This window comes from Pelecanus crispus, chromosome 3 (genome assembly GCF_030463565.1).
Source record: "Pelecanus crispus isolate bPelCri1 chromosome 3, bPelCri1.pri, whole genome shotgun sequence".
NCBI lineage: Eukaryota > Metazoa > Chordata > Aves > Pelecaniformes > Pelecanidae > Pelecanus > Pelecanus crispus.
This window is the reverse complement of record NC_134645.1, coordinates 104926889-105071067: the sequence shown is the minus strand read 5'-3', so window position 1 is coordinate 105071067 and position 144179 is coordinate 104926889. Positions and strand designations below refer to the sequence as shown.

Here is a 144179-nt window from a genome sequence, read left to right as displayed (position 1 = left end):
GCTAGAGTTTTATCAATATACTCTCATGGAAAACTCTCGGTTAGCTCCAGATGCAGTTCCTGTAGATTAGCAACCTCTCCTAAGCCTGGTTTATTCTGCTACTACTCCTGAGAGCCTCGGGATCCTTCCTTCACCCCATGGCCTCAGAGAAGGGCAAGTCAGGGGGTGCCACTCTCACGAGGTGGAGACCGTCAGCAGGTAAGAACATTTTTTTCTGTGAAACAAACCAGCATGTACTGATTTCCTGAAAGTAGTTGATAGCACAGTCCTTGACGGAGGCTGTTGTGTTAGCCCATGGTGTTAGTTGGAGAGCGAGTTGGCAGGCCAGGATCCTGTCTGTAACCCCCAGCCCATCCCTCTCTGGGTCCCAGCCTCTCCCTTTGCTTCATCTGTCTGTTTTGATCACCTGATGTCTCTGAAGTCACTTCAAAGGTCTGCTGTTAAGAATGAATATCCAGTAGATGATGCTTCCTGTTGTTCTGGGCAGGGGAACTGCCTCAAGTAATGGTCCTGCTCAAATCTCAATGCTTCATTCAACAGCTGGCTACATTTCTCTGCACCTCCTTGCCTCCTAACTATGTAGTTAACCCTTCATAACCCCTTACAAACAGCATGCAGGAAAGAAGACAAGTAGTGAACACAAAGTATTTTATTATATTTAAACGTGCAGCTATCGTATAAAGGCATTAAGTGTTTAGTAATAATGCAAATTAATGATGATCACCTTATCTGGAGGAAATCGCTTCTTCTTTCACTAGTTTTACATCTGAACAAATCCACTGGCCTTCACAGTGATATTCTTGCATTTCAGTGACGTGAGATTAGACAGAAATCTCATGTGTGTTTGTCCCTTGCAGAAGATTTGCTGTACCATTATGTAAGTCAGGATCACCTGCACTGAAGTCATTACTCACAGCCATAATCCATAAATATTCTTTTATTGCTGTTAATGTTGTTATTTTGTGTGAAGTTAGACATGTAATCATTTCATATCCATCATTAAAATCCTACTCAGTATTTTCTAGGTATAGCTGTCAAATGCGTAGTAGTGAGTTAGTTTTATAGGACTAAAGCTGAGAAGCTTTAGAGCTACCAACTGGTGAGTCTGACCAATACCTCGAGGGACTCCACAGGCCCAATGGGCAGATTTTAGGCCTTAGAAATCTGTTTTGTCCCACGTAATTGGCTACCAATGGCCAAGTGAGGATTCCCTCAGCATTCTTTCCACTTGCAGCCATACCTGCTTCTGTTTCAATTTGATCACCTTCCACTATGGATGTCTGGGGAGGGCGAAGAGGCCAGAGCTCCACTGATCTAGCTTTTAGTTCATACGCTCCTCTTTGAGTTACAGTTAAATTAGTTACCCTCTTGCTTTCTTCTCAGTTGTGAATATCTCAACCCTAGAGAAAATGTAACTTGTAGGCTTGGGAGTTTTCATTTTATCACTTCTGTTTGGGAAATTTTGCATGCTCTGTAATGGCACGTTCATGTTTCTGAATGCAGATTCAGTACATGCAGTTGAATTTTCAGCTTTGACCTTTTTTATAAAGTGCTGCATTGATTTATATTGAATCACTGTATTGCTCTTAAAAACACCTGGTTCAGATCTCAACTACAATTGTCAGTAAAGTCTAATAAATAATTAATCTGCAAGATAAACTGTTAAGGGAATGCGAACTATATCGAAGTGGAATTGATCAATTCTTCTCTAAAATTTCTTCTCTGAATCTACCCTGAAATAACAGGAGATTTCCATTTTGATGTCAGAAAGCAGGAGCTGGAGCTCTCCTTAGAGCAAAATATTTAGGTCTATGGAGGGGAAAAATGAAGACCAAGTCCATAGTAATGACACTGACACAGTTGCAAGGAAGGTTTGCCTGCAGAACAAAAAAAATCATTAAAAAGGGTTTTCACTAAGTTGCATTGTTTTATATATCTACTCTGAACTTTCTTAGACTGTCCTCAGAGTTGGCACACCCCATAGGGACTATGAAGTCTGTAAGTCAAGGCTCTTGTTTATAGGCATGGCTATCCATTTAAGGATACTCCCTGTTGACTCAGCTGAAAGTGCAGCTTACAAAATATCAAGAAAGGCTCATATTCATTTGAGCAATGCAAGCATGCAGAATTTCTCTGGGGTGGTTGTCTTTCATGCTGCACACCTGCCTAATAACAAAGGAGTGGAAGTCATTCAGGGATGAATGCATTCGAAACCTGCATCTCCATGGAAATAGGTGTAAGATTAGGGTAGAATGAAGAACAGGCCTTAAATTAAGTCATGAGGTATGAAATCTGACCTAAGTTACCTCTTTGCAATACTTCTCAGGCATGTTTACTACTGCAGATGAAGGAAGTGTAAGTCATCGGCATATGTGTATCTTCCCCTACCTGCAGGCCTGCTCTGCTAAAGAAGGGAGTTTATTTTCTGACGTCACAGGAAAACACATATTCCTTCATGAATACTAAAAGCTTTAGTTCCTACTAAAGGTTGTCTTAAACTTAGCAGACTCTGTTTTCTTGAGTGGGTTCATCCTGAGTTCTACCTCAGAAAGGAATGTATAAATATTATCCTTAATTAGAATTAAATAGTTCCCAAACTGTATTATTCACGCAAGTTGTACTCTAAGTCGTAAACAAAATCTGAGACAGGTTTGCCCTATCTCCTATGATAGCTCACTCCAGCTCTGCCAATAGAAAGGAAAGATAGAGACCATACAACAACAAGACTTCTGAAACAACACAGATAGATGCTGAACAGTTCTTCATTTTTATTTATTGGCTTAAGCCCATAAAACTCGAGCCAAGGTGTGTCATGAGGGTAACACAAAGAGAGCAGCCATAGCATTTCTTATCTTACTGATAACTGAATCAAATGTGACATTTAAAGTAAAATCTCTGAAATGGTGAAAGCTGTAGGATAATGAAGACTACTTACCATTATACAACATGTTTGTTAAGCCATTTGTCAGATAATTTAAACAATGTAATTTAAACAATGAGCAAGCTAAGATGAAAAAATATCTTAATATATTATTTTCCTGTAAGAAAATTCACTTTGTCCAGATATAGAAGTTGTGGGGGTCAACAAGGGAGGGGTGGGAAGAGATGTGCACCATGTAATAACAGTCCTGCCACTCATATGTGAGCATGTGTTTTCAGCTTCATATATCTTCTCCCTCTTTATCCATCTTAGTCTTTGAATGCAAACACTGACTCTGCTCTTCTTGTGCTAGAGAACCAGCATTATGTCTGTGAAGAGCTGATTTTGAGCAGCTGCTGGCAGAAAAGCTGCTGACCTCGCCTGTGCTTGATCCATCTATTTACAAAGGGGAATATTAAATATGTGATGGGTTGCCAAATGTTCTTAGTTTCTCACTTTCCAGAGACCTCTGGATTTGAGTCAATCTCTGTACCTACCTATGAATTTGTGTGCAAAAAAACTGTGGAAGCTCAGGAGATATTAATGGAAAATGGTTGAATCCTGGCTTATCTGGGTGTTAGGCATATCCTTTATCCGTGTGTGTGTCTCTTTGTCTACAGTCTAACTCTGACTACCCAGATACTACCACAGTCAAAAGAGATAACTGAAGTCTTTTACAGCAGACTACAGTCCTAAACTCCTTTACTTGTTTTGTTATATTATACTTGTCTCAGATAAGTTCCTTCTTTGCCCATTATGAATACTTCCTTTCTTCCAGAAAGATAGCTAGAAGATGAATCAAAATGCCCTTTCAATAGAAAATAGCTAGAATTTAATTTGATTACCACGTCAAACAAGGTCCTTTCTATAATATAATATGCTAACTGATGCATTCAAATAGCATGCCATCAACCTTAGGAAAGTTCTAGGTAAAAGCAAGAGATGCTTTTAATAGCTGTTTGTATTAGATTGTTTAGATTTTTGTAGATAGAATAAAGAAGTTGCTAGTCCTAGGAGGGATACTTTGAGACAGAAACCAATTCTCAGCTTAGGGTAGGTACTTAATGAAGAGCGAGTGCACCTTTTCGCATAGCATATCATAAGCAAAATGGTAAACTGGAAAGACTACTTTGAAAAAGGATGTGCTTGTCATCCTAAAATACAACAACTGAAGGAACTGAGTGCAAATTCAAGCTTAACATGGATTCAGAGGCCAAGGTAAATTTGGGAAATGAACTCCTGCAGCATTGGAAAGATCTTTTCTCACAAGTCATTGAATCATAGAACCATAGAATAGTTTGGGTTGGAAGGGTCCTTTTGAAGATCATCTAGTTCAACCTCCCTGCCATGGGCAGGGATATCTTTCAGTAGATCAGGTTGCTCAAAGCCCTGAGCAGGTAACATGTATCAAACATATGCCTTTATCTGGACTTGTGTCCTTCAGTACCCTTAAGACCATGCCTTTGCACAAGCAGTACTTTCAGAAACATCAGAAATAATTCCCTTTTCCTCCTCCTGAAGAACATTTTAGGAAAAATAAAAAAATACAACTTAACAAGCATCTAGAGATTGTACCATTTGTACTGTAAAGTTCATAATCCTGGATCTCAAGTCAGTGTTTAGAGTCCCAGATCAATATCCTCAGGAGCCAAATCTTTGCTCATAGCAACAGCATTAACAGTTCCTAAACTATTATTCTCCTATTCTAAAAGCAGTAATTACAAGCTACAACTAATCATACAGAAAAGGAGAGAAAAAATCAATTAGAACTTTTCAGATATGAAGTACTAATGACTTAATTTTAATTATTTCCATTTTGACATAATTTTCCTAAGGAAAATCTCCTGCCATATGACAACTCTAGACATCACTGTAGATTATAATATATGGCTTTTTCAGGTAGATGAAAATAAATTACTTGAGATGCCCTGTAGGTGTTTTGATTGTGAACCTTTGTTTTCCAAAGTTAAAGCAAATGTATATACATAGGCATATATATGTAAGTATATATATATGCTTGTACGTGTAGAGTGAGCAGAAAGAAAGGAAACACTGGTTCTTAACAGAAACTTAAGAAAAAAGTAGAAGATGCATTGAAATAACAAGTCCTCTTTTACTCTAGTCTGGAAATCCATTTTCAGAATCAGAACAATGCAGAAGTATCTAATAGTCGCCTGATGGGCTTGAAGGACATTTCATGCCTTCCTTACACCAACTTCATTGCCACAAATGAAAAGCTATCTGAACTCTCTTCAAACTAGTAATTTGGATTCATGTAGCAGTTTCCACAAAGACTGAAGAGTCTGAAGATCTGCATTTTGCAAAGTCAGATGCTCACTGATGCAGAAAAGACACGTCCCAGTATGGCGAGTGGCTTTTACTTAAATTGCCTACCTATTTTCTCTCACCACCAATGCAGTGATGAGAACGGTCCTTTAAGTCAATACACATCAGTGAAATTCATCAAAAATTGTGTTAATTCCTCTGCTATACCAGAGGAAAATTGTAGGACAGAATAAAAAATAATCTCTCTTTAAAAGTATCAAGGTGTTCAATCCACCTAGCATGTGACTACTTCTTGTTATCTGTCTTATTGTATCTTACTTCACAATCAGCGTTTGGTTACAACATATGCCATTTATGTCTGTTGTTGGAATGTGCATATAGAGTACTATTTCTATGGTGTAACACTGCCCTGTCCTACAAATTGCCTAGCAACGAAGGGCTTTTGACGTTGTTGTTGACTCCTGAAGGTTTTGCTCAATTAATCTTATATTAGGTTGGTGTTTTGTGGTGTAGAGATTTGAGATAGTCTGCAAATCCTTTTCTAAGATTGTAATCATTGTGATCACTGTAGTCTACCATTATATTTTCCATTAAATATGTTCCAGAATCTAGTGGCTATATTGGGCAATACATAGGAATAAGATTCTTTCTTAATAATGGGTCAACAGAGAAGAATGACGTATCATCTTTCATGATAACAGACTATAATTTTTCTTGTGAAAAAAGATACATTTGCTAGTTCACTCAGACACCATTTTTTTGCACTTTCCTATGTGACACAGATATGAGAAAGTCTGTCCCAGTAACTCTTTAAAAAAAAATTGAACCATTTTGAAAATGCAAATTTTGTCCTGAGAGCAAGTTAGATGTCTGCTTGTGCAGTACACTGGAATGTTCAAGCTAGCAATGACTGAGCCAGCTCCAGGACTGGAAGTGCATGAAGGCAATATGCACCAGCCTTACTGAAAAAATATTTACTAGCTGGGGTGTAGTGTGGAGCAAATGCAGCTATAGTAGTTCTGAGATAGAATTGGTACATTTCTGCTGCCCTACATGCATAGTATTGATATAGCAAACAAGGATATCTGGGATTTTTTATATATTATATTCACTTAGGCACTTACGAAAATGTTAGCATTTGAGCTGGATCCCCACCTTATTGTGTAGCCATTGGCTTATCTCATATCTGTACCTCTGAAACCATTGTCTTCCATCACAATGAAGAAGATGAGCTTTTGTCCACATTCAGTTCTTTTCTCATATGAGGATCAGGTTTCAGATCTTTGTATCCTATTTGGACTTCCTTGTGGTTTTCCTCTGTCTGTATGTGGGCAGCATGTTCCTGTTTTGTGTGCTGCATAGGGAATAATAACATCAGAGGAATCAGTGCTTGTAAAACTAAATTAAGTAAGGTGGTGCAGCTGCGAGCAGGTTTCCATCAGCCCTGTGTACACAAATTGGTGTCACAGTGGCACTTCCAGCCGCTTCCTTCCTGCAATCTCTGTACCTCCCTCCAGGATCCAGTCTTTCTACATCCTTCCTTTATTTGATTGCAGTCTGTATTGTTTTCTTATTTCCTGGTGTCAAACCTAACTAGAATTAATTGTACTATGAGAACTTGCAGGAAGCCAGTGAGCTTCATGTACCTTTCAGTAGGCTGATCTACAGCATGGCTTGGGCTACTGATGCTGCTAGGGAGCCCAGGGGCGTCATAAGTTGTTTTGTGATTCCTGTTTGGTACTAAATCTATTTAGATATACTAACATGTACTGTGACCTAATAGTTCATATGCCAAACTTTAGCATACTACACCTTGTAAAATGTCATCAATACCTTATCACAGTTCTTGCTGGTGAGATTTAGCTCTCAGAGGCTGGTAATTGTGACCATGTAGTTCTTGATCTTACAACTGTAGAGGTCTGTCCCAACCTTTTCTGAAAAATAGGTTGTGATTTCTCAAGTCTGAAAAGTTTCCTTCTATAGGTGATCAAAGTGTTCTTCACACACCTTGGTCTTTTCCCTATATGGGTGTTCATGTCAAAATACAAGATGGCTGTCTGTTTCCTTTCAGGCATAATGATGTCTCTAGTCATGAAATATGCATCCATTAAATCTCAGCTCTTAAATCTGCTCATATTACTGTCTGGATCCTCTTAAACATGTCTTCTTCCACCCACAGTGCACCCCTTTGCTGGTAGAAGAAAGTAACTTTATGTGATACTCTATCTTAGGTTCTGGCCAACAGAGGAGTTTGAACTATGATTGTTTGGGTACACCATCTTTATCGGGTTGCTGGAACTGCTCATCAGAGATGAAAATATAATTCAGTGTATTAATTAATGTCTTTCACAGTGTCCCATAGTGTACTGAGGTAGGCATTATATTCACCCTTGTATTCAGCAAAGGTTATTTAAGATTTCTTCGTTTCTCCTTTAGCAGTTTGTGATGAAGTTGTCTGTCTTCCTTGTGAACTGGTGGAACTGTCCCATTCCAAAAGGTGTGAGCACTTCTGACAGAGAATATCTCTGCTCTGTGCCTGTCACAGTTAGAAAATCCCTCTTTAATTAAAAAAAAAAAAAAAGGAGGAGACAAAAAAATTCAAAAAATATTTTCAGGTGGACCTAAAACTTTTTTTTTTTTCATTAGATACAATATAGCTTTCTTGCCTCCTAGTCCTGGATTTTTTTCACTTTTGACCTTCTGAACTTATCAGCATCATAGTTTTGACCATTGTTTTGATCTTTCCCAGCCAATTCCCTTTGATGTTTGGAGGCAAGGCTCACTTTCTTTCCACAGCCTCTCCTAGAAAGTGGACTAATATACCTCACAAATGACCAAGACCCTTATTATCAAGTCTTTATCCTTGATTTTTAATGTGGATGCCAGAATGCCCAATGCAGCATATCTACTGTCTCTCCTCATTCTTGGTTTTAGTTTTAAAAGATAATGCAAAACAGCCACCCAGTTACCTCTCTGCAGTCTCTCTCATCAAACATTTTTAGCACTGTTACCATGTTCTGAGCATCATTCTTAAGACTGCAAAGCTATTATTTACTGGTTTAAAACCTAATTTTCTGATCTCTATCCTCCATGGACATATCTGTGTTCAAAAGTGATTTCCAGCTCGTAAAATTGTGCAGCATTTTAACCTGCAACACCAGCGTTCCCAGTGGTCTCAGTCCCTGCATACTGTCTATTTGCTCTGCTTCTCATACTTGTCTGGCTTCCCCATGGATCACACTTTCTTTCTTCTTTGCGGGTCTTGCTAAACTGAGTGGTGCCTAACAGTTAGTCGATAGCACAGGAGGAATCCCTTTTCCTATGAAAACAGGTGTTTTATTTCAATGTCAATTTGTTACAGCTTCAGTTCAAGTAACAGTCATGAAGAAAAGCCTCTGAATACCTTCTTCTTACCTTTTCTTCCATTAGGAATTGCTGTGGCATTCAAGTTCACAGAGGGTGCACTAAGTCCCAAAGCCTGTCGGCTCTGTATCCTTGGGCCATTATGGCGGGATAGTACAGTGATCCTGGACATCAGTTCCATGTTTGTTTCCTTCTATCATCAACTGACATTCAAATCTTGTCATAAAGTAATTACAGAAGTAATTAACATTCATTTTCAGCTGTGCTCAGGTATAGGTTAGGCTATGGGCTTGGTTTCTTAGCTAAGCCTTCAGCCTGCCTTGACACTCCCTCTTCCGAGTGCAAACTGGTTCCATGGCAGCTCTGTCAAAGCACAGGGACAAATTCTCTCTTTATGTAAATTGTCTGAATTCTAGTGAATGCAATGCACTAATGTGATTCTAATCCTTTGGGCACATGTTTTTCTGAGAACATATTTAAATTAAATTTAAATTAAAATAACAAAGAAAACATCTGGGCATATGTAAGTATAGATTTTTTTGAAGGACAAGTGACGTAAACATTAGCGTACAGAGTTTTTCTCTGTTGTGTCATGAGGTCTACCAGATGGTATGAACTCATTTGCTGTGTTTGAGAATCTGGCCAAGACTTCAGTAGTGATTTTGCCAGAGGAAGATGACAAGATATGGCCTATGTAGATATTCTTTAAAGGATTATGTAATGCTTCTTATTTTAGTCTGCTTTATACTTGTCCCATGCCAAAACATAGACTAAACAGTTACAAAACACTTACATGTTTTATAGGGCATGGGATATTTCCATCTTTGATGAGTAACTTTTCAGAGGACTCCACAGTGTATAAACTAGAGTTGTTGTGGAATTTGGCTGTTAATCAGCATTGTGTACTTGCAATACTTAGGCATGCCTGGAGGAGGAAATACATTGAAATAGTGAGACGGAGCCTGAATTTCACGCGATCCTGTTTTGTGACATAATATCACTCAACTAGATGATCTGGAGTTGAGGTATGACTCTTACAGAGAAATTCTATGCTTTGTGGCCCCAGGTTCCAGATAACGACATGGTCTGGATTTAAAACATATATATTAACATATGAAACACACTGTTTAGAGTACATTGCTCTGAATGAGCAGGGTCAGGACATACATGCCTATAGAACAAGCTGTACCATATCAAAACAAAGTGTCACACAGTCGCTCCAACTTCACACAAGGAACTTCAAGGAGGGATAATGCCCTGGGCTAAAAAATCTCATTTTAATACCTATACGAAGGTGTGGGCCAGATTCTAATGACAGGGCTCAAAACCCATTAAAATAGCCTGTTTTTCATTGGTTTCCAGATTCAGAGTATGATGCAGAATAACCACAGATGCAGTCCAGAATTTTAGAATTTCAAACCTGTTCAGAAGATTTTGTCTTGTGAAAACTTGGAATAAGCCTGTATATAGTAACAACATCATCATGTATGTCCATTTTTAAAGCTGGAGCTTGATTCCCAAATACTTCAGCTTCCATAATGTATGATTGGCATCACAACATAAATACCTGATTTTCTTTATCAAGTAGCAATTTAAAAGTTGTAGTTCCTCTAAGGCATATTGATTCTGTTATAGATAAGAGGGGAAAACCCCAGCGGGGAAGAAGGATGGCATAAACAAAGACCCTTGGTTTTAAATATAATTAAAAAAAGATTGCTTTTGCAATCCCACAAGGAGGTAGAACTTCTGTCGACACAGATTTGTCTACATATTAATTTATAGATGACTTGTCCTACATGGTCTACTCATTACCAAGCGAATATACCACATTTGCACATTCACGTTAATAAATTCCAACTCTGTTCTGCTGCATTAAACTGATCTCCATAGATTAGTTCAAGTGTATTGCAGGTTATTCCTATCAGAGAGTTAAAAGTCCCTACAGACTTGAATTAAAATATATTCCAGTGCATAATTTTTATAGAGAATTATTGCTTAATTCAAAGTGAGGAAAGTCCACATCATATGCATAGGACCTTTATGCTGATCCACAGTGGAAAAGAGGCACACCAATAAGGAAGTCATTGTAGGATCAGTGCCATAGATTATTACATGCAGCAGCATAAGGGAACAAACATGAATTAAATAATTAAAAATAATCCTAAGCAGCAAATTAAATAATTAAAAACCATTGTAAGATATTACAATAAATTAATGCCATTAAAATCACAAGCAATGCAGACAGGCCAGATGCTAGATATAAAGATCCAGCAGCATCTATTTGGCTGTAGTTCAGATCTGTTTGTTCCATGAGTACAAAAGCATAGACAGAAGCCCAATAACCCAGAAGAAAGGATCTGACCTTCCCTTCTGTAGTGACTCTGCTTTGCTGATTTGCTGTAGCAGTTTCACTTACTACTTTATCTTCCAGATATGCCAGGATCTTTTTCCCAGATGCTAATTGACCCTAGTCTGCAGCTGGTGCACTGGCCACCAGCTATCTCTTGATCCTTGATCCTCTTTCACTTCTTAGACTGTGAAAAATTCTTCTTTAGGTATGGTGTTATTGTTTTTTAATGTTTTTAGACTCTGGTCACATCTGTTGTAAGTCTTTTGTCTTTCTGTACAGTATGAAGAGCTTTTGGCTCTTCCCTTTCCACTTTCACCCTGTGTTTGTTTTTTGATAGGCTTCCTCCATTTCTTTGTTCAGTCTATTCACCCCAAACCGTGAGCATGTGGAGTGCACTGAATACTGATGTTCACCACAAAGAAAGTTGTGAAAATTAAATGAATTAGTATACTGATTGGTACTGAATTGCATAGACATATACAGACTTATATATGTGTTTATGGCTTAATTGAAGTTTCACTTCTGAAAGAGGAACACCCTTTTCCTAACATTGTATGACCTTCCCAGAAACAGAATATATATGTGAATGGCACTGTTGCATTTGTTCTTGCAGGTTTTTTGCTATGTTTTGTTAGGTTGTGTTTGTTTGCAAGTAAATAAAGCTGCAAGGTTTGTTTTCTGGTTGTGTCTACGCTCAGCTCAGGATGGACTCTTGTTTTGTTGGCTTCATTTTCAGATTCCTTGTTTTCAACATTGTGGCATCTCTTCCTTTATTAACACTGAAGATATCTCATCTAGACTGTATGTTCAGTCTCTATCCTGGGGCCAGAAGTCCTTTATCTATCCTTTGTGAGGACTAGGGGGAAGAAGACTGAACATCAATCTTCCAGGAAGCCGAACTGGATACCTGGCAGTGCTTGCTGAAGCATATATCCAGTAAGAAGCACTGCCTGGCTGCAGAGAAGTAAAAAAAGGCTCTGGAAATTTTAGACTGATTTACACTTAAGAAAGATTGTCCTTGCAGAATGGAGATCAAACTTTTTTTATTATTATTCTGTAAAATATGCTCTTAGGAATGTATAAAATTGCAGGTAATACTAATCATGACATGCAAGAGCAGGCAATGATGTTTGTCATGTTACTTGCTTTCCTCCATCCCAGAAGCCAAGGTACAGCAGACAAGTGCTTTAGCTCCATCTAGGAGGCAAAAAGGCTATTACTGCATCTACATAAAACCAGGCTCCACAGAGCTTTTTCTCATCTATAAACTGCATTTTAATGGCTCTAATGAATTAGTCTTGCTGTATCTCCCTGACTCAGATTGCCATTTCTACCATCATTTTTGTGGACGAAATTCTGCAATGCAGAGAGCCTGATTTTGCCCAGTATAGCAGCAGCTAAGTTTACACTGTAAATAGCTCAGTTAAGATGCATGGAGCTAATAGAAAATGAAACATTATTTAGACCAAATGAATTCATCCCTGAAAAGGGGGAAATTAATTCTAATTACATTATTGAAAGGGAAAGACCCATTTCAATGGAAACTGTGAGTAAAGCATAAGAAGTAAATTTGGACCTGAATGGCTCATTCAAGGTCACATGGAAAGTCAGGTATAGAGATACAGTCAGCCCCTGAAATACCTTCTCCTACTTTACCCAGCAGGCAATCCACTCCTTCCCAGTTAATAGGAGTCTGTCATACTGAAGGCTGGGATGAAAAGAAACGTAGAGCAAATTCTATCCTACAAAGATATTATATTTTCCATTTTTATTAAGTTTATTTTAGCTCTGTAGTGTCAAGAACCCAACACACACACACACACAGAGCTCAATACACTTCTATTCTGACATTTGTGCCAGACTGAAGCTGAATTGCTATTGCACAAAGGAATGGTAGGTTTTTACCTGTCTGTTGTAGTAACGTTGGAACATAAATGTCTTCTGGCCTTCAACATCCTGTTTTCATACTTTGCAAGAGAGTTTATCAATCTAGTCAGTGTATCATGAAGTCTTGATGTTGATCTCCCACTTCTATGGTAGTCTTCCTGCTCACTTCTTCATATGCAGTTTCTACCTACAAAAATGGTCTGTTCCTTATACAACTAACTGATTGTTCATCTTCCATCCTTTTTTTTCTGCTTGGCAAAGCCTTCATTTTGCACGTTTTTTCTGAGCTTTTAAAAAGACCACAGACCATCTCCAGTTCCTTTCATATATCAGTGATCTAATCCAAATTATGGAATGTTTTTCGGTAAGCCTGGGAGCATGTCTGCAGTTTTCTGTTGTCTTAATAAAATGTAATACACGACTTCTGACATCAAACTCAGACAGAGGCAGAAATAGGAATGTTACCACCTGCTGCCTAGTGCATGTTGTATAGCAGTTTAATTAAGCCTGTCTAATTTGTTATAATTTTTCATTTCATTCCTTCTATATACACACATGCAGTCAAAATGTAATTCCCAAATTAAACCGGGATTTAAGGACCTGTCTAATTTTAAGAATTGGTATGGTCTCCTTGCTTTTCCTTTTCTTATGCTTACAGTTATATTCTGTCACCCTTGAGCCACAATGTTTTGGAAGCTCTGAAGAAACTTTGCTGAATTTTGGTTTGTTAGATCATGCAACCACAGAGTACTGCCACTACACCTGAGTACTCTCACTCAATAGCTTTACTCTGCTACAAGTTCACTGAATTTGATGGAACTACTTATGACTAGCAAAGACGTCAGGGTCACCAGAATTATCTCTCAATTTCTGATCTCTTCTCTGTCTCATGACCGTTCCAAGGCTCCGCAGCATTAGTTTATTTTGATAATGGCTTCTTTTCATCACTACATAGAAATGAGAACATTCAAGAAAGTTAAATGTCTTACATGACTAAAAGCAACATTTGGATATAAGTGATAACATTAATCTGGAGTAATTGCACTGATTTCCTTGAAGCTCTTCCAAATTTTACAGTGACACAGCTGAGATAACAGTACAAGCATAAATACCACTGGGGGAGCAAAAGTACATTGGATAATGGACCTTTAATATCATTCTTCAGAAGACAAAATAAAATTAAACAGTGTGCATCTAGGAACAATGATTGTAAATATAGAAGTTTATATTGTAGACACTGTGGTTGCTTTGAATGCAACATATATAGGACATGGCTGATAGTGCCTATACACTGCCTAAATAAAATTCACATGGATTCCTCCAGCCTCGGCACTGTTCTTTGCAGCGGCCAAAGTGAGTGTGTTTAGAAACATTTCAGAGGACTCTAATCACTTCATTTATTTGGAGTATGAAAGTTTAAAGATCCTGTGGGGCTTAGATCGAACCTCTGTTTTAAACCCTCTGTATGTGATTTATTCAATCTATTTGCTGTCTGCAGGTTAAACTCTTCATTATAAAACATATACAAATGCATTTTATTACCACTATTTTTTTAACAAGAACCCTACACCTTTGCAGAATGAAAACACCCAGCTAAAATCCACAGTTAAGCTTTGTTTTCAATCACAAACGTGCAGACAACACCATATAAACACATAATTAAATGTCTTCTCACTGTAACCATTAACGTTTATATCAGTGTTTGCACAATAAGACCTCTTCACAGCAATTTATAACAAAAATTGGAAGTACTGCTCTGGTACACTATTTATTACAAAATATGCAATTAGAAAAGGAGTAGGAGAGATTTAACTAGCTTTCTTGGTTTACATAGCAAATATTTGATTTCTTCACAAACAAGAGTAAGCAGGGGCCTTGCTTTAAAATTTTCAGCCTACCAGTATCTGGAGAATAAAAATGGCTTGTTATTAAAAATGTGACTGTACAACTTTGTTGCCTTCCCTCATTTGCTTTTCTCTCCAAGACTGGCAAAAATATAATAAATTTTTGTTGGTTTTTGACTTACATGTTACAGAGGTTGACATTTTTACAAGTTACATTATGCACTTTTAATATCAGTATCCTTAAAAATACAGATACACAAGAGACTAAGATGCTCTTATATTTTGAGTAAATACCCACCTTTTTTTCCTCCTCAGAACTGCCATTTTACTTGTTTGTTCAGGAGATTAGAACTATCTATACCAATACAGCTCTTATACTTTTCTATGAAGGAGACCGAGCTATGGAAAATTAGTTGAGGCCAATGAAATATTCTAGTCAGATTAATCCTACAGTTAAACATGCACAGACACATTTAAATAGTAAAAGCCAGATAACTTTTAATTGATATTTAGTGACTTTTTTTCTTAGTCAGGCAGGAAATCTTTCAAATTACAGATTTTCATTTCCAAAGAATCATCCTTTGATTTGTAATGTGTCCTGGTTTTGGCTGGGATAGAGTTAATTTTCTTCCTAGCAGCAGGCATAGTCCTGTGTCTTGGATTTAGTAGGAGAAGAATGTTGATATCACGCTGATGTTTTTAGTTGTTGCTGAGTACTGCTTATGCTAGTCAAGGACTTTTTCAGCTTCCCATGCTCTGCCAGGCGCACAAGAAACTGGGAGGGGGCACAGCCAGAAGAGTTGATCCAAACTGACCAAAGGGCTATTCCATACCATATGACGTCATGTTCAGTATATAAACTGGGGGGGGGGGGGGGGCAGGAAGCAGCGATCGCTGCTCGGGAACTGCCTGGGTATCGGTCGGCGGGTGGTGAGCAATTGCATTGTGCATCACTTGCTTTGTATATTATTATTACTACTATTATTATATAGTTATTATTATTATTTTACTTTATTTTATTTCAATTATTAAACTGTTGTTATCTCAACCCAGGAGTGTTTCTCACTCTTACTCCTCCAATTCTCTCCCCCATCCCATCGGGGTAGGGGGAGTGAGCGAGCGGCTGCATGGTGCTTAGTTGCTGGCTGGGGCTAAACCATGACAGTACTTTTTGGCGCCCAACGTGGGGCTCGAAGGGTTTGAGATAACAACAGATTAACCAGAGTGTATTAAGGAGTCTGTTAACAGTTGCCGGTCACGATATTAGTTCATCTGGTCTGCACCATGTTCTTTTTTTTGCAGCATGCGTTAAAGCTTGTTGTCAGTTTGTGTAGTGTGCTATGCTCTGCAGTGATTCATGATCTTTTGCTTGGGAGGCTCCTTATCAAAACCCTGACCTTGAGCATTCTTTGGTATTTGGGTTTCATACAGAAGTCACTACTGTACTTCGGGTACTACCTCATAGAGAGAGTTAGCAATTATACTTCTTTCTCTGAGAGGCTTGTTGTGGAGGAAATACAGAATGGCACCTTTGCTGCTTTCTTCTATGATGTTTCCTCCTTCATTACAACAACTTTCCTGTATCTTGAACACCCCTGGGCAGTTAAGATACTTCTATTGATACTTCTTGGGAATGTTGTTTCCGTTTTGATAAAGGTCAGTAAGCAGTTTAAAAATACCATCCAGAGATCTACCCCAAGGCTGGATAGTTATGAGTGGCAGGGTGTGTGGGATTGTATGCGCAAGTACCTAGGGCAGTGGGGACCTGCAGTGTTTTGGAACTTCACCCCTGAACAAGTGCAGAATCCTGAAGAATTAGTAAAGTATTTGGAAGAAGTATGTTGTCACCCTGGTAGCTCCAGAGAGACACAAATCATTGCAACATGCTGGGGACTGGCCCATGCCTATCGAGCTGTGGTCAACACTAATCAGTACCCTCAAAAGAAAGAGAAGGTCTCTGGATCTGATGACAAAACAACAAGCACTGTGGCTACTCAAACCCCCACTACAGGCCCTGCGGCTACTCCAACCCCCACTTTGCTCTAAAAATGCATGATGTAGCCAGCAAGGATACCAAACTGATAAACAGAAACATTAAGAATGGACAAATCATAATAAAGTCAAGGGCACAGGACACGTTGCTGGGAAAACTCTTTTCCAATGATGTCATGACCTTTAAATTCATGCAGTAGAATCTCACATCTAACTACCTATATGCTCAAAATGATCCAGTTTACTGGAACAGAATTACAAAGTACAAAGATTTCTTCAGTGGGCTAAAGTAATTTTAAAACCATAGTTATATCTGTAATATTTATGCAAAATCACCTTATTGGGAACTTGCATAAATATATATTTTTCCATCTGGGATTTTTTTGCATTTGTTAGACTTGAATGGCTTTACAAGATACATTTCAATCACTGTTTGATACAGTGTGTGCTAAGGTTTAGCTGTCTCCATCATATGACTCTTAAATCTTTATTGAACATATTCAGCAAAATATTTGATGAAACAGATTCCATTCAAAGAGATTTTGAGGGTGTTATGCAGATGTTTAAATAGCTAATCTTTCCCAAAATTCAATGTTTTTCACTTAGTTGCATGCAGTCATGATTTCCATGATCTCTTTGTTCTCATTCCCATACAAGATCCCAGGATATTTTCCACAGGAAAAGGCAGCTGAAACTCATTTCAGTGTTCATCAGTATTCATGCAAGCATTGAAGTGGGCTGCTTTCAGGAGAACATATCTGGTCAAAGTGTTCATTTCCTTTTTCTTATTCTCACTGGAGAAATGCTGGGCCATATTCTGTATCCTCTGCAGCAGCTACAGTGGAAAATTAGAAGCAGGAGGTGTATTTGCTCTTCATCTTCTGCTACTTATTAGGGATCAGATATCTGAGCATTAAAGAGGGAGTCTGAAGCCTGTTAGCAATTTTTAACATAAGGGGAATGCAGACAGAACAGAAAGGGTGACTGCACCAGCCCATCTGGCTCTGCATCATGTCAAACCCAATGGCCATAGGGAGATGCCCAGGGTACGAGGGCATCAGGATGCTCTTCGAACTTTCAGCACTCTGCAGATCAAGATTTCTTTATCACGAGGTGGATTTGTATTTAATAAACCTTCACTGAATCTTTCTTCCTTGGACATATCTAAGAACATTTTTTGAGCTATATGAAAATGAGTATTTGCATCTTTTCATGACTTTCACACAGGCACTTTCCCAGCTTACAGCTGTGCTGGTAAGAACTACCTTTTTTTTTTTCTTTTTGACCCAGCCACCCTCTAGTTTTACTCCAATAGCCCATATTCTTTTGTTAGAAGGCATGGTGAGCAATTATTATTTTTTTAATCTCTAATATGAGTCAGGTTCTTCCATCTAATCCCCCTTTCTCCCAGTCATCTCTGTGGGCTCCTAAGGCCTGGTCTGGGTGAGCTCAAAAGCAGCCTGGAGGAGACAAAAGCAAGCGCAGCAGCAATAAGGAGGTACTCATTGCTGGAGATGTAGGAGTACCCAGACCTTTATAGTACCAGAAGAGTTAAAGGGATAGGAAACAAGCTGCAACACCTCTCTGCTCCAGCTGGTAGTTGAGGACAGATGATAAGAAAACAGATGCTGAGCCTTTTGGAGGAAGTTTCCCGTTCCACACTCATTCTGTGTTGTGGGCTGATTGTATTTGCCAACTGCTGTTTTTATATAATAACAGTCAACTTAACTTTAAAAGATGTTACTTATTATATTATTAATATCCCTCGCTCTTATAACACTTTTCTTTTTACTCTTCCTCATTTACTTCAGCTAACAAGCAATGAAGTCAAGAACTAATCTCAATGCTTGCTTGTGTCTCAATTAGCTGCATGTTTTCTGTGCTCTGAAAATTGACAGTTTTAAAGAAACTCCAGTGTACTGAATCAGTATTGCCTGCAGCAAAGTACTGTATCACTTCATGTAAAAATTAACTTAAAATCCACTGGTCCCAAATGGTAAACAGCAACAATATTCTTCCTGGTGGGAATTCTAGTATGAATGTTAATTACTCTAAGAACTAATAGCTGCTGATTCCACACTGATCTGAACATATGTTGCTTACTTTGCAAGAGGTAACATCAGATTTAATGAATTGAAAAATCTTGTGAATGATTTTAAGGGTCTAAGAAAAAATGCATTTCTTATGAATGCTGACATTTTCCACGGTCTATGCAAAAGTTTCCCCACCTTTTCAAATAAAGAATTCCTTTATTTTTTAAGGTGTTATAACAGAGGAGAAAAGAACGTGGCTTACAGGTTTTTATGTTTTTCATGTTCTTTTGGCACACAGCCATTAGTGAAGCAGAGGTGACGGTGACCACAGCTGAAGTGGGAATGAAAAGTTTCCATAGTTCACAGACAGAATGTAATTTGCCCTCATAAAGGCAAGGTTTTATAACAGACTTAGCTAACTTAGGGCCAGGAAATACAAAGGTTGGACAACTTTCTTAATTTTTAATTAGATTTTCCATTACATAATGGTGTAAAGTGCCAAAAACAATTTGTTCCTCAAATGGACTGAGTTACTTCTCAAGTTCCTGGTTATTTGGTCATGAACCCGTCTCCACAATTCATTATCTGGATATACTGTTTCCTCTGAAGTACCTGACTATAACTTCTTGGTACTAGGATTTTTTTTCTGTATACTTCTCTGACCTTATAAATGAGCAAATTTAAACAACACTTATATGATGAGATACGAACTACCTGTTCCTCTATCAGAAAGCCTTTCGGTAGTGGTTAAGTGCCACTGTCCTTGTTGAAAACACATCTCAAACATCTCTAATAAAACCTACTGTGAATAAAGAAGATCTAATACCCCTGCAGATGACTAAGTATTCTTCATGAAAGTATTGCTAGACAAATAAAAGATATAAATCTGGAGTTCTGGGGTTCTCAGTAGTTTTTCTTTCTACAATTGCAGGTTCTTTTCCTTGAATGAGAATAGAAGTGGCTATATTATATCGTAATGCCAGAATAAACATTCCCATTATAGAGGACATCACTGTAAGCCCACATATGTTCCCCAATTATGGTATAGTTCCTTCTTTGCTAAATTAATTGTTTTAGTTGGCTCTAGAGAGAGACCAAGTTCAGTTTGTTTTAAATATTGTTGGTAACAGCTTTTGCTTTGTTTTTAGTTTCCTCTTTCTCTTACTCTTCTAATCCCACATTATTTTTCCATATCTGCCATCTAATTTCTTGAGAGAAGCTGAATGGGGCACCATGCAGTCTTAACTGTGGGGCAAAGATGGAGTCAGGCCGCGTGTACTGCTTGCTGTACATAACTTGATCTGTTATGAGGTTGTTCTCATCTCTTGTCCTGAAACAGGAACATAGTATCCAGACTGATCTTATTAATAACACTTATCGCAAAACTCCTCGCAATTTGCCATTGTCTGTGGACATCTGATTAAATCCTTTCCTTCCTCCTATTCAGCCTATTCAGGACTGCATGCAATGCCTACATGTTCCTGAAAATTAAGCTCTAAGTAACATTCTCAAAGGTGCACACAAAGTATGTGAGTTCTATTTGGAGTTCTGTTTCATTTGGAACGGATTGCCCAAAGAGGTCATGCAGTCTCTGTCCCTGGAGGTTTTCAAGACCTGACTGGAATAAGGCCTTGACAAACCTGGTCAGACCTCACAGCTGACTGTGCAGGAGATGGGACTATAGACTCCTGAGATCTCTCCAGTAGTTACTCTACTTTGTTCTATTCCATCAACTCTATTCATTCTATAAGCTTCTGAAGCCCTCTAACACCTAAAATAAAACATAGGATATACCCCAACTAAGACATTTATTTATATAATCGCACCTCACTTTGTCTAAATTTTTCTGCTGAAATCATGTAACTGTATACTCATCTACTCATGTCAGTTAATAGCAAATAGTCCGGTGTACAGCATGTGCTTCTTATCACCTACAGAGTTTCCATAACAGATTTTGGAAGCAGGATTCAGTTCAAGACTCCCATTTAGGTATCTAGGTGTGCTGTATTTGTTGAAGTTTCCATTACAGCCAATGGAGTGAGTTAGTTGACCAAGCATTACAGGCAGGATTCAGTTGCCTCTACGCAGTCCCCTAGTGCCAGTTCAGACACACTGGGATGTGCAAGATACCTGCTAAGGGACACAGAATATATGCACATCACCTGAAATGATACTTGACATCAATGTCTAGGCAGCTGAATTTCATCGTAGGTCCCTTCTGAAGGATGAGCTGAATTGCTTTCCTGCATCAATGGCAATACCTCTACTGACTGTAATGAGAAATGAGACACAATGTGCCTATAGACACCTATTAATTTAGATATCTGCATCTCAGACTGAATCCCTGCATAGACAACTTCATCTCAAACTGAATTTCATCTTTATCATAGTTGGTGAAGTATATCTTTGTTTGGGATGAACATATGTAGTATTCATAGGCTGATTAGTCTTTGGGGAAGGTAGACAGTAATAACCGCAGAGACATGTTAATATGTTCTGGTTTTATTTTGTGATTTCTGATCCATGGGAAATTTGTTTCCTGTAATGAGTTTAGAAGGATTAAAAGGGAATTTAAAAGCTGGGAAGTTGGGGGATACTGAGAAAATGTGTTTACACTGATATACATTTGAATTCCTTTTGTTTCCTTGCCAACTTAGCAGGAAATTTCTGCACTTCAGCAGTGGTCTGGAGTCAAACAATGAGGTCCACTCTTTCTCTAGTGAGAGTTTAAGCTAGTTACAGCTGTCAGATCCCTTCCATTGCATCTCCTCTGCATTCAAGGACGATATTTGTTTGGAGGGAGGGGGGTTGCACAGATGAAAAATAGCCTTGAATTTGAATACATTTGAATTCGACATCTTTGGTAACTTCTTTCATTTCATTAGAGAAAATTGTCAAATAATAAGTGGAAATGATGTAACCATTACTTCTTTTGATAATCTCTGGGGTAAGATGCTTGTCTAACTTTGTTACTAGCCATGCATCCAAATGCCCCAAGGGATTCTGATGCTTGTATTTCTGGGCAGGCATGTTTTGCTCACATTTTCCAGACACGCTGTTAGTGTTGTGTTATTGAGATACCCTGCCTACCTCTGTGTGTACATTTAGTTCTTTAAATGGGCTAGTGCACAGACCCAAGCACCCAGGCACTATTTTCCTCACCATTAATTTCTTAGCATTGGCCCTGGCATAGCTGGCCATCATAGCAGTGTCCCAGGCCCAGCTCAGGAGTTAGCACATGCTGTAGATCACTTCCAGTGTAGTTCAGAAGTGTCCACCACCTGGTTTTGTGGAGATGAGAACTGAACTCTGTGTGTCAGCTAGCCTTCAGTTTATGCAATGTCAGTCAATCCATGTTAGTTACTATGACAGGCAAAACCTCTGGGTTTGCCAAAACCCTTTCACTAGGAACCTTGACTAACAGATTCCTAGTGGTGTTAATAATGTCCTAGCACAGCCACAATGTGTTGAGGTCTGGTGGGAGGCTTAGGCCTAGACAACCAGAAAACATTTCTTAGTTCAGAAGAGAGGAGAGAGAACTGGATTTTGGAATTACATTTTTGTAGCAACAGTCTGCTCTTTAAATTATTGCTAATTATCCCCTTTTATTGCTGTCAGGTCTTCTTAGCAATCATTAAAGTGTTAATTCTAACTCTCCTTTTCACAGCCATAGTAGGGGTATTTTCAGTTGCCTGCCAACCGTTAGTCATGAAAAACTCTGTAAAAGCAATCAGTTGGTGTTGGGGAAGAGGGATTGCTTGTTTTTAACATACAACCTGAGCAGTTATCTTTTGGACATGTATGCAGTGGGAGATAAGGGGGAACTTCTCAAGCTGAGAAGTCCTTTTGTCCAAAGACTAATACAAATGACAGTGATAGGAGGAAATTCAAAACAAGTCTATAATGCCCCAAAACCAAGACTGTTTGAAACAGGCTAGAATTAGCCCCCTGCAGTTCTCTAGCAGTGCCTATAGCTCCAAGATGGGACTTGTCTTGCTCTGGTAGCTCCAGAGAGACTGGCCTGTATTGAGTTCCTGGCCAAGATCTGGCCATAGGGCATGACAGGACACTCACCAAGGACTCTGACCCTGTTTGATGTGTCATGCCATTATACTGGGGTAGCTAAGCACAAACTCAAGTGTTGCCATGGGACTCATGGTGATCTGCACAGGCTCACTCTGAACACTGACTACAGGATTGCTCCCAGGAGATGGATCAATGGCTGGCTTTTAAAATGAAATCCAATATCTCTGCGTGAGCTTAACATTCCCCCACCTCTTTTGATGAACTGTTCCAACGTTTAATTTTCATCCTCAGGGAAGTGGCCTGGCTTCAACTTCCAGCAGCTGTGCTATCTCATGCTCTTGTCTGCGGGACAGAAAAAATTCTCTGTTTTCCACACTGGATAAGTACCCATTACTTGCTATGGACAGATGACCTCCATAGCTTCTCTCTGACTAGCTGGATGGAGTGTGCTTTTCCAGCTTTATATCACAAGGCTCCCTTTTTTCTGAATCTGCCCTCTTTTAAGACTGCCCGAACCTCTTGCAAGGGTTGAAGCGTGAGTACATAGTCGGTCACTCTATGCTGGTCAGATATGTGCTAAGTCTTTGTTGCTGGCCCTGAATTAGCTATTGTGGTGCTTAGAAGTGATGCTCTGTTTCACCCTTTTTACTGATCTAAATGTTAGAAATATGTGAACAGTCATCTTCCAGATTTTGTTGCCATTTCCAAAGATTAATTCCTAATGTATCATTCATTAAACTACACGAAGTTCACAGAGCTTTCTGGCTACTTTCTTTAAGACCATTAGGTGTAATTTGTCTGGGTCACATGATGTCATGACCTGAAACTATTTAATCCTGCCAGATCACTTTTGCTGTTTGTAAAACATAAATAAATAAAAATTTCTTGTCTACATATAAATGTAAAGTATTTTATACTTCGGATGCAGCACTGGGCTACAGACTTTCTTTTTCCTATTTTTTTAAAAAGCTTCCTTTTGCTGTGTTGCCTACTGGGATTTAGTTGCTTTGCTGGGCCTTCTTCCCTTTTTGCTATTTCTATACTAGTAAATTAAGTAGCATGGTAAAAGGAACAGGCATGGCAACTCAACTGTCTAAACTATTTCCTTGTTATAACCGTACCTGGCAGCCTTGACCAGTCAATACTGCCCCAAACACTTCATGAGCACAGTTGGGGATTTAGCCAAGTCCAGACCTCCTCTTCAGAGGCCTAAGACTTTTAATAAATAGCATACATCTGTTGGCTTTTGAATCTCAAAACTGTTTCATTTGCTAGCTTAGAAGTATGTTTCAATACATCAATTAAAATAATTTCCCATTTTTTTAATGTGGGTATTAAATGCAAACTTAGAAGTGATGACTATTTTGGTAAGAACTTAACTTTTAAAGTTAATACAAATATTACTGACCAGTCCAATGACAGCAAAATTTCACAGGAAATGAAAAAATGCAAGATATCAAATAAGTGTCTTTCACATTGAGATAACCATGCCACGATCAGGTCCCTTCTATACTTCATGAAGAGAGATGAAAGACTAATTTTAATCTTAGTATATATGTAGTATGACTGTAACACAACCCACATCCGCTGTAACCTCCAGGTCCTTTTCAGCAGGATGCTACACTTCCAGCTCTTTCCCAATCTGTTGTTACTATTATGGGGTTATTCCGCCCCAGGAGCGGAACTTTGCACTTCTTTTTGCTGAACTTTGTGAGGTTTCTCTTGGCTCAGTCCTCAAGCCTCTTAACTTCCTTCTGGATTAAAGCCCTACAGTTCAGCTCTCCACCCAAGACACGTAATTTATCATCACCTGCTAACCTACTCACAATCATGTTGATCAAGCAGGGTTTGCAGCTGGTAAATTCAGGCTGCCTGTTCCTTATTACCTTCTTCTCTTTCAAGTAACTAGAAATGTGTTGCAAGGAGACGTGCTCCAAGACCTTTCCAGGGACTGAGGTGAGGCTGATCAGCCTATTGTTCCCAAGGTGCTTCCTACTTCTCATGAAGATAAGCATAACATTACACTTTTTGCAGCTGGCAGGGAATCCTTCCAGTTATCATTTACTTTCTGTAGATGATAGTCAACCTCCTCACAATAGCAGGCTATTTCAATACCCTTGAATGAATCTCAAACAGCCCCATGGATCTCACTACTACCACCTTCTCTAAGTATCCCCTAATCTGTTTCTGCCCCACTACTAGTTGCCCCTCTCTATCTCAGCAAGTTTGAAGACAACACCAAGCTGAGTGATGTGGTTGACACGCCTGAGGGATGGGATGCCATCCAGAGGGATCCAGACAAACTCGAGAAGTGGGCCTGTGTGAACCTCATGAAGTTCAACAAGGCCAAGTGCAAGGTCCTGCACATGGGACAGGGCAACCCCTGCTATCAATACAGGCTGGGGAATGAAGGGATTGGGAGCAGCCCTGTGGAGAAGGACTTGGGGATACTGGTGGATGAAAAGCTGGACATGAGCCAACAATGTGCACTCACAGCCCAGAAAGCCAACCGTATCCTGGGCTGCATCAAAAGAAGCGTGGCCAGCAGGTCGAGGGAGGTGATTCTGCCCCTCTACTCTGCTCTGGTGAGACCTCACCTGGAGTACTGCATCCAGCTCTGGGGCCCTCAGCACAAGAAGGACATGGACCTGTTGGAGTGGGTCCATAGGAGGGCCACCAAAATGATCCGAGGGCTGGAGCACCTCTCCTACGAGGCCAGGCTGAGAGAGTTGGGGTTGTTCAGCCTGGAGAAGAGAAGGCTGCGAGGAGACCTTATTGCCACCCTTCAGTACTTAAAGGGGGCTTGTAAGAAAGATGAGGACAGACTTTTTAGCAGGGCCTGTTGCGACAGGGCAAAGAGTAGTGTTTTTAAGCTAAAAGAGGGTAGATTTAGACTGGATATAAGGAAGAAATTTTTTACAATTAAGGTGGTGAAACACTGGAACAGGTTGCCCAGCAAGGCCTATTGTGATAGGGCAAGGGATAATGGTTTTAAACTAAAAGAGGGCATGGTAAAAGTAATAGAAAAATTAAGACTGCTTTCCAATACCCTTCTGAATGTAGCAGTGGTATTTGTGATATCAAATATAATCTCTTCCACCAAAATATTCTAATTCTGTCTCTGGTTACAACCAGTGCTTTTGTCATTCTACCTGAGTGACCTACTTGCCAAGTATCAGCAACTCCAGCCATGATGTTTCTTTTCTTTATTGCTGAAGGCCCATATACATTTAAAAACATATTCTGTTGTCATACATTTTCCATCTTTGTATTCACTTTAAGATTTTCATGGCTATCTTAGTGTATTTTGTAGCTGATGTATTTAGCAGGACCTGATAGAAAATCAGTTTATGTGTGTTTGTGAGTAAATGCCATCACATGGGAAGAGAAAAGGAATGGCAAAAAGTACATAATGTTCTGTTGTTAGTATCTCTCCAAATTAGTTTGATGAAGGAAAAAAGAACAGCAATTTCTGTGCTGATTAATTTCCAGTCAATGGAAGTGGAATTGCCATCAGTGCTTCCAAACAAGGCCAACATAATTTTAAGTGCTATGGCAGTCATATGTTGTAACATTGTTCATAAAAGGAAAATAGCATTTCAGTTGACCACAGCACTCAACAAACCTTGAGTGAAAATCACAGGTCTATGGTTTGGGTTTTGGGTTTGGTTTTTTTTTTTTCCATTCTCTGTGAATTCAACACAATTTGTGAAGTAGGAGCCTCAGGTTATAGTTACCTTCACAGCTGACTCTTTGACTCAGCACTCAAGTGTATAAAAACAAGTTTAAAATAAGGTCGTCAAACTTGTTTTCATCCTTTCTTGCCAAAACAATACCTCCCTCCTTGCCAAGGACAATAAAAGTGGTCCAGTCCCTGACCTGCTTTCAGTGTCCCAGTCCCCTGCAGGCATTTTCCAGAAAAACAAACAAACAAAAAGTTAAATCCACAGTGATGGTGATAATAGAGCAGTGGGGGGAATGAAACTCATTTGTGGAACTCCTTTCTTAAAAATGTCCTAATGACTGCCTGAAAAAGTCATTTCAATAATGCTTAGTTTTCAGCACAACCTGAAAATGAAAGTCTTCCAGCAAAGAGAATGACAGTGATGCATCCCAGAATCAAGCTTCAGGATACTTCCACAGGAATTCCTTGGGAGGTAGGTTATGGTAGGTTCAAATAGACTTAAGCAGAGAAGGAAACTGAACAGAGGTCTTCCACCTCATGGAAGAGTGTTCCAAACACTGAGCTGCTGCATTAAAGAAGACCTTACTACCTCATCCTCTGATGATTTTGGTTTTTATATCTAGAAACAAGAACCACATATAGCACATTCAACTCAAATTTATAAACACTTTCAGAATTTCTGAAACAAACTTTTTAGTAACTTTAACTGTAGAATTACAGAATCACTGAGCTGGGAAGAAACTTTGGAGATCATCTAGTCCAGCTCTAAGCAGGGTCAGCTAGAGCAGGTCATCAGTACTGTGTCCAGTCAGGTTTTGAGTTACCTCTTTGGGCAACCTGTTCCAGTGTTTCACCACCTTTGCAGCAAAAAATGTTTTTTCTATGTTTAAGTGGAATTTCCTATATGTCATTTTGTGCTCATTGTTTCTTGTCCTTTCACTGAATACTACTGAAAAGAGCTTGGCTCCCTCTTCTTTACACCCTCCCATCAGGTTTTTATATATCCCATTACATGATGAGATTCCCCTTCTCCCCCAGCCTTCTCTTCTCCAAGCTAAACAATCCCAGCTCTCTCAGCCTCTCCTTGTATGTCAGCTGTTCCTGTCCCTTAACCATCTTCATGGTCCTGAACTGGACCTGTTCTAGTATATCCATGTCTCTCTTCTACTAGCGAGTCCAGCACTGCACACAGTGCTCCAGATGTGGCCTCACCAGAGCTGAGCAGAGGGGAAGGATGCCCTCCCTCAGCCTGCTAGCAATGCTTTTCCCAGTGCAGCCCAGAATGCTATTGGCCTTCTTTGACACAAGGGCACATTGTCAACTCGTGGTCAATTTGTTGTCCCCCAGGATCCCGATGGCCTTCTCTGCAAAGCTACTTTCCAGATAGTTGGACTCTAGCCCTGGCATTTCTCCAGCTTGCAGGTCTCTCCTGCCTCTGCTCCTGTGTATTCTCTTTTCCTTTGGCATCTCTCCTGCTCTGGCAAACCTCCTGCCCTGGCATTTCTCTTGTGTTTAGTCGTCACTGCCCTTTCTTAAATATGTTTTTGCAGAGGTACCATAAACTCATCTGATTGGTTCTAGTTTTGGCACAGAGTGGGTCTGCTTTTTCTGTTGCTGAGCTGGCTGGAACCAGCTGACCAGCACAAGGCAGTCCTTGACCTCGTCCTGCACAGGTCACCCCTGAAGCCCCTCCCTCCACACCAAACCCCTGCCAATTATGTTCAGTACGTTCCCCAAGGGCAGGATTCAACACTTCCCCTTGTTGAACTTCATGAGGTTTCTGTCAGCCCATTTATCCAGCCTGACCAGGTCCTTTTGAATTGCAGCATGACTCTCCAGTGTATCAGCCACTCCTCCCAGTTTTGTGTCATTTGCAAACTTGATGAGGAAGCACTCTGTCCCATCATCCAGGTCATTCATTAATAACAGCATTGAACAATACTGGCCCTGGTATTCACCCCCGGGGTACACCACCGGTGATTGGCCTCCAGCTAGACATCATGCTGCTGATCACAACCCTTTGAGCCCAACAGTTCACCTCATTTATGTAGCCCAAACCTCACCAGTTTGTTGAGGAGGATGTTTTGGGAGACAGTGTTGAAAATCTTCTTAAAAACAAGATGAACAACAACCACTGCTCTTCCCTCAGTTACTGAGCTAGTCATTTCATTGCAGAAGGCTATCAGGTTTGTCAGGCATGATGTCTCCTTTGTAAATCCATCCTGACTAGACTTAATTAGCTTCTTGTCCTTCGTACGTTTTAAAATGCCTGCTCTGTCACCTTCCCAAGGAATTGAGGTGAGGCTGCCTAGCCTGTAGTTCCCCAGATCTTACTTCTTGTCCTTTTTGAAGATAGGAGTGACATTTGCTCCCTTCCAGTCCTCAGGATCTGCCTTTCAAAGGCAGTTGAGAGTGGTCTTACAATAACACTGGCCAGCTTCCAAGCACTCACGAGTGCATCACATCAGGCCCAACAGACTTGTGTCTGCCCAGTTTGTTTAAATATTCCCTAACCTGGTCCTCCTTCTCCAAGGGTAAGTCTTCCTTGCTTCAGATTTCCCCACTGGTCTTAGGGGCGTGGGATTCCCTGGGGTTCTTGAAGTCTGATTTTACCAGTAGAGGTTGATGCATTCAGTAGTACTGCTCAGATTCAGCGAGCCAGTTTCAGCCTGGTTTTCTAAAGCGCTAAGAACTGGCAGCTCCAGAAGTTTTAAACTAAAGTTTGGATACTTCGTTTTCTCACTCTGCAGGTTGGCATCTAAAATTCAGTAATCTTTCCTGAAAGTATTAATATTCCTGCCTACTGTTCTCAATTAAACAATGTCTCATATGCTTCCAGGACCATGGTGCTTTGCACCTCATCCTGAAGTGCTAAATAGCTGTGCTGATGAACACCAACCATCAGAGAACACCTTTACAAACACACATCCCTGCTTTACTTTTCATGTAACAGACCTTGCATAGCAAAAAGGTGTTCTCTGCACCTGTGCATCTGTAATTACTGGCAAATTGTAGATTTTTATAAAGAAAGAAGTAACAAAAATGCAAACAAGATTAATATATTTGTTCCAAGGTCAGCTCTTGAAGGCTTGGTCCACCAGTTCATCCCACATCAGTAAGCTGCATTCACAAAAGAATACAGGTTGGAGGTGATTGCTGTATTCTGTACATCTCCTCTCACCTGGATTTTAATTGAGGATTAGGTAGCTATAGAGAAAATCTAGAATGTGTTCCTAAACGAGATGCTCAGTGTTTGGTAGGATGAATGTGGGACTTTCTCTTCCATTTTTTAAGTACTATAGCATTAGGTGGCCCAGGACACTAAGAAAGGTAGCCATTCTGACACCTGGATTTTTTTTTTTTTTCTGGTCTGTTGTGTCTGGACAACTGGATAATTCCCTGAAATTCAGTTCTCTGAAATTAAAATAGAAGAGAACAACAACAACAAAGTATGTTTCTATGTGATCATTTAATATACGTAAGAATTTATTGCAGCAAAATATTAATAAAACCAGAAACAACAGTAAATGACTTATAAAATGTAGGAACTTTCCTTTTCCTATCCTGTTTTGGTGATAATTTCTTGCTATAATTCCTCAGTATACACTGCATTGAGGGAGTATTTATTTTTGATTAAACAGGCATTTTGGAATTTGAGTCCAACATGATTTTAATTAAAGGTTGACATTTCCATTTTCCATAAAACCTTTTTGTAATTAGATCTGTTGTAGAAATAATTACTTTTTCTTTTTACTTACATATATGAAACTGTATAATTATTTCTAAATATAAAAATTATGTGGACTAATGTTTCTTGGAAAGGTTAGGGACTTTATTCCAAAAGTAATTTTGACTACACATAATTTATAGAGTACCTTAATATTGATACTTATTTCTCAAACTACTTCCAAAAGGCAGGGTAATTATTTCACACAGAGTAACAGAAGACTTAATGGTCAAAAATTTGTCTTACAAAATTGACTGTTGTTATTGTTAAGGGCTGTTAGCAGTGGCCACCACCTCCAGCAGCCCTGGCCGAGGACTTCCTCCTGCCCGGCCACTGGAGCCCAGCCTGGTGCCCCAGAGACCGGGAGTCTCTGCCCAGGCTGAGGGATGCAGCTGCCCCTTTCTCTTTTGCAGGTTCATCCAGTAGGGAAACCGAGTAGGTGTCCCAGATGCACAGGACACACACAAGACATGGACATGGCGGGCTACACAGAGAGGACGCTGCCTTCTACAGCACCTACATGTAGGACTCACATCAGAGATGAGCACAGGGAGCCCCATCCCCTCCTCCCCTTGGGCTGGCAGAGACTGAAGGTCCCTAGTGCGGGCACGCACACAACACTCCAGGCTCACAAGCACATGCACAGTTGCAGAACCCCCAATTACCAGCGTGGCCCCTCTGTCCATTTGACACCCCTGCCAGGACCCCAGACCCTCTTACCCACCCCATGGGTCCCCGATTTGCCAGCTGGTCTGGCTCAGTGCTTGCTGCAAAGAGACATACGCACTCACATGCTCGTTGCACAGGCACCCCACACTCACCTGTCCCCACGGACCCTCTACCCACCTGATATTCTTGCTCCAACCTGGGGCCTCCTATGTGCTGGTGAGTCCAGCTTGGAGTTTGCTGTTGGATGACAGATGCGCTCCCCACACACACATGGTTTGGGGGTGATACAGACACTTGCCCCCCCCCGCAACCAGCACCAGGCACATGGGCTGTGAACAGCAGTCCTGCTCCAGCCACCGGTGCTGTGCTGAGCCACACGCTCACCTCACACCAGCCCCCCAGTAGCTGGCACTCAGTCCTTGCAGTACATGGGACAGAGGGTGAGATTATGCAGAGAGCTAGTTAAGAAATGATGTAATAAGAATCATAGAATCGTTTAGGTTGGAAAAGACTTTTAAGATCATCCAGTCCAACCATTAACCTACACTACCAAGTCCACACTAAACCAATCAAGGGTAGACTAGACTAAACCGTGTCCCCAAGTGCCACATCTACCCGTTTTTTGAACACTTCCAGGGATGGTGACTCCACCACCTCTCTGGGCAGCCTGTTCCAATGCTTGACTACCCTTTCCGTGAAGAAATTGTTCCTAATATCCAACCTAAACTTCCCCTGACGCAGCTTAAGCCCATTTCCTCTCGTCCTAAAGAAGACAGGACAGACTGCGGTGATCAGATGCAGAGCTCCATCAGACAAGCATGTGGAGTGACCCCGTTTTACATGCAAGCAGCCCCTTTTGCACCCCTTTCTGTTAGTTCCCCCCTTTGTTCCTCCCTGCTCCCCCTTCCCCTGCACATTCCCTCATCTGTGTGCACAGCTCCACCGACGCCCCTTCATCACCCTCCACCCTCAGGTTTGCAAAGTCTGGGTTTGCTTGCAGCCTCTTGATAGCCCACCGACTGACTGGGTTTGTTTCTTGTCTTTGTCTCCGTTAGGTTTGTCTGTCAGGTTTGTGTCTCTGTATGTTCTCTTTTATGGCTTCTTTCTTTTCTAATTATCCCCTTTTTGCATTGAAAAGGTCCTTGACCATACACCCTTAAAGGAGCAGATGCTCTCTTCTTCCGCACACCCTTGGAGTTGGCTGGATCACATGTCTATTCCTTGTAGGCTTCAGAAGGAAAGAGTCCAGAATATTGAGTCATAGTTTAACTCTGCCACGAGGTATGATATTAATTATAAAAGCTAAATATGTATTTAATCTATTACTGCCAAGTATTTTTGGTGCTTCCAGACATGAAAGCAAGCCCCTGAGTTGAAGAGCTTACCATATTTAAATAGAAGGTAATTAGAAAAAAGGCTCACTTCATGGAATTTGGGTTAATCTTTCTAGAGACATGCTATCCTCAGTGAATGAAGAAGCGTCTCCAAAAGGCTATTCAGACTTACTCTTAACTCCCCTAGAGGAAATCCTTTCTCTTTCTGGAGAAGCAGTCTTGTAAAACTAACTTTGTAAGAGACATTGTCAACACTACCAGCCCAGCGTCAGTCAACTGTGGCAAAAAAATGCTCTGCTTATTCTTCCTCCATGCTCTCCATTTGTATGCCATCCCACATTTGCCATGCCATACCCTGAGAGGAGGGCTGCAGGTCTGGATATGAAAGCCCAAACAACATACCACAAAGAAGGTGAGAAAGAGGAAAATTGTGAGAAGAGAAAGAAAATTAAACGGAAGTGAGAGAGACTATGCCCAGTATTAAAAGTATCAAAAAATAGAACTAAACAGTACCAGGGACCTAATCTAGGTGCTGGAAGGGCCTGTGTAGACTGATCTTCAAATGTGCATCATCGCATAGCCCTACCTAGAGCCTTCATCAGCAGATACTTCCAAATCTGTCAGTGTCCATGGCCTGGTTTCTCTCCTGAGGGAAGCAGGATTAGAGCACGTTGGTGCATGTTTCAGTTCTGATCAGCAGAGACACAACTTTAAAGTAATCCCAGGCCTCCCCATTTACGCATACCCTGACTCAATCTCAGAAGGAACATCCCTCTTTACTAGGTGGGAAATTAATGTGACTAATCTCCTAATGTAGTTTCCTAAACCACGGTCAGGCAGCATGGAAGTTGCCCTTCATTGCCTAATTAAAGATACATTTTCTATTTGACACCTTTTGAAGCAGATGATGTGTTGTGATTATATGTTCATATTCAACATACTGATGATTCTGCAGTATTTTCTCACAGTCAGCCCTGGAGTCTTGAAATAATTCACACCTCTGATGATATTTCTTGGATTAAACCACAGGTTAAAGTGAACTGCTAGTTGAGCTACAGAAGGCATACTTGAATACATCTGTTGCTGTTAAGAAATCTTAGTGAGAAAATCAATTGTACCTCCCTGCTACATTTGGCAATATAAGTTCTAATATCAAGCAAAGAAAATTGCTTGTTATAAATTAATGCTTCATTTTTCATACTAGTCATTCATTCTCACAAGGGATAACTGTTATACATTCAAAGTACACACCTTTTTCAGAAGCAGCATTTAAATACATGTATATACAGTCAAAATTAGAGTCCAAAACATTGCTTGGAGTACCCAAACCTGATAGTGCCTGAACTTACTGGGAGCCCCTGTCACTTTGTCTATGAAATTTTCAGTGTCCGGTTTGTTTGGTTTGGGGCATGATGTCTGTTTTTTCAGTCTTAGACTCTCAGTACCATCTTTCCATGAGAATCTATCCAGAAAAACAGTGAATGAAAGCTAATATGCAGTGAGGGATCCCATATGGCAGGCAGTTAAAGAACACTCCTTAACATATGTCTGCAGGATCTGGCTCCTCAAATAATAAATTTCCTGACTCTTTCTCTTAAGCTGGGACTGAAGAATTGTTTTTACTCACCAAAAAATGGGGAGGTCTTGCCCTCCTTAGCATGACAGCTTTTAACTCTGTGCTTCTCTCTGCCAGGATATTGTCTTAGAGAAGGGTTTTGCTGCCCCTCAGTAAAGCTGGGCCACTGTGGCAAAACAACTCATACCTGAGTGTATCAGAAAGCAGATGAGCAGATGAGATGAACAGAGGAGCACGATCACGTAGCCTACTGCTTCAGGTCATGTAAGGAATGGAAACCGTGCCCTTTACTCTGATAGCAGGCACTGTCATCACCATCTGTGCAGGTCTTTTTAAGAATGTAGACAAGTAGTCTGAAGAGAAGAGTCTAGACTCTGTGGCTCCTCAGTGGACGAAGGATAAATCTATATTGGTGCTTTCGCTCATACTGAGAATGTACTTTGCAAGAGAATCTCTGAAGCTTCCTCATTGACTGTGCTTTGATTCACATCATGCACATGCAAACTGAATTTATTTTGGGCGGAACCGAACTGGAAGGTGTGCTCCTGATATGATCCTCCCTTGTATTTATTTTGACTTTAAACCAAAAGCAATGACCAAAATGTCCATTTCTTTAATTTTCCCAATCCCATTCTGTTAATGCAGGATGATTTCAGTAAGTCTAATTCCTAAATATTCGTAATTTAGCATAGATTTCTATTTATATTGATTAAATATTTATGGCAAAAGCACACAAATTTTCTATGTTGATGTCCATTCATTAGTAATGGGTCAATTTTGAGTTAAAATTTAGATGTTATCTTTTAAATGGTAAGATTATATTCTCTTTTTTTTACATAAATCTAATCTGTAAAACTCACAAATGAAATTACTGCTTTCCTCTCCTATCTGCTAATACATTGGATTAATAAAATGTCATGAAATAAGAATTAATAAACCGACATAAAATAAGTATTGTCCCCTTAAGTATACTCTTTCAAGGAAGTAAATTCTTTCTTTCTTTGCATGTGTTCCTTCTCTATTTTAATTATAAATTTCTATCACCAGGAAATCTCCCCCTAGCTATATCTATCTATGCCTATGCCTGTGTCTATATCTATATGAGTGTGTGTGTGTGTGTGTGTGTGTGTATTAATATATATAAAACAAATCTGTTTATGGTGCATCACCTACCCATGCTGCACAGTAGTTTATTTAATCACCAAGCATCTAAAACATAATGTCATTTTACCACTACAGACACAAAGTCCAATCTCGTGTAGACTGTAGTCTTCTTAATGCATGTAGAACTTTGGAATTATGCTGGATATGCACTTTTGTAAAATTAATATCAAAAAAGTCAGATTTAACCAACAGTTTTCAAGGTTTGGTAGCTGTAATGGAATGTATTTTTCCTATTCAAACAGGAAGCAGACATGGGCTGGAAGGAGACTTGCAGAATTTAGCAGTGAATATTTCTGAGTTCTGCAGCCTCCTTTAAGCCACTATTAACTATCAGATCATTCTTGCTGATGTTTCAAACTCTACCTGCGAAGAGTAGGTGGATCCTCAGCCCTTAGGAACTCACTCTTTCAAGGTTGCTTTGGCTAAATATACCTCCAGTCTGTATTACTCAACTTTTCTGACTTACAGATTATTTAAACTTTAAAAAATATAAATACTTGTTTAAGTTTTCCTCAGATTTGTAATTTTTAATATTGATTTTTTTCATTTTCCTTTATATAAATTGCAGCAGTAAATCTAATACAATATATTTGAAGAGTATTATATATTTTTCATTTATCTTTATACTAAATTAAATTATCTTTATACTAAATCAGAGTATTTTTCAGAATTTGCTAAGTTTGTTAACATGTAAGGATGTGGTAGTTGTTTTCTACTATGCAAAATTATGCTGTCATTTGTATCTATGCACATCCACAGTTTTAAACTGAGGTCTGAGTTTCAGTCTCTGAATTCATTAATCTACCCAGTAATCTGAAAAATCTGAATAATCCAATATTTTAAATGACAAATATGTTTGATTAACCAGCATTAAAATCTGAACAGACACAGTTCTATAACGTAGATACAAAATGGGAAAAGCACTGTATGTTGCTAATGGAATTTCCACAAATTAACACAACTCTCCTACAATTTGTACAAAAGCAACAATTATTTTTTGTAGAAAAACTGTGTATCACCTATTCATTAGTATGCAACAGCTACTCTCTAAACTATTAGCCCATAATGGTAACTTAAAAATAGCTATAATTTCTATGATGAAAGAAAAAGACACAGAGTATTAGCCCACAGCAATGGAAGAAAACTATTCGAACACCATAATGACAGATAATCCTAAGAACATAATTTTTTTAAAAAAATCATACTATTAATCTATTTAAAGTGGTGTATGAAAAGGTGCAATTATTAAAGAAGACAAATATCGTGCAGTTAAACTAAATTTTGAGATTTTAAAGGTCTGATAAAATATATCTAGTTCAACAGTAGTTGAAAGACTCGAGCAAAGTCTAAACTATACAATCTGATATTGCCTGTAAGTTCTACAATTAAGTACCTTTTTCAGGTCTGCCAAGAAACCTTTTCCCAGTGAATTTACTGAGATTTAGGAACCACGTGGATAGAGGCTCAGCAAATCACAAAGTCACCTAAAACAATGAAACCAACTCCCTGCCTGCAGGATTTAGAACAAATATCACTAATAATAGTGCCTCTTGTAATTTGCCTTTGGCAAGGACAGACTGCAAAAGTGATTCCACTGGGCCAGAACTAAATCATTTCAGCTCAGCTACTTCTTGTTTATTTTACTTCCTGCTCAAGGGTAAGAGCTAAAATAAAAGAAAGTACTGCACAAAGTAAAATGTGAAGGGTCACATTCTCCCAGTTTAATAGCAGTCCATACTCAGACAAACCACTTAAAAGTCAGAATGTCTTGGATGGAAGTTGCGCAAGAAGATCAGCCATTGATGCCTTGCAGTCATGAGAATTGAAGTAGATCTTTCACAGATGTTAAGCTCCATGTGAAACCAATCCTTGATTCTCTTTTTTTTTTTCACTGAAGAATCATCACATTTTACATCGTGTAGCCAAAGAAATACAGGAAAATTTGTACTGGCAGCCTGCCACATTGGCGTAACTACAAAGACAATTCTGGACAATGAAGACATAAGATACAGCCATTACCCTTGGGGCAGAGTGCAATTCACAGAAGCACAGAATCACACTATTGCTGAGGTTGGAAGGGACCTCTGGAGTACATCTAGTCCTACCCTCTGCTCAAAGCAGGGTCAGCTAGAACAGGTCACCCAGGACTGTGTCCAATCAGGTTTTGAATGTCTCCAAGGATGGAGACTCCAAAACCTCTCTGGGCAACCTGTTCCAGTGTTTGATGACTCTCAAAGTAAAAAAGGGTTTTTTCTATGTTTGAGTGGAGTTTCCTGTACTCAAATTTATGCACATTGCCTCTTGTTCTTTACCTTGATACCACTAAGAAGTGTCTGGCTCCATCTTCTTATTACCCCTGACCTACACATTGATATATGTGTATAAATCTTCTGCAGGCTGAACAGTCCCAGCTCTCTCAGCCTTTCCTTGGATAACAGATGCTCCAGTCATCTCTGTGGCTCTCACTGGACCCACAACAGTATATCCAGGTACTCCTGTACTGGGGAGCCTAGGACTGGACACAGCACTCCAGATGTGTCTCACCAGAGCTGAGCAGAGGGGAAGGATCATCTCCCTAGACCTAACGGCAATGTTCTTCCTAATGTAGCTCAGGATGCCATTGGCTTTCTTTTCCACAAGAAAGCCTCATAGTCAGCTGCCTCATGGTCACTTTGCTGTCTGCCAGGAGCCACAGGGTATTTTTCTGACAAACTGCTTTCCATCTGGTCAGCTGCAAGCCTGTACGCGTCCATGGGATTATTCCTTTCCAAGTGCATTTGATTTTTTGACACACTTCTCCAACTACCACCACCTCTATCATAGTCCTTCCTTGACGAGCTTGAGGCGTGGGGAGTGGGAGGTAGAAGACATTCTGAAAGGTAGCAAGGAACCCAAAGGCTTCCCAAATACAGCATCCACAAACACCCTTCCTGTACTGTAGAGTATTAGGCAATACGGCCAATGTTCAGGGTGTCTATCACAAGGATATACATTTACTCCTCCAGTCTATCACAAGGATGCATGTTTACTCCTCTACAATATACATTTTCTTCAGTGTCTTTTCACATCAATCTGTCAAACCGTCTGCTTACCTACAAAGAGAAAATATGGTTTTCATGTCAAGGAGTAATATGGGTCTTTATTATTCTAGGCAAGTCTTGAATAAGTACAGTACCTAGAAAATATAAATATGAACATGACTTTGTTGAAATATCAGATCTAAAGCTGTTCTTAAAAAGAAGATAACCTTGTCACAAGAGGAAGGAAAAAGAAAGGTACATGGAAGAAAGTCATGTACTTTCTCTGCAGTTTTGTCAGTTACATTACATTGGATTTTTGAACTTAACTTCATGAAATGGAAGTGCACATCTTATTGTTGGTCAGCCAAAAGTTAGTGAAAATGCTACGTTGCACTTATTTTCTTTGTCATTCCCTCATATTTTTGATTATGTCACTGGATGAGAGGGAATTGATTTTTGTTTCGCCAAATTAAACAAGGTCTCTCAGAATGACATTTACATGGACTGTGATCCCAAGTGTGACCTGAACTAGTGTGGATTTAGAATTGCAGTATGTAAATGGGAGCACAATCGAACACTATGCAAGTGTCCCTCCATTGAATAAGTTTTGTTATCTGATGGGATGTTTTATTGTTCAGGTTTTAATTACTTACTTCTGATTGATAAAATTTTGTGTACAGAAAAGAACATAAAATAGGGCTGTAAGGGATCTTGAGAGGTTGTCTAGTCCAGTACCACCCATGATCAGTTATCCCTCACCCTGCTCAGATAAGGTTATTAATCTAATCTGGTTTTATAAGCATTCTGAGATGAAGATTTCATAACCTATTAAAATACCTATTCCAATACTTCTCTAGCCTTACTTTAAGAACACTTTCCCTAATATGTAAATCTTCCTTGCTATAGCTTAAACCCATTGTTTCTTGTTCTATACTGAGTAAGAAAGAGCAGGAAGAATAGAAATGTCTCTTCTTTTCTTTGCAGTAACTTTTTGTGTACTTGAATGCTGTTATAAAGTCTCTAATCTGCTTTTCTTCAGCCAAAAAACAACTTATTCAGTCTTCCTTCAGAGGCCACTTTTTCTAGACCTTTTAATTATTTTGTCGTTCTTCTTTGACTCTTCCCAAATTGATCCATGGTTTCTTAAACAGTGATGCACAAGGACTGGGTACACTTCTCCGGCTGGCATCTTGCCAATAATGAGTGGAACAGGTGGATTATTCTGCATGTCACTTGTGTTTGTGAAACTAGGCTAAAATTTTGCCTTTTCTCACAGTAAGAACGAGACATTCTTTTATTTGTTTATTTGTTCGCAAATTCCAGGCCCTTTTTTGAAGAAATGAGGCCTGGTCAATATGCTGTTTATTATTCCTTTCTAAGTGATTTGGTTTCACTGAATTGCATCCTGTTTATTTTGGATTATTTCTTTATTTTTTTGAGATTATTTTGAATTTTGATCCTCTTCATCAAAGCACCTGAATCTATTCCAGCTTGACATGACCTACAACACTGACTTCCACAGGTTTGTAGGGACTCACGGTTTACTCCCAAACAGTCTGTAGGCAACAATTACAGGCTAAAATTGTCTATGCTGGACAATCTCCATCTCCCTGGAAAAGTTTTGGAAGTTCACCATTTGACTGAAAACTGTTAGAATAAACATAGCTTACAGTTGCATCACATGAATGAGCCTAATGTAGTATTTTAACTAGTAGACGTTGAAATCAACAAACAAATAGACCTCATCTATTAAACTATTTATTTAGGAAACCTTTCTGTTTCAAGTACAGATGGTAAGACTATAAATTTAATAGGTTCAAAAATCAGTAGTGTTAGCTATCCTAAAGAATAGCTATAATATTAAGAACAAATATATAATTAAAAAGGCATGAATATTTTTCAGCTGTGTTCAAATGGAAGATTTTACAATTCACCTACATGACCATGAGCTCTGCTGTGTATATGAACCAGCCACAGATCACAAAAATGTTGTTTTTTAAAGGCAATCTGTAACTATATATGCCAAACTTTCAGAGAATACAATAAATTTAGGTAATTTTTAAAATCATATCTCACATACATATGTAACAGGTTCCATTGTACTTGTTTTGTATATTTGGGCTATTTATGTTGGAAAAGGGCTTTTGTTTTAGTAGACATAAATTTGAAGTATTTATCCAGCTCTGATGACAGCTGACGATAGTGGCAATGAGGGTTCAACCAGCTGTAAAACAGATTGTGGGATGGGTAATTTCCTGTGCTGCTGGAATCTGAAAGCAGGGCTTGGAGGTGAGGTGGTAGCCCAGCAGACATATGGCTAAACATTGTACATAAGAACATGCTGCTACAAGAAACACTTGCTCAAATGGACACATAAGCTGCTTGAGGAATACACATGCAAGAATAAATATTAATGTTTTCATGATTTTAATTATTTTCTGCCCATCCCTGATACTCCTCCAGAGTTTCTAGAGCTGGGATTATTTCAGTAAGTGATTTGGTAGTCCACAGTTTGAAAAACAGATTGCACCTGGATGTGAAATGTGAACATTTGGGACAGTACAGTTATTGTTCAGGGTGTGTAAAATGCTTAAGCAAAACGCAAGTTCTCCACTGGAGGCAAGTGTGCCAGTTGTATGTAACTATTGGCCACAAATTATAATCAGTAACTGTTAAACTGAGTTTTACCTAATTATTCTTTCACAGTTGTGTTTGGTTTTTTTGTTTTTTTTTTTTTTTTTGTAAAAGGAATGCAAGTCTGCATTCTTGATATTATCAATGAACTATTATCTAGGAAAATCAAGGAAGATTGACTAAATCAATAAATAAGTCTTTTCAAAAGACTAAACTGTCAGGTGTGATGCAAAACTATTTTCCCAGTGTTTTTCATACAATATTTGATGCTTTATCCTTTTAAGTCCATTTAAAAGCATGCAAAACACAGTTAAGGTGGTGTAGCTCTTAGACCAACGCAGTGCAAATAGAGGGCTTAGGACAATGTTCAGAATATCTTTTCCAGATTCCCCAGCAGGATGATTCAAAGCTTCTAACTTTAACATTTTGGATCTCCATAAAGGCAATGGAAAGAGATAAATGAGGATCAGAACACTAATTCTTTAGCTGAAGGTGCTTGCCCACTGAGCAGCGCTCACTTTTTTGTAAGGTAGCTGAAGAGCAGAGGTAGATCCCACTGATCCAGTTAAGTTTGATGACTGAAATACCTCTGAAGTGAGAAACTTGCTTCCAGTTTTTCTGTGTCCCAAGGAAGTTCAAATCCACATATTTGAACACAAATCCAGTCCCAGGGCATTCCTAAATAATCTGCTGGCTACACCCTATTGAAATTGGCTTAACAAGCAGCCAAGAACATTAATACTAGAATGGGTACCAAAAGAAGGAACCTGACCATGTAGCCCAGCGGTTAGCTGGTTAGAGGTATGTAGGAATCTGAGGTCTAGTCCTGTTACAGTAATTTTTCAAGAGATTCTTCAATATAAAACACAGAAACGATCCTGGCAGCAAGGATTGGGATGACAGGTTTCTTCTTTGCTTCCTCCATCTGAAGAATCTTGCTTTCTCCCTTTAGCCCCACAGGACAGAAATGTCAACAGGGATAATCTCCTAATCTGTCAAGCTTTTAGCTTACTGATCATGTGTCTCTCCTGGGAGTTAAGAAATACCAATGGAAACCTCTTCAGAGGGAGGCCTACAGTGCAAGTTTCCCATTAAATAATGGCTGAGACCTTTATTTAATAAGGTTGACTGTACTCTCACCTCTTTTTCAAAGAATCAGTTTTTCTTTATTTAAAGGCACCTGGAATCAGGAGAAGACTTGATCTGTAAACTTCTGTTTCACTTAAACATGTATCTCCAGGGAGGTAATTAACCCCAAGGGTAAACAAATTTCAGAAGCACATCTCAACATTTTTTATTGTGTAACTTATGTGTTACCTCTGCTCAGCTTGTGTTCTTTTGTGAATCTGACTGCTAGACACATTACACTTCACGGGACTTCCACTGCAACGTACAGGAGCTGTAGGTCTGTGAATCTGTCCTGGGGATACTCTCAGGCATTAAGGAAGGGCAAGGCTGGATATGTGCCTTGTGAATCTGCACATACATAAATTCATTGCACATCATCATCAAATAAAATTCAGCTATATATCATCCTCTTTCAAATAAAAAGCAGTTTAAAAACTTTAAATTGGTGAAGTGACTCAGCAGCAATAAAGCAGTATTAGCCACCGAGGTGCCTGAATCAGAGGAGGCTTACATAGTGCTGAAAGTCACAGTCCTGGAATTTAAGTTAGCCCTCAAAACCTCAACATCCAGCTTTAGTCTTGCTTCATTATTTCCTGCAGCATTTCCCCTAAGTCAAAGATGGATCAAATATGGGATAAGGGAAACCAAACTACTAACCAGCTCAAAACCTCCTTTGCTCTTTGCAGTTTGTCACAGGGAAATGCTGGAGGGATTAAAATGCTAGCAAGGACTGTAAATACATGTTAAGATTACCCTGAAGCAATCCAACACTACAGCAGTAAAGTCTCATGTTACCATACTCATATATTGATGAAATGTTTTGCAAAGTACCATTCGGGAAAAACAGAAATAAAAGCAAAGAAGATAGTGTAAAACTTTGCATTAGTAATGTGATAAACTGTAAAGGAATAAAAATAATGAAATGTAGAAAGTAGAATCTGTTCCAATCAAAATCAGTCTGGAAAAGAAAAGCACATTTTACAGGGAAATGCTTGGACTCTATTATATGATCAGTTTCAAGTGAAAATAGGAACCTCTACAGTCTTGTAAAAGAGAAAATACCTGTAGTACTTGTACTCTTTATAGGATTTTCTGCTTTGAAGAATATAGAGAACATCATTTATTCATGATGTGACCAGGTACTCATGAGAATGGATCCTCTTTCAGACTTAGCTCTAGAAAATAGTGAGAGCTTCAGTGAAGATCTGATGATAGACACTAAACTTAAATTGAGTAATCACAAGTGATTCAATTGAATGGAAAATAAACAAACAGAATGCTAAAGCTAAAGCTTTATTTTTTCCAAGAAGGAGTCTGTAGCTAAGGGTTTGACTTTAAGAACTGACAAAGTGCTTTAAGTTCCATCCTTTCTTTGCCTGCCATCAGTCACAGATTCCTATCCCTTGCCTCTTCATCTCTTCATACAAGTTGGAGATACCATTACTTGTGCCTTTTAAGCTGGTAATTTACTTTGCTCTAAACTGGACCTATAAAATGACATGATTAGGAAAAAAAATTATCATTTTCTTGTTGTTAGAAGACTCGCTGAAGTCAGCGGGGGTCAGGTTGCTCAGAGACTTGGCTGTAATGTGGCATACAGAATTTAAGCTGAATATGAAATTTTGTGATGCTTGCAGCTTGCATCAAGATGAAAACACGTTGAGGCTCCATGTCTCCACAAATGAAAAGCTATTTCATACAGAATATTAGAAATAAGAGACTAAAAGAACTAAGGAGAAAATATAGTGTACTGAAGAAAGCTGAGCTACATCTTGCAAACTGCAATGAACTACAAAATGCTGATTCAAAAGCCATAAAAACCAAACTAAATAGGAAAGTAGAACTGGTCCTACACCAAGAATGAGGAAGAAAATCTATGTGTGATACCCAAACAAAGGAATATTGTGTCTTTGTTTTCAGCAACACTGTTTTTTTAAAGTATTGGACTGTTACTGGGAATAAGGCTACAGAAAAAGAAATACTGAATTTAAGGAACACACACAAGAATACTGCATCCTGTAATCTCTCAACCCTGAATGAAGTAGCAGGTGAATTAGTACTCTGATAGTTATGATTTTTAATAAATCCCTCAATCTGGGATTTATGCTGCATGACCATAGTATAATGCCCATTCATCTAATGTCAAGATTTAAGGGGAAGACAGGCTTCAGTGGATATGATTAGAGTTAAGCAAGTCCCTAAGCCAGAAACCTGAACACAAAGAGTCTAAACTTTGCCTAATCAAAATCGTGATCAGAATTCTATGTCACGAGCCCATCTTTAATTGAAATTGATCTCAACAAGTGTTGAAGAAGGAAGGGGGCAAGTAAGGCCAGTGTGGCTAATTAAGAAGTATGAAGCAATAAATCAATAAGCATAAAATGCTCACAAACCAAAAACTGCTTAGTACAGAAAGTAGGGAGTGTGACTACAGTGAAGATAGAAGCAATCTTAGGAACAGAGATGTAAAAAAGAACCTTTTAAATGGGCACAGCTAAACAATATTTCAAAGCTTAAAAGTGTGTTGGCTATGATTAGTGTCCTCTGGGACAACTGTTTAGAGCCCATTATCTGGTATTTGTTTGAAGTCATAGAATCATAGAACGCTTTGGGTTGGAAGAGACCTTTAGAGATAAACCAGCTTCTAAAATGTTTTAGGGGGTTTGTTCATGTCTGTTTGTTAGTTTTTTAATATTTTAGAGTTTATGTGAGGTTCCTAGATCTATTAAGCTTTTTTCTGAACACTCTTCAACTATGTCACAGAAGACGTTAAAGATGAGATAAATAATGAGCTCTCCATACCACTGTACTTCTGAGCACACACAGTGCCTGATTTGGCTCCTGTAGAAAACTCTCTAACTGACTGGGAACATGCCTACTGACTTGGGGCTGGGAAGCTCTGAACCACGAGATTTCTAGCTTGCTTTTTTGGATATAAACTTCTACACTCTACATTAAAGTTACACACGAAGGATATAAAACATCATTTGTAGTGTTAAACATAGTTTGGTTTTAAAATAGCAAGCATCAAATGCTCACTGTGAGCTGATCAGGATATGTAGCAAAAAACTCAGAACTAGCAAGTATATTGAGATAAGCAAAACGTATCAATGTCTTCAGACATTGAATACATTTCTGTCTCTTTATTCAAAATTTAAACTCCCCAGGAACTCCTATAATCCCTCAGACCATTCATTTTAGCCTAGTTTGGCAACCCTTAGATGTCTGAAAGGGAGTCTGAAGCTGTTACTATATCAGCTTCTTTTTATCTAATAATAGATGGCCATATTATGTGTTTCCCAGCATAATTCAAAGCAGGTCCCTAGCAATAATGACAGTTTAAGGATGTGCTAAACTGTAATGATTTGTATCTAATATTGTGCCAGCATTGAATAGTCAAGATTCAGTGGACCCCTAACTGCTCTTCCTCTCTAGCCCTGTTTTCTTGTTAATGTAGGGAAAAAGCCTGCTATAAAGTAGTCTAGTTTAAACAAAGTTAAGAGTTGTTCTATGAAATTATTTGCTAGTCAAATTTCTATTTTTATCTCCTGCATATGCCTTATGCTGATATTCCATTCCTTTATTGTCTAAAATAAGAGGGTCTTTTTAAAACTAAAGGCTAGTATACTCAATACCACACGTCAGCTTTTCCGTTTCTTTAGGAAAAAGTATTATTTACAAACATCCTATTTTCATATATTGCAGATCACTATTTAATGTAAGGACTATTTCTTTGCTGTTTCTCATTCCTGTTTTTATGATGTTAACCACAGTAATTTATTCCATTAAGATATGAGACAAGTATTAAAGAAATGAGTTGAAAATTATCAAGATAATATTTTTCCACATATTCTCAATGTTTATTCAACATCATCCTTTAGTAATAGCTATTACTGACAGAGACACTGTAATATCTTTGGCAGCCATACTGTATTTCTTTGTGTACACACATGTGGATATCTGTCGTGGTTTAACCCCGGTGGCCAACTAAGCACCACCCAGCTGCTCACTCACTCCCCCCAGTGGGATGGGGGAGAGAATCGGAAGAGCAAAAGTGAGAAAACTCGTGATTGAGATAAAGACAGCTTAATAGGTAAAGCAATAGCTGTGCGCACAAGCAGAGCAAAACAAGGAATTCATTCACTGCTTCCAATCAGCAGGCAGGTGTTCAGCCATCCCCAGGAAAGCAGGGCTCCATCACGCATAATGGTTACTTGGGAAGACAAATCCCATAACTCCAAATGTCCCCCGCTTCCTTCTTATTCCCCCAGCTTTATATGCTGAGCATAACATCATATGGTATGGGATATCCTTTTGGTCAGTGGGTGTCAGCTGTCTTGGCTGTGTCCCCTCCCAAATTCTTGTGCACCCCCAGCCTACTCGCTGGTGGGGTGGGGTGAGAAGCAGAAAAGGCCTTGACTCTGTGTAAGCACTGCTCAGCAATAACTAAAACATCCCTATGTTATCAACACTGTTTTCAGCACAAATCCAAAAGATAGCCTCATACTAGCTACTATGAAGAAACTTAACTCTAGCCCAGCCAAAACCAGCACTGTGTCTGACAGATGTAAACGGGACATAAAGAGGACATTTACACACAACTGTTCTTAGAGTAGCTTCAAAATTTTTGTAGTTATATGGAAGGATATCAGTCTACCATTCCCCTCACAGAGGTAGAGCATGATTTCCCAGTCAAAGGGATTGCTCTCTTTTTACAGTGTTAAGTTTGTATGGTTTGGATATATGTCTTGTTAAATCAAGATGGTCTTTTGGCTAGAATACTCATTCTTCCTAGTTTTGTAATTCAGGTTCATTTGAACCTTTTAGTGACTAAGGAATACCACTAAATGTAATCTATTTTGCTAGTCTGGAAGAACTCTTCTGGTTAGAAATGTATTCCATTTTTTATACTAAATACTATAACAGCTGAAATCAACTTAATTTATTTTTATAAGTATTAATAAGTCACTGTCGTGGTTTAGCCCCAGCCAGCAACTAAGCACCATGCAGCCGCTCACTCACTCCCCCTACCCCAATGGGATGGGGGAGAGGATCGGAGGAGTAAGAGTGAGAAACACTCCTGGGTTGAGATAACAACAGTTTAATAATTGAAATAAAGTAAAATAGTAATGATAATAATAACAATATAATAATAATATACAAAGTAAGTGATGCACAATGCAATTGCTCATCACCCGCCAACCGATACCCAGACAGTTCCCAAGCAGCGATCGCTGCTCCCCGGCCAACTCCCCCCAGTTTATATACTGAACATGACGTCATATGGTATGGAATAGCCCTTTGGCCAGTTTGGATCAACTGTTCTGGCTGTGCCCCCTCCCAGCTTCTTGTGCACCTGGCAGAGCATGGGAAGCTGAAAAGTCCTTGACTGGCATAAGCAGTACTCAGCAACAACTAAAACATCAGCGTGTTATCAACATTCTTCTCCTACTAAATCCAGAACACAGCACTATGCCTGCTACTAGGAAGAAAACTAACTCTATTCCAGCCGAAACCAGGACAGTCACACAAACACACACACAGTCATGTCATGATGTCATTACTCACTGAGCCACAAGGCATAAATTTTCTCTTTCAGGTTATTATCTTCGCCAAGTGGCAATTGCTGAATTAAAACCAGTGTTTTGTTCATTAACTGTCTTCATGACAAACCTAAACCAAAAAAAGATAATATAATTTCACAAAATAAGTAGTCAAATTTTGGAAATTCTTCTCAGAGCAGGCTGTGCATGTTGAAAATATGGATAGGCTTAAACAACAAAATTATGGGACAAAACCCAACATGTTACTGAATACAAATATTCTAGCTCAAGGATCGCTGGAAGCTGGGAGGTTATTTGTAGGAAGTATCATTACATGCTTGTATTCTTATGTTCTTCCTGGGCATCTGCTGCCAGCAACTGAGGAAGAATACCATATCTGACGGACCTTTAGTTTGCCTCAGCATTGCTGTTTTGCTTCCATTGTACTGTATAGACCCTAGGTGTGGCATTTAGCCACACATACATAATGTAATGATATGTGATATAAGCAACTGACTGTTGAAATCACTGTCCAAAGCAAGAACACTTACTAATGGTGGCCATACATACCTGTGCTCATGTGACAGTGGATACATAACAATGCCTGTTGGTAGCTATGTTCAAATCGTACAAGAAAGCTTGTAGTATGTTGCGTGTATGTTTAGTTATGTACAGCTAGAGCAAAACCTCCTTCCTAGAGACTGGGGTGTGTGCATCTTGCTGTGGTAATGGGCTGTAACTTGTATAGTATCATTTATTGCCATTCGTGTCTTCCCACTTTACTACAGGCAAGCCAGTAGTACGCTAGCTGCAGGGATCAGCTCCAGAGCTTCACAAAATACATGAGCCTCTGTTGATCAAGTTAGATGATCCATCAGTGTTAGCTGTATCTGAGGAGGGATCAGCTATAAACCAGCAAGGTCAGAATGCCATCCTAAAACAATTTGCTACTGATAAAATTTGCTTTCACTCATGTAATTAATTCTGTTGGCTTTCCTGGGATGTCTAGATGTAAAAGAAAACAGAATTTGACTCCTGCTTTCATTTTGTGAGTCAGGCTCCACATCTGTGCTCTTTAAGATATTACACCATAAAAGACAAGCACAAGGTCCAAGTTCCACACACAAGAGAACTATCTGAAACCACAGAAATAGATTGTACCCTAAGGAGGGCTGATGTATTACTAACATGGGCAAGACTCGCCAAGCTACAGATGAATAAAATAGAAGCATTTACATAAAAATACATTTTAAATATGAAAAAAGGCCAGGAAAACTGAAAGAGAATGATAACCTTTCTCTTTTGGTGTCATTAAGCCTACATTTAGCCAGTTTGCCAATTTAAAAGATTCAAACAGCACAATACATGTCAGAAAACATTGGTTAGTTCTCAGTAAAGGTCAGGTATTGCCTAACTTTATCTTATATACCATGCTTCTGAAAACATCAAAGGAGGGAAATATATATATATTGTTGATATTGAGGGGGTTTCTTTTTTTCTTTTTTCTTTTTTTTTTTTTTTTTTAACATTATGGGCAGAATTCCCTGCCAGCTACCTCTCAGTGTCACCTTTAACTCACTGTGCTAATGACATACTTTTGGGAAGTATGCTCTGAAACAAACATTGCAGTTGGCACAGAGCGGATTATTTTTCCTCCACTACTTCACCTGAACAGCAGCTGTTTCTTGATATGAAAATTTACATGGCTAAACACAAAGCATTGCCTCTGCTAATAAGCCAAGCAGGAATCTAAAGAATAAAAATAATCAAAGGTTTGCAGGTATATTGGACATATTTCTAATATTTTCCCAGCTATTCATTTTGCACCTATTTTATTTTTTTCTTCCTTGCACTTCATTTTTTTTAAAGAAAGAGTTTTTCATTGTAGGTAGTGCTTTACCTTCGGGGAACTGGCAGATCTCAGATCCTTTCAAATGAATTATCAGCCATGGATATGTTTAAAATTGTGCAGAGCATTCAAATTATTGACTGTTTTCTCCACCTGCTTATGGTAAAAATGATTTCATGATTCAGGAGTAGTACAAGTTGACTATAGTCAGCAAAAAGAATGATGAAAACCTCCCAGACATGTGGATACCCACTTCTGTTCTCTTATGTATTTGTTCTCAGTAACTCTGCACTTAGTTTTGCTCAGCTGCCATTTCTTTTCTAGCAATTAAATTTGTAGTTGGAAATATTTTCAAAATAAAACCTAGACAAAATATTGAGAAGAACAGATTACAAATTCTTATCTCAATATTAAAAATAGCAGTAAACTAATCAGGAAGTAAGAACGTGAAACATCTTATAATCTACCAAAACAATTTTTAGCCTCCATGTCTTAGCAACATAAAGTCGAGGAACAAGTTACCAGCTAGGAGTATGCTGTATACATTATTTTACATTTTAAAGAATTAATAAATATAAAATAATCACAGTCTATTAAGTCAGTTTATTAATGATAAGACATAAATTTATCTTGTATAGTATTTTGACTTATATACTAATTAAAATTGTCTGAAGTAGTAGACTTCACCCACATTTAAAAAACAGAATATGCTTGCAATAAACAACTATGTCTAATGCTAAATTGTCAGCTGTAACTGGCCAATTTCAAAATGTGAGTAGTAGTAGAATGAAAAAGTTAGGAGAAAAAGATATTTGCCTATAGTAGTTTAGAATCTCAGTTTAAAAATATAAAAGTAAAATTAGACCTAATTTCAAAGATGAGATTTGTGTTCAATTATATTTAAGGTGCAGCTTGTAGCTCTTTAACTCAAAGATCCAAATCTCACAAGATGTAAAACCAGACTTACATAACTGGTAAATGTTTTAAACATAGCTATAAAGAGTTAACAGAAGAAAAAGGAAAATCTTACACTGGTATCTGTGGATTAAACTGAAGAGAATACAGCTCTCAGGCACAGGATGGGAAAACAGAAATGTCTAAAGTGGATTCAGAGGTACACTCTCTTCTGTACTTAGGAAATCTATTAGCAAACTTCCCTTAACAAAGAAATGTCTTGTAACACTAGAAAGTTCCACCTTTATTTTTGAGAAGTATCTGAGTTATGTGTGTCTAGTCCAGGCTGGGATCTACTGATTACAGTTCACGAAGTTCAATATACCAGGCACACAACAACCCTTTACGCTTACTAGGCACCCATTCAAGCCTCATACTGGAGTAAAACCTTCTTTCTGCCTATCTTTAAGCAATTCACAAAGACACTTAAGTTCAAAACACAGGTTCTTCAAGTTCCTTCTGTGGTCAGGGAAGGCTTCCAGACAAGCCTGTCTGGATTTCAGTTCTCTGGAGGATTTTCTGCCTTGCTCTCTCTCTCCACTCTGACTCTACAAGGATGACGATGCTGACTTGGATGTCTCAGTTCAGCATCTAAATTATTTTGGATAAATGTGACCATTATGCCATAGATAATAAAGCATATGCCAAGAGGAGACCATCTATTAAATAAGATCTAGCATCTGTGTTCTGTGTTTAGAGTCATATAGGTTAAATAATTCTGCCATACATCCAACACCATTCTGCGGGTATCCTGCATTTGGCATGGAGCCAAAGGACTTGCTGACTTACTTGCCCAGAGGATCTCTTGATAATCCTTACAAAGTTGGGACCATGTAAGCAATAAGCCACTTTTTGTATTGCATTCAATTTCTGATTACTGGGAATGCTGGTATTATTAACTTTTAAGACAGACACAAGTCAGGAGACTTTCATGATAGTGAACTCTTCCTAGTCCCCATGCATGCTCCAGACATTGTTCTTATTCTTACTCTCCCACTGGCAGATGCCTACATGACCTTCAGGGTCAGATAGGATTCCCAGAGTTTGTCTGCTGACAGCTTGTGAAGCTGGTTCATGTGGCTACCATGTGAATGAAACAATTAGACATGCTCTTCATGGCTTAGGCTCCTCGGGAGAAGTCAAATTTAGTGGATGATTTTTTAGTTGATGTCACTTGTGGGTTCAACTCTTGTTGAGTTACTGAGGGTATAATTCAAGCTGTCTAGAATTGGGTCATCATCAGGTCCTTTAAAAGTGCTAATTGCTGATCCATCAGAAAAACATCGCTCCTCAGAAGAATTTCTAATGATCAAACAGTGAAAAACTGATTGAATTTAACTATCATCAAACTTGCAATGGTTTTCTTCCATCATGACTGATCACAGGAAATAATGAGTGGCACATAGATATTTCTTGAACTAGAAGGTGTTATTGGTTCCTGTGAACAGGTCTTTGATCAACAAACAATAATAAACTCATTTTAAACAAAATAATGTCTAGTTCAGCCTTCTTCTATCTTAAATACATGCAACAAGTAAAACTCCTTTACAGATTGACAGCTATAAAAATTAAGACAACAGCTCCTAAAGAACTTGGCCAAATATCAGAGCCAGGGCACAGATGATTCACATTTTGTGAGAGGTTACTCTTTGACTGGTTCCAGCTGAAGAGACATGCAGACTTTGGAACAATGTATACTCATGACGAGAAAAAGACAGGATGAAAAGCAGTCGTCCACCTGGTTCTAAGAAGGGAGCTCTGTGGGTGAAAAACTGACTGAGAGGATGACCAAAGGAAACAAAAAGCAAGGTCCTGTTCCTCTTGTGCTCAGGGAAAACAGGCTTTATGTGTAGGATGAAGAATCATCTAATCTTTGTCATTCATTTCTTCTCAAAATTGAGAGAGTCATGGGAGTTCCTGTCTACTGACTAACAGCTCAAAAAAGTAATGAATAATGGAAATCACAGAACTCTCACTAGGCTGTCTAGGAAATCATTTCTGTAAAAATATGTGATTGACAGTCAGTGGAAAACCCAAATTATTTAGCACATACTAGCAGATGTGCTACTGCTTGATTCTTCTTTTTGAAATACAATTCTGCTTCAGGTGGGAGAATTACAAGGGTTGTTTTTTATCCTACTTAAATGACATTAGCTTAATGATGAAGTAAGATCCCCTGAGATCAGGAGATCTTTTTTCCTCCAACACTAACTTCTTAACTATCAGCTACCTTAACTACTATTCTCAGATGCTGCTTACATATTCACAGGGGATCTGAAAGCTAATTTTTCTGTATGTCAGTACAAATGGAAGATAAGGCCAGTTTCTAGACAGAATACTTAAAAATAAATCTACATTTGTGATATGCTTTAAATGTTGTCAGGTTACATCTGTGTTAGCAAAGTAACAATGTCCAGGTTCATTTTCCAGTCCTGAGGAGAACTGGCACAGTTTTGGTTACGTCCGTATTACTAAACTGTCTCCAAGACAGGAGGTTTCATTATTCATAGACTCTTCTGGGAATATTCCCTTGTCTACGCTACCTCCTGAACTATTCCCAGGAACTGTTTGTCAGAGGAATTATTTAGTATGGTTGAAAACCAGGTCAACAACTATTTGCACAACTTTGTATTGCGGATACTCAAGTTCCAGCACCTGGATTCATGCATTGGCACTAATAACAGTTTGAATAGTTTTTGTCATGGAGACTTTAGGTAAGATCTTTCTTTGATTTTTAACCAATAGTCTGCTGGTTTGGGCCTGTATCCTAACATATGGAATAGTTTTGATTTTCAAATTAAATGGACTAGTGCTGTGTCTGAAATGTGCCTGCCATCAGCATGTTGGAAACCTTTCAAATTCTTCTCAAATAGAAACACTTTGTAAGCTTCCTATGAGTTGATGGTACTTTCTTAAATCTTTGTCTGTACTCCGTCTAAGCATCTATAATCCAGGGAGAGATGTTATTGTCTAACACAGTAACACTGTGGGTTGTGAATTTTTGCTGTCAGCCTAAAATATAATCACTTTGGGTTCCTTTCCTGGCTTTTTTTTTTTTTTTTAACCTCTGTTGTCTATTTTATAGATAATCATTCATAAAATAAAAAGAAAAATAGGGGGGTTATTTTCTTATTCATTCCACATAATGTAAGCCTGTTACTTGCACCCATGCAAGTATGCTCATTTTTCAGGCTCTGTAGGCTGTGGTTTTAGGGAAGGTGAAGTGAGGGGGAGTAAATCTCAATGTGCTAAATGTAGTGTCTATACTCTTCTAGTGCCTGGAGCCATCAGTTTTATGTGAAAGATGTGACTGTTAACAGAACTCTGGTGTCTTTCTGGAAATGAAGAATTGGGGGGGGGGGGGGAAATCTTTTTTAAGTGGTTTAAAAAACTCTTTCTTTCTTTCTTTCTTTCTTTCTTTCTTTCTTTCTTTCTTTCTTTCTTTCTTTCTTTCTTTCTTTCTTTCTTTCTTTCTTTCTTTCTTTCTTTCTTTCTTTCTTCTTTCTTTCTTCTTTTTCTTTCTCCCCCCCCCCCCCCCCTTAAGATATTCCTTAGTGATTTTATCATCTAAAGTTTTATAGCCCAGAAGTAAGCAAATGACTGGAATCAGCACCACCTCCATCTGTGCCAGTGCTTGATAAGGTGAGACCTCCCATGGCTGGTTTATTTAACTCACACCTTTGTAAAAGGTAAACTAGAATCCTTTAACTAATTAGATAAAAGTCCTTTATTTCCTGGGAGCAATTTAAATGCAATAAATATGTGGGGTTTAGCACAGGTTATAGTACTCCTTCCTTATAGTTGAAACTACTGCCAAACTTATTTTTTCAAGTAGCTCCCTAGAAAATTCTTGCCATCTCTTGTGTCTCCTAAGAAAAATTTCTGCAGTGCTTGGATAGGATTCAAACCCAAGTGGCTTTAAGTCAAGACATTTAGAAGGTTTCCTGATTTTTTAAGAAGCATTTTGTAGGCACTGCTGGGAGAAAAGGCAATTCCTTGTACTTAACTAGACCCACTGGCACATTTCTGCAAACCTGGTTTCTGGCTTTGAATAAGCCTTGAGGCTGTGACCAAGTAGAGTAATTTAGAATGGCCCTAAGCTATCTCCTGCTCTAAGAACATCGTTGGACTACTCCATAACAGAAATCCTTGAGTTACAGTAGTCGATCTGTCTACTCATGCTCATGTATCCAAGGAAATATTCATGTGATGCTACACCACTTGCCTTTCTTCAAACATAAATAACTCTTTGGGTTTCACTGAGAATGACATCAAATTTCCAGGGACCGCTAACTGACAGGAGTTTTACACATTCAGACTATGCCTAGGTTTATACTAGTGAATCAAAATACAGCTTGGACATGGGTGCCCTGATTTGAAGAGTGAAAGAGTTAAGTAGTATTGATGCAATTGCTAGAAGATTGTGTCTGGAATACTAATTTATTGGTATAGACATAGCCTCACTTCCATGATAAATACCACTTATTTACTCAGATGGAAGCTCCCACGAGGGGCTGTGAGCTGTTGGCAATGGTAGTTGGCTGCCTGCCTTGACGCACAGTGGGTTTCTGTACCAGCACTTATGGCATGTCACATTTAAACATCAACCCTGCAAACACCTGACCTAGACATAGCTAAGTGACTCCCCCATGTTCCAGGGAGCCAAATTGAGCTTGGGAGAAGCCTTAATAGGTGCTGATTAAGAGCAGCGTCTGTTCAAGCTTGTGTGTAACCCTCAATACCTATCCAGTACAGGCAATGGAGGCTTTGATTAACAGCTGAAATAACAGGGCACACAGTCATAGCTCTGCTGTGATCCACTGTTTCAAGGGAAGAATATAATCTCGGGTGTAAAGAATATATGAAAATGCTTGGGCTTCTCAATGCCTCTTTTTTTACTGGGCCACATTGCCACACTGGTCACAGTCCGGGAGTGCCAAGGTGCAAAGGTCTCATGTGTAAGATACAAGGTTTGGAATCAGGAGACATGAGTTTGATTTCCAGCAGCGTGAATGATTTTCTTTGGGTCATTAGAAAGGTCTGCACATCTCTATTTTCCTGTTTGGCCTCCCACATTTTTCTTTCTTGTCTGTTCCCACAATAAGCTCTTCAAAGATGACCAGTTTTTTTAACTCTGTTTCTTTATGTTTTCTAGGTTACTGTGGTTTTCTTTCAAACTCCGCATTTTGGAAAAAGAACAAGGCAGTTTGTTCTAACTTTCACGGGCTTTTATTGATTTATAACTGCTATGATTTATTACCTGCACTGCCTGATTTCATTTAACTAAAAACTCAGTCCAAACATAATGCATATAGCACTTGTCACAGAAAACATCAAAGGCACTTCTTTTCCTAGGAAAATCCATCCTAAGTAAGTAAACAAAGTGTGTTCCAACAGGAATTAAATATTGAACACTCTGGTATGGGCTGCAGGACCTGCAGCTGGAATCCACAGGAGAGGTAACCAACAGCTCCCTGCTTCCTTTTCAGCTCCATCAGCAAGATGTAGGCCACAGTTCAACCATCATCAACTCAAAGTCTGGGTGCAACTGGTTCACTTAGCAGCACCAGCTTCACCCAGATAAAAAATAAGGACATGAATGTACTTCTGATGATTCAAAGAGAACATATAATGGGCTATTTGTTAAAGTTTTATGCTAGCTGTGAAGAATAGGTGATTCATAGAATCATAGAATCATAGAATCATAGAATCATAGAATCATAGAATCATAGAATCATAGAATAGTTGGGGTTGGAAGGGACCTTTAAAGATCAGTCCTACAATGACCCTACAAAGAGCAGGGACATCTTCAACTAGATCAGGTTGCTCAGAGCCCCGTCCAACCTGACCTTAAATATTTCCAGGGGTGGGGCATCTACCACCTCTCTGGGCAACCTGTTCCAGTGTTTCACCACCTTCATTGTAAAAAATTTCTTCCTTATATCCAGTTTAAATCTACCCTCTTTTAGTTTAAAAACACTACTCTTTGCCCTGTCGCAACAGGCCCTGCTAAAAAGTCTGTCCTCATCTTTCTTACAAGCCCCCTTTAAGTACTGAAATGTGGCAATAAGGTCTCCTCGCAGCCTTCCCTTCTCCAGGCTGAACAACCCCAACTCTCTCAGCCTGGCCTCATAGGAGAGGTGCTCCAGCCCTCGGATCATTTTGGTGGCCCTCCTCTGGACCCGCTCCAGCAGGTCCATGTCCTTCTTGTGCTGAGGGCCCCAGAGCTGGATGCAGTACTCCAGGTGAGGTCTCACCAGAGCAGAGTAGAGGGGCAGAATCACCTCCCTTGACCTGCTGGCCACGCTTCTTTTGATGCAGCCCAGGATACGGTTGGCTTTCTGGGCTGCAAGCGCACATTGTTGGCTCATGTCCAGCTTTTCATCCACCAGTATCCCCAAGTCCTTCTCCACAGGGCTGCTCCCAATCCCTTCATTCCCCAGCCTGTATTGATACCAGGGGTTGCCGTGACCCATGTGCAGGACACTGCATTTGGCCATGTTGAATCTCATGAGGTTCACATGGGCTCACTTCTCGAGCTTGTCCAGGTCCCTCTGGATGGCATCCCATCCCTCAGGCGTGTCAACCACATCACTCAGCTTGGTGTCATCTGCAAACTTGCTGCGGGTGCACTCAATCCCACTATGTCATTGATGAAGATGTTAAACAGCACTGGTCCCAGGACAGACCCCTGAGGGACACCACTTATCACTGGTCTCCATTTGGACATCGAGCCGTTGACCACGACCCTCTGGATGTGACCATCCAACCAATTCCTCATCCACTGAACAGTCCACCCATCAAATCCATATCTCCCCAATTTAGAGAGAAGGATGTTGTGGCGGACCATGTTAAAGGCCTTACAGAAGTCCACATAGATGACATCCATAGCTCTTCCCTTGTCCACTGATGTAGTCACTCCACCATCATTCCTGACCTTAAAAACTCTTCAAAAAATTATGAACACCTTTGTACTAGCAGTGTTCGTACTGGTTAAGACTTTCACATCAGGTGACTATGATCATTTTTATCTTGCCCAGTCCTGAAAGCAGAGTTGCCATCATGTTGAGCCAAATGAGAAGGAAATACAGAGAAGGTGGAAATGGGGATGGGCTGCTTGGGGGACTACAGAGATATTGACTAAGCATGTAGAGGTGGAGTTAGGAAAGCCAGAGGCTAGCTGGAGCTGAAACTAGTAAGGTCTGTGAACAAAAATGAATGTTCCTTAATGTACAGCAGCAGCAGAAGGAAAACTAAGGAAAATGTAAACTTACTGCTCGATGTGCTCACCTAGCGGCAAAGGACACAGAAAAGGCAAAAGAATTCAGTAACATTTTTCTCTTAGTCTTTACTGGTAAGGTCTGCTCTCAGGCCTCTTTGGTCTAGTAGCAGAGGGTGTGAGAATGAACACTACTTATAGCAGAACAAGATACAGTTAAGGAACTCTTAAGCAAATTCAGCTGCATGGGGTAGGAAGAATTCAGTGATGCAGAAGGAACTGGCTCATTTCATTGAGAGGCCTTTCTCTGTCACCTTTAAAAAGTCATGACAATCAGGGAAGATTTCTGCTGACTGCAAAAATGAAAATCACATCCATCTTCAAGAAGGGCAAGAAGGAAGATCCAGGCTCAAACAAAGAAGCCAGAAACCTTCCTCTGATGACACCAGTTGACATGGCATGGCTCATGTCAGCACAGATTAACTCTTTTCTTGGAAAATGGGTGGTGTCCTGAACACTGTGTGTTTGAAATGGTTCCCGCCCTATTCTAACCTCCAAACCATATTCAGGCATTGCTTAGGTTTTATTTTGTTTACTGTATAGATATAGCCAGTACCGGTACAGATGTAGTCAAGGAGACTGTTTTGGTTTAACCCCAGCTGGCAAGTAAGCCCCACCCAGCTGCTCACTCACTCCCCCCAGTGGGATGGGGGAGAGAATCGGAAGAGCAAAAGTGAGAAAACTCGTGATTGAGATAAAGACAGCTTAATAGGTAAAGCAATAGCTGTGCGCACAAGCAGAGCAAAACAAGGAATTCATTCACTGCTTCCAATCAGCAGGCAGGTGTTCAGCCATCCCCAGGAAAGCAGGGCTCCATCACGCATAATGGTTACTTGGGAAGACAAATCCCATAACTCCAAATGTCCCCCGCTTCCTTCTTATTCCCCCAGCTTTATATGCTGAGCATAACATCATATGGTATGGGATATCCTTTTGGTCAGTGGGTGTCAGCTGTCTTGGCTGTGTCCCCTCCCAAATTCTTGTGCACCCCCAGCCTACTCGCTGGTGGGGTGGGGTGAGAAGCAGAAAAGGCCTTGACTCTGTGTAAGCACTGCTCAGCAATAACTAAAACATCCCTATGTTATCAACACTGTTTTCAGCACAAATCCAAAAGATAGCCTCATACTAGCTACTATGAAGAAACTTAACTCTAGCCCAGTCAAAACCAGCACAGAGACCCAAAGCCAAGCGCAAAGTAGGGTTGATGTAGCTAGCCAGTGACACGTTATCTCAGGACTAGAGAACAGGCCCTGGCCCTGTTTAGTTAAAATTACAGATGTATTCATTACTGCACTTATCAGTTAAACACACACAAAGGCACTCTGGGGACAAGCACATAGACAAGCAGATGGTAAATGTTTTGCTCATCTGAAGTCAACATTCACTCTAAACATCAGAACTTTTCTGAAACCCGTTGCTCTGTGGTACATCCCTATATGTGTGATATACTTTCCAGAAGCCTTTCCAGATGACAGCAATTTATTCTAAAAATAAAATTATTTTATCTGAGTACTGCAGATTTGACTATTTTATTAGTCATAAAATCATAGAATCGTTTAGGTTGGAAAAGACCTTTAAGATTATCCATCTTTAATAACTGGTTTGAACTGTTTATTTGTTTTATTTATTACTGTTATTTAATACATTTTTGTTTTACAATAAAAATACATACAGAATTCAATAGAGATAATTGTAAGCTTCCAAAAATTGTACAAATTCTGGTACAAGGTGAAACTTCCTCAGTATTCAAGTTCAGTATTGTTTCTTAAATGTGAATAATTTCATTATTCTTTAAAACAAACAAACAAACTGCCTATGAATGAATGTCCAGCAAAATACACAGAGCAAATCTAAAATCTAGGTTCAAAAACTGGTCACTAGGAGACTCTTAAAGTAATAATTCAGTATATAACAACACAAAATGCTACAGCTTATAGAACAGCAAAGCTGTGTTTCTTTGGGCATGGGGAATGGCAATATTTGAAGAAAATAAAAGATTTACATACCATTTATATAGGAAATGCACATCTTGCACTTCAGGCTGAAAGAAAAAGTATTGAAAACCACAAGATAATACAGTACAGTATTACAGCAATACAGTACAACACAATCCAGCATATTATCAACACTACACTGTAATGCTGCTTGTAATGGTATTAATAGCAAGAGAAGACATTTGGCTGCTAGGTAAAGTTTATTCCCTCTTAACTATATTCCTCCTCACAGAGTGGAAAAATATGATCTGACTAACCTATCTCTAGTAAAGTGAGGGAATAGTTTTTGGATCATGAATTAAATACTAGTTTCCTAGGAGACAGATTGATGCACAGGAGGCAGTGTCAGTCCTCCTCTCCGGAGCATTGCTTGCTATCAAGTGTGCTCTCAACCTACAATATTAAGCTCTGTTAATGGATCTGGGAATAGGAAGCCTGTTTTCTGTGTAAATGTCTTGAATTACTGAAGAGTAATTTAGGACAGTTTCCAGGTTACTTATGCTAGCCTTTGATATTCTCTGTAGAAGGAGAGTTGAGTAAGACCCAAGTACAGACTTTAAGAATGTATGTGTTACTAGAAGTCTGTGAGGTTATCTTGCTTGCATACACCACACAGGCACAATTGCAGGGGCGTGGGGGTGTTAATCTGCATATCTGAGTTGGAATTTCTATGTTCTGAGGTGTACATTTATGCAGCTTTTGCACTGATTCTTCAACAGAAGGTGAAACCTGTTTTCTTAATTATCCACAGGGGAGGTTGCAATGTTATATTCAAGAAGGAATATACTTTTCTTAAATTGTTGTCTTCTAAACTTTTTTTTTATTTGCTACTGATAATGTAACCTGGAAAACATTCAGTACAACTGTAATCACCCACCTTTGCTGTTATTTTGTGACAACAGTGGATGTATAGTTTATCTGGGGACAATTTGTTTACTTGCAATAAGCTGAATTTGCAGAGAAAAGAAGTTTAACTGGGTTTAAGGTACAGCTTATTACATGTATTGAACAGATTTCACAGTCATTAACCTATGAGCAATAGGATACAAGGTAGTTTCATTTTCCATGGCAAACTTCAAAAATCTCACCCAATTTTTAACACAGGAAAGCTAAGCCAAACCTTTTGTTATAATTAACAGTGACAAGCCTGGATATTCTTGTTATCTGTACAAATTATGAGACCTTCTAACAGGTAGCTAAATTTTTTACCTTAATGGGTTCTGCAGTCTTTTTTTACCTTGTTGGAAGAAAAGCTGTTGGATCTATTCTGTATTTCCCACTACAAATTCCATTTGGTGATTCCTCCTTGTGCCATGAGTTAGAGAGAACAGAAATATGTAGTTTGCTTTCCTCTTGCTGTTCATTTTTTGGCACACTTTTACTGAGAGCTTTTCTGATTTGTTTCCTGTGGTAAAACATCCCCTTTTTTCAACTTCTTTTCGAAGATGTTCTCATTGTCTTTATCATTCTCACCACCCTTTTACAAAGATCTTCAAAACCTGCCACATGGTCTTTGAATAACAGGTTGACTAGCACATCCAACAGTATTACTGATGAGACACCACCACTGATCTATTTAATGATACTATATTCTTGTATAATTCTCCAAACTGTCCTTTCTCCCCACACATATATATTAATTAGACACCTTCAATGAACTTGAACAACAATGTAGCTAATAATTTGGGGTGCATTTATAATAGCTCTTTATTCAGTGTAGATTCTCCAGCTCACGGTCCAGCTTACTCTTATTCTCTGGCAAGGAGAATGGGAAATGAAGAAGCCGTTTACATGTCCTATAACAAAATGCATATATATCTACGCAGGTTGTAAACCAACTCTATTTAGGTATTTGTAGATGTGAGTAGATATTCTGAAGCCAGAATAATTTGTGGTTATTTTTATACAAAATGAATGATTAAGCAAATTGACAGAAAGGAGACAAAACAGCTAAAGGAAGGGACAGATCTTTTAAGTTCTGATGTTTAGTTTGGACTTAGTCGACTTAGTCTGGACTTCAGTCAGTGCACTGGTGCCAGGATTTATGCAACTCTCATAAATTTAGGTGCTCAACTTGTCATCCTTCACTTACAGCACCTTAAATTTATGTTTTTACAGACATTCCTTGTAAGGAAGTTCTGTGAACTCAGTCTGCAGATGAATAACTAGAAGCTGGGGTTAAGTGATGGCAGAGTTTTCTATAAGTGGCTGCAAGCAACTTACTATGTTTTGTATAAGCACACAGAATCCTCATGAAGTTCATTAAATATAATCCCGCTTGCAGTGAAAATGCTAAGAGCTCAGCTGTGCTTCACAAGAAATGGCTTTTACACCTGGAATTTTGAAATCCAGAAGAAAAAGCCACTGAAGAAACAGTGAGGAACATCTGAGGAGGCTTAAACATTTAAAGAGGCCGGGCACTTGGAAGGAAAGAAATGAATAATGCTTCTTCAAATAATACTTTCCCAAGATCTGCTTATGCTTTACCATGAGATTTTCAGATCTTTCGTTGAAGATCTTGGCTAATCATGATCCAGCTGAACTTAAACTGAGACAAGGCTGCCTTGTTTGCAAGCTATTCTATAACTGTAAATGAAAAATGTGCAGCCAGTATAACTACAATTTAGAAGAGGAAAGAATTAACAGTATCACAAAGTGAAAGCCTGGTTTATAGCCTGAGATTCTCAAAAAAAAAGGATTATTTATCTTCACAAATCACTGGAAGAATTGCACTGACACAGACATCCCCTCAAAAGTGTTACTGAAGGAGTCCTAAGGTTGCAGGTCTGCTGTGATCTCCAGGTTCATCCTCATCACTCAATGCATATTAAGCACTGCCTCACACTTTCAACTTCACAGAAGAACAAGTGTTTGTCCTTTATAGCGCTGGTGCCCCAAAATGTAACAGTAATGTGAGAGATTATAATAATTTGTTTACACATATGACTCTGACAGCTTGCAGCTTGCTCATAAACACAGGAAAAGGCAAGGAAGGTCCCTGTGCTGATGGGTTTCCAGTCCGTTGGTCCGAACCAAGTCATGTCTGCACTGGCACATGGCTGAGCTCATTCAGGGTCCACTGGGGTGCTGCACAATAGGTGGGTAAGTTTGCATATGCCTTTGCATATGCACAGGACTGATCCTTTCACAATTGCCTTTACCAGTAGCAGAGACAGTCCTTAAATGACTTCTTCCTCTTCCCCTCCACAGGTAATAGGATCACCCTGCAAAGTACACACACATCTTTATTTTACATCATAGATGCAAAAAGATTTTAATAGCAGACAGAAATATAATTATCTGAGGTTCAAAATCTGTCAAGTAGCAAAGGGGAGAGAAAAATCTGTCCTTAATCATAAGGACTAGTATTCTCAGGCATGAGAACTGAAGCTAGATTTCTCTCATAAAATGCAAGGTGACTTGACAGAGATACAAAAACATGTGTTTAATTCACTAAAAGACTTATTTGATATTCAGGCTAGGCTAATTTCTGCAGTACAATGTTGATCTGTATCCAGGCTTTTTAACATTTCTTTTCCTTTTTGGTGGTTTTTGGCATTTTTTTTTTGGTTTTTTTTTTCATTTTGTTATCTTTTCTTCTTTTTGCAAGTTGAATTATTGGTTCACAGTGTTTAACAGAGTAAATATCTGAGCCAGTCACTGTCTAATAGGACGCTGGATAATGAATAGTACTGACAGTATTCTTTGATGCACAGCCAAGCAAGCTAAGGCTTACTGAGATATACAACTGACAGTAAGAGATGAATACAGAATGTAATATTCAATACTTGAGGAGCTGGAGAAGACCACTAAAGGTTCTAGCTTTAGGGATTCTGTAGAAGAGACAAAGTCTGTTTTTATTTATTTTTGGCCCAGCATCATCTTAGAGCCAGAACAATCAAGCTATTCACTGATTTGGCATTCAGTTTCAGACTTCTTGCTAATAATCTTCGTAGTAAATATACATTTTATAGATGCAGTAGCAAACTGCAGAATAAAAACTAGTCAGTGCAGTTTATGCTGGCACACCAGTGCACTTTCATCCCGTAGACTGAAAGATTAGAATCCTGTTCAAGAGGGGTCAGATCAAAATCTGTAAAAAATTATTTGTTTTCTTCAGAAATTGTATGCCACTAAATCTTCAATTTCTGATGCAGAAAACACGTTTTTGTATCACAAAAAGCCTTAGAACAACTAGGTAAATTACTGCAAAGTTTTGCATGTTGCAGCACAAAGTAGTGTATAGCCACTTAAAAGCTCATTAGCATTTCCTTGTATAGTTAAGATAAATATTCATGCAGCAGTTCATTAAAAACAGGACAAAAATAAGATCTTCCCTGTTACCTAAATGAAATATTTTATTAAGCTAGAAAAAATATAACATAGGTATGGAATAAACTATCTAGGCAGCAGTAAAGTTTTTAAATGCCACGTGAAAATATAAGTGCATAAACAGAATATGAAATCACACCTTAAGAAACAAAATAGCAAAGAGTGGACAAAGACATGGTTGAACTACTCTCATAACAAAGTACTTCTGTCTTCTTTTCTGATGACAGTGTAAAAATGGAAATCTCAAGAGGTCATATTGTAGAATAGTAGCAACAGATGATATAAAATCTCTGAGAAAAGATGTACTGAGAAATGTTCTCAGTACCATACACAGGGCCAGAGAGTGCAGAGTGTCAATATGTGTGTGAGAAGTGGCATAAAGAAGAGCAGAGTCAATTAATTAGGAACGGGCAAAACTGTAAGAAAAAACAGAACTGACATGAGAGAGGCAGTCCATCGAAGGAAAATTAAATCAGTTGATGAAACTTAAAATAAAAATAGTTATGGGGAAGTTTTTAAACTAATGATATGAATGCCAATATGCGGAAAAGTACACCATTTGAGATGATTCATCTGGTAGTGAAATTACAGAATGCTGCACTCAAATGAAGTATAGCAATAGGGCAAACCAAACAAAATTCAAACAAGTGACAGCAAAAAAAGAATGAATGAATGAATAGGGTCTCATTTAAACAGGTCACCAAAAAGCCCCACCAAAACAAGATCATACGTGTGAATAGTTCTATGCAAAGGCACGAAACCTGAAATAGAAGATAGATAGCCTGGAATGGTTGTTTTAAATGATGATATTGGCAGGCAGGCTTTCAAAAAGAAGGAAGATACTCAGCAGGATGTAGAAGTTATGCCTATGTTATACGGGACACTGTCACAGGCTCCAACTCTCTTTCAGACAGTTCCCTGGAAGAGTTCAGGGGCTTGCAAAAGCTGGAGACCACTTTAGCAGCCAGCCCATGACCATGATATTCTGGAGAGAGGAAGAAAAAGTGTTAAAACCGTGGACTTAAACCAGGTCATACCTAGATTATCTTGTATCAAGTAGTTCCTGAGTACAAATGATACAAGAATGAGTACACCAGTATTTGCCATTTAGAGAAAATATTCCCAAAAGTTTTGCAAGACCTGGTGATGCTCACAACGTGTACTAAAGGAATTCAAATACTAAACTGTTAGCGCAGTAACTAAAATATGTAACGTCCAGATGAAAACAATACAAGAGACAAGAAAGGTGTCAAATAGGTAGCCAGACTGTTATAGGGCCTACAGACGTCTTCAAAACATTGGACTGGTAAGTCCACTTTGTACACTTCACAATTTGATGTATTAGAGGTAGTAGACACGAATACACATAACAGAAAAGAATCATCATGTTTTTTTGACGAGGGAAAGTACACATCACATATCTATTACATTTGTCATATTTCATGAAGTATACTTGTGTTTTCAAAATGTTTTCTACTTTCAGAGTCTTTGAAATAAACTTTATGAGCTAAATTATCATCTTATAGGTCCTCTTGTAGTTAATAATAGGTTCAAAGGGAGAAGAAAAACAGTAGAAATAAATAATTTATGAAAATGGAAAAAGTTGCTAGTAGAATTCTACTACTAGACCCAGGGACCTATACTGGACTTGTGTTAGTCACCATATTCATGGATGATTTAGGAAAGGGCATGACATGTTACCTTAGGAAAGGTTGCAAAGTTTTCTGATGATGCTAAGTGGAGTAACAAAAATAAAATGATTGCTGAAATGGAGACCCTTTCAAGAAGGACTTGACTGAATAAAAAAGAGCATCACAAGTGGTATGGAAAAAGTGGAAAGGGAAATATTCTATTTTTTACAATGTATGAACAACAAACCAAATAAAATTATCCAGCAAGAGTTTTAAAGGTAGCAAAGGAAGAAAACTGTAACAAACCTTGGAAACCATTGCTTCTAGTTACAGTGGAAGCCAGAGGTTTAGATGGGTGCAGAAAACAATTAAGCAAAATTGTTGGGGAAAAAAAGTAAAGGCCTATTTATTAACCAGACATAATGATTTGCCTCAGGAAGCTGCTAACTCGCAGAATGTTGAAAGATGGGAAGCTGTAATGATGGGAAGTATGACTACAAACTTGCCTTACCCTTATGTTCTCCTCTACGCATCTATACCTGTCCACTGTCAGAGATGTTAACACTGATTGACCTCATGCAATATGACCTGCTTTTCTGAGGGACTAGAGAACAAAGTAAGAAACAGTCTGAATAAAACAATAGGACAATATAGTACTTTTGGTCTGATCTTATGTCAGTAAGTCAGTGAACCTGAATACAGAAAATACAGGTCATAGCCTCTAATACATGTCGGTGTCATTTAGCTTTCATATACCGAACATGATACGTCACTTAAAACCATCTTTGTCACTGTTTTGCTTCCCACTCTTAATCTATCTTCTCTACTTAAAATGTACATTCTACAGAACAGAGCTTGTTCCTTGCTGCATGTTGTAAAGGGTATACCCAGAGCTCTAATCACCATGAAAAACTTTACCATAAATAATACGATGTTTCCTAGCGCACTGGATGTTTGTGATAAATTCATCTGAAAAAATAACCAAATTCTTTATAATAAAAAAAGCTTTGTGACTCTTCTTTCTTATTCCTCAAAATACTTAATATGAAAGCATCCATCTTGTCTCAGATCACACCAAAGATCCTGTGCTGTTTCCAAATGGGTCAGGAGCAGATGCTAGGGAAATTAATTTTAAGAAACAGTTTATATTTGGAGTTATATTTTCTCTGGCTTCAGAGTTCTTGAGTGCAATGCTGCATCCAAACTGCTTCATTTAACAGTTTTGATGGACTTGTAATAAATTTGCCTTGGCTTCTACAACAATGAGTTCCAGTATTCACATAAACATGAAGTTAAGAAGAGCTTTTTCTTTTTTACTTATTTAAACTTGCTGACTGAAATTATCATTGGGTGTGCCTTGTCTCATAAAGAAAAAAAGAGTAAACAGGCATCCCTTGCCTTCCATACACAGTTCAGAGACCTCTTCCAGAAAGGTGTATTGTAATTTGTTCTATCAAGGTTGGATCTGTGCCCTGATCATTAAATATGTTTGCTTTTAAGTATTTGTAGACTTGGTGGAGAAGTGAATACTGCAGGTGGAACACATTCATTTTCATATATCAAAACCAATTTTTTTTCTGAACTCCTTTTAGGACTTGGTTGTTAAAAAGCAAATGGCCCAAGAAAAGCAGGGAGGAGCAGTGTACCTTTTTTTTTTTATATATATATGAATTGTACTGCCTTGGAAGCTATCCCTGTAACATACAGGAATGATGCTAGGCAACTCTGCTGCAGGTCGCACAACAGAATTTTCGCCAAGACTCGGATTGTCATATTGCTTTCACTTCATCTGAATTTGCAGACCTATGCAGTGTATTATTTTAATTTGTGTTACAGCAGCATAATTCTACTGACATGAATGAAGTTACTTCTAATTTACAGTAGTGTGAATAAGACTAGAATCAGACTTTTTCACTTCAAATATGTTCTGCACTGGTGAATATTAATAATGAAGGTGGCATGATCTAACCAACTGCTGATATTATCTGATCACTGCTAGAAACAGTTCTCTGACCTTTGCCTCATTTTAATGGTGCTAGTGAGCTAATAAATTAATCGAGCATAGCTGATACTCTTGCTACATTTGGGTAACGGTATCTTAGCAAGCTCTTGGATTGTTTAAAACAGGATCCTGCTGAGCAGGATCCCGCTTTCTACACACAGAGAAAAATGCCTGAGGTTGGCTAAACAAGGTTAATTGCTGGATGCTTCATATATCACCAGTGGTTCCAAAAATTCAACGGCAGGTTTGAATAATATCTCTTATGTTAAAATTAGTTTTGCCACTTTAATCTACAATTCATTACTGAATTAATGCTAAGACAAGAAGGGGCCTAAAGGGAATGTGGTGCTGCAAATGCACTGTGTGATGGAGCATCGTCATGTACATTTATAAGATTTGCTGATTAATTCATTGTTTTCACAAAAAATACAGTATTCATTTTTCTTTCATGGCTCTTTATGCCTTACTGCCTGGTAGTCACTACCCTTATTACCCCACTGAATTTTATGGCTGTATAGATTTCCAAACCTGGCTTTTTCTATCAGTCTTCCTCTCTTTCTCTCTACTTGCTCATTTACCATCTTCCCTTCTTCACTCTTTAGCTGACAATAGCCCATCTGCTTCTCAGGAACTACTTAGTGCTGCTGCCAGGGAAGCAGCACTTCCACCTTGAAACACCATTATAGGAGGAAAGATACAAGAGGGGTTTCACAGACAAAATCTAGAACGTGACTGAGCAGGTTTGCTCAAGTAAATAAACAGTAAAGCTGGTGGTTTTCTACTGAACTGTCATGTGGCATATTCCTTAAAAGAGACAAAGGGGACAGAGAAAAGCTGTTAAATGAGGACGGTGAAAGGAAGATGGGAAGGAAGGACATACACAGCTTGTCTCTACTGCCAATACAGCAGTCAATTTCTCTTCAGCAGCCAGGCTTATGCGGTTTGCTTCCCAAGAATGAAAGCACCTGTTAAAATGTTCAGCAAAGGCTGAACGGAGACCCTCCAGCTCAGCTGCCTCTTAACCCCAGTTTGCAAAAACTTTAAAATTCATTCTGTTTTGATAAAAGGCTCCTAATTTAATATGCTATTAGACTAGTATGGAGCTAACCCTCTGAATCAAATAGATTTTAAAATGAAAGGGCTAGTCTCTAAGATATGAAAAAATGCCGCCTATTTGCATGATTAATAAAAATGCAAGTCTGATATAGAATTATTATGATGGAGGGAGGAAATGTGTTTGACAAAGCAATAAACTTGGATGCTGAAGTAGGGTTGGTTTGTTCTCTATGAATGTCAGTTCCTGTGAGCTATCAGATGCAATAAAGCATAAAATTGTGTTTGATTTATATTCACATGGTCTAATATCGTATAATAAGTGGCACTGAAAGCCACCAGGCATATCTTCTAGGGCTGGTAATTCCATTTCAGTATTTTTGGATTAGTGATGGCAAGTTATGGATTAGAAGAGATATCAATGTATGTGAACCTTTTAGCTAAATAAAGTACCAGACAGTACTCTCCTGAGATAAGAAGGTTAATAGATATAACCTTGAATTTATGTTTCTTTTAAGTGCTGGGTAACTGGTATATTCTTTGTTTGTAGAATTTTGTAAAACCACATGTTAAACAGGCTTTGGAAAAAAAAAAAAAAACAAAACAGTTAAAACAAGAATTACGTACTTTTGAGCATTTGCTCTTCACTTGCATATAAAAGTAACAAATTTAAACTGTTGCACTAGTCTTGATGCAAATAGTATAATTAAAAGATAAATCAGCACTAAAATTCATCAGGTGAATCTGTTTTGCTAACGCACTTTCACAAATTAGAAAGCCAGAGGGGACTACTGTAATCATCTAGTCTGACCTCTTGCATACTACAGGTCAAGCAACTTTTCCGAATTAATTCCCATTTCAGCTAGCACTTATCTTTTAGAAAGACATTCGACCTTGATTTTAAAATGTACCACTAAAATGACTCAATTTGAAAAGTATTTCCACAGTAGCAGAGTTTTGCACATGGCGAATATTTTTGCTTAGTTGAGTTTCACTCATACTTCTGTATACCTTAATCTGTTTTCACAGGTATACTTATTTATACCTTCAAGGATCACATGAAGTTTTCTGCTTACAGACTTATGATGACAGTGTGTGTCTAGCTGATTACCCCTGGTCTTTGGATCACCTGACAACTTCTTCAAGGTCATTGAACAATGAGTGTAACAGAACCAAGAACTGACAGTACAAATGCGTAGGCTCAGTGATGATTCTTTGTCTACCATTTCATTCTGCGATCTGTTAGTTGGCCCATTTTTAATCTTTATAATGTGTGCCATATTGATTTTTTACTATCCTGTCTTCCTAATCAGAATGTGCTGCATCAATCAGAGCAAATGTCTTAGAGTACTCTAGGAATACCAAATCTATGCAGTTTATCAATCTGCATAATCAATTATGTATGTCTTTATCAATCAAACTTGTAATCTTGTTGAAAAAATTATGAGCTCTAGGATGTATATTTCATAAACCCATGTTGTTTCTTAATATTTATACCTGTTTAATCCAATTCCTTACTCTTGGTGAGGGAGGAAGAAGAAAGCATTCTATGTCAAAAAGGCATTACCTGTTTCAGACTTTATGGCAACTTGGAAGCAAACATTGGAATTATGGACCAACATTTTAACATATGAAACAAGGCGGAGCATGAGTGTGGTCATCTGTTACTGACCACCAAATAGTCACGCTCTGTGTCTTTTCACCGCTAGTGAAGACCGTGACAAGCTCCTTAAATACGTCTCTTTCTGCACACCAAGTAGCCAGGAAAGTTTAAATCACTTCCCAAAACTCATACCTTAACTAATATAACTTTAGATGTTTTCATTACTTGCAGAGTGTCTAATCTTTACTTACGATGTTTGCAAAGTCTGCCTTTCTAATTTATGTAAGACAGGTGCTGATCCTACCTTTATATACCTGAGTATATCTCAGTCTTTAACGTATTTACCTTAAACAGTCCACTCAACTTCCCTGTGTAACAGGAAAGGGATTTTTTTCCTTATTTTAGAGGGAAGTAAAGCGAAGAGAGTAGGTCTATTGAAATAGGTGTCCAAAGGCACCAGTGGGTGTAGGTTTGCTGTATTGGATTTTGAAGGCAATAGAGGAGGCTGCATACCTATAAAGAACAATTCAGGAAGCTAAAATACTGTCTAGAGCTCAGGACAACCCCCAGTATCAATACAGGCTGGGGAATGAAGGGATTGGGAGCAGCCATGCGGACAAGGACTTGGGGGTACTGGTAGATGAAAAGCTGGACATGAGCTGGCAATGTGCACTCACAGCCCAGAAAGCCAACTGTATCCTGGGCTGCATCAAAAGAAGCGTGGCCAGCAGGTCGAGGGAGGTGATTCTGCCCCTCTACTCTGCTCTGGTGAGACCTCACCTGCAGTACTGCGTCCAGCTCTGGAGCCCTCAGCACAAGAAGGACATGGACCTGTTGGAGTGGGTCCAGAGGAGGGCCACCAAAATGATCCGAGGGCTGGAGCACCTCTCCTACGAGGCCGGGCTGAGAGAGTTGGGGTTGTTCAGCCTGGAGAAGAGAAGGCTGCGAGGAGACCTTATTGCAGCCTTTCAGTACTTAAAGGGGGCCTATGGGAAGGATGGGGACAATCTTTCTAGCAAGGCCTGTTGTGACAGAACAAGGAATAATGGATTTAAACTAAAGAAGAATAGATTTAGACTAGACATAAGGAAGAAATTTTTTACAATGAGGGTGGTGAAGCACTGGAACAGGTTGCCCAGAGAGGTGGTAGAGGCCCCATCCCTGGAAACATTCAAGGCCAGGTTGGCTGGGGCTCTGAGCAACCTGATCCAGTTAAAGCTGTCCCTGCTCACTGCAGGGGGGTTGGGCTAGATGGCCTCTAAAGGTCCCTTCCAACCCAAAGCACTCTATGGTTCTATCATTCTATGAATACATGCCTCTATTACGCTTATGTGTTGGAAGTAGAGTCCCACCATAATAGTTCCTCCATTCTTACGGAGGTGCAGACTCTGCACTGAAATGCCTAACAGAGCGAGGAGTGTCATGTCACAATGGAAGTGGTGCTTATGTCAGACTCATTAAATTATTCAGCTAGGAATTGAACAGATTATATGAATAAGGGGGATATTTTCAGTCAGGGAGGGACAAGTCCAGACCTATCGCTTCTGTTTTGGGAACTGCACACTGGGCAAAGCATGAAAATAATTCACGAAGCAATGACCAAAAGCCAGCAATCCAATCACGCTGCTTAACGAGCACTTCTGGGCTCTCTGGAATTGCTTTCTGCCAGCTCAGGTCAATTCAGAACAGCGAAGGGTAAGGTGTTGTCTTGAGATCCCAAGCTGGACATTTGAAACCACCTCTGCAGAGGGAGTCTGCACGCTAGACTCAAGCCTACAGTGAGCTCTCGGTGATCTTCAAATCCGATGAATCCCTGCACTTGTCTGATCAATGCTCTTAAGGATTTTCCCATGGGGGTTAATTCCTCTGTTTTAGCCCTGTATCCAGTCCAACTTTAAAAGGGGCACTGAAAGGAGACAGCCTCATCAGCCACTCGTTTTTAAATGGCTCCTTTCACCCTGTGCTTCCTCCCACAGCAGCCTTCCACTGCCTTTGATCTACAAATATCTTGAATATATGTGGTATTTAATGTAGAGAAGTGCCTGTGAGAGAGAGGGTGGGGAACCGGAGTGGGAGGAAGGATGGATGAGCCGGGAGGAGGGTCGGGGGGAGAGATGCGGGGCTGGGGACTGGGGGGGGGAGGTGGGGGGGGGGGTGCAGAGGTGCGGGGAGGGGGTGTGGGGGGTGCATATGCATGGTTTGGGGAAGGAAAATTGGCGTCGTCCGAAACGGACCTGACTTTTCTAGCGGGGGCAGGTGTAGTCCGGCACCCGAAGCATGCAACCCACCCTGGCCAGCCTTTTCCCCGGCCGGGCAGGGGGCTGTGCCCCCTGCCCGGCCGGGGAAAAGGCTGGCCAGGGCGGGTTGGGGACCGACGCGGATCCCCAGCCTGTTCCCGCATTGGCTCCCGTAAGTTCCCGCGTCATTTTTCTCCCCACACCCCGCTTTTCGCACTGGCAACCACAAGCCTCGATGGACGGGCGGGAGAAAGCTCGGATGCTCTGAGAGGGTCTGGTTTTTTGGTTTTGCTTTTTTTTTTTTTTTTTTTTTTTAACCCAGCCCCCTGACCGAGCACCAGGGATGTCCGGGATTCAACACGAGGATGGTTCCCCTCCGTGCAGGAATTGGACAGGCGGGTCGGAGCTAAACGAAACGCGGGAGGCTCTTTTAATCCCTTCCTCCGACTACGACGACGAAGAGTTCCTGCGATACCTCTGGAAGGAGTATTTGCATCCCAAGGAGTACGAATGGGCGCTGATCGCCGGCTACATCGTCGTCTTCATCGTGGCGCTCGTCGGCAACGTCCTGGGTGAGCCGCGCTCCCCCAAAGTTCCCGTTCCCCCTTGCCGAGGTGGCGTTTGTACGGAAGGTGGCTGGAAACCGGGGGTGGGTTTCGCTTCCCCTCTGGAAACGCGGGTTCCCCCAGCCGCGGGGGAAAGTTAAGGCTGGGTGGAAGGGGCCTTTGCTGCGGGACGCCGTGAAAACCGCTTCCCCCTGCGCTTGCGAGGGGCTGCGGCGGCAGCCGCTCGCTGCCGGGGCTGGGCAGGCGGAGAGGGGCCGGCGGAACTCACCGGAGGCAGCCGGTGGGGGAGAACCGGGGCCGGCTCCCGTCCCTGTCCGCCGGGCCGAGGTGCTGAACCCCCCCCCCCCCCCCCCCCCGCCTCGCCACCCGCCCTGCCCGGCGGCTCCGCCTCTCAGCCCGCCCGGGAGGCTGCTGCTCCCTCCCGCAGCCCCGGCTCGCTCGGCGAAGCCCGGCGGCAATAACAAACGCGCGGTGCTTCCCGAAGGACAGAGCCAGGGGGTGCGGGTAGGGGCGGCGGGGCAGGGGGGCAGCGGGGCAGCGGCCGCCGCTCCCCTCAGCAGCGGGCGGGCGGAAGGCGCGCGGCTCCCGCCTCGGCGGCGCAACGGCCGCGCTCGCGAGCTGCGCGGCGCGGGGACGCGGCGGGGGGGGGGGGAGCGGGGCGGCGCCCTCCCGGGCGCTCATTGAGGGAAGCGAGGCGGGGCGGGGCCTGGCGCCCGCTCCGCCCCGCTCCCATTCACCCGTGAAGGAGGCGGCGGGCGGGGGCGAGCCGAGGGCGGCCGCGGGAGCGCTTACGGGAAGAGGCGGGGGCGGTGTGGGGGAGCGGCGAGCGGGGTCTGGCCGCCGGGACCCCCTCGCCTAGAGCGGAGCTGCTCCCCCGCGCTGGCTGCCGCAGCCGGCCCCGCTCCGCTCCGGGGAGCGTCGCCGGGCTGCCGGAAAAGGCGCTTGTGCCGCCGCAGGGGAGCGCCCGGCCCCCCCCGGCCGCTGGCTTGCGGGGGGGCGGACACGCGTGTGCAGAAGCACCCGGCCGGGGCGGCCGTGCCCCCCCCGAGCGCCGCTCCTTCCCGCGGCCCTGCCCTCGCAGGTTGCGGGTAGCCGGCTGAGCGGAGAAGACGTTGGTCTTCGTCACCTCGGCTTTTATGAATGAGCACGAATGCGGTGTGACCGCCGGGGAGCCGGTTACGCCGTCAGAACCCACTGAGCTGGAGTCAGGGCCATTTGCATTCTTTATTTACATCAGTGACATTTTCATGAACGGAGCGGCGCGCCAGCGCGCCCAGCCCTGCCATACGGGTCTTCCATTCATGTTTTTTCAGAAGGATTTATGCGTGTCAGGGCTGTCGTCCCCAAGCTCTCCAGGCTTCCCGAGGCAGGATGCAAATAAGACTGCAGCCAAAGGCAAAATTTTGCAACGCTTTTTTTTTTTCTTTCAATGGACTGGTGATGCGCTTTTTTTTTTTTTCCTCTTTTTTTCTGAAATGGTGCGCTAACTGCCTGTAAACATCCAGTGTGCACGTTGGCGAAACCAGTGATTTTTCAGCCGAAGAGGTTACGTTAGAGCTATTCAGAAGCCTGAGCGTGTTTGCTCGGTCCATTGCTTGGCAGCCAGCTTGACAGGCAGTGTGAAGATAACAGCCCTCGCAAAGAGGCTGTAGCTTAAGCTAGGAAGAAAAATACCCTTCGTTCCGATCTCGAGCAAAGACGGGTTTAGGAGAAAGACCTGTGTTTACCTATTTGCCTCCACCCGTTCTGCAAACAGGCTGTCCTCTCGCCTTTAAAGATTCAAGGTCACATCTTCAGCTGTAGTTCTCAGCCCGTTTACACTTTTTTCCCCTGGAGCCACGAGGAGGAAAGCTTTCCTCTTTGTGCACTTGCAAATTAGAGACGATACCGGTGCTAATGCAGAGCCGCTCCTCCCTGACATTTGTGTACGTTATCTTTTTGCTTGGGATGGAAGCTGGCATTTGGCTGTCCACCCACTTTTCCTCTTCCTGAACTGCTGCTGCCCGAGCCGGTTGCTCTTTAAGCTGCCTTTGTGCATTACACGGACCTCCCCCACCCAAGCTGCTGCTTCTGTTTACGGGCAAGTTGTTTGTAGGGTCTGCAGGTGCAGGTGCTCGTTAGCTGAACATTGTCTCATCTTTATGCAAGAAAGCTCGTACTGCACTGATTGCAGGCTCGTGTGATTTTGAGGACAGAAACGGATGTGGTCTAATGCTCTTTCCAAAGACATTTTTGTGAAACTGTATTTAGCTACCACTGAAAATCTGATACAGAACAGTACACATTTTGAAGTCTCTGAGAAGCTAATTTTTCCTGCTTGAAAAATCCGTAATTAAGGTTAAGCTGGGATTTAGTCATGGACCTTCTAGAAGCAGAGCAGAAGTGGTTCTAAAGAGAGTTTTAGTGGCCAATAGTGCTTTGTGTTATCATCCTTAATGATACACTGTGTTCCTCTGCTTATGTTTGACCAATGCTGCTGGACTAGTGTGGCATGTGAAGTCAATGTTTTGATTGTATTTTGTCCATGTCCTATTCAAATAGCACTTAAGTAACCGGGAAAGACCCTTCCCTTCCCTATGTGGTACTGAAAATTGTATTTCTGCCTCTTATTTTGATTTGTGCATTCACATGGGATGAAGAGGCTCATTGTGTCCCAGCAATAACATCTGTGCAAGTGGAAGGCACAGCACATACCTCAGATATCAGTAATAAACTAGATTGAAGCATTCTGACAGTTAATTAGCAACCAAGGGTAGAATCAGAAGCTTGAACTTTGATTGACATCTACTGGGCTCTTGAGTGAGCTGCACTGCAGGAATTCTTCTTATAGTAGCATGTAACAAGGTCTGCATTGCTATTTAGCTTTCAATTTAATTAGGAGAATTGACATACACCATCCAAGCTGCTGCACAAACAGGCTAAAATTAAAACTGTTAGCAAGTCTCTGCATTTGAATGCAAGTTTCATTATTGCATTCGAGTGCTTCGTGTCAATGATTCTCATGTGTGCCCACACTGGCTGCTCACCAGAGATTTCAGTGCAAGCCACTGAGAAGCAACAGAAGATGTTTTTAGGACATATTTACATGAACACTCAGGGAATCTGAAATCCAGATGGTAACATCAGTATGCTTTTCTATTTTCTTCTTCACTTGGTCACTGTTTATCACTGGAAGCAGAATAGGTGTCGAGGATAAGGACTTTCTGTTTTGCAAACAAGACTAAAAGAATTCTTTACCACTGCACATCAATGAAACTCTTGCAGCTTCTTTGCACAGCTAGTGCAAAACACAGGACTTCTTAGAGTATGTATGTTGACTGTAAATACTTGTTTCTTCTTTATTTGAAAATGTTGCATTAAAAACACTGCTTAAAAATAGGAAACTAGATAATTAAAGAAGGAAAGAGATTTTTAGGATGTACAGAGGTCTCTGGTTACTGACATGATCATTCCACACTAAACTGTTGCAGCAGTTAATAACTGGAATAAGACAACAAGGGATTAATAAGTAATGTACAACTCCATATGTTTAACTCCTTTTTTACAGGTAAAAATGGGAATGATTCTCATGTAAATTATTCATTCGCATGGGTCAGAACTCTTCTAATGAAATGGTTTCCCTCAGGGAACGTGCATTATCGAAATCAAAATGTATGGCAGAGATCACTTGGTTTGATCAAAGACTGAACGCAGAACAAGCAGCCTTCTGGTGTCCCACCAGCTGGGCTGCTGGGCCTCTTGGCAGCCCACTCCAGAGCTGGCAGGAGCTGAGATCCTGAGCACACACAACTTTGCCAGCACCCAGCTTGAAGGTCATCAGCGCTGCTGGCTTCCAAGGCTAAGAGACCACGCAGGACATCAGTGAGAGATTTCAGAAACTTTCTTCACTCGCTCAATTTGGTGATGCTTGTTTTTCTTTCCAACTCAGAATGAAACCAAACTTAACTGACAGAGAATTACTCTTCTTTGGATAGCTCAATTATTTGTTATATATTTTACAGTAACTGTTAGTTATGCTGAGATCTGTACAGAACCCAACTGTGGTCCTTTCCTCAAGTTCATAGTCTGACTCGTAGAGCTCAACAGCATTCATTTGATTTGTACTCATTGTAGTTCGGTTTTTTTTAGGGCTGGAGAAGAAAAGGTTTGTGTATAGTTCTAACACGAGAGTCCTAGTCAATGCCCATCAATAGGCAACTGTCTTAAATGGTGCTCTGTTGCCATTTTAAAGCTATCTGGTGAATACCGAGCTCTATGCATACATGCATTTGTTGGTAGAATTGGATGAGTCATGTATTCTCTTAAATGGTGCCATGATCTTCATGAATCCTATTTGATTGCTGTAGATAAGCCATATTTCATTTAATCATGTTTTAAGTTATTACATTTAATTTTGTCCAGATTACTTGGGGAATCTGGCACTGAAAGGGCTTTACTTTTGTAATATCAGCATGAGTCACCTTTATCTGTTGGATGAATAATAACTAGAGTCACTTTATCATTTTTAAAAAGATACCACATAGGAAATGATAGATATTTATACATTTCATGTACCTAAAATATAGAATGTATAAGCTCTATTTATGTAAAAGTTCGAGTATTGACCGAAGTACATTGGTGTTCGCATAATACACAGATTACTGGCAAGAAAGAGTCATGCACATCCTTGTGAGATACACAGAAAGTAGAAAAGCATTAAAGGATGAAGCTGATCTTAAATTATGCCATTTTCTTTCTAGATTCTTATATCCAGACATGTAACTAGTTCCACTCTATATGCTTTCTGACCTGAGAGTCCAGAGTGGGGAGTGTAGGGACTGCTCTACTTTACCATTCTTTATGTTGAAAGGCAACTCTGCCTACTGTGAATAGTGTAGTCCTATTGAACCAAACTCTGAAGAAAGGCAATGTCCAAGACTGAAGGAAGGTGAGCTGCAAGAAATGCTTGAAGTCTTGAAAGGTTTTGGGTTTGTTTCATTTTACTTTCAAGATGTACTCTTGATAAACATGTGAAATTTTTAAAGAACTTATCCCATTTAATTTTATACATTCTCAAAGCTGTTGGAGTGATAATTCTGAAGACCAGCTCTGCTGTTTAGACCCAAAACAGGTGCAGCCTTGATGGTGGCAGGATATGCTGCCCAGTATTAATTTTATATTGTGAGTGATGTTTGGAAAGAATCATCTATCTATGGAAGAAGGAAAGTAACTCAGCAGAGATATTCAGCATCTTCACAACTCCAAGACCACTGAACACAGTAAAGCCCTGTCTGCCAGGAGCTGAACAGACTAACACAGCTTTCCCTTAGGTCAGTGAAGTACTCTTCAGACAGAAGTGTCTTTGGGGCATTACCAAATAAAATGAAAGCTGTTGCCACTTCCTGCTTTAACTCACTTTCAAAAAAAGTGGAAGATTTTGGAATGCTTCTTTGTTTTTAAAGCATTGTTTACTTTCTGTGTTGCAAGTCAAGTGAAACCTTTTTTGTTTCGGTCATTAGCAGCTGATTTACTTATTGTACATCTCACAAATGGAATTTGTCAGAGAAGAACTAGAATGGACTTCCCCAGGGGAAGGAGAGCCAGGAGCTGAGGGCAGCAGCAAGATTGACAGGGCAGTGTGCTCACCAATGTAGTCCCACGGTGCCTGAGAGCGTGGTAGGTCTGGTGATGTTTACCAGGGTTCAGTCACCTCCCAGCAATCAGCAGACAAATCCATACTGGTGAAGCAGGTCTGAGGTTAAGCCAGAAAGTCAAGTCAGTGGGTGAGGATTACAATCAAAATCAGCAAGGCACATACATGGCTTGCAACGTGGTCTTTGCCTGAGCTAAGTGTGAGAACCTGAGCTTCAATGCAGGCAACAAGGTGACCCCCAGAAGACGTCTGTCTCATCTTTCTCTGAAAACTCTGTTACCAGCAGCGTGAACACAGCTTACATGCTGCCCCATTCCAGAGCTGGCCTCCGGCGCAGGCAGTTAACCCCTAGGCAGGGGCCAGAGGTTGCAGAGCCTGGGTGTGCACTCAGCCCCAACAGAACTGTGCTCTGTCTCCTGGTTCTCAGCGCAGTAAGACTGCAAGCATTTTAGCCCAGTTTAGGGAATATGTGCACTTGCATTCCAGAAAGCCAACTGTATCCTGGGCTGCATCAAAAGAAGCGTGGCCAGCACGTCGAGGGAGGTGATTCTGCCCCTCTGCTCTGCTCTGGTGAGACCTCACCTGGAGTACTGCGTCCAGCTCTGGGGCCCTCAGCACAAGAAGGACATGGACCTGCTGGAGCGGGTCCAGAGGAGGGCCACCAAAATGATCCGAGGGCTGGAGCACCTCTCCTATGAGGCCAGGCTGAGAGAGTTGGGGTTGTTCAGCCTGGAGAAGAGAAGGCTGCGAGGAGACCTTAGTGCGGCCTTTCAGTAGTTAAAGGGGGCCTGTAGGAAAGATGGGGAGAATCTTTTTAGGAAGGTATGTTGTGACAGGACAAGGAATAATGGATTTAAACTAAAGAAGAATAGATTTAGACGAGACATAAGGAAGAAATTTTTTACAATGAGGGTGGTGAAGCACTGGAACAGGTTGCCCAGAGAGGTGGTAGAGGCCCCATCCCTGGCAACATTCAGGGTCAGGTTGGCTGGGGCTCTGAGCAACCTGATCTGGTTAAAGCTGTCCCTGCTCACTGCAGGGGGTTGGGCTAGATGACCTCTAAAGGTCCCTTCCAACCCAAAGCATTTTGTGATTCTGTGATTCTATGATCCTATGAATATTGTATTGGCAATGTGGATTCATGATATAGATTCAGAAGCTGTATGCTATGCAAGATATTTGCTGTGGCATTTCACTAGCATAATGAACTGTATTTTCTTTGTGTAGTCTAAAGAAAAGGCATTCTTACACCTACATTAGAAACAGACATGGACATGGAAGGGTTTTTCCTAGTGTAACTCCATTTTATACTGACTGACAGATGCATTTTGAAGCATATGGTTTCAAAGTTGCACAGCATTTCAGCTGTGGAGCATACCTTGATTTTAATGAGTCATGCAGGTTTAAATTGAATCACAGTGAAGTGTGAAATCTTTTCATTGTAGTGTCATGTGCAGTATGACAGCTATATTTATGGTCCTTCCATCTCTAACATGAAGTGTGTGTAAGGATTTTGTAGGCTTTTTATTGTTGCTATGGATAGAAAAATAAGTATATCAAATGGGATTGTGAAATAACTGGTCATTCAGTATAGCCAGCTTTGCAGAGATGACTGGGGTTGCCAATTAATATTTGTAATGATTTGTGTGTGAATGTGTGTGTGCATGTGGTGGGACAACTTAAAATCAATCTGTCTATGTTAATCAGTACAGTTAGCTCAGGAAACTCACTTCCTTCACAGCAGACCAAACCTGGCATTTTTGGCAGGCTGTTTTTATAGCATAACTGATCTACTGGTAATAACTCCCATTTCCATAAGATTGTTAATTGTCAAAGGTTATGTAATGTGACTGAGGTAGAAAAAGAATCCTGTGCCAATTAGATGGTTGTGCTATTACACCCAATTGTAATCTGTAGAGATAAGCTTCCAGCAAGCAGAATTTACTTCTTGTATTCTTCTCTAGTGCCATAATAATGAGGCAGTACAAAAAATATAGAAGTGGGTTGGAGAACATGAGTAACCCACAGCCCTCAACTCCGAAGTCCCTTTAAAAGCCTGAGTACAATAAAGCACTTGATAGCTAGAAAACATCTGAGAAAATACATTGCTGCAAGCAAACTACTTGCTGTATATGTCTTACATATGTAGACTCTCACTGTCTTGTGTGGGAGACAGTTCCCTATTAGTACATTTCAGTGAAGCTGATATTCAACAAAATACTTTAAGATTTCATATGTTCAATGTTATGCAGCTATATTTCTTCCAGTTTCAGTATTTTTCCTAGAGTTTTACTAGGAAAAAGTGATGGAACCTACACATATGTGCTTGTTTATGTGTGATACATAGGGAGCATGACCTAACCACCTACTGCTTTTGTCACGCTTCCATGACTTTGTTCAAATTTGTTGACACATCTAGTGTGTCCTGTTGATGAGGAGATATCACCTCACTGGCAGGCTATGTAATTCCTTTGTGCGTGCAGCCCAGAATATTGTCCATCTTTTCAGCTGTCACATCACATATTCAAGGACAGTTCTTATCTGCTGGGCATTATTACCAGCTGTAGGAATTTTTTCAATATTTGCTTTATAATAAATACTGTAGAAAAAGTGTCTTTTCATTGTGTCATTCTTTCTATTACTTTTTCAACATAAACCTGGGTTTCTGTTGGGCTCCTTTTTTTCAGATAAGATTAGTTATGTAAAGAATGAAGTAATGTGTGGGTTTAGAGCTTAGTAGTGGATAAGAGATGGACAACCTAAAAAGTAGATATCATCTTCCTATTCACAGAAGAGATCACTTTGTTTTAGATCTTTTGTTCTCACTGCTGGTTTCAAAAACGCCTAATTAAATATACTCTGCAATTTAAAGTGCTTCTCACCCCTTAATCAAGATCATCAATAAAGTTATTGAAAGACTAATGGAAAACCTTCCTAAAACAAATAAAATAAGCTTAGTCTTAGGCACCTAATTTTTAGACTCATAGGTTAAAGCAGAAGAATCCTCAATCAGGAATTGTTCATAATTAAAGTAGTTTCAAATGACAGTGTTTTTCCTTCCAGCAGTATGCATTGATTCAGTGTTTCTACTGGGGCTCTAGCTCTCCAGAATCCCACTTGGTAGCCTATCTACTCAGCCTTCCTTTCAACATGATTTTGTTGCTCGACACCCCACCACCCAGACCTTGATTCGCAGTAGGTAATGGCATCACCAAAAAAACCCAAGGGGGAGAACGCCATATGAAGAACCAATTCATTGCCAGGTAGAAAAAAGTTCTTTGTGGGGGTAGGATGTAGAGAATAAATCATGTGTAACTCAAATCTATTTAAAAATTTTTTTATCACTGTTTGATTGTAAAATATTATCAAGGAGTAAAGCTCTTTAGAAGCTTTCTGCCTCATGCATTTGAAGACGTTGATGACCAGTGCTTATAATCACAGCATTACTTCCAAATGACTGCTAGATGGCCATATGATGATATTTTAGCCAAACAATTGTGATACTGAATTACCAAAGCAAAATAAAATCATTGAAGTTTAGCATAATGGGAAAGAAAATTATAATTCTTTGTTCACATCCCTCTGGGATTTCTTATTCACCAAAAATGAGATAAGAGGTTGTGTCATTCATTTATGTAAAGAAATATCAGGTATTGCTGGTTATGGAAATTATGTTTCTATTTTGGCCTAGAAGTCACACTGGAAGATGACCCATTAAATAAGAGGTTGACAAGACTTCTGGAGTGTTACGGAAATGATTTAGGGTTGACGTGTGAAAACCAAATTGACAGCTGAACCAGCAGTCCATCAGCAGAAGGACTGCAGCACAACATTTAATGTGCTCAAGACAGTGTAAATCTTCCAGGAGGCAAGCAGCTGCATTTTATACCAGCTGGAGCCTTTGTATTGTTTTCATATTCAGCTTGAGATACAATGAGCTATGCTAATTGAATAGATGGCATTACAGCCTCTGATTAAAATGCAGCAGGACACTAAACCAACGGGGATTAAATCTGTGCATGAAAAATACCAATCTCACCGTACTGTCATATTTCAGAGGGTTTTTCTCGTCAGGAATATAATGAGGTATATGAAGCTTCCTTGATGGGCTTCTAATAGCATCTGTCTTAAATTTTAACTTTGATTTGAATTTGTTATGCTTAGTCCTTCCTTCCTGTGAGACTTTTGGGGGCGGGAGAGCGTGAAGGTTTGGAGGATGGGTTCTGGAACAAGCTTCATTATCGCAGAACTGTCCTCGCTTGGGGAAAGCCTCCACAAGTTTTTCGGAACACTGTCAGCCTGGCAACTCAAACTAGTTTCCGAGCCTTCACTGACACTGTGTGGCAGAGGTAGGAATAGCAACGGTTTTGCTTAAAACTCTTGATTCTGGCGGAAGAAAATGAAAGCATCAGCGGTGAGACGAAGGGGTTATGAGAGTCAGATTACTTAATAACCGTTAGAAAAATAGCTGCTCTTTGTGAAAGCTGGCCTGCATGTTTTCATTTGCAGTTATTAACTGTAACTTTGAGTGTTTTTATAAAATAAAAGCAAAAATACAGAAAATAACAAAATACAATGGGCAGGCAATTAGGTTCCAGCAGAGTTCTAGCAGTCGGGAAAACCATGCACAATAGGAGCATGCTTCTGTGTTACATTTCTCTCACATTTCTCTCCCACTTTTTTTTTTTCTTCTTTTTAAATTCTGATCCTCTTTTCTTCAATGTCTGTGCTAATACTGTTTTTTCCACTTTCTTCCTCACTCCCATTTATAGCTGGGAACATCAAAGGTAGCATTAAAGATTTGCATATAATGTTAAATCAAGCTCTTATTTAGAGCTATTTTTACTATTTCATAGATTTTCAGTGGCAGACTGAAGAGCTCAGTTCGGGGCACTACATTGGGCCCTAACTAAACAAGCATCCTGTTAACTCTGTGGTGTCTCCCAAGTTTTTTAGGAAGACTGGCCTCATCTCCTATTCTATGATTTTGGAGTACTTTTTGGTAAAATGCACACCCAGTTGAGAATCTTTACTACCTTTCTCATCCTTGCTTCTCTTCTCCAAGCTGAGTGGAAAGCCACAGGTCTGTTGTTCTGCTCTGGGTAGGCAGATGGCATTTCCCACTCCATGGAGCTTCCTTTCTCTAGCATGTTTCTTTAGGGTTTATATGGGAGCTGAGTGCCTGCACTTCTCTGTAGAACCACCTGAGATGAAAATGCATATTTAAAGGAGTGAGAGTGGAGAGTCTACAAAATTCTTTTGTTCTGAAACCTAACTAGTTGTAATATATTCAGTGGCATAGTCAAAATATTTTGCATGCCTATAAAATAATAGTTTTTGAACACAGGCTAGAGCGTCTTTCTCAATGATCTGCTAGATCGCTGGTATATCAATGCAGCTGTTGTCCAAGACTACTGAATACCCTTGTACCGTAGTAGACTCCAAAAGACCTCCAGTCTGGAAGGAATATACTGAACTAACTTTCTGTCATTTATACCGTTCTGTCCTATTTAACTAACTCGTAGCAAATCCTCACAGCTCAGTTTAGCTCTGCACTGAAAGAAAACATTGCCAACGCTTGTGCAGGTTGAAGACAGTACTGCAACCAGCAGAGGGCAACGAGTAGGCAAAAAAGCTGGCGTGTTTTTACAATACTTTCTCTTCAGAGGCTTTTTTACACAAACTCATTTTTTGTGTTGTCCTGGTTTCAGCTGGGATAGAGTTAATTTTGTTCCTAGTAGCAGGCATAGTGCTGTGTTTTGGATTTAGTAGGAGAAGAATGTTGATAACACACTGATGTTTTTAGTTGTTGCTATGTACTGCTTATGCTAGTCAAGGACTTTTCAGCTTCCCATGCTCTGCCAGGTGCACAAGAAACTGGGAGGGGGCACAGCCAGAATAGTTGATCCAAACTGGCCAAAGGGCTATTCCATACCACATAACGTCATGCTCAGTATATAAATTGGAGGGGGGAGGGTGGCCGGGGAGCAGCGATCGCTGCTCGGGAACTGTCTGGGTATCGGTCGTCGGGTGGTGAGCAATTGCATTGTGCATCACTTGCTTTGTATATCATTATTATTATTGTTGTTGTTGTTGTTGTTGTTGTTGTTATTATATTGTTGTTATTATAATTACTATTTTACTTTAATTCAGTTATTAAACTGTGATTATCTCCACCCAGGAGTGTTTCTCACTCTTACTCCTCCGATTCTCTCCCCCATCCCATCGGGGTAGGGGGAGTGAGCGAGCGGCTGCGTGGTGCTTAGTTGCTGGCTGGGGCTAAACCACGACAGTGTACATTCAAGGAATAAGTTTCTGGGATAATTAATTTTTATGGTAGTATGTAAACATGCTAATTAAGATGCTTTTGTGCTATGTGCTGTACAAAGAGTAGAAAACGGTCCATGCTGCGAAGAACAAATGAGGTCAAAAGGGGAAACACACAAGCATAAACAGGGAATCCAAAGTAACAAATTATACTGCATTTCTATGCTTGTAAATTATTGGTTTTTTTCCACCATTCAGGTGCCTCTTGCCCCTGTAGATTAGAATTCAAAGGAATTTAGAGCTACTTTCTGTACATTGGCTTTCCTGCATACTGCTGCTCCCTCAGTAGCAAGGGGCATAGTCCTGTATATTTCTCTGAGGAATAGCAGGTACTGGAGTTCATCTGAATTCCATCCATGTTGAGCCAGTGTGATCTGGAAGGCTTAGTACAGAGCTGGGAATTAGGAGTCCAAGTTTCTTATGCTGTGTCTGATTTACTGTATGGCCTTTAGCAACTTCTGTTCTGCATTTCACTTTCCTTGCATCAGTGATGAAAATGATAATATTTTCTTAGCTCTCTGGGGTATCATAAGGTTTCATTTGCTCATACTAGTAGAAAGCTTTGAACACAACATGCAAAATGCTATGAATTGATTTCTGACACAGTTTGCTCCCAATGAGATTGACCTCACATTTATTAACTTAATGGATTTGTTTTACCAGAAATAATGTTTATGTTCAGGTGTTTTCCCAAACAGGTCAGCATAGGAATGAGAATAGGCCTTGTCAAAGAGTATACATAACTGCTTCTGTCTGGCACCTTTAGGCACTGACATCCTTTGCTGAAAATGATGCACTTGTCTGAATCAGGTAGAACATAGGACTGTTGAAACCATAGCATGAGAACAAAGTAGCCAACTGCTGAACTTTTAAAACATTTCATTTACCTTTTGCGTATTGATAAAAAAAATAAAAAGTAGAGGAAAACATTGCCACTTAATATTAACTTTTGCCTAAGTACAAGACAGGACCATACTTTCAATATGAATCGCACTCAAGACAAAGAACAAGCCATAAGTAAAAGGCCAAAGTGTTAAAATTGAAAGTGAAATGGTGTTTGCAATTTTTTTCCCCATCATTGCATTTCCAACTGTGAACAACATTCCAGAGGGACAGCAATGTATTATTTTCCCTGTTAGGTGCTGCCTCTGCATTATCAGAATGCAAGTTATAACTGTAGTAATCCCATGCTCCAAGTGACAATGATAAAGCTCTGGGTAGTTATGTTGTAATTATCATGCAATGCTATAGAAATAATTACTTTAGTAGGTAATTTAAATCACTCAAATGGGAAGTACATACAATTAATTTGATGTTTCCTTTAAGGTTTTGATTTATAAGCCTTGCCTTTCAGATATCTGAGGCCACAGTTAAGAGAACCTGTAATTCTATATTCAGGAAGAAAACAATAGAAGAAATGGATACTGTGGGACATTTTCTCCAAACACAGTCCAAGAACAGTGAAGAGCTTTGCAGAGGGGTTTTGACTTGCATTTACAAGAGTGTGATAGATGTATAGCAAAGATTAAATTTATACAAGCTGTAGAATTTGTAACCATGTCTGCAACATGTTAAAAGAGATGAAGAACATCTATTGTGGCACGACAGGGGTTTTAGATTAAATTTGGAAGCCTATATCCTAAAAAGGTAGTTAATAAAATCACCCTCCTTTAGAGAAACTGAAGGTCACCTAGCCTCTCCCTCTCTCTTTGCCCTAAATTACCCTTAAATGTCTAAACACTTATGAAGAAGTGCTCCAATCTCAGCTCCTGCTAAATCTCTAGTAAGGTCTTGAATGACTATTCCACCAATTTTGGTCACTGCACTCTGACAACAAAGGTGCAATCCAGTCTGAAGAGTGTCCAGAGAGCAGCAACAAGGATGGTTGCAGAAGTTCTAAAAATGACCAGCAGTAAAAGATAAAGAGTTCTGGAGTTGTACAGTCTGAAAAGAAAACTGAGGAAAGGTAATAATCATCTTTACATATGTGAAGCATTGCTGCAGGGAAAAACTCTTCTTTGTTGCTGCCTGTGTACAGGGAAAAAGGTGATATAAATAGCAGCAAAAGAAAGGTAGGTTAGACATTAGAAGTTTTTTTTTTTTTAATAGGGAAATAGCTAAACACTGCAATACATTTAGGAGAGGCATGATATCTTCAAATATAACAGATTTTAAAATGTAAACTTGGCAACAATGGCTTAGTGGTAGTCTTGCTGTACTTGTGCTGGCCTAGAGACTTTGGCAAGACAAGATTTATGGAATGAAGTAATATATTTTATTAGATCAACTGATGCAGCTGGAAGATGGACACAAGCTTTCAGGCACACCATCCTTCTTAGGGTAGAATCATAAAACCATAGAATGCTTTGGGTTGGAAGGGACCTTTAGAGGTCATCTAGCCCAACCCCCCTGCAGTGAGCAGGGACAGCTTTAACTGGATCAGGTTGCTCAGAGCCCCAGCCAACCTGACCTTGACTGTTGCTAGGGATGGGGACTCTACCACCTCTCTGGGCAACCTGTTCCAGGGCTTGACCACCCTCATTGTAAAAAATTTCTTTCTAAATGATCTAAAGAAACATCTGATCTCAAGAGCTTATGTGCCTCAAAGTCTGTGTATTTTTTTCTAGCTGTTTTACCTAGTTCAATAAAAGAATGGCTTAACTCTAGCTGATTCCATTTTGGATTTGGACAACCTCTTGAGGACCCTCCTAACACTATTCTTTAGCATTCTGTGATCTGTTTAATATATCTAAATTAAGCATAGTGCTATATCGTGACAGATTAAGGAGACTTTGAATCTTCGTCTGGATTTGCATGATGGATGAATTATTGTTTACAGGAGAAGAACCTTTGATGTACAGTGAGTTGTACTGTTTTCATACAAGAAGTATTGTGGTGTTTCTGGAAAATTTTGTGCATCAGTTTTTAAAGAGCTTTTGGTGACTGACTCTAAAAAAATTCAAAAGATTTTGATTGCTACAATCTCTCAGGGTTTTACTTCCAAAGTTATTAAAAACTTTATTTTTAGGCTGGTTTTTCAGACTCAATTTTGGTATTTTTAATGTATTAGCTTATGAATTTAGTGCAACCATGTTAAAGGACTGATTTGCTTCATTTCTAAAAGCCTTTCAAATTAAAAAAGAGGGAAAATAAAAGATATAAAACAAGCTTTAAAGGCACATCTTGTAAAGTGTCTGCTACATGCTGCTTTTGATCACAGTAATTACCATCAAAAATATATCACATTTAAAATGAGTAGCACTTAATACTGCAAAAATTCCCTCTATTTACTTACCTCAAATCACAGTTACTCAAACAACTATTACAGATTCTCTGCAGATGCAATAGATATATTATGCCCAGCAAACTATTTTATAAAATTATTGTTATCTTGGTACAGTTTACAAGATTCCGTGTGGTAGCAATTTCAAATAAGCATCATGCTATCGTAAGAAAAAGATAAACTTTTACAAATGTAGATGTGTATTGCCATAGACTAGAGCCAATGGATTAAAAAGGACATGAAGAATGTTGTGTGAATAGTTAGTGAAGATAAACTAGCAGGAAAATAAGCTGCTTTATATGTCAGATTATTTTGTATGCTGTGGTCTGTGGAAAACTATTCTTTATGTACTAAGATTCTCTCTATATGTACCCTCTTGTTTCCACTCTAGAAGAAAACACATGGTTCTTACATTGAACTACATTTTCAAATATTCTGTGTTAAATGAAGGACACAAACATTTCCTTAATCCTGCAAAACCAAGTGTTTTCCTGTTGAAGCATTCCCTAAGTCACTTCCATCTCACTAACTTGTGTTTTCAAATTCAGTTTGCACTGCAGTGTGGAAGAATCATCACATGCGGACAGTTACCAACTATTTCATAGTGAATCTTTCTCTGGCTGACATTCTGGTCACAATTACTTGTCTTCCAGCAACTTTGGTAGTGGACATCACAGAAACGTGGTTCTTTGGGCAGCCCCTCTGCAAAGTGATTCCCTACTTACAGGTATTATTTTACTATGTTTGTGTACACATTACTCATGTTACGAAAAAGAGAAAGAACAATAGCATCTTCCTAATAGTGATAATGTGATGGAAGTCTATCCCTGCTACTGAAGTCGGTATCTCAGGGTACATGCTGAGGATTAAAGGACTGTTCCAGTTGTGAATATTTTTATGCTTAATAGATATTGTTCTTGGTCCATCTGATTGTTAGACTTGGGCAATACACTTTATGGAATGTTTGTCTGATGCTTTTCACTTTTTGTGATCTTTTTTAATAATTCAGAAAGGACATAAAGCAATAAAAATTACTGTAAATAGAATTACAGTCAGTTTTATTCTGTGTGTGTGGACCTAACCAGCTACACATGTGTCCAGGACAGAGAATCCAAACTTCTGAAGAGAGTCTGGGCTTTCGTATGTGTTTAGTGACTTTGCATTCTTTAGAAATAATTAAAGTATCCAGGTTGACTGGGAGCTGATCAGATTGTCTGCCTTAAGCAATAATTGCCACCACTCATTTACCAGTGGACTTAATTAGTTATGAGATCATTTGCCTCAAAATGATTGACAAATACCTTTTCTAAGAACAGCTAGTTAGATGAACTGACTGGGCATACTAAAATGACAAGTGATTGGCCTTTCAGTCATTATAAATCAAAATAATTAAGCAGAACTCTGAATGTATGCAGGTGATCAGCTCTGTGCCTCCAGCACAATTTATATTTTCAGGAGATACCTGTATGGCTGAAGAGCCACATTGTCAAGGGCAACAGTTCTCCAGCAGGTATGTTCTCTACTCGATACAATCAATATCCCAAATTTTTTTTCAAAGCCTCCATTCTAATGGAAGAAAATCTGCAGAGAAACTGAAATGATCACCTAGTGCACAGAGTGAAAGAGTAAACCCAAAGTGATAGATTATTTCCTATACTGAATAGAAAGTAAAATTACTTAGTCTGCCTTAAGCTGATTGTTGTTGGTTTTTTTTCATGAGACCCTGAATTTCCATTGTTCCTGTGAAAACTGAAAAGGCAAAATGATGGTACTGGTATCTAAATATAATATAGAAAACAAACAAAATTGTTCTACAAAGAAAAAAAAATCTAATTAGTTATCTAATGTTTTAGAAGTAGTTTTTCAGATAAAATTCTAAATTGCATGAATTTGCTCTTTCAGAATCCGACCCTGCTACACCTACTCAGTTTGGGTAGCACCCTAGTCTGTGAATTGTCCTGTTGATTCTAGTGGGACTAGAGCAGATGAGGATATCTGCTGTAATTCTGTAAGAAGTGATTTTAAAAGGAGTCTTCTTCTGGGAATACTTTCTATTTAATAATTGCAGATAAAGATCTAACTGTTGAAAATAGAAATATTTTTTAAAACTCTGGGAAAAAAATACAATAAATAATTTTTAAAGCTCTGAAAAAATTACATTTACATTTACATAATATTTCCTTTTCTTTAGACAGTTTCAGTCTCTGTGTCTGTACTAACACTCAGCTGCATTGCTCTGGATCGATGGTATGCAATTTGTCACCCTTTGATGTTTAAAAGCACAGCCAAGCGAGCAAGGAACAGCATTATAATTATCTGGATTGTGTCCTGCATCATAATGATTCCTCAGGCTATTGTTATGGAGTGCAGCAGTGTGTTCCCAGGATTAGCCAACAAAACCACCTTGTTCACAGTGTGTGATGAGCACTGGGGAGGTGAGTGTGTCATTGACCATGAGGACTGAATCTGTACTGCTGTTAAGTAATAAAAATATCAGGACATATTAATATGCAGTCAAGTTGTATAAACATATCACAAAATGTTCTTAATTATATCAGTTTTCCTAGAACTACTGTTTTTCAAATGCTGTGAAATCCTATTTTCTTTTGTATCGCTAAGACTTAAAGTACATTTGAAACCAAGTTTAAATGAATGAGGCTGGCTTGTGTCTTGACCGTGTTAATGTTTCCCAGAAGGTAGAAATGTTCCCACCCTTAAATGCTTATGCTTATATAATTCTGTGATCGATGGACATTGCAGGTTTACAAAGACTTCAGTATTTAGCCTTAAGAAATAACTACATGAGAACAGAATTTCTGTTTACCTGATATATTGCTTTTGTTAATTGCTGATATTTGACTAGTCTTTATAGATGTCTCCTGGGACTTCAATGCGAATTGCATATCATTACAGAATTCACAGAGATGTCATCAATATGGGGTAGCTAGTTAGTCTACAATTTGAAATTTGTCATGGACAAGATCATTTTAATAACTTTGTAAATGTAATCAGTTACAAATGATTCTGTCCGAGAAGTGTAATTCTGCCTTTCCAGAATAACTTTGAATCTAACTTGTTCTGTATTTGAATTCAGCTGTAAGAAGCTGTAAGGGTTGCCAGGGAGTAACTACTTCTATTTTGTCTCCATTCACAGCAAGTGGTGTTAGCCACCCACCCGAATGGTTAAGACTCAACTCTGGTGGGCCTTGGCATAACTCCAACACTAATAGAGCGTATGAGTTACATGCTGTGACTCTGACACTGGATATAATGACCGTCAGTAATACCATTATTCACACACAGGAAAATAAAGCCAAGTTTGCCAAAACATATAACTAAAAGGTGCCTGTTTAATAGCCTCAAGTCAGACTAAAACACAATCAGATTCCCTCCCAGAGCTGCCTCTGTAGAAGAAGATTCCAGTCCTGTGAACAATTAAGATAAAATACAACTGGATCACCTGTACTTAATTATCATGATAAATTAGCTTAAGCAGCTTGAACTGCTGAGGGCTTTTCCATGTGCTGTTTTGGAAGTTCCTCCCCTGCTAACGGCCTCCTCAGGGCCACTGGAGGATTAATGACAAGACATTGGCTATCACATTCCCTGTTCTTTATCTCCTTCATCCCAGTTAGTCCTCTGGGACAAGGCAAGGGGGCAGAGATGGCCATTAGCTAGCTGGCACTTGCAGACAAAGATGTGCTGGAAGTTTGTAGGTTAGAGGAAGCCTCTGCTAAGCTATGAGTATTGTACTTGCTGTTTCATTGGAGAGGACACATCTGCTCTTTACTTCTAGTATTCTTTCTTCATCTGTGAACAATTTTGTATCCCATCCTGCTGCTGGATGCTGCAGTATTTATGTGACTATTTTCCTTCACAGTGTTCACTCCAAGTACAATTTGTGTCCACTGATTTTGGCTGCAGGGGTAATTATCCATGCCTTCATCACCTTAAGGTCAGATCTGCAGTGAAGATTCTTTTAATCTAGGAAACAAAAATGATGTTGTTAATTAATTAGGGAGTCAGGAGAGCATTTCATCAGGGAACACAATCTCAAAATTTCCAGATCTGCATTCGCCACTCTTTGATTCCCAACAGGAAAGACTTGCTTTTGAACTACAGGGTCCATAGTAGCCTTGGAACTATGTTAAAGAGTGCCTCTTCATACCGTGAGCCTTCACTTGGATGTTTGGAGAGGTAGAAATGGGTAAGACAAAGGCAAATACTTGTGCATAGAATTAAGTCCTTTTTGTGTGTGGCTTCAGCAATGAAGTGCAAATACTCCAAAATTATTTTGGTTTTTTTTTAAATTTATATTGAGCATGAAATGAAAATAATTTTACATTAAAAATACATTAATGTTTTCTGAAATTGGAAACTTTTCATTCCACTGAAAGATAACAATCCTATTTTTATCCTGCTGCCTTTTTAAGGAATTATTCTTCTAATCATAATGCACCATCATGACTAGTTATTCCGCTGGTACATTTCAGCTATCCATAAAAAATAATCCTCTCTACTTTCTAATAATAGCTTATCATAGTAACTCGAGAGAAGAACCTTTCTGTGCATTAAGTTACAAGTAGGTTGCTCAAATCATGGAATTACTTAGTAAATGTGGAGTTAACCATATATTACCAATGAGGATAAAATATAATATATATACCTTAACACCCCTTTCAGACTGTGGAGAATAGAGTATCATTAGCTACAAATAATTTCCATTCAACTGAAAATGTCTAAGGACACTGAGTTGGGCCACAGAAGATGCAGTTTTTCTACTGAAAACCAGGGTTTGAAATCACGAAGGCCCCCAAACAGAAGAACAAAAGAACATGGATAACAGGGCAGCAGTTTGGAAAGACTGGTGAGCCCTGAGGCCAGAAGGAATAAAGAACTAATATTTTCAAAGAAAATAGTTGCATTTTTGTTGGATTTTGTTTTGCCTTTTTTGACTATGGGAATATTGAGGGTCAAAGAAAGCTAACTAGGAGGAGGTTGAAGGAGAAAGAAATTCGTCTTTCTACGAATAAGCTGTATTTGCAAAGAGAAAGTGGAGATTTAGATACTGCACACACTGAAGAGACCCTGAGCAAATCCTAAAGGAGAGTCAATTTAGAGGAAAGGGATTATATATATGCTTTGTTTAGAATGGCATATAATTTATGCTGTCTAAAATTAGGGTATGTCTGATGAAATCTTTGCAGAGCGTCATGTACACCGTATGTCCCACAGATGTTAAACTGTGAATTGTCAAGGTTGGGACTGCAAAAGGGGGTGCTTAATAACACTTTGGAAAGCATTTTGGAAGTCTACTGTAATTCTGGGAACTCAGGGCCACTTAAACATGAGGTGCTATGGAGGACTAACGGGAAGCCATGTCCAGGAAAATGTCAGAGATGCCAAAGCAGGAGACAGCACTGTACCCTACCCAGACTTAGGTCCAGCTGCTGAAATCCATAGAAGTCTGATGAGCATCTGGAAGGAAGGTCTGATCAGCACTGTGACACTTGGGCTTCTTAACGGTGAACAAATAGTGGCCACCCTGACTAATAAGATTTCAAGCATGCTGTTGGAGAGCTGCCAGTGACTGCAAATGGAGCAATAGTTCAGCCTAAAACAGGGCTCAATTTCTTTTTAATTGCTTCTGGCATTCCTGAATATAAAATTCATTGCCAATTCTAGGCTGAGGGTTTTTCATTTTGAGTACTGTCTAATAACAATATTTTATTTGGGAATGCAGAAGGATCCAACATGTGACCTATGCAGGCTTACTTAAGGAGCCAATGTTGGCCATAGTTCTATAATAGTCTGTAATTGCTATGTGCTGAATTTGATGATAAAGTGCCAAAATAAAAGAAACGTATATTAAAATGAGTTCACCATGTGTCCAAGTCAGCTAAATACATTCTCTTAGAGCTGTTCACTCAAAGAGCGTTAGCCAAAGTGCATTAGCCAACCTCTTTGCAAATGATAAAAAGAATATGGAGATAATCCTTTCCCAAAACTACATGGTTGAACGGAAACAAAGGGAAGAGTTTGTGTTCCATTTCCTCTTAGACTACTCATAAAATAGTATGAAAACATATTGTCTTAGTTTGAGAAAACTAATAGCTGGAAATTGCATTATTACATGAAAGTTTATACATCCTGTTTATCGAAGTGTTTAGAATTTAAGGAAAAACTTGTGGGACATTTTAATGCAGAAAGAAGTCAGAATATTTCTAATACTAAAATTATGCTTGGTGTTATCATGAACCAATAACTCAAGCATAATATATGAGGTTTGAAAATGTAATTTTAGTATTAGCTAACTGTAAGTACTCTGACATAGGAACATAATTTGGAAAGGACTGTGTTGTGGTGTGGTTGAATTTTCTTTACTATGGGCATCCACGTCCTAACATCCCTGTTTATTAAGCTTTATTCTAAAAGTATACTCTTTTAGCTGCATCGCTTCTTCATATTGGTAACTCCAAAACCTCACAGGTATCTTCCTGAGACTAGGGAACCTGGGAACTCTCTACTGATGCTCAACAAACTTGATAGTCTTGTTGTTTTTCCCTGTTCTTAGTGAAGCTGTCAAGAGTACCAATTTCATTATGCACCTATGGCTTAAGGGAATATTTCATTTGCTAAACATATCCAAACCTTTTGAGTCTGTGTTGTTTTCAGCTTGTATACTTATGTATATGTATACATGTCTATGTATATGTATTTACACAAACATAGTAAAATTCTGGCAAAAATCCAGAAGCTGTAGTTTCAATCTTCTACCTCCTTGCTTCATTGAACAACAGTCTGGGACCGGAACACAGTGCTGAGAAGGAAGCTTTGGAAAAGTTTAAAATTTGTTTAATAACCCCTGCAGCAGACAGAAGGCGGCTTGTTTTAGCATATTGATCCTTTATCAGGTGGAGTAATCATACTGTATGACTGGTGCTGAGGAGGAATGCCGATCTCACCCCAGTCCAATCCCTGTGACCACCTGTTTGCTTTTTGTCCCCTTCTCTCTTTCCAGTAAAATAGCAGCCAGTGATGTGAGAATCATTAATTTCTTCTTAAAGAGTCAGTTAGTCCAGCTAAGAAGGATCTTCCCCTGTCCTGAAGCCCATTAAGTGACCAGGGAAGGCAAAGACACTTTTCTCCTCTTCTGCTTGGCAGTAAGAGGTTCAGCAGTCCCAGTCAGGCAGCTGATCTATCACCAGGACCATAGACTGATTGATGTTCTCATTCAAAGAGCCTGGAACTCACTCACTTGATAAATGAATGGTATCCCAAACCAGCCCTTCCTCCTTCTTGCTGCTGTGATTGTCAAACAGCTTTAAAGCTTTTCTTCAGTTTGAGAAGCTAAACAGAGTCATGCTTCTTAAGGAAAAGTTCTACAAAGGGCTTTGCCCTGGGTGGAGGAGGGACAAGTTTCCTTTGATGTTTAGCAGCTGGCACTTTCCAGGTGGCTAAACTTCAAAGGCAAGTGTTAGGATCTTCCTCCAACCTGGTCCGTCAGTTCTTTGTAGATAGCTAGGCTCATTTAACGTTTCGCTTTACTTGGAATGCTAAATTGGAAGCCATAAACTCCAGATGGCCTTTTAAATATGTACCGTCCTTCTACCTGAAAGAGGCCTGGCTGCCTGCAGAGCATTGATGAGGCAGGTGGCACCTCCTTCTGAGCAGAAAGAATGTACTTTCAGCTCTGACCTCCTGTGATCCCAGTAAGTCACGTTACTCCAGTTTCTCCTTAATCTCTCCACCTGTGAAGCATGCATGCTGGTGTTTCCCTGGCTGACAGGACTGCTGTGAGGCTGCATTTTCTGGAATGCAAAACCAAGTTTGACATCATCAGTCAATAAACAAAACCAGGTTATTGTCAATTTTTAAAAAACTCCCCAAATGGTCTGCCTCCCTCAGGGACATTGACAAGAGCTAGCAGCTGCAGCTGCTAGTTTAGAGTTGGTAAGTTGATTTGCTACAGGGTCTTAGAACAAGTAAGGAGGCAAATGCCGCTCATCTGAATTTTTTGAACCCTGATCTATCAAAGCTGTCAAATGTCAATGGCAATGTCTCTATTACCTTTGCTAGCAATGAACACGGGCTGGATTTTGCTATAGCAAGTTTCTATTTCCCTGATACTGAAGTTTTTCTGACTGGTGAACCAACTGGCTCTTTCAGGTACAACACTGAGTGTGACATTACTCGAGGTTGGGTTTGAGGGTGAGCCTGGAGTTAACATAATGATGTACTCCTCCCTGCTGTGAGAGTTATGGGCCAAGTCTTTGTATGTCCTTGATTAATCAAACTCTCAGGGATTCTTCTGGTACGCAGAGGGACCTCTTTTTTGATAGGGGCCACAATCTCAGTCACTTTAAGAGGCAGAAAATAAGTTTGACTCACCAATGCTTTGATCTCATCCTACCCTTTTTTTCTTTCTTTTTTTTTTATTAAAACTATAATCAATACAGAGTTTCAGTTGCAGATCTTATCATCCTGAAACATTCGGAAATCCTGGAAATTAACATAAACATTCCTTCTTTACTCTAGCCAAAATGCAATGCTTAGGATTACCATGCAGTCTAACTGCTCATGGAGTGCACAGTTTCTCTTCTGCTACGTATTGTCACATTCTTTTTCTGAGGCCATCCATAAATGTCAAGTTGTGATTGATATCAACATTTGGTAATACCAAACTACATTTGATGCTACAAAAGTGAAAGCAAGTTTTCCAGGCACCCACTGCACACTCTGCTATAATCTAATGATGAAGCTTATGATACAACATTCTTAAAACACAATACACTCACAACATTTGTAAGACATTTGTCTCTAAGCAAATAACATTCATAAGTTGTCTTTTGAAAAGAGATACACAGGAAACTAGAACACAATGGTAGCAAACTCATTATTGTTCAAGCTGAGTCAAAAATAATCTTGTAAATTTCCTAAGTTTAGAGCACTTGATTGAATAAATTCTATTTTTTTAAATGTAATCATAATAATAAATCACTGAGTCGTAATCACATTTGTTCTGCCACCAGAAAGTGATTTAAGAAATGCCTGTCTCTTTTCCCATCAGCATCATGTGTGCTGTAGTCTACATTCTCTGTGTATAGGTGAGGGACTGTGCAATTTACTCAGGGATACATAGTAGCCTTTGCAGAATTAAAACTAAAGACAGTTACACAACTTGTTAAATACATCAGAGATGAGGTAGGTTGGATAATTAGTTAGCTATTGTTAGATAATGAAATTTTCTATCTTTCACTGATTTAATAAAAAGCAAAACTTCTTAAGACTTCATACCTAGAGTAATAATGTGATATGAAAGCAATAATGTGATATGAGATGCTTGAGATAAAATAATGTTTATAATAGAGAAAGAATATATATAGAAGTGATTAAAAATCAATACTGACCATAATATTATTGGATACATCTTCTATTATAACTTATGATGTTTGAAAAACACATGTATATCTATATGAATAATTTGGCTTAAAGTGATTTTGAAATGTATATATATTTAAATGCACTTTTCCTATTTGAATTCTCTTTCCAGCTGAGGTTTACCCCAAAATGTATCACACATGCTTTTTTCTGGTGACATACATGGCACCACTGTGTCTTATGGTGTTGGCCTATTTGCAAATATTTCGAAAGCTGTGGTGTCGCCAGGTAAGTCACTTAACACTAGCTCTATTTCCTTGCTGTTGTGACTGTGTGCAGATTCCTATGTACAACTTTCTTCTCTCTATGCTCCATGTTGTCACGTAGGACTTGAATTTTTACATCCAGCACTGTTACCAGGTTCAGTGACACTGCTGGCTTACAGCCACTTTGGATAGGCACTGAGATGCATTAAAACATGAAAGCAGTCAGGCTGAGTGTAAGCCTCTTCTTGCTTATGTCTATGAAGGGCTTAGAAGGAGAGAAAGAGAGAAAAAGGCAATGGAAAGATTGATTATAGGCAGAAGAAAGCTCCTTCCCATTGTATCTGAAACGCTTACCAAAATACCTTACATGACCTTATTTTTACTGCTAAAATCTCCTGTAGCAGTCAAAAGTTAGGATTGACCTTCTCATTTTGTTAGTAGTCTGTACAAGTTTTTATTTTTATTTTTCATTCTACAAAGTCTCAGTTTCATAGCAGGTCCAATCTGAACAAAAGTTAGACTAGAAAGTCCAACTGTCAGAACTGTGAGACTGGAATTGCCTGATGTGAAGCTGGCTGTTATCAGTAACACTCATGTGAATTACTGAAAAATAATTGGCATGATTTCTAATGTGAACATCTGTGTTTTCAAGCTTCAAATTAAAAATACAGGAAAGAAAATAGAAATACTAAACAAAAAACCCCAAGCAAGCGAGCACACAAAGAACATTTGAATTGAAGTGGCAAAAATGATGTGATTTTTTTCAGGAATGTTTTTCCCCCTCCAACAATTCGAAGTGGTGTCAGCTTGAGAATAATTTTCTGGGTGTGAACTGTAATCTGTCATGCATCAGTCTATGGTTCTCTCTGCTGTCTTCTGCTTTGTCCAGGATTTATCTATAGCTGTAGTCCTCTGCCACCCCCTGCCCTGTCATTCTGTAAAGAACAGTAAACTCATCCCATTGCAGACATGATGCTCCTGTCCTTTCAAATGGTTCTAACAGTGGCTGACATTTCCATCAAGATATGGGCATGAACCATTTCTCTCTCACCATTATGTCTGATACCATCCAAATTTGAGGCTGTCCTGGCTAGGGCATAACATCTGCCATATCAGGAGCATTCTTCATGCAGCTCAAATTGATCCATCAGAGAAAGCACAAGTAGACTTTAGATTTCTAAATATACATATGTTAAAAGTAAAAATCAAATCTTACACTGACAAAACATATCTCTTGCAAATAACTAAAATATAGAAAAAATGAAATCTGCTTAAAGGCATTTTGTTATCAACCATACATCATAATAGCAATTATTCTCACTTCTAATCGGTTTAGGTTAAACCAGAGTTGCTGTTTATCTTGCTCTTTATTGTTAAATTATTATTTTCACTTTTAATTTCTTACATTTATAAGATTAAATAACAAGATAGTTTGAAGGTAAAATTTAACCTTTGCAATTTGAGGGGACTCTTCACCAGAACAGAGGCTTTGCTCAGTTAGTTTTGAAATTAAGTTCGGTCTAACATAGCTCTAAGATGCTCTGCATCACTGAATAGTCATCTGTCCTGTAGCACCCAATGACCTTATCACCATATTCCTTCTTAACCTTCTTTTCTGTACTACTTTACAATCTACCTATTCTCTCAAACTGTGCATTAATTAAGTTAATGCAAAGGAATTGTTCTTAACCTGCACATAGCTTGAAAATGCTGGTTCAGATTCAGAGCAGAAGTTGAATGACTGGAAACCAACCTGTTTTGTTGGGTTTTTTTCCCCACAACTTTATTAGCTGGCCCATTTCTTCTTCACAATATTTATTCTCCCTATACATCTTACATGCTGGCAAGGTTAGGATGATCCTTTTTTTTTTCAGTGGCAAAAAGACAAATACTGCTACAGGCTTAGTGCTATCAATGCAAAATTACAGATGTCTTTTCCTAGCATAGATGATAGTACTACGTATAAGAGGCCGCACTAAGTGAAATTAAAACCACTGCACATCTATTATCAGCTGTGACTTGGCTGCAGACATCAGGCATTTTTCTAAGTGCAACAGGTGTGCCATAATCAGTCATGTAGAGTGGATGAATGCAGTGCTTTAAGTGTATTATTTGATAATACTTTCAATTAAGAAATCATGCTGTTTACCAGAACTTCAGTTAAATATAGTGATCCTGTTGCAAGGTACAATAAGCCTTCCAGATGTACATGATAGAAAAAAAACAGCAAACAGTAGATGCTTTCTATGCCTTACACTTTTTCTAAAGGTTATTTTTTAAAATGGAGTGTGTTGTGCATGCAAATTTTCAGATGACTAAAGGTAAGATAGGTTTACAAGCTATCCTTACCGTGCTTTGTGCAATAGCTCTTGAAATTACTGATTGGGTCTTTCAAGCAGATCTTTGAATATGAGCTTTACAATCTTTGAATTAATGATTCATCTTTGTAAAGACAAGAACAGTCATGCCACAAATACCAGGGATTTTGAGTAATTTATTTTAATTGTTAGCAAGGAAGTAGTGACTTAGGCGGCTATGTTCTCCTGCAGATTTTAAGTAGATTAAAAGTAACTTCTGAACAAATAAATAGGACTGAATGGACGTATGATGAAAGTGTTGATACACAATTTGTATTATCAAGTTCCATACTGTATGCGTCAATTTAGTGATGTCCAAATACATTGACACTAAAGCCTACTCATATTAATAACTAGGAACCCTACCCATTTTCATTTTGGCAGCTGAAATATACCCTTCCAATCTTTGCAAGTCATTATTACATTTGGAGATATTTCCTCTATTTATAAACCCCTTGATAATAATTTGAGGGGATAGTGGAAAGGTGCATAAGAAAATAACTGCAACTTTTAGTACCTGTTTGGACACAGCTAGTGGGCTTTTAGTGAATCATTGGAATTACACAAGTTGTCCACAATTATCTCTATAGCTGATTTGTTAGTGAAAATCAAATATATGCATTATGCTGGCATGTGTGTACTTGTACATGCATAATCATAGCATCACAGAATCATTAAGGTTGGAAAAGACCCTTAAGATCATCAACCGTAAACCTAACACTGCCAAGTCTACCACTAAACCACGTCCCTAAGCACCACATCTACACGTCTTTTAAATGCCTCCAGGGATGGGGACTCAACCACTTCCCTGGGCAGCCTGTTCCAGCGCTTGATACCCTTTTGGTGACGAAATTTTTCTTAATATCCAATCTAAACCTCCCCTGGCACAAATTGAGGCCATTTGCTCTTGTCTTATCACTTGTAATACATGTATGTGTGCTTACATAAATGCATATTTGTAAATGTTTCTATATACATACACACACACACACTTCTGAAGTGTTAAGGCATCTCCTTAGATGGTACTGGTTCAGCTATGCATCTGTGGGTATATAGCTCTTTTTTTTTTTTTCCCCGATACAATTCTTGCTGTATCATTGCCTATTGGTGTAACAGTAGCGAAGTCCAGGTGTATGGCAGGTAAAGACTGAGGAAAATAGGGCTCTTTAGAAAGAACAAACTCCTGAAGACTTAGCAATTTAATATATAGTGCTGTGAGACTGTATGTTGCATACAGTCCTAACTTTGATCACCTCTTGCTATTAAAGACTGCTTAAATACCAGAAAGGCCCCTTCTACTTGCACGCACAGGTACAAACAATGTACACAATCATGTCTAACATTTCTGTAGAAATAGCCATTCAAAATTTTGAGTCACAATAATGTTTCTCTTCATCTAAATTGCATCTAGCTACCATGAAATCTGGTCACTGATTTCTTCAAGTGGACCTTTGGCATAATCAGGAGGGAGAGATTTGACTGAATTTCTCTGTTTCCATCTCCAGTTCTTGCTACAATATGGTAACTCAGTATGACTGAAAAGGAAGGAAAAGCTTCTTCTTCAAAGTTAGAACAGAATATTGAACCCCCTGATAAGCCAGAATCAGAATCTCAGGCAGTGTATTATCTCAGTAGTGCATGGCAAAGACATGTTGCAGTACCACACCCCACAGCTAAGTAGGGTAAATCCCTTGCAACAGGACAGACATGTCCAGGTATGAAACCGACACTGCTGATTTCAGCTGAATGAGTGGGAACCCGCAATAGAAGTGAGTGCAAGGGTGTTTTTTGCTTTATGTCCATAGAGACATAGTAAAAAATAAATGTTATAATGTATCCCCCGTTCTGCTTCATTGATTTCCTGTTCATTGCAACACAACTTTGCCAAAATGTTCCAATAGTTGTAAATCAGGTTTGATGGTGCACATAAATGCTAAATTAAGAGCTTGTCTGTGCAAGGAAGCTATTCACAAAAAAAACAAACCAAAACAAAACAAACAAAACCACCAAAAAAACCCCAAAAACCAAAAACCCCAAAACCAACATAATAGCTATTCTAGAACAATTCTGAATGTGCATGCTTTTATTTTAGAACAAGTATTCCCTTTTTAGCTTACTTTTTTTTCTGAAATAAATATCAAAAATTTCATTCTTTTCTGGTCAGTTTGTGTGGATAAAGCCCTAATTTTTAAAATGTTACAATAGACAATTTGAACTTTGCAGATACTTTTAAACAAGAATTATTTTACACTCATGAGACCAGTCACCCTGCAGACAATTGCACTATGCATGAATAAAACTATATTTCTACCCAAAAGATTTGCACAATGTATAACATTGAAAGCTTTATCAATGTTACTGTAATAGAGTTCTCTGAGACAGTCCTTGCCATCTGTAGTCTTTCACATTTGGCTGCAGGCAGGAAATAATTTTGAAGAACTGAAGCAAAATTGCTTGGCTTATGTGAGGGCACAGAAAACAAAAAATGAGATTTTTTTTTTTTTTTTAATAGCATGGTGCTACATCTACCCATTTGCAAGGTGTCTTTGGCTAACCTAATTCTTCCTATGTCTTGGCACTCTTCTATGATTCCCCTCTATTCATCACTGTGTATATGTTCAGTTTTGAAGAGCTTTGCAGGGAGATCCACACTTCAGCTGTGATTTCTTTAGCTGCTTCATTGTCATCTAGATTGCATATTTGGAAGTTTTATGGCTCTTAAGACTATGTAGGCTTTAAATCCTTGTTTTACAATTCTGAAAAGCTGTTTAGTATCTTAAATTAGCAGCATATTAATGGGATAAACTACTCTGCTGTACAAGAAAACATTTAATGCAGAACTTCATAGCAATGTAATTGCAGTAGTAGGGTTGGTAAGTGTGATAGTCTGAAGAGACAAGCAAGGCGAGGTATTTGGGAAGTAAAGACAATTTTAATACATCAGTTGATATATCTGGACAAAAAATGAATTTTTATGCAGACTTTCAAATGTTTCTGAAATCTGGTTTGTTTCTCCCAGCTACATCATTTAATTTAATGAAAAAGAATACTTCTCCCAGCAAGCTTACATTGTGTACGTCAACATGTCTATTTCTGTCTCTCTACAGCTACCCACAGTGCTAGTTTTTCAACATGCCCCTTATTTTGTCTTTTTTAGATCCCAGGAACTTCTTCCGTTGTTCAGAAAAAATGGAAGCCTCTGCAGTCCTCAGCACAGCCCCGAGGGCTGGGACAATCAGCAAAGTCAAAGATTAGTGCTGTGGCAGCTGAAATAAAACAGATTCGTGCAAGAAGGAAAACAGCACGTATGCTAATGGTTGTCCTCCTGGTTTTTGCACTTTGCTATCTACCAATTAGCATCCTCAATGTCTTGAAAAGGTAAAGTTTATCCCAAAATATAAACACTTGGTAAAGCTTTCTGTCCAAAAACAATCTTCTGTTACTAAATTCCTCTTATTCTGGCAGATACTTTTGGAGGAGAAGCTTACTTATGACAAAGAAATTGAAAATAATCATACCCTTGCAAGAAAAAAAAAATCTAACCTATCCGTAGTATTTAAACTAAAGGCCAGATTGTGGAACCCTTACTAGCAAGCTCTCCCTCATGAAAATGATCTAAACTATCTCCTCATTACAACCTGTCATTTACATGGGATTACAGCTTGTTTGCTGTAAATGCACCTGTGGAAGTGCATTTACCTAAAGCAGCAGCTGCAAGTTAGCAGGAAAGCGTTGTGTTGTGGCTTGGCCCCAGGGACTGTGAAATGCTGGGTTCAAACCCAAGTCCTATCATGTACAGTTTTGAGACCTTAGGCTAACCCCTTAGTTTGCCTGTGAAGCCTTGTTTTACTTATTTACCTTTTTCTCTCCTGTTCATTTGAGATAATTATTTACACTCTGATTTTTGTACAGTGCCTGACAGGCTAAGGCTTTGATATAGGTATATTGCATGAGACCTCTGGAATACTGATAAATAATGACATATAGCAGAAGTTTTGAGTACCCTAAAAAGTAACCAGCCTTTTATTGGTGCTTGAGGAACATTTTAGTTTTTAAGGAATAGTTTCAAGTTGGATATGAAGGCTTAAATACATCCTACTCAATTGCGGCACTTCCCTGAGGCCTAATTTAAGTACTTTTCATCCTCAGGCCCCTTGGTAGGCAATGTGGAGAGAAAGTATTTCCAGAAGGCAGTTCAGGCCACCTATGATCTGAACCACAGAGGAACTACACAGGCTGCCTTGACTGCAATAGCAGAGTAGGCCCATAGTTAGATTTTCACTTCAATGGCAAAAGTTAGGTGTAAGGAATCTGGGCAAAGCAGTTTTCTCTGGAGGACAGAAGCTGGTACTGTGGCCTCAGTTTTGGGGCCAGTTCAGTGCCTTTCCAATTTCAGAGCCCCTGTTTATTGGAGAGTGGACCGAGAGCCAGGAACCTCAATGACATGAGTAGGTTGAGAGTAACTTTTCCCATCTTTTCTTGACTTCTTGACACCAGCTGACTTTGGTTACTTAGCAGAAAAGTCACACATCTGCACCACTGCAAAGTAACGTACTGATGGTCTCTGTTGTGCTAAACCACCAAGACAGGAGGCTGAGGGATGGAGAGAGGGCTTTATGCTCTCAAGAAAGTGAGCACTGTTGAATCAGCTTTTCTGTGATACTGCAAATAGGTCATCAGAGATAAAATTAAGCTAGAAGTTGCCGAATCCTTTTATATGATTTCTAATTTTGCCATCTTTCAGGTTTACTTTTGTTTTTCTGTAGGGTTTTTGGGATGTTTAATCATGCTGATGACAGAGAAACTGTATACGCCTGGTTCACATTCTCACACTGGCTTGTATATGCAAACAGTGCAGCCAATCCTATTATTTATAACTTCCTCAGTGGTAAGTTACAGTTACCTAGAATTCAAGTTTCATGTATAGTTTGAATGTAATGAGCCATAGCAAATAAGATTAATGACTGTGTAACATCAGCCCAGCTCCTCCGATGGGAGCTAGATCCTCTTCTTGGAAGAAGTTGCCTTAAGTATCCCATTACCTTCAGGCTATCTACATATAACTAAATTAAATAGTGTCAGGGCCTCAGTTCAAGTGCCTGAATTTGACTGTCTATGCCATTATTTTGGTAGAAAAGTCACTGGCATGACTTTGGTCTGAAGCAATTACCATTCCCCTAAACACTCCCCTGATACTGTCCAGGAGGTAGCACAGCCCAGGGGCAGTTGGCATTTTATATGCTGGTATTGGGGTTTGGAGGTTGTGAGTCTTTAATAGTACTTGCATGACTGGACTGTGCCAACTAGGTTCAAGGCCAAAGAACCAGCCAGGATGCTGCTTACTTACTAGTATAGATTTTTGTTAATTTGTATTTGTCTTCTTTGGCTATGGACAGCAGAAGTGGGACGTAAACTGGTGGTATTACAGCTAAATACAGGGAGGAAAAAGTCTGTTGATTCTCGCCACACATTTCCGCACTGTAGGTTTTTTGTGGTGTGTAGTGTGAGGATGGTTTGAACAATTTACTCTGAGCCCCAAAAGCAGATTAATGGGCTATTGAACACTTCGAGTCTTCTTCTAAAATGTATTCAAGATGAAATACAAATTAGTCATGCTGTCTCGTTTCACATGTCAAGTAATGATTCAGTCATTTAAGACTACGAATGCTCAATTACTTGTTTTTGTTAGATATGTTATTAATCAACAGACTATCCATGACATGATTTCATAAATCATTCTAGTTTGTCCATTCTGTCTAGCCAAGAATAATTTAGGTTTCATACCATACCTCACATATCTTCTTACAAAGGTTATATTTTTTCTGTCTTTCTCCAAGATGTTGAAATTGTGATTTCCTACTTCAGCATTAGGAGAACATCTGGAGGTGTTGGGTTCATTTTGCTTTAGATAGCTGCTTTATTCTAATCTATAAAGTTTATTAAAACATGGTTTGTAGTACAGTTTTTTTTCATGAGTCTTTTTTGTGGTTGACAGGGAAATTTAGAGAAGAATTTAAAGCAGCATTTTCTTGTTGCATCTTTGGCATTCGCAGTCACCATGATGAACGGCTCACCAGAGGTCGTGCCAGTACAGAGAGTCGGAAATCCTTGACCACCCAGATCAGCAATTTTGATAATGTTTCAAAACTTTCAGAACATGTTGTATTGACCAACATAAACACAATTCCAGCAAATGGTACTGCACCTATTACCCACTGGTAGTATACTTGTCCCTATGTCTTTTGATGCTGTGGAAGTAAAATTTAATTGTGCATACAACAATATTTGAATCTGAGCACAATGCAATGAGAAGGGTGTTTACAATTAGGAACTGACTGTAAGAAAAGTAACTTACAAGAAATATTTTATAGAACTTTTGTTATAAATTGATGAAAAAATGTCATCTCGTTTATTTCAAAAGTTGAGTTGCAATTGGGGAGAGGGTAAGGTAATCATATTTTATATAAATATTTTCTTTGGATCCCTAGTTCCTTTAGACTCCTAAGTAAATAAAGAACAAGTACCTGACAGTATGAAAATAATTTTCCCTGGAATTGCAATGTGTTTATAAACAGCTATATTCTACTGAGAGCTAATACTCTGAAGTTGTGTCTATTTTATAAAAAATATTATAACCAAAAATAGGGTGTACAGATTGAACTACCTGAATGTCCTTGACTATTTCAAATGACCTGCTTACCATGCATTCTGGTGTGCATTGGGCTGATCAAATAAGAAATCCACATTAATTTGTTTTCTCACATTTTCTGTTCTTTTTCCTGTTGGGTGGGTTATTGTGTGTATTCAGGAACAGCTGGGAAGCCACTTTTGATTTTTCTCCAGTACAGGTTGATAAACTAATGAACACAGTCTGAAATGAAAGGCAGAAGTTGTTCAAGCTTTCCCAAATCTGGGTAAACACTGAAATGATTGTGCAATTCCCTAGCTTTGTGAATAGATGGAAAATGGCATATAATTTATTATTTGATATTTCTCATTACATTATGTGTTATATCCCAGAAGGACTTTGCAAGGGACTGCAAGTACAGGATTCATCCCTCCCCTCCTAGGAATGTGAACATTTGCTGTCTAGAAATTATCCCAGACACTATAGGCTAGGACTATTTAAGCTACGTGTTGGTAACAGAGAAGGTGGTATCTCCAAGGACAGCTAATCTGTTCCTAAAATACATATCTAAAAAGAATTAAATAAATTACCTCTGAAGAAGTCTGTTCACTTACTATAGAAGGAATGGGTTTTTTTCCTGAATTCAGCTTGCTCTTCTCCAGTGGTGTTGCCATTCCTATATGTAAGGCACAAGTGAGGTTACAGCCATGAAACCCAGATGACAGTGTGGCTGTAGATGATGTTTTACTCTACATCAATTATTTGTCATAATTCTCTTCTCCCTGCCTGTCCTGTGCTCATGGCAGGGGGGTTGGACTGGAAGATCTTTAAAGGTCTCTTCCGACCCAAACCGTTCTATGATTGACTTGTACACAGGAATCTGTAGTGCTCTGCTGGACACAGTGGCATCTGATAAGGAACCACAGGGCAATTTACCAAATAATGCACATTAAGTAAGTAGCAGAACACATTAAAATGTTTAAAAGTAAGAAAATCAAGGTTTATGCATCAGAAATCCCCTTAGACTTCAGTCAAGAAGTCTTTGCTTAAAATTTGCAAGTGCGATTTGGAACATTTTCTGGCAGACCATTTTGTTAATAGATCATCATCTGCATAGTGTTCAGAGTGACAATCACAGGGTGAGCCAGTCAGCTACCTGATGCAAACAGTAAAATAATCTTTAAATCTTTATTTTATCTTACAGGTATCCCAGCTACACTCAGCCCATTGAAATCAGTGGAACTGCATCTCCACATACCAGGGATGAACATGACTTCAAATTTAGATGAAGCTGTGAGGGTTTCTGCAGAAGACACTGTCAACACAGAGAATGTAGAGTGGGACAAATTTGTCCCTAGCGTAACTAAACTCACCTCGATGGAGTTACAGCATGGATGACTTTGGTTCAATACATGTAAGACCACGAGAGAATGGCACACGCTTTTAGCTGTGTTACAGACTACAACTGGACAAAGGGATTCCTTCAAAACGACTGCCTCTCCTATTTCTTCTCAGTCTTACAGAAACCTACTTACCTCAGTATGAGCTAAAGAACATGTCTTTACAAGTCTTTTTAAAGATTGGATTGTATCATACTTTGTAAATACTGTAGATATTTATTTTTCTATATTTTAGATGCTGTGGGATGTTCTAAAATGTATCATATAAAGAACTCTAAGTATTTGAAAGAAGCCTCAAGCAGCATTTATTTATATCCTGTTTCTATAAATGAGTGACTTATTTACAAGGAATGCTTACTTATGCACTAGTGATATTCTGGAATTACTTCGCACTTCTTTTTTGGCTAATTCATTTGTAGTAAATTTTACGTTCATTATGGAACTTTCACTTCAGATTGATTTGGGGAGACTCCAGGCTACTTTTCTAAGCACAGAAATGCTTCTAATACGTGAACCCAAAGTGCTGCAAGTCACACATGTTTTCATAAGATTACACTAAATAGAAATTATTTTATTTCTTCAGACTTGAGTGCCTAAAAAGACTAACTACTTAAATAAAACTTATGTGATGCTCAAAGGTGCTATAAGCTCGAAATTCCTACTCAGGCCAATAGGAATACGTGTCAGCACCCCTGAAGGACAGGAAATTTTAACTTTGGTAGCTCATTTTAGTCCATAATGTCTGTAACTCTTGCTCCAGAAGATCCCTGAGGATCTTCAAAATAGAAAACATTGGTTATCTTGCGTGTTTTCACAATTTTTCTCTCAGCTGCCATTTAATACTAATGATACAAACAATTAACAGATTTATATGCCAAGAAAATGTTGACTTTTCAACAATTAAAATAAAATGTTTCTCTCTGGAAATTATAGAGGTGATATCTCATTGGACTGGTAGATCAAGTACTCATCCATTTTCCATTTATGGGATAAGCTCCTTGGCCTGGGGCTTCCTACCATGCATTGTGGATTTTCTTCTTAAGGAACAAAGATGGTGCATGACTGCAGACAGTCTACTAGGGGAACATGGGCTATTGGTTAGAAAGAGGCTAGTCTATAAGAACCTGAGCTACAATCTCCCTGTGGCACTATTCTTGCATTTCAGTTAAGGTTTTTCAGAAGGAAGGGTAAAATGGGAGGGAGGACTTGTTTTTCAGTAAAAAGCATTTGTCATAGAAAGCAGGCATTCTCACATGTTCAAGTGTTTCTGAAAAGCCAATTATTCATAGACAAGGCGTTATTTGATTAACTTATGTAAATATTTTTTCTAGGTTTTACTTTGACCAAATGCCATGCGATGTACTGTCTATCATGACAGCTATAGTTTTATGAAGTGCTTAAACACTTTATGCTTTAGCCTTCCCCGACAGCTGTTTTACTTGACATTGTTGCAATTACTCCTAGTTTACAATGGTATAAAATGAGAGAAAAAAAAATTCTTTTGTTTGTATATTAAAGTTTTCTTTTTCTATTAAAAAAGAAAAGGATAATATTCTTTTTCTATTAAAAAAGAATAAGGGGAAATACCTAAATGGAAAGAATGTTTAAACATCAGATAAAATCATAGGAATTTCTATATTCCTATGTGTAAGCTTAATTGTTGAGTATAGCTATTATGTCATTGTTATTTCAAGAAATTATTTTACTTTGTCTCTTCTAAGAAAAAAAAAATCAAGTAATTGTGGAAAGTACAGCAGGATTTGATTTCATAGCTGTTGCAATTCCTCAGCCACAGAAAATGTAGTATTCTTAAACTGTGTGGAACAAGATGTAATTTTTCTATATCATTTGAAATGATTGGACAAACAGCTGTGAATTAAAACATTACAGAAATGGGAGAATGGAATTTGAAAAGTCTTCTACTTTTTTCTTTTGTATTGGTATAAGTAAGTAAAAAGTCAAAAAGTTAGAAACTAGTATAGTAATGTTGCTGTAAAATAATTATCAGTAATCCTTTAATTGTGCCATAAGATGTTGCCTCAACCCACTGCTGACAAATGTCAATTATGTCAAAATTTTGCAAACCTATACTTTTATCTCAGAAAACGTATTTTTAGCTTTTCCTTGAAGAGAGCGTGAGAATGTAGAAAGCAAATGGGTATCTAAGAAAACTGTGTTGATATAAAAGGGGAGTATGTTTACTTTTCAAACATAAAAGGTCATGGGTGACTATGGAAGACCAGCAAAATTCTCATGCCTTGTCAGGTGTTTTGTCCAGACCCCTGTGAGATGAACAGGGAGGGAAAGGGTACAGTATTCCTAACTTGGGCCAGCTAACAAAGAACCAAAATAGAGAAGTTAGTGATGCTCATGGAAAAAACTTAGGTAGCATCTTTCTAAAGGGGGGTTGAATACCACCTGCCAACACAAATTGTCTTCTTTTTGCTGCTACCTTAATGCCAGTGGGATAAATTGTGTTAGTTAATCTGAGGTAAGAACACCACTAAAGGTCATTGGCAGTTTTTGGCTCCTGCAGGTCTGCTGTGACATGTTAGAAATGGAAGTGCTGGCCTTAATTTTCTCTTCTGTAAGAGAAAAATTTCTCTTTTGTTCTCTTTTTTCTCTTTTCTTATTTTCACTTAGATCCCCGCAATTAAAATATTCCAACATTCCTAGGATTTTCTTTTAGCCATAACTTTAACTTAACAGTATTTTCTGTGTGGAGAATATAAATAAAAGACGAGACATTCACTGACAAATGATTCTGGGTTTTTCTCTGGCCAGATTTTTGTTGAGTAAAGAGCGTATCTTTGAGACACAAGTGATACAATCAGAGTTTATCTAAGATTTGAAATTCTAAGGCTAGGTAGAAAGAGTTAACTAATTCTTGCCAGCGAACATGGTTATCAAGCTAAAGATTTGGTTATTTTGATGAAAAGATTTTTCATTCAAAATTTTCTGGTTTTTTGAAAGAAACATTTTTAATGAAAATATTCATATGTATTTATTTCTTTAGTTTTACAAAATTTGATAAATACCTAGACATTTTCTTCTTTAGCTCAGATCTGTTTTCAGGCACCATTCCATCAGAAAAACTTCATAGGCATTTAAAAATCTGTTCTTCAGCTGTGTAAAGTAGTGAAGGGTTTTTTTGCCAGTTCTAGGACCTTTTACTCCAGAATGATCCAAATATTTGGATACATTCAAAATATTATCCAGCTGGATTTATTTGTGAAAGAAAATAATCACTGGGAGTTTTCAGTAAAGATAAACCCAACAGTGAGCAGTGGATATTAATGGAAATAGAAATAGCTGTGAGAAGACAGGGTAAGATTTTAAGAGCAATATGGAATTTAATGCCTTTTGCATGTGACAGAAATTGAAGCATCTTAAAGAAGCTTCTGGGCTTCTTATCCATCAAAAAAGGTCAGGTGAGGAATGAGCATTTCTTATCCAGTCTATAAATATTGAAAATGAGCAGAAAGCTGAGCTTTAATTGGGTTTTGTTACCTCTGGCTGCTTTGGTACCCTAGTACGTCCACTGGCAACTCAGGAGCCTAGAAATGAGGTTCTCATGCCATTGTTTCTGCTTGGTCATAGCATCATTAGACAGAGTTTAAATCACAACATATTTGTTCCTGCATACATAAACTGTTGTGCCACCATCACTCTGGTACTTTGCCTCTCAACGTATTTCAGTCTTGGAGGTCTGATATCCTGACCTCCTTCTCCTTTCCCGTCGTTAGTGATAAGCTTGTGCCCTGCAGTCACAGTGACTGCAGGGTAATTTCTCCCCCACTTCACCTCCAAAATTTTTTTCACCTCCACTTTTTTCCCCTTTTCTTCTGGACTGCATAGAAGGCCCCACCTCATTCTCTGATATTAGCAAAATGGATGCATGTCATTAACCTGGAGAGTGCATTACAGGAAGGAGAGTACCCTAAACATTAGCTTAACTCAGCCCTCGCTGTAAGATGCATCACAGCCTTCTGCGTGTTACAATGGATTAAGGCTAAGGCAAATTTAGCCTTCCAACCCAAAATCTGTCTCACAGCTAAAATTATATTCAACTCTCAGGCTATTCCTTTTACCTGACAATATTTTTTTTTTTTGGCTGTTAGATATATTGCATAAAATATTATTTTATTTTATTGAATACACTTTTAAAAAAACCCACAAGTATTTAGCAATGTTGTCATTAAGAGTTTAAATAAAGTATGTAATAAATTAACTAAGCTAAAATCTGAGTTAAAAAAAATAAGGAATTATATGTAAGGTTGAATTTTCCTGAGCTAAACAAAAAATAAGCAAAATCTGGACTTGGCTTAAGTTTTGCTTTGCCAATAGGGACAGGATTTCACCCACTATATCACTATCTCTGCTAGCTATGTTGGAAGTTTTATGATGTCTTTTCATTTAAAGCATTCAAGGACCAAATCCAATTAAAAATGTTCTGTATGGGATAAGCAACTTGCGAAAACAAGACTCATGAGTAGCATGGAGAAATCAATAGGGTTCTGTTGTTTACTCCTGCTTCCAGTGCAAAAGCGAAGGACATCCAGTGAAGTCAGCAGGTGTATGCTTGTATGATTTACAGTTTATTTATTTTTTTGTTAAGTACCCAAGCCAGCTGCTGACTTTTGTATGGCAAACTGGTTTTTGATGTATTTTAGAGAAACTCCTGAAGTTAGACCCATGGTCCTGTATGTGTGTAGAGTGTAGACTAGTTATTTGTTCCTCTGGACCGCTGTCCAACGTTCTCCATAGCTCCTCTCTCCCTAATAGATCATGAACCTATTCCACATCTGAGATGAAAACAAATTCCCTTCTAAAATGCATTGAGAAGTGCTTACAGAAGACGATCAGGCATAGCAACAGGCATTTTCCACGGACATTACAGGCAGCAGCCCAAGACTTGCTCTGAGTTTCTCCAGAAATCACGTGGGGACTGAATGCAGAGGGGGTGCCAGATCCCCTGAAAAGTGCCCAAGAGCCACGTCTCCTCCAGACGCAGTCCAGCTTAACGATTATGGGGGGAAAAAAAGAAGAGAAATGTGAGCAAGGGGTGTAACTGCGGCAGCAAAGGAAGCTCGCGGCGGGGGCGGGAAGTTTCATCAACTGCTCCTGACCGAAGGAGGTGGGCAGAGGAAGACACGGTATCCACACCGGAGGGTGACGGACCGGCCCCCCCCCTCCCGCCCTTTGCCGCGGCCTTGTCGGCACGACCGCCAGCCACGGCCCGCCCCGGGCCGCCAGCGCTGCGGGGCCGGGGGGGCCGGGCGGGGGCCCGGAGGGGGCCCGGAGGGCCGGGGGCCGGGGGCCGGGCGGGAGCCGGGCAGGGGGCCTGACGGGGCCCGGAGGGGCGGGGGCCTGGCGGGGGCCGGGCAGGGACCAGGCAAGGGCCTGACGGGGCCCGGAGGGGCGGGGGCCTGGCGGGGGCCGGGCAGGGACCAGGCAAGGGCCTGACGGGGCCCGGAGGGGCGGGGGCCTGGCGGGGGCCGGGCAGGGACCAGGCAAGGGCCTGACGGGGCCCGGAGGGGCGGGGGCCTGGCGGGGGCCGGGCAGGGTCCTGACAGGGGCCCGGAGGGGCGGGGGCCGGGCGGGGGCCGGGCGGGAACCGGGCAAGGGCCTGGCGGGGCCCGGAGGGGCGGGGGCCGGGCGGGGCCCGGGCGGGGCGCTGTCCCCGCGGCGGTGCTGAAGGGGCGGCGCCGCCCCGGCACCCGCCGCCCGCCTCGACCCGCTCGGCGCGGAGCTGCAGCCGCCAGCGGCCGGCCATGGCCGCGCTCCTCGGCCTCGGTAAGTGCCGCGGGAGGCCGGGAGGGAGGCAGCCCCCAGCCGGGCCAGGACCCTCGCTTCGCCCTGCGCCTCCCGGCCTCTCCTCTCCGCCGGTTCCCCTCACGGCTCCCTCCCGGGCTCCTTCTCCCGGGGAGCCTCAAGGCGAGGGGCGAGGGGGCACCTGCCGGGGGTTCGCACCGGCCTGCGACGTGCAGGCCCTGCGGCTGGGCGCACACGTCCTCCGCCCGGCTCCGGGCAGCGCGGCTGCAGCGGGCGGTGAGGCAGGGTGGCAGCGGCAGCGCTGGTAAGAAGTTGAACGGGCGAGGAGAGCCACAAATGGGACGCCTCGTCTACATGAACAGCCACTTGGTTGCCGAGTGGAAAGTGTTTAGCGCTGGCAGTGCTGCACAGAGGGCTACTGACATTTCCCTTTGGGTCTGAACGGAGGAGAAGGGAAAATTTACAAAGCTGGTACAGCAGGAATTGGTAGAAGAGAATAAATTGAGACAAGTGTATTTTAATTTCTTTTATTCTCCTTTTCCCCTCTCTACATATGGTATAGATGCTGCTTCTCTCTTTGACGTCGCACTACTCTAAACTCATATTCCACTGTTAAAAACATTCTGTAGGTAGTTCTGCCCCAGGTTTTGTTAGAATGAAGTTGTCCTTTATCACTTTTCAACTATATTCAAACTATATTCAACTATAGTTTGCCTTTCTCCTTTGGAGCTAGTTATCTTGCTGCTCTTGCAGTTGCATAGAAACCACAGCTTTGTTTCTCATTACTCATTATTATCTGCCAGATAATAACTCTTCAGTCCTGGGAGAGACACTGTAATTCCTCCATTCCTCAGTTCCCAGTCTGCAAAATGAAGGTGCTAATGTCTTTTTTTTTCCCCTTTTCACTTTAGACACCAAATTCTTCAGAACAGAGAATTTTACACCTACACAGTGAATCAATAGACACCTGTACAAGAATAGATGCCTGTAGAAATCTAAATTTATGTACCTTCATATCAAAATGGATCCCTCTAAAAGTTTTAGCTACAAACTAACTCTTAGATGCCCTGAACTCTTCTAAGTAGAATGAGTACTCCAAACACTAGAGTAAATAACTGAAGTGAATGACTAAAGTAATAGCTGCCAATTTAAGCAATCGCATAAGCTACAGTGCACTGGATTCTAAATCATATATGTCAGTTTGTTTCGTGTAGGCTTGCCACCGTATGTATGCCCCTGTGTACTGCTGAGGAAACAGAAGACCCATCCATAGTATGTCATTAGATCTGGAGAAGCCCTTTCTTAGACTGAATTAGCTTCAATCACAGATTATGCTACTCGGCTCTTTATTTTGCAAAAGCATCTCCTCCGTTTTGTAGGCACAGTTTGCAGGTGGGTTTGAAATAAACACACTCTGAAATAATCCTTACAAAGGAGCAGGAGCTGCTAATTGGCTGTTTAATCAGTCCTGCTTTGACTATTCATTTTCAGCCACTGGTTCAGAAAAGCTGTCTTAACAGGAGGGAGACAGCACAGACTCTTTGTGCTGTGGATCCTAATCAGATGCATAAATCTTCCACTGTGTTAGTACCTACAAAACAGGTAAATGGTCATCCAGCAAAAACCCTTTCTTAAAAAGTTCCTGGGTTTGTAATTTTGCATTATTTTATATATACAGTCATTTTCACCTGTAAGGTATATGGCAACCTTTCTTTCTCTGTCATCTGAATAAATAGTGAGTAATTTCACAACCAGAAAGAACTTTTGGAGACAGTCCCAGGACTAAAATGTTGTCATAGTGAGCCAAAATTGTCCCTTTGGATGGGCCAGCTGCACATTCCTCAGTGTCAAGGGGCAGGAGCCGTTTCTATTGATCAGTCTCCCAGGCTGACTGACAGAAGCAGCCTAAAAGAGTGTTTCAGGCTGGAAATCCCTGATCTCACAGCCAACCCTGCATAGATCTGAGAACTGGCAGGAATATGCACAACTGGGAAAGGATTAGCACCAGCTTCTTTCACCTTCCTATGGTAAGCATGTGTGGCCTCTTCTGTGTCTCTGAGGCACGCTAGATGCTATTGCACCTGTCAGTTATAAAGTGTTAAATGTTGCTTCATGTTTATCAACATGCATCCAGAAAGCGTTCCCTACAGCAGCACTGTTATATCACAGGTACACATCATTTCCAGAAGGGATGGCATCACTTCTGAACAGTTGCAGCTCTTCAGATTATTTAAGATTGAGCGATATTTGTTACTTCATTTCTTAGTTCTCAAATGTTTCACTGGAAACATTTCATTTCTCTGGATAGGGTCTGGACAAGTCCTGAGGGAATATTTCATGCCTCTTGCAGATGATCTTTAAGGATTTAAACAGTGCTGGAAATTCCTCAAATCCCATATGAACTTGCCTGAGCATAAGGAAAAAAAGGAGACTTGGCCTGGGAGATGCTGTGTCCTTCAGTACCTGAGGAAAACACTCCCATCAGGTGTTCAGCAGCTGGTTGTTAAGGCCTGAAATCCATGTCTGCAACTTAATTTTATAGAAAATTAAGACACATGGTTACAAATTAGAGGCTGTGTTACCATGGGAATGTTGATGAAAGAGCTAAACCCCAAGTGATTTGTCTTTTCTTAGCAAGGCAATTTAATTTTCTACTGATAAGCCAGAGGTGGTGCTGATTTAAAATTCTTTACCTTGAAACCTCCCTATCAGTCTTCCGTTTCAGAAATTTTTTGTGCAATTAACATGGTCTTTAGGTTCACTGCACTCAGGGAAGCAGATAAAGACATAAATGTTGGGGTTGGTTTCAAGAAACAATGCATCTGTGAAGTAAAACAAAGAGTAGAGAGTACTGTGTTATGAAATAAAATCTCATTTATTATCTAACAGCTGTGTAGCTGTCAGATCTCTTTCACGTGGTCTATTCATAGGACTTCCTGTGTAGTCTCTAGTTTGATGAAATCGCAGTCCAAATAAAATACTGTTTCCTCTGAATTTTATACTGTCTTTCTTTCCATAATTTATTATGGATCTCAGAACTGTAGTCATTTCTACATATCTATGGACTGATGTCATATATAGCTATGGATGAAGTTATAATGCTGGGGTAAAAAAAATACAAAATATGCCACACTGCAACTTTGAAAATTTAAATTTTAAAGTTGATTTTCCAGTTGTGAAACTGAGGAAGAGGTTTATTTTGTTAAAAAGTAACTTGGTAGAAAATCTGAATCTATAGATAAACTACAGTAAATGATATTGTTATAATCTAAGTGTAAATGAAAAAGCTCAGTACAATATCTGTTGTATTAAATAGTCATTATATGCTGTTTTTACAGTGTTGTTCATGTACTTCACAAGTATATCTACTGCCCAGACTACTGACTGTTTGCACTTGAGGGAGCAATGTATAAATGCTGCAAATGGATGTGATAGTGTCTGGAATGTTGTTGAAGAAGTCTGCAATATTTCAGGTAATTCTTTATGGTGTAAACAGCTTTATTTTGAATTGCTGAATGGTTGCATATTCATAATTTATCATAATATTGCTTTGGTAACTGAATGAAGTCAGTGAGATTTCAAAGAGAAAATGATGGCAGAAGACAGTCAACTTCTGAAATCCTTGACAGTAGCCAATACTATTTTCAGTAACAGTCACACTGTCACTTCAATAAGGTGATAAATGAAATTTCTGGACTACAAAGTCAGACTCTGAACCAACTCAGGCAGTCTGAATTCAGGAGAAATTATGCTCTTGTGGGATCCTGTTAAAGTCAGCATGCAGCTGGAAAAATGTTCCAACCTTGCTTTCCATAATTTGGAGTAGTTGATCTGCCCCCTCCCTGGAGGTGTTCAAGGCCAGGTTGGATGAGGCTTTGAGCAACCTGATCTAGTGACAGGGGGGTTGGAACTAGATGATCTTTAAGGTCGCTTCCAACCCAAACTGTTCTATGATTCTGTGATCTATGATCTTGCATGACACCCAAAACAACATAGTAGTTACTTAGAGTAAATTTCAAATACTGTATTAGAATAGGAAAAAAATCAAATAAAGCATGCCTCAAAGAAAGTTGTGTTGTAGGGAGGCACATCGTATTTATTCAGTGAATAGTACCTACATGTCAGTGATTCACTTGCAGGGAGTGATGGTACAATAAAGTGCAGGTTACGATGTGACTAAGCCTCCTTGAATTGTTTAAACAGATTCTCACATAAATGAAAGCAGAAAATCAGACTCTGTTTATTGCACTTCCAATGCTTATTGCATCATTTCCAAGTAAAGTACGTTTTAAGTAGGGGAAGACCAGGTGCTATAAGTTTGACCTAAATCTCATCCTAATCTCAGTGGTCATTCAGGTGAAAACGTTCCTTTCTCCAAAGGCCTATTATCTTCTTGAACAAATCTTGGGTATCAGTCACCATCTCTCTCTTTCTTTAAAACCCTTCAAGACCTTAAATGTTAAATGTTGACTATTCGCTTGCCAGGTGCTGTGAATATGAAAGGGAGAAGAAGAGTGGCAGTACAGTGTGGTAGTGTCATTAGACCAACTTAGTAATGACACCTCTGTTGACTGATAAATGTCAAGGGCCTTGGTCTGCCAAGGCTACATCAGTACTAGCAAATAAAATGGGCCAGAGAACAGTCCCTGAGTCCCTGAGTTCAACTGTCATGGGGCAGCATATATCCATACAACTAAACTGTCTTATGCCCATGCTGGTGGCACAAAACTGCCTTTTGGGAATGACTCCGGCCCCACGCTATCTTCACAGACTAGCTGGCTTGGTCCGGACCGAGTATCATGCAAAAGTGCAGCAGTATGGACACAGTCACTTGCTATTAGCCCAGCCCATGCCTTGGTCCTGTTCATAAATGCAGCCAAGGGTATCTAGGTACATAACTGCCATTTATAGCAAATTAATTCCATAAGGCAGGTTCTCCTTTACTGGGAATCAGAGGTATCTATATCTCCATGGAAACCTCCCTTCTCTTTATATTGACATTATTTGAACAAAACCAGCCATGTCCTGATGCCATCATCTGTTCTGAGCCTCAGCTGCAGCAGAGGTGATAAAGTGAATGCCCCTCTGTCTGTCTCGATATCAGGACCCAGTCTCACATTTGGCCTGTGTGGGAAGCCAGGCAGCAGAAGATGCTGCCTGACTTCATGGTCAATAGCCCATTGCTAGAACATTCACCTGCAGTGTGAGCTACCTTAATGCCTCTGTCTGTCTGACCTGTTGCAGAGATTTGAACCCAAGTGTCCCAAGTCACAAGGCAGTATTCAAAACAATCAGAGCAGAAAATTCTCTGAGGGGTCCTTCTTAGTGTGTCCTGTCCCAGATATGTATCTGCTTTGCATAGAATGGCAAAATACTTTTAAGAACAGAGTAAATGAAAAATACATGATAACCTAATGGTTACAACAGTCCCCAAAGGAACTGTGTTTCAGCTCATGTTCTACTGAGTTTTTAAATATTTTATGTGAAGTGGAACGATTTCAAAAGATATGGCTGCTGTTTGAAAAAAAGTATTGGAATATGCAGTACTTTCAGGCTCAAGATAGTGACCTAAAGATGAGGTCTCTAGAATTAAACCTCTTCCCTGCATCAGAAATTGTTGAATTTGCTTCTCTCACATCATTCATAAAGGTGTTAGCTCCAAGACTACTTGACATAAAGATCAGGATTTGTAGTACTATAGCCTATTCTTCATCATACCCTGCAACCAGATCAAGTGGGCCAGCATGATGACTTCTGTGGTCTTCCCTTTGGATTTGTTGCATTGTCCCATAATATGCCATTTCCCCCACTTATTGTCCTATGTGCTTATTCACTGATATTAATGGTATTTGTAACTGGGTCAGAAAAACCTTCTGTAAATAAACTCTTCTTGTGATTGCTTGTTTGGTTTTGCATCTGTCTATTTCCTTAGGATAATAGCCTTTAGCAAGGACTCTCCAGTATTGCAGGGCACTCAGATATTGCGTTGGGTCTAGAACAAATTATCATAAATGTGGTTATTAGTTGCCATGACCCCAGAGGGTGTAAACCCACAGTCAGATAGCTGATGGTACCTTTCAGCGAGCCCACAGAAACAGTGACAGAAAATCCACCAGCAGCATTATTAGTAAGAATAACATTAAACTATCTGTCGAAAGTACTCTGCATGTGCAAGACTAAAAACTTCATGGATAATCTGTATGAATGGAAAAGGCCCTTCAGTGCTGAGCAGGAGCATATTAGTTGGAGCCAACAGGCAATGGGGCAAATAATCCTTTTGCTAGTTTCTTTATGAAAAACCTAACTACGAATTATAAACCTAACTACAAATGATAATTATACTCCTACTCTGTGGTATGAGTTCAATAATTCAGTCCCTCAGGCTGTAACCTCCAAGTTAAATGTGTGCATTATCAGGACCTCCATCTTTTGTTCTTCAGAGCAGATCTGGGGGTGCTCTCCAGATGACTGCCTAAGTCACTCCTTTCTCTGTCAAAATCCATCACTGCTCCCCTACCAGTACAGCAGCATTTTCAGAGTCTCAGTTTATAGTCCTCGGAGTCCAATCCTTCTTTCCCTTACTTTTCTGTGCCAAGATACATTGAAAAAAAAGGGGGGTGTGAACATGTCTGAGTCACCTTCCAGATCAGGATGGAAAAGACTGAAATATTTAACTTTGACGGAATCAAAAGTTTTCACTTTGAAAATGTCAGAAATATTTCAGCACTGCAGAATGAAGATTTTAAGGTTTGTATTTTGCAGGTTTTTTTCTTCTTCTAGTTCACTGCTAAAAAACCAGAAATTTCTCAGCTCTGATTTAACCATGAGTATACATTTTCTTAATTTTTCAGAACTGGAAATATCTGGGTTCAAAAGAAAAAAAAAATCTCAGATTGCTCAAGTATTAAGGAATCACGTTTTGAATTAGATTTGCAAGTAAAAGTTTATTTTTCTTAGAGAAACAAGATCACTGAGGTTGGAAGTGATCTCTGGAGATCTAGTCCAACCCCCCTGCCCAGGCAGAGTCAACTGCAGGCTGTCTTCCAGGACTGTGTCCTGGAAGATGATGGAGGCACCAAAACCCCTCTGGGCAACCTCATGAACTGTTAGACCACCCTCATATTAAAAAAAAAAAAATCTGACCTTTAAATGGAATTTCTTTACTTCAGTTTGTACCTATTGTCCTGTCACTGGATGCCACTGAGGAGTCTGTCCCTGCCTTATTCACCCACCTCCCATCAGGTGTTTATACAGATGGATATGTGTATTGGTACACCCCTGAGCCTTCTCTCCTCCAGGCTAAGCAATCCCAGCTCTCTCAGCCTTTCCTTGTAGGACAGATGCTCCAGTCCATTAATCATATTTGTGGCACTTTGCAGGAGCCACTCCAGTATGCCCATGTCCCTCTTGTCCTCAGGAGCCCAGCACTGGACACAGCACTCCAGATGTGGTCTCACCAGTGCTAGAGGGAAAAACCCAGGAAAAACTTTCCTCTGCAGTGTTCAGATAGAATTCCCACTGAGATGACTGAAGAGCTGACTGTACAAGAAGAGAGATTATCACCCTGGAAGTGTTAGGTTCTACTCTGCCATGCTTCTGTCTGTGGTCTCATGTACATCACTTATGTACATATAAATAAATTGAATTATGAATAATGGCTGCCAAGCATTAGGTCAGAGAGCATTTTTTGTAAATGCCTTGGAAGCATATGTATAAACTAAAATATATTGCCTAGAACTAATCAATGGTAAAGCAACAATAATTGAAAACCAGCAATAAAATATTTTCTGCTGTTCATCACAGCTGAATCAACACAGTGTACAAACAGACTAATACTGATAATAGGTTATTTCTACACAGCTTTCAAGAGGACAGGCAAGGGAACCCCATAAATCTGATGTGCTTCCTGATTCTGTCTATGCCCTTTGTATGTTCCTAGCCCCATAACCTACCTCTCACCCCCTGGTTGTCAACTGCTGTGATTCAGCGCAGTGTGTTCACCGCTCACGGGGCCACTCTGAACACAGCCCCTGTACCTGCCTCCTAACCACAACTTGTTAGTGTCATGAAGACAGATGAGCTAAGTGAGGCTGGGGTGCTGCATAAAATATACTGCAATTTGTGTTTCTTATTCTCCTACCTCTACTCACCTCCACCCTTGAAGTGTCCTCAGGACCTTGAAGAAGACAGTTGTAAATTTTGTAAATTAGCTAATTTTTACACAAGCTCCTCCTGATATTTGTTGCTCTTTTTCTACCCCTGGGATTTGTCCTCCTGAAATTCTTTTATTTTCCCTTACTTGATAAAATATAGAGTAGAATATCCACCCACCCATCTCCATGGGCCTCCATAGTTCCCATGTCACCACATACTTTCCACCCTATCTTTACGGTCAGGTAGTGTCCTATGTCTATGACCTTCAGTAGATCTCCTGAGCTCCTTGGCTACTGGAAAAATAAAGAAATGTGAGTGCTAAGGGTCAGGGTCATGCTCTACTTCTAAAAATGCAGAAAGCAAGCTGGAAATGGGATTGGAGAGATACAGACAAGCCTGGGCACCATTACCTCCTCCTTTGCTGATACAAGAGGTGAAGTGGGAGCAGAGGCTGGGAACTGTAGCTCTTGCTGGACTGCAACATCCCCCTGTAGCAGTGCACATTTTAATACATTCCCAAAACCTCCTTAGTCAGCAACAGCAGCTGGAGAAGGGGCAATGCAGACACTGTTTGAAAAAGGATTTTGGGGTGGCAGGATGGGGATGAGCGCTCTGGAATAGCTGATAGTCATTCCTTCAGGCACAGGCAAAACGCAGTTTCCTCGTGCAGGCCTTCACCTAGCCTGCCTTCCGCTGCTATTTGTGTCAACATATAAATGACATTAAAACGCTAATCACATTAAAGCTTGTCCATGGCAGCGGTGACACATGGCTGCTAGCTTTGCAGTTTTACTAGAGCGCACGGTCTCTGCTATTCCACGCTAGTCACCAGGGAAGCATCAAGGCAGGAAGTCAGACATCACCATTGACAAGGCAGAGACAATAGCATATGTGTTCAGCAGATTAAAACCGATCCTCATGCTGCCCCGGGACCAGCCTGGATCTTGTGAGCCACATACTCCTTATGCTACATATTGCAGGATACTTAACATCCACGAAGCAAAGAGAGGAAAAGTGCTGGTTTGATGACCTGCATACCTGTTTTGACAAGGTATACCATGGTGTTCACAAAATAAAACTTTCTTAAATGGTATTAAACTGCTTCTTATGTAACTTTCTTAAGTAACTTGTAACTTTCTTAAGCAATAATAAGTAATGAAATACTTTTAAAACCATTAGTCCATAAAGTAGAGGGTTGATTGATTTATCTTTGTACCACAGACTAGTACATGCTCTTTATTTTTGCTACATATACAAGGAAAATATGATCTGACAGCCTGTGTGAGTATCTTTGTCAGAGTCCAAGTGCACACACAAACAATGAGCTTGAAAATGGATTGACAAACTAAGGTTTCTGCATTTTTTTATGTTAACTTCCCTCATATTTTTCTTATAAAAAGATTAAAAATCAGAATATACTTGGACTACTTTAAATTTGTTGTCATTGCCAAACTTAGGTAGTGAAGCTGTTCTATAGGGTAGCAGTCCAAGGGCATATCCAAAAGGCCAGGCATTTGTAGGCTCATACCACCCTCATGTGAGTGAGGAATCTGAACCAGAAATTACATCCCTCAGCATGAGGTTAGCATCATCGTTACCACAGGACTATGCCTGCCCTCTTACATCCCCTCTCTTACTCCATTACATGGCAGTACCTTAGCCTGGCACTGTGAATTCCCACCCCTATACCAGGCTCCCCATTTCTACACAGGACCAAGTTGAGTGTTTCAGTGCCTCAGTTCAGGATGTGCCCCTCGACTCCTGTGCACATTTTTAGTTTGGTCTCTGTACTTCATCTACCTAGAATAAAAGGTATGATTTTAAGGTTTTATGTACTTTGGAAATGAGAACAGAAACAGGTGTTCTGGCAATGGGTCAGATTGAATAAAAGAAGGCAGTATCATACCCACAAATTTATTACATCACTCTGAATATTTAAAATTTGTAAATTATGACAGGTTTTCAAACAAAACTAAGTTCAAACCATCTTCTCTTGGCAAAACATATTATTTTTGTGCTTCAATTGGATTGTTTTATGTAACCATATCCCTTAAGCGTTCATAAACATTAACAACATTACAATTTTAATGGTAATTTCTAGGTAATAGATGCAAGGCAGAAGATGCTATTGGATGTAATAGAATCATCCAGGTCCTGGCTGATGAATACCCGGAATTTAAAAACTGTGTCTGCACTACAGATGATCTCTGTAGCATCACGACTTTGCTTGGGAAATGGTGCAGCATTGATAAAGGTAACTACAGAACAAAAAGAAATATATAATTTTGTAACCCTCATTTTAACTGGATATACGTTTCTTTGCATATTTCTCAAATCTGGTAATTCCCCTAAAAAAGTAGTTTTGTCTTTTCTGTGATGCTCACACACCAACATGCATATGAAAGCAATGCCATATCAACTTTAAAATAAACAAAACCAATAAAAGGCATGTGAGAAATTCAAATGGTTTTTAAAGGTCTTGCTTGATCCAGTGGAAAGCAAAAGGGAAAATACTATGTGTGTTGAGGGCTTGAGCACTACTGGGTCTATGTTATGTATAGAGAACCACATCCAGCCACCTCGTGAATGGCAGTGTCGGTGAATGGGGATGCACAGCCATGCAGTTGTGTTACAGGAGCATCTTCACTGCATCTAGGAGAGGTTATTGGATGTGGGAAACACAGTTACTGCCTTCATAAAGCTGTACTTAATATATCAAGTGTATCTTTTTAAAATTCCATGGTAATCAATAGGAAAAGCTCCTTTAAATTTATTTTTTATTATCTTGAGAACTCTTTTCCATTCAGAAAACCTATTTGTATAATTGAGAATTACTTGGTGCATGAAGGCCTTGCAGTTTCTGATCCAATGTCTCCTGGAGTAATGTTTAGCAAAGCTGACATAAAGGAGGTAAAAGCAGCCAGTGAATGAGTCTGGAAAGTGAGCCCCAAGGTTGATTCCCAGCTCTGATCCCACTCTCTGCTGGCATCAATCAGCTTACATCATATAGTAGTAGAATATATGGCTTTATTGCAGAGGAAATAATAGCATCCTGACCCATTACTCCTTGCCCCAAACAAGAAACGTGGGTATCTAAAACCTGTTGTGGATGTCATTGAAACAGTTGCTTTTGATTCTAGCAAAATGAAGTAATTTTATATTTTTTGCTGATTGAGATTACATTTTTCACCAGTATAGCAAAAAGTTTGGATGGATTTACACCAGTATTGGTTTTACCTACAGATGTTATCTTATGGTGTTGGTAGATACTTTCAGGAGTAATTCGCCCTGTCTGCCTCAAATGACTGTTTTAGGTAATGAATGAACCATCTTCTGGAATTGCCATTCTCTCTTTACAAATGATGCATTGAATTAAGATGATAATCCATGATATGTCCAATCTGTGGGTGGTTAAAATTATGCAATTAATCCCTTTATACAGCAATTTTAATGAAGGTTTCTCATATTACTGTTAGCAGCTGAATTGTTGAAATAGACTGTATTATACAGCTACCAGGACACAGTAAGCTTGAGGAAGAGTCATTAGTCTGCAAGACTCTGAAATTATGATGTATTTACACACGGCTCAGAATTAAACTAGGGCTGTTTCATTCATTTTATTGCATTAAGACAATTATCCTTTTCCTGAGTTTGTTTTGAGCTGACCAGTGCTGATGCTCCATCTTTCATTTTACTTGTATCTCTGTTTGTACCTATTTGTACAGAATATTTGGAAACTTCCTCAAGATCAGATACTGAACTGGGTTTTAGGCGACACAGAAACCCCAAAGACCAAAGACACCCAGAAGAATTAGCGAACGACTGCAGTATTGCAAAACAGCGCTGTCGAGAGGACCCTTACTGCTTTTTAGTGTATAAGAGCTTCCAGCGAGCATGCCAGGTGGACGCAGCAAAATGCAGGCACCCGATGGTCAACCAGGAGTGTTTGTCAGCATGGAAAGAACTGAGGAAAACAGTGCTGGGAGAGTGCAAGTGCTCAGAACCACTTCAGATGAGATGCGTTAAAATATGGAAGGGAATATTTAACAACCCTTGTTTACAATACTCTCAAGAGAGCCAAGCTTCAGCAGAAAATGATGATGATGATGATGATGATGATGTTGATGTTGAGGAAAATCAGGACACTGACACAGGTTAGTGGTATTCCAGCAGTCTGAATGCTTTCATACATAACAGTAGTGTGCACAAGTCTGTGAAAAAGGTTTTAGTAATCATTTGCAGTTTAACACTGGAAAAAGGATAGTTTTAAGAGGCTTATTTAGATGCAAATGAATAATCTGACAGCAAATGGTAGGCTGAGTGCAAATACTATTGTCCTTCAATGCGTTAATTTGATACAACCTGATTCAAATCAGTCCCTTTTAGTATTACACTATAACTAGAAACAATGTAATCATGGAATCACAGAATTGTTTAGGTTGGAAAAGACCTGTCAGATCAACAAGTTCAACCATGAACCTATCACTGCCAAGTCCACCACTAAACCACGTCCCTAAGCACCACATCTACACGTCTTTTAAATACCTCCAGGGATGGGGACTCAGCCACTTCCCTGAGCAGCCTGTTCCAATGCTCAACAACCCTTTTGGTGAAGCAATTTTTTCTAATATCCAATCTAAACCTCCCCTGGTGCAACTTGAGGCCATTTCCTCTTGTCCTGTCACTTGTTACTTGGCAGAAGAGACTGACACCCAGCTCGCTGCAACCTCCTTTCAGGTAGCTGTAGAGAGGGATAAGGTCTCCCCTCAGCCTCCTCTTCTCCAGGCTAAACAACCCCAGTTCCCTCAGCCACTCCTTATAAGACTTGTGCTTTAGACCCTTCACCACCTTCATTACCCTTCTTTGGACAATGCTCCAGCACCTCAATGTCTTTCTTGTATTGAGGGGCCCAAAACTGGACACAGTATTTGAGGTGCAGCCTCACCAGTGCCGAGTACAGGGGAACAATCACCTCCCTGCTCCTGCTGGCCACACTATTCCTGATACAAGCCAGGATGCTATTGGCCTTCTTGGCCACCTGGGCACACTGCTGGCTCATGTTGACCCACACCCCCTGGTCCTTCCGGGCAGCTTTCCAGCCACTCTTCCCCAAGCCTGTAGTGTTGCATGGGGTTGTTGAGACCCAAGTGCAGGACCCAGCACTTGGCCTTGTTGAACCTCATACAGCTGGCCTCGGCCCATCGGTCCAGCCTGTCCAGGTCCCTCTGCAGGGCCATCCTACCCTCAAGCAGATCGACACTCCCACCCAACTCGGTGTCATCTGCAAACTTACCAAGGGTGCACTCAGTCCCCTCATCCAGATCATTGATAAAGATATTAAACAGAACTGGACCCAATACTGAGCCCTGGAGAATACCACCTGTGACCGACTGCCAACTGGATTTAACTCCATTCACCACCACTCTTTGGGCCTGGCCATCCAGCCAGTTTTTTACCCAGCAAAGAGTATGCCTGTCTAAGCCATGAGCAGCCAGTTTCTCCAGGAGAATGCTGTGGGAAACAGTGTCAAAGGCTTTACTAAAGTCTAGGTAGACAACATCCACAGCCTTCCCCTCATCCACTAAGTGGGTCACCTTGTCATAGAAGGAGGTCAGGTTAGTCAAGCAGGAGCTGCCTTTCATAAATGCATGCTGACTGGGCCTGATCACTTGGTTGTCCTGTATGTGTCACGTGATGGCACTCAAGCTGATCTGCTCCATAACATTTCCCTGGCACTGAGGTCAGACTGACAGGCCTGTAGCTCCCTGGATTCTCCTTCCAGCCCTTCCTGTAGGTGGGCATCACATTTGCTAACCTCCAGTCAACTGGGACCTCCCTGGTTAGCCTGCTGATAAATGATGGAAAGTGGTTTGGTGAGCACTTCTGACAGCTCCCTCAGTACCCTTGGGTGGATCCCATCTGGCGCCATAGACTTGTGTGTGTCTAAGTGGAGTAACAGGTCGCTAAACATTTCACCTTGGATTATGGGGGCTTCATTCTGCTCCCTGTCCCTGTCTTCCAGCTCAGGGGGCTGGGTACCCAGAGAACAATTGGTCTTACTGTTAAAGACCGAGGCAAAGAAAGCATTAAGTGACTCAGCCTTTTCCTCATCCTTTGTCACTATGTTTCCCCCTGCATCCAATAAAGGTTGGAGATTCCTTAGCCCTCCTTTTGTTGCTAATGTATTTAGAGAAACATTTTTTATTGTCTTTTACAGCCATAGCCAGATTAAATTCTAGTTGGGCTTTGGCCCGTCTAATTTTCTCCCTGCGTAACCTCATGACATCCTTATAGTTGTCCCGAGTTGCCTGCCCCTTCTTCCAGAGGTCATAAACTCTCCTTTTTTTCCTGAGTTCCAGCCAAAGCTCTCTGTTCAGCCAGGCTGGTCTTCTTCCCGACTGGCTCATTTTTTGGCACATATAAGACCAATAACAATAATTTTCTAATAGTTTTCTAATTGTCTGCCTGTCTTGACTTTAGATCATGACAAGCAGTTAGTTGAGCTTGAAAACTGGGTGCACTGATGAACACATTAAGGCCTCTGGCCTGTATTTACTCACAAGAAATATGACTTTATACTGCGCTGAGCCGCTCTAAAAACTCTTCTTGAGCTCACAGGATCTATAATTATGTAGAGAATATTATCAGCAGCCATTAATAAACTGTGCTTTCACCCCAAAACTTATGAATATATGTAGCAGTGATTTTAGAGCTTTTTAACAAGCTGGCAGGTCCTATTCGGTCAAGCTAATTTGTTTTATTCTTGTTTATTTTTACTGCTGGCAGTATGCCAGCAACACAGCCAATACTTTAAAGTTAAAAACTAAGCTAAGATGTGGGTTATCACTTATGCCTGTATCTCTATCTTTTTGTTCCAGACAATATTAGCATGGAAACAAAATTACAGTGGAGTTTATCTGCTCTCTCCAAACAAGGTAAGTCTGAATTTACTTATGAACCCTAATAACTTGTTTTAGCTCTGTTTCCAAATGGTGTACAATGTATCTCGAGATTAATATGCATACTTTTCATTCAAATTACTGAAGACTGAGGAGTCAATAAATCCAACATATTTTCAGTTAAGCTACTGGGTGGATAAGAATCCAAAAATGTCAGGTAAACAATCCTGATCCTGTTAAATTTACAGGGATAAATCTTATCCCATAAACATTTTAGAGTCAGAATTATCTAGATCTTTTTGGAAGGTTTATAGCATAGGCTAGAAATACCTAAACTAGCTTTAAAAGCACAGAAATGCCATTTATATGCTCTTCTCCATTACTTATTACGTAGCCTAGCATAAGACTGCATGATGGAGATTTCATGAGTTTCAGGTATCCACTAGCCACTAGCTTCCAGACATTGTTACATACCATGAAGAAACTTCCATCTTGACAGTTTTCACTTTCTTCTCCCTTATTTAGCTGGCAGGGGCAGAAACTTGCAGGAGGATTGCTCATGAGGGCCAAGCAGTGGAAGGGAGAAGTATGAAGATTACACAATGGGCTTAAAAGAGGCAATGCTGGAAGCGCTGGATCAGAGTTTTGGGGATTCAAACCTGTTTTTAATGGGAATGTTGCAGGCAGAATGACTACCAATCACCACTTGAGAAAGGTTTTCTTGTGATTTCATTTTAAAAACTGTTACTCTTTTTAGCATACGCAGCAAACAGAACCTGTTTGGATGTGAACAAGGAGTGTGTTGAAGATGAAGTATGTAACAAACAGTTGTCCCTGTACCTTAAGGTTTGCTCAGTAAATAAGAAGTGCAACATGGAAGAATGTCAAGCAGCCATAAGGTTCTTCTATCAAAACATGCCTTTTGAAGTTGCCCAAATGATGACATTTTGTGATTGCATCCAGCCTGATGAATCTTGCCACAGAGCCAAAGAACTTCTCCATGGCAAGCCCTGTGCAGTTACTGCAGCTCCACCCCCATCATGTCTGAATGTAATCCACATGTGTGAAGAGAATGAATTGTGCAGGTAAGTAGAAGAAAGATTTTTGCCTAGTAATGTGCCTATGAATAAGGATTTGATCAAATAACTTTTATATATATGCCGTATATCTCATCTATAGCAAAATTTTTTTTCTGCATTGTATCTATTGTATATTATCACTTGTGTTTGACATCTTCACAGGTGTCTGCATCAGCTGTGGTAATTCCACAAGTAATTCCACAAGTAAACTGAAAAGGCTGATTTGCAGAAAAGTCTGGAATCTAGTGTGGGCTTTGCTTCTGCCTCTTTCATGACTCTTAACACCATTTCTGCTGGACAAACTATGCCGTTGTGTATTTTCATTACCACGTTCTTCAGATAATGCCTGCCAGTCTGCACCTTTGCCCTGTAGCAGTTTGCACAAATTGTGCAGCAGAACAGACAAAGTTTGTTTGGTTAAAGTAATTACCTCTTTCACCACAGAGTCTCACCCTTTGTACCCAACAGCCATACAACCAACTTGGCCTCTTCAGAAAACTTTCATCTTATTCTTTTCATCTCAAGCATACTGACACTTGAAAAAAGCTGCCCTGAAACATGCACAGACCACCAAACTCATGAAGAATAATGCAGCTTTCAGATTTGATTTAATTTTTAGAGAACACACAACAGGATTAGCCCATATTCATAGTTCTACTTAATTGCCACCATTTGTGGATGGTCAATTGGCCCAATTTGGTTTTCAGTGTAGTCACCAGTTCCCTTGTGGATTAGACTTGAATTTTACCTCAGCTCTGTGCTCAAATTAACCTTCAGTCAACAACCCAGGAGGCCAAGAGACGCTTTCAGTTCTGTGCAGGCTATTCAGATTGACGTCAGTGGGAATTGCCCCTTTTGATGTCAAGAAGAATTGGGCTACAAATGTCTGTCTGTGCATATGTACACATGTAATATCATAATGGAGACTTGCTGAATTACCCATTATTTTGGGAACATTAATGTTTCCTGGCACTTCAATAAGTGGATATAATTAGCAAAATTAGTCTGTGTACTATGGCTAGGCATATCTATAAATCAGGAGGTGAATAAAAATAATTCCATTAGCACAGAGGTGGCACCTGCTTTGAAACCTTTGCATGTGTAATGAAAATATTTACAATTCCTAGGTGGTATTGTAACAGTGCATGCTTTTCCATGTGAGTTGCTTGTAACAGATACACAATACCAACAGTAAATTAATTTAAAACCTAATTTTAACCTAAATTAAACCTCATTTTATGATTAAGGTAAAAATATTTTAATATATTGATGTACAATATACAACAGTTTACCTTTATCATCCCCTAACATTTAATGTAAGTGATTGTCCTGGTTTCGGCTGGAATAGAGTTAATTTTCTTCCTAGTAGCAGGCATAGTGCTGTGTTCTGGATTTACTAGGAGAAGAATGTTGATAACACACTGATGTTTTAGTTGTTGCTGAGTACTGCTTATGCTAGTCAAGGACTTTTCAGCTTCCCATGCTCTGCCAGGTACACAAGAAGCTGGGAGGGGGCACAGCCAGAAGAGTTGATCCAAACTGGCCAAAGGGCTATTCCATACCATATGGCGTCATGCTCAGTATATAAACTGGGGGGGGTTGGCTGGGGAGCAGCGATTGCTGATCAGGAACTGCCTGAGTATTGGTTGGCGGGTGGTGAGCAATTGCATTGTGCATCACTTGCTTTGTATGTTGTTGTTGTTGTTGTTGTTGTTGTTATTATTATTATGTTGTTGTTGTTGTTGTTGTTATTATTATCATTACTATTTTACTTTATTTCAATTATTAAACTGTGATTATCTCAACCCAGGAGTGTTTCTCACTCTTACTCCTCCGATTCTCTCCCCCATCCCACCAGGGCAGGGGGAGTGAGCGAGCGGCTGCGTGGTGCTTAGTTGCTGGCTGGGGCTAAACCACGACAGTGATAAATTGGTTTCTAATTAATACCTACAGATTTCTTATTTAACTTTTAATAGTTGTTTTCTATTGTCATACATAGTGCATTAAAAGCCAATTTTATTCTATCCTAAGAGCAAATAAACTGAAATAATTTGAGATTTTTGAGCTGGGAAACAAGTTAATTCTTCTTGTAGCTTATCTCCAATATAAACTAATCTTTAAAGTCAACTGAATTACTTCTAATTTTCCTGATCCTTGGACATTTTTTATTTTGTTAGCATTCGGGGGGAAGAGGGGTTGGCATTGGATATAGGTTATTTTATGTAAAATAAGTTGAATATTCATTCTTCCTTCACACTGCCAAACAAGCTGATCCACTAAAACAGCACCTGTGTGGTTTCATTGTGATGACTGGTCTAATTCCTCTATCTGAATTTCTTCTCTGAGGACCCGAGACTGTTGGTATTCACACCGATTTTTGCTGGACCCTAGGAAAATCTTCACAGGTGCTGATTAGAAGTGCAGTTGCTTGTTCTCAAAAGCTTTTTCAGTAAAACCAAGTTTTTCTTCAAATTACATTTTTGCAGATTTCACTCAAACCAATTAGGTGCAAATCAGAGCAAAATTTAGGCCAGCTGTCACTGAATATTGTGATTTTTAAAGCTTAAGTGGTACTTTGGGAATACACTCTCTTTCTGTGATGATCCTTAAATGACTTTTTGTGAAATCACAGAGTTTTTAAACTGTCTTGTATACTTATTTTTTTTTCCACCAGGAAAAAATACACAGCTTTTCGGTCTAAGTGTTGGAGACACGTGACAAAAAAATGCTACGATGATGAAGCTTGTCTTGAAACTTTAATCAAGGATGACATGCCCTGTTCTGCAAACGCTGATTGCAAAGCAGCCTACATTAGCAACTGGGGCACGATGCTGCGCGTGGAGTGTACCTGCCAGAATTTGCCGCCCGCAGAGCAGTCTTTGTGCGAATTCTTCCATCACATGCTTCACAGTAAATCCTGCTTCAGTGAGTTACGTGAGTTACACATAAAATTTTAAGGAATAATTAGTTTTAAAGAGTATTAAAATGCTGACTTACACCAAATTTTTGCTATATCTTTGCTACCACTGATTTCAGCAAGATTTATATCTGAGGGTTTTTTAATCCAAATCAAAATACAAATTGCACGTACAGTTTTTTTCCTCTGGTTTGGGGAAATATTTATACTAGTAGTAAATCAATAAAATTGACTACATCTCATTACATGCATTTTCTGGAATAACAATAAAAGAGTAGTTTCTGGGGTCTATACTATTATGCAGATTAGAAAAGTCCAAAGCCCTCCTTTCATTGGTTTAATGTTGTACTTCGGTACACAGTTTTTACAAATATTATGACATATTATGTTGTTATTTCTTTCTTTTCTTCTTGGAGTCTAAATGTTAGTATAGCTTACACACATTTAGCAACAGATTTCATTCCACAGAAAATAACTTCAATGATTTAAATAGGACCTCTCAAAAAAAAAGCTGCTGTGAACGGAGGCTTCAGGATTTGGCCTTCATTAAAAACACTGGGATTAGCTCAGATGAAATGTATGTACTTTCTCAGAACCAGTAAAGCCTTTCATGTGCTAAATCAGCTACTTATTTTTGTTAAATATAAAAATCTTGCCAAGTCTTTGTTTAAGAGAGAATTGTTAGTGCAGTGAATGGCAATATGGGAGCAAATATTGATGTTTTGCTCTGAATCAGGAGTGTGCCTTTGAAGCAAATCTCCTGTTTGTCCTACTTATTGTGCTGTGGGTCACATCACAGGCTGGTTCCACATCACAGGGTGGTTCCTGGACTCCTGCAGCCTCTGAACTGAACCTGTAGGCTCACCAGCCGCCTCTGCAATGCTCCAGCTACATCCAGGCATCTGGTCCGTTGACCAGATTAAAGACCAGAGCACCCTCTTCTCCCCAAATCTCTGATCTGTCACACCAGCTCTTTTGCTATATAAATCCTCCTACAATATACTACTTGCTAGTGCATCATACCCTATGCCAGTCATCTTCTATATGTAACCATATATATTCTCAACCTAGCTTGGGAAAGGTAACTAAAGATTTCAATGAAAAGCAATGACTATTTCATAGTTTCGTCCGATGGACTGTCTTTTAAAAACATGTATTAATTACATGCACACATTTCACTGGATGAATTAGCTAATTTTTTAGTTTTAGCGGCCAAAATGTTACCACTGATAAGGATGTAACGTTTTTCTTGTCATTCAAAGTCTACCCAGAAATTAAAATCAAGTTGCTGAAACACTGCCCTTAAGCTCAGTTAATCACTACTAAAATTCAGACTCTGAGAAAAGATTAAAAATCATATAGAAACTCCCCTGGAAAAGTGATACCTTAACACACTTAGATTTGAGACTACTGGCGGTGATTTTGCTGATGAATATTATTCATTTGTTTGCTTGTTTTATGGCAGCATTTAATGGTCCAAATGAGTGATCACATCATTGTGTTAGTTATTCTTTACCTACAAAGCAAAAAGATGACCCTCATGTCATAATAATCAAATAATTGCTCGTGAGCTTTTGCCATTCCCTGAAGCAGTCTCAGGCTAAAATGTTTTTTTTGTGTGTGTGATGGAAACTTCCCTAACCTAATTAGGACTGAAGAACAGAAGCTTGCTTGCTCCTGTGGTGCAATGAATTCCTGCTAGTTAAACAAAAAAAGTTTGGGGACCCAGGGCCTTTGGCTGAGTAAAGAACATTTGCAGAGTCTTGTGAATCTGTCACTTTTGTTTCTTCTAGATGTCTAATTGTAAGGCAGCTAAACTGAAGAGAGAGATGATTAGGGGTTTGATTGTAAGGCACAGTGGTAAATGCCATTATCTGCATGGCAATTCAGAGATGTGGAGTGAGCACTCTGTTGAAGACCTCACCCAACCCCTTCTGCTAAATCATTCATCTGGCCTGGGTGTGAATTTTGGATAACTTTCACTCTTACACTGGTGATGATTTTTAACATTGAAGCCTTTCTGAATAGGCAAATACCCAGGGCTAGCAAAAGAAATCTTTGCCTCTAGAACTGGTGTGAACAGACCCACAAGTGGTGTTTACACCATCACATCTTCCTACTCTTGTATGGCACTGCCTTGCTACAAGTGTTTGCTCTTGGAGCTGCGCTTACAGGACTAAAGCTTGCTGCAGACTCAGTATAAGGCAAGAACTGTAAGTAACCGGCTGCTATATGAGACAGAAGTACAACGCAGATCAGTGCCAATGCAGGATCAGTGTCACAACGGGAATAAGCAAAAATGCCAGTGACAGAAAGTAAAAAGTGAAGTTTCCAAAATATTTTAGCTCTGGCTTGTACTTTTGGATCTCACATTACAAGGAGATTTAGTCCATAGCTATTTAGACAATGTTCCAGGCTGCAAACATGAGCCTTTTTCATATTGTTTTCATTCCTCTAGGGAATAAAAATTTCTCAGCTTACAGTTCATGTGAGTGACCATGCATAGTCTTGTATGGTTTAGCCTCTTGCTCTGTAAACTACTCTACTCAGGTAAACCTTTTATTTTTCATTTCAACAGAAGATATCTGTTTTCAAATATATTCACAAAATTATGCCCACTAGGAGGACAGGCCTTTGTGAAAGCTGATTGAGGTCCAGCAATTCATTTGGAGAATAAGCTCTGCCTTTTGGAAATTACTTCAAACTACTACCCATTTCTCATCACTTTGATATTGGTTTGGTGGGCCTATTTCTAAAATAGTTTATGTGAAAAAAGAATTTAAGCTGTTTCGAGGCAGAGAATATTTTTAAAGCGCACTTGTCCCCCATAAGACAAACTACAGCGGAGGTTTAACTGAGATGTCAAAGGAAGAACTGTCATTCACTTTGTTCATCGAGTATCAGTAAACAATATCTTAAATAGCTACCTTTATAAATTCTGTGACTCTTATCAAAACACCAAACAGCAATATTCATTGAAATTATTCTTTAAAGTAATATTTTGAATGGATATTTTCCTTCCAATATTCAGGTCAGATTTCCATTAAGAAGAAAGGTTTTCTTTGGGTAAATACAGAAATGCCAGGAGAAAAGCTTTCCAGAGCACAGCTCCATTCTTCTTCAATTAATGGTGAGTTTGGGCAAACCGCTCCATTTTAATAGAAGTATTCTTGAAATTTCCCTCATGTATGACAGGGAAGACTAAAGGCTGGGTCCCTTGTGTGGGTTCAGGCAAGTGAGCTCTACCTGTTGCTCCCCCCGTTCAACATAATGTGGAAAGATCTCGCTACCTGTTTGGCTTAGCTTATATAACCACAAAATAAAGATAATGAGACTGAACCAATTTCTTTGGTAAGTGGTTTTGGAATAGATGTCTCACAGTCACTATATTATAATTGGGGAAAATTAAGCTATTAAGCCTGCCAGAGCCTGACTCTCCATACAGGCATTAGAGAGTAGTAGTCATAATGTGTAATACAAATTATTAGCTTTGATGTCACGCCTACTTCTCTCCTATCTCTCTTGACTTTTTGTGCCATAGTAGTTATAACAATGAAATTAGGAAGCCACAGTAAGTGGTCTGAGAAGGGGCTTGTGTTACACTCCATCAGACGTTACCTTCTCATGCAACAGAAGGGCACACAATTGCGGATCATGATATCCCATGGGCTGAAGAGCTGCATCTGCTTTTATTTCCATGCATTTACTGTAAGCAATTAAGTGACATAACGTTAAAGGATATTGAATTAATATAGAAATTTTCTCATGGTTGAAATAATATTAATTTTATATTTCCTTTTGAAGGACCCAATTACAGAGTGAGAACACTAAAGAGCATAATGTACAAATATCTACTCTAACGAGAATGACCTGTCCTACCTTGTGTGGAGCAGATTACAATACTCCAGACATTACTATGAATTAGTTCCCAGAACTGTTCATACTGAACACCTTTAATTCAAGCTGTGCATGCAGTTCAAAGTGAAGGGACTTCTATCATTTCCATCTTTCAACTATTGCTGAAGTGGGCAACCTGGGCAGTATAAAAATAGATTAATGGGAATGGGATTCCTGAGACCTGTATGTGAATAATTAAGCATTCAGCTGTAATTTTAGCATTATAATTACTCAAGAATCATGTATGTCATCCAAGTGCTCTGTGTAGCCAGAAAAGAAAGTCAGGGAGCCCCAGAGAAAAGTTTTCAGACTACCTTTGCTGGAAATGTTGGTTTCTCTTTGCCAGCTACAGAGGGAGCCTGAATCTCTAGCTGGAACAAGACTCTAGTGGTTAGATAATGCAAGTCATAATGCAAGAAATCCTGCTCTAAGTGAGAAAATGTATAATGTGAGCTATTTCACCCCTGTGACTAGTTCTAACTGCAGACCCTTTCAGTGGGTAAAATGTATTATACATTTCCCTCAGAGATTCAGATAAATGTTTGCAAAAAGCAGCCTGCACCCAGTTAATTCTGTTCCCACTGAAGTCTGAATACTTTCCAAAAACCTGTCCTTGAACTCTTAACAGAATTTTGGATGGCCTTAGAAAAATAAAAAGAATGCTGACCAGCCTAAACCATACAATAAAATATTCCTTCTATTGGAGCTGTCATGTACACTAGATGGGAATTCTCTAACCTATAAATTTCTCATAAGAAGCCAGGTCAAGGAGCAGAATCTGATTCAGGCTATCTACCTGATGATAAAAACCATATTGCAAATTGTTTCATAAATCCCACTGCCAAAAATCTAACCCAGTATCCTAGATTCATATGCTAGTAAATGAGCATTATTCAGGCTGCAAAGGGAGTTATCATCTTTACAAAATATTTATCTTTACTGAAATCAAATCCCAAGAAGAATCCCAGGGTGCAGAGGCAAAACAGTTAAGTTGTCAAATATGCCTTTGTGTGAAGATATTTGCTTCTTGGCTATTTTCTGCCTGGAAAGCAGGAGATACAATTCGCTGATGTCTTGTCCCTACATCAAAATCTCAGAACAATCCTTTAGTTAGCTTGTCATTGAAAGATATAAGGATGTCTTTCACCAATTCAAACTAATGACCATCTACGGATGAACATGCTCAGAAGAAACTCAGTATTTCTTCAACTTTTTCTTAATTTTATAATTAAAAAACCCACTTACTGTTCAAAAAAGAATAAGATTTCTCCATTCTATTCAGTGGCATTGCAAATCATGCCACTGGATAAGACTGGTTTTAATAAAAGGAGTATTTCATAATAAATAAAAAAATCTAAACATATATTCATACATATTTGCAAATAAATATAACCCTGTTCAGCTGGAAGAATATTATTCCAGTTTTTGGTCTAACCATATGATAACAGGATTGTGTAAATATCTTGACTGGATTTACACTCATTCACATACGGGCCAACCCAGTCATCTGTGGGCTGATACAACCCTGTTAACAAGCTGTGATCTGGGCAGAGTCCTAACCATATAAAGGTTAACGAGACTTTTGCTGTAAGCTTAGATGGGGCCAGAATTTTATGTCATTTTGGAAACAACATTGAAAAGTGATAAATCAAACAAAAAATCTCCAAACTTCAAAAATGTTGTTACTGCCTACCTAGTTAGGCACTTTCAGCTTGGTTTGGACTTTATCCTATGCAAATTAGCTTCATGATTTTACAGTTCCACATAATTTAAAAGATTGCTTCCTACACTTTAATTGAAAAATGATTCATGTGTGAAGATAAGCATTTACTTTCATCAGCATAGAGCTTCGGAGCTAAAGTATTTTTTGGCTAAAAGAGAAAGCTAGAAATACAGAACTTTTATCCTGTTCTTGTGAGATACAATAAAATTGGGCTTGACTCAAAACTGTTGAAATTAATCTAATTTCTTCTTAAATTATAGAGTTATCATATATTTCCTACTGAAGAGTTTTGCCATGCTGAGAATCTAGATAAACAAGTAATTGGCAGGGTTTATCTATAATTATACCAGCTGCTGTGGGAACTGAGATTAGTTCAGCTCCAGTGACTTTAGTTTGTAAGGTATGAAACATTGTCAATCAGATTGTTTTATAAATGTAGAAAAAAGCCTGTGACAAGCTGCAGGTAGCCAAGAAACCTCTGAGCACCAGCTGGAATTCATCTGTCCAATGAATATTCACAGCCATTTCACTATGTAGACATAGAATCATAGAATCGTTTAGGTTGGAAAAGACCTTTAAGATCATCCAGTCCAACCATTAACCCACACTACCAAGTCTACTCTAAACCAATCAAGGGTAGACTAGACTAAACCATGTCCCCAAGTACCACATCTACCCGTTTTTTAAACACTTCCAGGGATGGTGACTCCACCACCTCTCTGGGCAGCCTGTTCCAATGCTTGACTACCCTTTCCGTAAAGAAATTTTTCCTAATTTCCAACCTAAACCTCCCCTGGCGCAGCTTAAGCCCATTTCCTCTCGTCCTATCGCTAACTACGTGGGAGAAGAGACCAACACCCACCTCAGTACAACCTCCTTTCAGGTAGTTGTAGTACAACCTCCTTTCAGGTAGTTGTAAGCAAGCAGTTGTTGACATAAGCAGGTAGATTTACACAAGAGTGTAATCCCACTAATTGTTCTAGCTGCTGAGCCCACAGCTATCCTCTACTGAACTTCATCACTGGAAATGTCCATGTGTCTATGTAGGCAGCTCCAGCTAGAGCTTCAGTGGTTGTGTCCCTGAGGTTTGCAGCCCATCCTAGGAAGGGCAAGACATGCATCACACAGCTGTGGTGGCCTTGCTATAGACCTGCCCCGAGGTGAGAAGGCCCACAAGCTTCTCATGACTAAAGACCACCTCCACGGGACAGAGCAGCCCTTCCAGCACCTCGCAGCCCCTCCCCTTGCAATGGAAATGACTGGTAGCCACTTGTGTCGATTCACTCTCTGCAGGACAGAGCTGGAAACATGTCATATTTTAGCCACCTCCTAGTATAAGTCTTTAGACACTGTGTGTGCCTGCCTTTCTGCGTGGTACATGCAGATATTTGTATCCCTTTTTCCATCTAGTGAGAGAACCCAAACCAGGTTTGCTCCTCTGCACCTCAGTTGAAGAGATGTACTGAAATAGCAACAGCTGTTTCTTAGAAGAGTAATGACATAGGCACATTATGTACACTACATTTTTTATCATTTCTGCTAATTAATCACATTTTTAATGCTCTTGATGGATCTATCTGCTCTCCAGAGCAGGTTGGACAGTTGGACTCAATGATCTTAAAGGCCTTTTCCAACCTAAATGATTCTATGATTCCAGTGAACTATGAATGGCCACACAGCATGAGAGCTAAGGTTGTTTACTGATCCATAATTACAAATGTGCCTAATTTCAGCCAGTGTTTTTATTGTTCATTTAAGGCACTGGTTTTTAAGCCTTAACTTGTTAGTTAGATCATGTTCAGATGATCAATACCATGTGCACAGGAATCAAAATGGGATAATACAGCCTGTTATGTCATACAGGAATTGAAATGTGGATTCTGGTAGTTTTCACGGACAAGATTTGGGATGAACAGAGCCAAAATTTCGTATCTATGTTTCTTAACTTCCCCAGCACTATTTCACATTTCAAGAACTGATTGGACATAGATTAATAGTGAAAACTGGATAGTGAAAATTTTTACAGAACAGAGTGCCTATGAAGAAACGCACACCCCAGCAACATTTTTAAGGGAAGATGAATAAGCACATTCAAGTAGTTAAACCACAAAGAAGATATATAATGAAGAACTAGCTCTTCAGCCACAAAACTGTGCCCTCTTCTAGCCTTACAAATTCCCTCATTTCTCAGAAGGTAGGAGAAAATATATAGCTTCTACCATGATCTCATCATTAACATCTTTCTTGTGTTCCCCATAGAACTGAAAATGTTATAATCCACATCTCTTTTACCAGCAATTACTTCACCAAACCCAAAGCATTTTATAAGATTTTTATAAGATTTTGATTTCATTTGCATTTGTGCAACTTGCGATGGTTCAATCATTGCTTTAATTTTTCTTTTATTGGAAAACCTGACTTCTGGACAGCTTTTTGAGAGAAAGTGAGCATCATCCTGCAATAAAAACCAGGCAGGTCCAACCGCCTGCTCAGCTCTTTCCCATTGCTTGCCTCATTGTAGAATACATATATACACACTTTCTGTTACTGGGGCTACTCCAGTATCGATACCGCCTGTGTTTGTATTACACTATACGCTACATCTGTTGCATATATGTAGTGTATACAGAAATATCTCATTTAGGGTCTGTGCGGGCATATACACAAACACATAAACACACAGAACATCTAATAACTGATAACTGATTCAGAGACCAGAATTTGGCCTTCTCACAGCCCAGATAAGTGGCCCAGTGATGGGGCTGGGACCCCATCTCTTCCTCGGTGGATGTTTCACTGACTGTGTAAGGTGGAGCAGCTTGGGAACAGCTAAGGCCCTCTGCATTTGAGTTCCTATATAAACAAAACTTATTTAATTGTATAAACACAACAGAGTAAGTGCAACAGGAAAGTAACAGAAAGGTCTCATGTTTTGTGCTTGCGGTTCTGCGTTTGCGTCCTCTTGTCAAGTAATCTAACCAGGTTCAGGGCTTACGTTACATTCTCAATTGAAACTTTTCCTTCAGAATATCTGATCAAAACTGATGGATTCATTCCTCCAGGAAAAATAAGTTTCTCCGCATTGGGAAAACAAAACTTGAAACAACTCCCAGTTTTTCAATAGTGGAATTTTTAGCACGTAAGCTGCCTAAGTGACTTTTTGGTGAGAAGCCTAAGAGAAAGAGGAAACTCCATGGGCACGGGGCCCAGAAACACAGTGTTAGAACCCATTTTACATTAATTTGATTCTAGATCAAGTATTGCTGCACGCTGCAATTATGGTAATATGCAAAAAAGGAAAAGAGGTCTCTCAGGTAAGTAGGAGCCAGGTCTCTGATACACAGAATAAAATTAACACCTTAAAATCAGTGGGGAGAATACTCCAAAACACAAATCAGAGTAACAAGCTGTTCCGCTGGAGTACAGTAAAAGGTAGTGCTACACATATGAAGTGCTATTGGAGCTGGTATTTACTAAGAGGAATCTGAAAATTATTTTGCACCAGTTGGTGAGGGATGAGTTATTCCTACCATTGGGATACCATCTAGGTCTTTTTCCTCCTTCTAATTAGTTATGTCAGAATTGATAGCTAATTTGGCTTACATATGTATGCATTCCAATTCAGATCTCAAATCTGATTCTTATTACTGAAGAAGTAAATGTTTCATGTCTGCTTTCTGTTTTTTACTTATAGGTGAAACAGTCTACATTATTGCCTATTCCTCCTGCATAGTTCTCATCCTAGGAATAGTCCTGTTGACTCTCCTAAAGATCAGGTAATTTGATAGGGATATTAATCATGGTTCTAGGAAATTGGAAAAGCAGAAAATAAAATGTTTTGACTTAGTTAAGAGGTTGGCACTGTGATTGTCTTTAAAAACAGTCCAGCATGCCCCAGTGATGGAAAGAACTGACATTGCGGGTGTCAGCAGGGAGGAGTGAAATATGATGCATATCTACAATGCCCTCCATTCATGCAGAGATCCCAGGCTTCAGGAGGTTTCATTTCCTGTCCCATGGCAGGGGAAGGTGAAATCTGAATTCAAAAATTCTGTGAGACTACCTTCCTAGTCCTGTAGCAGGCAGAGGTAATGCAGAAAGGAAATGAGAATATTCAGCATTATAACATATTTAGAAATTGAACCGTGAATGCTGCTATTGTAGTTAATATTCTTGCCAAATGCCATTTTTGCTGATAGGATTCTGTAAACATTCCCCCACACACAGTATGAGAAACTGCCCATACACCAATGCTTGGTAAGAAAACAGAAATGTGCATTCACTTAGTCAAATGAACATGGCCTTTTCTTAAATGATACATTTTCTTGGACCAAATTAAATGGCCAGATTTCAAGAATTACACTGCCAGATGATAGGTAACAGAACATGATGTAGCAGGAGCTATATATAGTGGGAGGGATATTGAGTCAAATTTCATTATTAAATTCAGAGGCAGATCAAAGAGGAATCATGCAGAAAAATGCAAAAGGCAAGTCAAGGATATATGGGAACAGAGGCTTTCTCTTTAGGTTTGCAGTTACAGGAATATCAGCATATAAATAAAACTCAGATTTAAAGAATACAGGGGATGGAAGAAAGAACAGTACATTAATAATGGTGAAGGGAATTATTTTATACCACAGTGTTCATCATAAAAAGAGGGGAATTTTGCCACTGATTTCAATTAAGCCAAAGTTCAAACCAAAAGCTGTATAGTTTATTGTTAAATACATGCACATTCTTTGTTTTCAGAGCCTGCAGAACAAAACATGAGTCAAGAAGTCCCTCGCCAGACCATTCTTCTGAAACATTTATGGTCCATTATAAAAGTCACAGATAAACTACTCTGTTGCTTATGCTTTTTAAGGCTATTCTTGAAAGCCAGCCTGTTGTACATATGCTATAATAAAATATATATTAGAAAAACTACTATAAATCATGGAATTTTGTAGTTGAGCATACAAAAGATTTTTATATTTATTAACACGTATTAAAACTTTCACAAGCTAAAAATAAGTAGAACTGTACTTTCTCTCATTTGCGTAGATTCACAGATCTGTCCTGAGCTGCACATTTCCTACTTCTTTAGATGCACACGACAATGGTATAAATGCTGTATTAGCACGAATCTGCCTAGCAGTGGCAATCTTTGAAATCCACCTTTCTGATCTGAATTCATCTGGCAGAAAGGAAAAAAAATCCACTCAGAAACATTTTAGAAAGCTGTTAAAAAGTACATTTTTACTGTGGTAGTTTTGTATGCTAGGTTCCCAAGTACCTAATGCCATATTTGTAAGGCAGCACTCACAGGTAGGCTGCCTGTAGTTTGATGGTGGAGCACTTGGTGGGGTAGGAGGAGATCAGGATTATAACCATTTTCAGTATGAAAATTAATTAAACTGACCATCTGAGCTAATGCTTTGACTCAGTATGTTGTTGCTGAAACTGTTTATTCTTTCTCCTCCTTCCAGAAGAAATGAGTGAGCCTTTCCAGTCTGAATACAGTAATTTTAGAAAGCATTTTGTGGTCTGAATGCCCCGTGGAGAGAGCCACTTGCTTGGGGCTGAAGTGAAGTGCCTACTTCTCGAGAGAGAAGTTACGACCCATCTCATTATCTGTATTTCCTATTTGTTGTCTCTAGGCAATACCTGAAGTGCCTAATTCTCCCCGTGCACTGTACTGGGAGTCATGGTCCCTAACACACCACTCTGGATCCCACTTACTGGCTATGAGTTCTGGATTTCTCCCCATAGCTGAGTTGTTTTGCTAGATATAAGCT

At 39.7% G+C, this 144179-nt stretch overlaps 2 protein-coding genes across 2 annotated transcripts; both read left to right on the top strand.

Moving 5' to 3' along the window:
- Window positions 1-72458: 72458 nt before the first annotated feature.
- HCRTR2 (hypocretin receptor 2) lies at window positions 72459-107953 on the top strand. Its single transcript, XM_075708229.1, has 8 exons — window positions 72459-72687; window positions 88472-88650; window positions 90115-90358; window positions 97477-97592; window positions 103085-103305; window positions 104694-104815; window positions 105923-106123; window positions 107760-107953. Exons 1-8 carry the CDS (start codon window positions 72459-72461, stop codon window positions 107951-107953), a joined length of 1506 nt encoding a protein of 501 aa, XP_075564344.1.
- A 5776-nt stretch (window positions 107954-113729) lies between these two features.
- GFRAL (GDNF family receptor alpha like) lies at window positions 113730-143239 on the top strand. The gene is made up of 10 exons (XM_075708453.1): window positions 113730-113751; window positions 117069-117203; window positions 123986-124138; window positions 125610-126038; window positions 128763-128819; window positions 129541-129868; window positions 132537-132796; window positions 135811-135909; window positions 142094-142175; window positions 143152-143239. The coding sequence occupies exons 1-10, from the start codon at window positions 113730-113732 to the stop codon at window positions 143237-143239; spliced, it is 1653 nt and encodes a 550-aa protein (XP_075564568.1).
- Window positions 143240-144179: the final 940 nt, after the last annotated feature.

Excerpts from the sequence above, each read along its gene's own strand:
- HCRTR2 (XM_075708229.1), top strand. The coding sequence starts at position 72,459 with ATGTCCGGGATTCAACACGAGGATGGTTCCCCTCCGTGCAGGAATTGG. Across the intron at positions 88,651-90,114 it reads AAGTGATTCCCTACTTACAG|ACAGTTTCAGTCTCTGTGTC; the intron begins GTATTATTTTAC and ends CCTTTTCTTTAG. Across the intron at positions 103,306-104,693 it reads ATCCTCAATGTCTTGAAAAG|GGTTTTTGGGATGTTTAATC; the intron begins GTAAAGTTTATC and ends GTTTTTCTGTAG.
- GFRAL (XM_075708453.1), top strand. The coding sequence starts at position 113,730 with ATGGCCGCGCTCCTCGGCCTCG. Across the intron at positions 128,820-129,540 it reads ATCTGCTCTCTCCAAACAAG|CATACGCAGCAAACAGAACC; the intron begins GTAAGTCTGAAT and ends TACTCTTTTTAG. Across the intron at positions 132,797-135,810 it reads ATCCTGCTTCAGTGAGTTAC|GTCAGATTTCCATTAAGAAG; the intron begins GTGAGTTACACA and ends TCCAATATTCAG.